Below are 121,896 nucleotides of genomic sequence, written 5' to 3'. Positions count from 1 at the left end.
AATATATTGAATACAAGTGAAGGGACGAATTTACCCCTGCAAATATCACGTGCAACGCACGTGTTTTAACATTCCGATCAAAATTGCCGGAAACTTCAGTTTAGGGGGCACCGTACAACGATTATCGAGTTCAGGTAAAAACGTGCAAAAAAAAATTGTTTGGGGGGCAAAGTGCAAAACAACCCATAGTTTAGGGGGCAATCTGCTTTTTACTCTAATTAATAACCCAAATCACCTAAAAATATTTTTTGAACTTAAAATAATAATAAATAAATAAATAAAATAATCACCCACCATAAACGTCACGTACTCCCGTTAACATAAAACAATACAAACGGTGCAAATTTGAACGGAACGGCAAAAGCAATAATATATTTTCCATTTAATTTCTGATCTGAAATTAAATTGTTTGTCAATGGAAGAAGACACCATAGTTCTCTACACTACGACGGAGCACTTGAATACCATTTCAGCTCTCGCCGTCTCAATCGCCAACCACCACCCCTCCATCTCCGTCGTCTTGCTCGGCACCGCCGCATCCGCTCCCATCGCCGCCGCCGCCGGTCCTTCCGTCACCTACCGCCGACTCCCCACCCCCGATCTCCCAGCACCGATCTCCGATCCCGTCGAACTCTTCTTCGAAGTCCCCCGCCTCAACAACCAGAACCTCCGAGAAACCCTAGATGAAATCTCCCAAAAGTCAAACATCAAAGCAATCGTCATCGATTTTTTCTGCAACTCGGCGTTCGAGGTGTGCACGAGCTTCAATGTACCCACTTACTTCTGCAACACCACCAGCGCGTTCGGCCTCTGCGCCATATTTTACTGGCAGACGCTTCACGAGACAACTCCCGGCGGCGATTTCGAGGGTTTTATTGAAGTCCCGGGGTGCCCGCGGATCCACTCGTCGGATATCCCCAAGTCGATGTTCTATCGGCAGAGTAATTCTTACAAACACTTTGTGCGCACCTCCATGAACATGCGCAGATCGGCTGGGATCCTCGTCAATAGTTACCACGCGCTCGAATTCAGAGCTTTTGAAGCAATGGCGAACGGTTTGTGCAATCCAGGTGCGCCAACCCCGCCTGTTTATTCAATTGGACCTTTCGTCGCTGAAAAGAACAACGCAGAGAGTGAGTGCTTGCGGTGGCTGGATTCGCAGCCGATTAAAAGCGTCGTTTTCCTCTGTTTTGGAAGAAGGGGGTTTTTTTCGGGGAAACAGTTGAAAGAAATGGCGATTGGTTTGGAAAATAGCGGTTGTAGATTTCTCTGGGCGGTGCGTGATCCGCCGGGAGCGGCGGCGCGTGAAGAGGCGGACTTGGAGGCGTTGCTGCCGGAGGGTTTTTTGGAGAGAACTAAAGATAGGGGAATGGTTTTGAAGAGTTACGCGCCGCAGATGGAGGTGCTGAGTCACGAATCGGTGGGGGGTTTCGTGACTCACTGCGGTCAGTGTTCGCTTCTGGAAGCTGTGTCGTTTGGGGTTCCGATGATTGGTTGGCCGCTGTACGCGGAGCAGAGGATGAATCGGGTTTTCATGGTGGAGGAGATGAAGGTGGCGCTGCCGCTGGAGGAGGCGGAGGATGGGTTCGTGACGGCGGCTGAGCTGGAGAAGAGAGTCAGGGAGCTGATGGACTCGGACACCGGGAGAGAGGTGAGACGCCGGGTAACGGAGATGAAACACTCCGCGGCGGCGGCGGTGGCAAAGGGTGGATCGACGGTGGCTGCTATGGAGAAGTTTATGGAGTCGGTAATTCGGGGTTAATTTATTTATTTATTTCAAATGGTAAAATAAAATTATAAAACGTATTTGTCTTATTTATTAAAAGTAAGATTAAAATAATAAAATAAAATAAAATATCTTGTAATTTTTGGTAATATTTTCTAAATATGAACTTTAACCCCTTCATATTTTTGCAAAATATGATTTTTGAGTTTTGATCCTTCATCTTTTTTTCTCCACATTTTTATCTAAATATATTCATATATATTTTCATACTTTTACTCTTACAATATAAATTAATATGAATAAATTTTATACAATTTTGTATTTTTTACATTTTTATATGAATACCCCCAAAACATAATTGGGGAGATTCCCCAAACCCCAAAATTGTATCGTAATTTCCCAATTGACCAATTATATTGCTTAAATATAATAATCTGCATAAAAGAATCACTTACATATTTGCCGGTTAAGGAAACAAAAATATGGAACAACGGAAATCGACTGAGGCTTGCAATTCCAACGTCATTTAGACAATATTTACGGGTTGTTTATAGTGCAACATGCTTCTTTCGTTACTCTTTCAAGATACAACAGTCGGTTACTTCCAATTTTGCACAAACTCGAAGTCCACGCGAACTTCAAACACGAACGAAACTTCAACAGAAGAGGGAAAATACGAAGAACCGTGCTCATAATTGCCCGACTAAAATTAAGTACGGAATTTGCCAGATTTTACGTTAATTTATAGACGGTACAAATCTCTCGGTGGAGGATTGCAATGGTTGGATCGGAGAAAGAATCAAGTATACGTATAATAAATCCAGAAATACGATTTTTTTTTTTTTTTTGAGTAAATTAAAGTCTATTAAATCATTCCTACCAATTTGAACGTGGTAGGGAAATTAGTTTGGAATTGGGCCGAATAACTCATTATTCGGTTGGGGCCTAGTTAATTAATTATTAAATAAATATTAAAAAAGCCCTTGTCTAAAACCTAATAATCTTTTTGGAAATTCAAATAACACAAAGTCCACGCTCAAACCTACACGAGATACATAATTTGTGGAGCAATTTCCATTCAACTCACTTCATAGTTAGATGTCTTCAAATATAATTATACAATCAAGTTAATATTACTCAATATTAATTATTGGAAATCGTGATATAAAGTATAAACCATGAAGTTCCAATACACAAAATACCCATCCATGTTTACAATAATTTTCCGCAACTATGTAATTACCGGGCTATGCTAATTCGATTTTGTCCGATCTTGTTTTAGCAGTTGTGACCTATTCAATGAAGCCATTGATCAATATGTGAGAGGCCTCGGCTAATATAGTACTCCTTCTATCTCATATTATATATTGTTTTAGATTATTGTTTACAAATTAAGAAAATCAATAAATATGCACAGATTATAGCAAAAGAAACATAAAAAGTCCGTAAAATATCACCGTTTCTCAACTAACTAATTAAAAACGATAAAGGACGAAATCGAGACAACTTTTAAAAGGGTTTCAACTATATTCTAGATGTGATTATAGGTTGAAGAATTTGTCTTTAATATGTTTCACGTTTCTTGTACTGAAATTGAAAGAGTACTACTACTTACAAAAGTAGTGGTGCACACTTTGCCTTGTCACTTGCTTTTGTTACCATACCATGTTTCTTGGATTTAATGTATTGCTAGTGAAAATGATATTTTCTTACAACAATTATTTGTTGCTTTATATATATATATATATATATGTATATATATATATATATATATTTGAGATCAGGGTCGTTCCTAAGATTTTGGGGGCCCTAGGCGAGAGTTTTGAAGATGGTTGAAAAATGGGGCCTTTCTACAATTCACGTGAAACTCAATTTTTTTAGAAAAATGGTAAACTCTATGTTAACTCATTTTTGTAAGGTATATAGCCAGAGGCAAGGCTATAAATTTTTGATATAGTGATGATAGTTTTCGGGGGTTCGAGGGCAGTGCCCCCAGTTTTTTTAAGAATAATTTTCATTAAGTAGCACTAAAACAAGTGTAAATATATAAAAATAAATAGCTAATGCACTACAAATTAAATAATTGGGGGCCCCATTATTAGAGGAACTATAAAAACAAGTAAAAATCGATGATCTATATCTATTATATATAATATAATTTTTTTTTGAATAAATTCTAATATATAAGACATATAAAAAAAATTTGAGGCCCTAAATTGTTACAAAAATCCGAGTGCCCTAGGCGATCGCCTACTTTGCTTCCCCTAAGAAACCGGCCCTGGTTGAGATGTATTTTGAAAGATATAAGGGTCCATTTGGATGGAGGGATTTGGGGAGGGATTTGATTTGGGGAATGGATTTGAAATGACTCCAATTTTGGAGTCATTTGAAATCCATCACTATTGCTCCAAAATCAACTAAAAATGAGGGGTGGGGATTTGAAATCCATCTCCAAATCCCTCAATCCAAACAAGTTCGAGGGATTTGTTATTATGGATTTGAAATCCCTCCCCCAAATCCCTCCATCCAAATGCACCCTAAGATAATTGACGTAATTCATGAGGATTAAGGTAATGTAGAAAACTAATTGTATAGTCTCTCTCAGTAGAGATTATTATTATTATTATTATTATTATTATTATTATTATTATTATTATTATTATTATTATTATTATTATTATTATAAAGATTATGGGTGTCTAAAGCAAAATACAAAAACCCATGTTAGAAACATGATTAGTGACGCTCTTAAACATTTTCCAAGTCACTAGCAAATATTTAATATTAAACTAATCATTATTTTAGAGGTATGTGATTGGTTGATTACTTCAATATATTCTTTCAAACGTTATTAATTATTATATATGCTTGTCATCATAAATATAAATTGTCGTTTTCGCATGTACTAGAATTATTGATTTAGACTTTAGAGTAGGTTGGCATTATCAACCCTAATAGCCATGAGTCCATACAAATTAAATGTACAATTAAGAGTCTGTTTGGCTAAGTTATTTTATATAGTTTATAATCTCCTACGTCTGATAAGTTGATTTAAGAGTTGATAAGTTGATACATTTTATTTTAGAATTATTTTTTAAAGTGTTTCGATTAGGGATCCGCTTAGCTAAGTTTATTTAAACAGTTGATAAGGAAGGTCTTAGGTTTGATAAGTTGTTGTAAAAAATGATATGTCGTTACATCTTATTTTTAGAATTATTTTTTAAAGTGCTTGGATAATGAATTTATAAACTTTTTTTTTTTATTCATTATAAGATCTTAAATAAAGACGTAGGGTAGAAGTATCCCAGCAACTTATTTTTTTAATTTTTACGGATTTATTTTATTATCTTTTATCTAACACCTTACAAGAACTTATAAGCTTTTAAATATCTTATAAGCACTTTTTCAAAAAAAAAAAAATCTTATAAGCTCTTATGAGCTTACCCAAACAACCCTCCAGTTCTATTAAATGGAAACTGTACTATGTAGTCTGTCCTTTTTGCGCGGTAGATGCATTGCACCGTCAAAAAAGAAATATTTTGGCATTTTTTTTTATATATATATATTTTTGATTTTATTTTTAATTTTTTTTATTTCCTTAAAAATTATAATTTTGCCTTTTGAATACTAGTTAGTACAAAGTTTAAAATGTTAAATGTCGTTTTAATTTTTATGTTTTGAGTTTTCTCATATTAAAATGGTAACTCATTCATGCTTAACTCTCTCAATCGACATTAAATCTAGTTAATTTAAGTTAGATTAGAAAGCCAACTTAAAGGCCGAATTTTTTTGTCAATTCGGGAAGAAAAAACAGTAAATAAATGTTCCTATTAATAACGTCGCTACAAACTGAATGAAATTAAATGGGGTAAATGTTACATATTTATAAATTAAATAAAAATAGACCTATAAATAGCACATTTACCAAAAAAAAATAAAAACACTAAAAGTGTCATCAACTCTTGTGGTGTAGTCTTTAGAGTCGTATCAACTACTTCATCCACTACAAAAAAGCAAAAAAAAAAAAACAAAAACAAAGAAAATATATGCCCTTCCATCTGGATCGTCGGATTGCTAACGGCAGATAAAAAATTGCTAATAATAGAAACGAACGTGACGAAAGATTTTATTTGGATCGAGTATTGGTATTAAAAAAATTTATTATTCAAATTAAGTTTTTGAATTTACTATATGCTCATATGCAAAAAAATATGTGTTTATTATAAACTCCAGCTTCTTATATTTATAATTTACATCCCTAATTTAATTAAACTCCAAAAATATAATCCCATATATTATAGATATAAGTAACACAAAAAGTATACTAAACTATCGGAAGACATTTAAGAAAAAAATTAAAAAATTCAAAATGATAAAAATAAAAAGTTATATTCAGAAAATTAAAAAAAAAATCTAAGTAATTAAATGTTTTGGAGAAAAAAATAAAAATATCAAAATTTCCCAAGTAAAATTGACCGAAAATGTTAAAAAAATATAGTGGAAAATGGCTCAAACAAACCCTTGTATTTATAGGTTTAGCAGGGGTATTTTCGTCAGATTTTGGAAAAAATATAAAAATAGGGGGAGTTTTGTATTTATGTATAGTACGGGGTATATGATACAAATTCGATAGTAAGGGGTGTTTTTGTATTTAACCAAAAAAAAAAATAACACAAAAAGTAGTTGGCAATTCAAAATAATTAACAGTTTTTTTTTTTTTTTATTATTATTTATCATTTATTTAAATAAATACTCCGGCTGCATGCAAAAGCAAATATCATTATTCATTCCGGTGAACATTTTCTGTACGAAAGCTTTCATCAATGGCGGAAACCATACTTGTATACGCTTCGTCGGAGCACTTGAATTCCATGTTACCACTCGCTGTTTCAATAACCAAACACCACCCCTCCATCTCCGTCGTGGTCCTCAGCACCACCGCCGCCGCCGCCGCGGCCTCCTCCTCCGTCACCTACCGCCGCCTTCCGACCCCCGCCCTTCCACCAAACTCCGATCCCGTCGAACAATTCTTCGAAATCCCTCGCCTCAACAACCCGAAACTTCGGGAAGCCATTGAAGAGATCTCCAAGGAATCAAACATCAAAGCAATCATCATCGATGTTTTCTGCTACTCCGCGTTTGAAGTTTCCGCCGCCGTCGGCATACCCACTTACTTCTGCAACACCACCGGCGCGTTCGGCCTTTGCCTACTGCTCCACTGGCCGTTCGTTCACGAGATAACTTCCGGCGCCGATGGCAATATTGAAATTCCTGGCTGCCCATTGCTTCACTCGTTGGATCTCCCCAAGGTATTGCTTTTTCCTCGGAGTAATTCTTACAAACACTTTGTGGACGCGTCAATTAACATGCGGAAATCGGCCGGAATCATCGTTAATACTTACCACGCGCTCGAGTTCAGAGCTATGGAGGCACTGGCGAATGGATTGTGCGTACCAGGTGCGGCGACTCCGCCTGTTTACTCACTGGGTCCGTTTATTAATACTGAGAAAGACAGTAGCTCCGGCGGCGGCGGTGCAGAAGCTGAATGTTTTCGGTGGCTGGATTTACAGCCGATGAAAAGCGTTGTTTTCCTCTGTTTTGGAAGAAGGGGTGTTTTATCTGCTCAACAGTTGAAAGAAACGGCGGTTGGTTTGGAAAACAGCGGCTGTAGATTTCTTTGGGCGGTGCGGAGTCCGCCGGGAAATCCAGACGTGGAGGCGCTGCTGCCGGAGGGTTTCTTGGAGAGAACTAAAGATAAGGGGATCCTTTGGAAGGGCTACGCGCCGCAGATGGAGGTGCTGAGTCACGAATCGGTGGGGGGTTTCGTGACTCACTGCGGTCAGGGTTCGCTTCTGGAAGCGGTGTGGTTCGGCGTGCCGATGATTGGTTGGCCGCTGTACGCGGAGCAGAGGGTGAATCGGGTTTTCATGGTGGAGGAGATGAAGGTGGCGCTGCCGCTGGAGGAGGCGGAGGACGGCTTCGTGACGGCGGCTGAGTTGGAGAAGAGAGTGAGGGAGCTGATGGACTCGAAGACTGGGACAGAGGTGAGACGCCGGGTAACGGAGATGAAACACTCCGCCGCCGCCGCGGTGGCAAAGGGTGGATCGACGGTGGTTGCTATGGAGAAGTTTATCGAGGCGGTGATAGGGAGTTAATTATTTCCTCGTTGTTGGTTAGGTATTAAGGTAAATAGGAGATACATGTAGTTTTCCTATTTTACCCATCAACCCCTTCTACTTTTATTTATTTATGTTTTTCTTTTTCTTTTTTTTTTTTTTGTGTGATAAATCTAGTTTTATTGAGGTAATAAAACTTATAATTATGTATTTTCTTTTGAAATTTTTTTTGATGAAGGACTCTTATGGTCTCCTCCAACCATTGCTACTCTCTATGAACCAAGTATGTATTTAATTAATCATAATATTTCGAGTAGTAGATCTTTATACATAGTTTTCTTATTTCCTATTAAATCCGTTCGTTGTTCAAGTTTGTTGTGGGTTTGATCTTTGTACTAGATTCAAGCATGTGATTGTTGTACTTAGAAGACGATCAATAAGAGACTGTTGCATCTTCGTCAGTCCGAAAACATTATCTTAAGAATATTGCTTCAACAAATTTCAGTCGGCATATCGTGATCCACAATTTTGAGTCGTTTCACTATACAACTAGTTGTTTTTCCTTTTACACAAATTGTTATATCAACAACACAAAGACCTATTTCTCAATTAATATATGGCTTCGAATATATATGCATATATCTTGTTAGATAATTAACTACCCTATGGTACTTTAAATATAAAACGTGTAAAAGAAAAAAAAAATGTAGACCGAAATCGATCCAATCTTACAACCTTTTCGATGTGAAGGGATCTCTTCGAGTATTCTTCGCCATTTACGTTAGAATTATCTGAAATGTGCCTGCACTTTGGAGTTATATATAGTTTTTTGTTAATGGCTTCGACGAACCACTTCAAAGGTGTAAACCGATTGTTTTTCCGATGTTCAACTTATTGAATTTCATTGGATGTGATCCATACCGAAATCGGCCTACGAGGCCCAAAGCAAAGAGCCCGTCAAGAAATGGATAAGCCCGGTGCGCGTGATCCACCAGAGAGTCAGGCCCATAGAGAGGAATGGTCTTGAACGTTCCATAGGCCCGTTAATAAGAGAGTGGAGGCAACTACCCAGATACGCCTACATCACATGGGCATCCCGGCGCCCCGGCGGAGGTCGGGGTAAGCCATAAATAACGTTGACAGTATCGTCAGTGGCGTATTAAATGCTCTGACAACAACATTTAATACCTGAATGACCAGGTGCGGCCAAGCGGCGTGCACACAAGCATCATAGTCAGACCTATAGGAGGGATCATGACCCCGGCCGTCCGGGCAGCGAGAAGTGGCGCTGCTGGTAGTCGCTGACCTGAATTCCCGGGCCCTCGAACGAAGAGCCAAAAGGCCATTATAAAAGAGGAATATACCCGTCTCAAAGGGGGAGTCCTTTTTTCATAGTCATCAATACATATAATAAAAAATATGTAATCCTTACTTCAAATAATCAACGAATCATTACTGACTTGATCGTCGGAGTGCTAACTCCGGCAACTCCGGCATCAATCCAGTTCTCTTCCTTGCAGGTGATAATTCAAGCAAGTCGGAAGGGTCATTGAGCCGCGTTGTTTTTGGTACGGATCAGGATGCATAGATTATGCTCCCATAATTGAAAATAATATTGACTTGATATTCGAGGGAGAGGGCAAACAAATCAATTTTATTCAAACGATTCAAGATCATGCAAGAAGTTTTTGAAAATTTCTTCAAAACTCATTGGGCATTCACACGACACACTAATTTTCAGATTTTGATTTTTTTGTACTGGATCTATTTTACAAACGATGATCTTAAAAAGTAAAAACATATACTTTGATGCAAGTTATTGATCTTTCCCAACTTTTAACGGCACGTACAACTAAGGAGAAAGAACATTCAAAGGAGAGGTAGATTCAAGAGAATTAATACGATTCCCATAACCACAAATCATCAATCCAAAGGGATTTTATACACTTACAAACCAATTATCACCAAATAAAAAAAAAAAAAAAACAATCGAAGTCCATATATTTAGAGAAGCTTCTCACCTCATTTTTTTCTTAAGAGTTCACTTGGTGTAGAATAACTCTTCCTAGAAGCACTAGATTGACACCGGTAGGGGCCCGGCACATCATAGATTAAATCATCGTCTATGGACATTATTTATGACTCGTCTTTCACAGGAATGGATGTAGGAATATTTAGGGATCCTTTCTTAAAAAATTTGAACTTGGCCTTGTTGATTTTCTTCTTCGATTTGGATTTAGGAGCCACCTAAATATCAGCTCGTGATAATAGGATATGTGACCGCCGGTTTCATTTGGATGTGTGGGATCGCCGGCGGTGGATTCCGCCAGCCTTAGGAAAAGTGTGCAGCGTGTTTTGAGATAGCCATGCATGGTGTGTGGCAGAGTGGTGGTGGCGGCATAAATTTATTGAAATCCATAGACAATTTTGCCCCTCCTCAAACACATGTGAATGGCACATGCACCATTCATGCCAGAAATTGGTTGAAAATTGCCAATTTCTTTTATTGGTACTTCAAATAATAGAGTATGGAGGTATAGCGTAATTTTTTTTTTTAGTTTAGGGGGTAACGTGCAAAACACGTCAATGTTTAGGGATAAAATGCACTTAACCCTTAAAAAGAATTGAATTTATTGAAAAAAGTAAGTTTATTGTTGGGGTTGCGTGCAATTTTCATTTTATGCAAAATACTAACCTTTTTTTGTTAAAGCAAATTTGCCATTTCAATTTTTAGCTAGCTACCAAACCTAAATATGAACAAGTGCCGTAAATTGAAAAAAGTTGGTGGAGCAAGATTTTTAGCTGTTGGAGTTGCTCTTACGTATTTACCTATTCCTCGCGAAACAACATTAGTGTACATCGTCATTTTCGCAAGTAAAGGGCTTTATTGATTTAGAGTAGGTTTGTCACTTTTGATACTAATTTAATTAAATGGAAACTATACTCTGTATTGTACATATTTCCTTTTTATATAACCAAGTTTCTTAATTCATGAAAAAGCCTATTGAATGAATATCACTCAACTTTAAGCCAAAATTTAACTGAGTGACATATATAGTAATACTTATTTTAGTATCGGTAGATATAGGGGTGAAAGTCAGATGGATTAGATCGGAATTAACCGTTTCGAAAAATTTCCAAAAAGTTTCGGAAGTACAAACTCAATTTTATTTCCAATTCCAAAATTTTCGAAATTTAAAAAATTATTACAATTCCAAAAGGCCTGAAAATGTAAGCCAATATTTAACGAGTGACAAATATCGTAATACTTAATTTAGTATGGGTAGATGCACTGCGCCGTCAAAATTTTATTATTTTGGCACCTAACGATACCGTAGGCCGCCGTCGTCGGATCCTCGGACAATCCCTTATGCATATTGTGCCACCCAATTTTCACTATATCAGTCGCATAACGACCTACTACCCAAACAACAACACCGGCGTTGTAGTTCGCTGCGGTAACCTTGCACAAGTCCGTTGATCACACTGTTGGAAGTAGGAGTTTGATGGGTTTCTTGAATTTTGTGTCAACCTCAAAAAATAAAGTAAATTTATAAACTAGGTTACGAAGTATGTTGGGTTTCTTGAATTTTGTGTTTATTATGGTAGATAAATTGAAAATGTTTAGCTGCTAATTAGGTATTGCATGTTTTCCTCTCTCACGATGAAGTAGAAAGAGCATGAAAGACATTGTTAAAAAAACGACGGGAGAGAGAAAGTGGTGATCGGTAGACATTATTAGTGTTTTAAGCGAAAATAAGTAAATGCACAAGAAGACTGACGATGTTAGTTTTTAAGTTAATGTCAAATTACGAAAAAATTTCTTATGTTTAGGTAATTACAACCACCCTTCAACTATGAATCTTCTTACACGTCCAGCCTTGAGGTATCAAATTTAGTGTAATCTTCTAAATTATATAGATTATGTGGAATATTCTCGAGTTTATACCCGTTTTACCCTATGCGAGCTCCACATTTATAACAAGATGATCACACGATGTGTCTCTTGGCTTGTAAATATCAGATTGTGGAGCATCGGAAACTACATTTTTTGTACAAATCGAGTACAAACTAGAGAACATTCCACGAAATGTATAAGATTATGTTGAATTTGAACCGTAAAGGTGTACGTGTAAGAATATTCATAATTGAGGGGTGGTTGTAAATTGTAACTGTTGGAATAAACTTGAATAAATCCCATGGAACCGTCATGCCGAATCATCAAGAATATTGTGCATAGATATAAATCGGAAGCGTACCTTACTCCGGTGGAATTGATATGAAACAATCATGGATCTTCCAGATCATCATGTACATCCGAACCCGAGAACCCTTTAGACTTCTCTTCGTTTTCTTTATGTCGATGGAATACATAGAGAATGGAATTCGTACATGTGACCCGGGGACCATGACCAATATATATAGATAACCTAATGGGCTATCTTGTGTAATTTTATTTTAGCCCATCACTATAATAAAATTACCCTAATGTCTCTACACATTAAAGGCCCACACCCTATTAGACACATTAAAGCCCAATCCAGATAAACTTTAGTCGATCACTTTAACGGGCTTAACCTTACGTGACAGTCTTGCAACACATAATATTTCACATATAAGTCCAACGTTGGATTAATGATCCAACAATCTCCCACTTGGACTATATGTGTAACTTTATAATTATAGGTTGCATAAATAAATTTTGAGCTCAACTTTGCTGTCATTACTGAAGTGTGTCTATAACCAATCTCGTCCATCAATCATGCTAACACTGAATCAAAGGGGCCTTCGTTCACATTAGTCGTAACGGGACCCAACAATGGTCACAATATCAACACAATTGAATGACATAGATTATGATGTGGATGTGTAGCATGGAAATGTCATGCAATGTGACCTTAACATACCTATTTCCAAATGGTCCTCCTTAATGAGATCAAACCTTAACAAATCAGAGTGTGAATAAACCAAAACCTTATTTCTGCAGAAATTATCCTAAAAGTATCCTTAATCCGAATTAACCCAAAATTTGTGTCTACGCCAAAAGAACACATTTATTATAAACTCCCACTAAAACCGAATATCCTTAATTAATATGACACCCATACGAGCAATATGCTCATGAGACCTTTTGGGTGACATCCTTAGTGTGCACACATAATGGAGTTTATATCGACGTATTCTATAGACACCTATCCACTCTGTATATTACAAAATAAGATGCTTTTATAAACTGATTACCGTAGTTAAAAAAGAGTTTTGGGTGTTGGCTAAACACTCGTACTTAAATTCTCTTTTAATTAGGTATACATTAAATGGATCTATAATGTACAAGCATCATACAAACTCGAAATCAAAAAACCAAATGATCTCCCAAATGAACTGATTTCGATAAATGATCATAAATGACCTTATGTTCTCTATAATTACTGTATAATCCTTTTGTTTCTTTTCAAATATCTACTTTAAGGAATTATTTAACTATCTGCCTAACTTTATGTACGATTTAGCCGAATGCGTACATACCGAAGTGTGCATATAATTTCCCAAAGCTGACAGCAAGGGAACCTTTTGCATTCTTCTTTACCGTAAGATCTTTATTGGGCATTGAGTGGGATGTGTATGATTATCTCCCACGTATCACATGGTATATACAAACATTAACTTTATTTACCTCACAAATATGAGATAATCATTATGAGTTGTAACACCATTTAGGGAATCCGAAAACACTAAAATAGAGTCCGTATTGAGTGAAACTCTAAGTGATTAGACTTTATCTATAACTATTTCAACATTGCCTATTGAAATTTCAAACGGTCTCAAACATACATTTGGGACCAAATGATTTCACCCTTTTGACAATTGATAAGATCCCAAATGTCATTATCATCTTAAGTTGAACTCAATTTAATATTGTATTCTCTTAAGGCTGTTGAGTTTATCTTTAAGAAGAAATTCGTTTTACGTGGGAGAAGAAATTATTTTTATCATTGTCTATAGCAACAAAATGAGAAAAATAAATTCTCTCTTTCATACAACAATGAGTATAACCCTTTCCCCCCTTAAACTCAATATCCTTAAGAGATCTTATACATCCCGTCTTTAAAACCATATGTTGCAGTCTTTAGTGCTTCTCTTAAGATTAGAAGCAAAACCTTACTTGTCATTTGACATACTTTGGAGACTCATATCTTTAAATAACAGATAAAGCGGACATGATTCTGTTACTTTTGGAAAATCTATTATGATGTCTCTATTGCAACAATGTGTCATTCTATGGGATAGTAGCTAACTGAGTACTTTTAGTTTTTTTCTCACTTATGTCATTTTATTTCTACACATAGTCAAACATGAGCTGACAAAGAATTCATTTATCCTTTAGGTTTTGAAACAAACCTTATGTTGACTATAGATGTAGAAAGAAAAATCAAACCTTATGCACTTTAAAGTTAAGAAATAATCGTAGCTTTAGTGCTTAAGCCGAAAATGAGATTAGACTACTAAATGTACTCCTTTATGTTTCTTTTCTTTTATTAAATATGAAACAAGATTAGTCACAAATATATATGATTCAACCTTGTCATTTTAATAAAAAGTGCCTTAAGAAACATTCTAGTACTTGCCCTATCAATCTTGATGCCCCTAAAGATTTCTTAAATGGTGCACCAAATGATCTTAATACTTATAATTAGAACGATCATATTCTTTAAGTCCCTTTTATTTTAACCTTAAGGAAACTTTTAATTCCGAAAAAACTAGTTGGTCGTTGTATTTAAAAGGTAAAATCAAGATCTATGCACCCTAAATAATAAGTAAATTGTGCTATAAAGCACAAGAACCAAAATTAACATTGACAGATAACGCAGAAGCGGAAGCATGAACTAAATAGAGAACATAAACAAGAAGACATGCTCACAACTACTATTATGTCATAAAAATATCAAATAGAATCTATGTATGTATGACATAATTAAACGGAATTGGGTTCATTTATCATAAAATACCTAGCCCAATGTTAACTTGACATTATGGACAACTCGTTAACTTTTAAGCGACAACCTTTTATAAATAAATATTGACGGTAAACTATCGTGTCAAACAATAAATCTACCTTAGGGTCAATTTACAGTTCACATGAAATTCTAATAACCGTCACATATTTATTATATATCAACCACAAATTCAAATAAAGGTATATTCCATCTCAAGATATCGGGCACTCCATTAATAACTTATCTTTGGACAATGATATTAACTTGTAAGTGATATCTTGGTGTAGTAATCAAACACTGACAATAAGAGCACATCGAATAATAATTCTACCTTAGGGCCAAACTATTATTCACATGCAAAACACCAAATAATCGCCACGCGTTTACCACCACAATGTGCACATGCAATTCTGCAAAGTATTGGCCTTCCTTAGGGCCGACACAATACCCACATTATTACATGCACAAAACCTTTTGTATTTTAAAATAAATTAAGTTTCACAGGAGAGCTCACTTAGGCGAGATGCTGCTTCTCTTAATTCATATCAAAATACATAAATCAAACCAATATTTGAATTTTAACTGGATTTAAGCCTTTAGACTTTCTCAAACAATCTTTAGTCAGAGGCTTAATTAAATTACCTTATGAACCCAAATTTCACGTTATTTAGATTTAAAGTCAAAATAAAGTCGACTAGAAATCTTCACTTTATAACCCAAAGATGAGCCTAAACCATAAATCTTAAAATTCATATTTATTTGAATTTGAGCTTAAAGTAAAATGAGCTCACAAATTCAACCTTATTAGATTTAAAGCCAACAATAAATTTCTGACAAATAAATCTAAATTCTTATGAATTTTCACAAAACAATGAAGACTCAAATTTATAATAAAGTCACGAGTCTACGAGTCAAATATCGATTGGGTCAAAGCTTATTGAGTTATACATGATAACTCATACATATATTGACAAACAAACGAAACTTCAATAAGTCAAAACCAATTGAATTATAATAATTCATATCCATAATTTGACTAATTAATCCAAAATTTCAATCCAAAAAGAAAAGACCCGAACTTTAGAAATCTGAAATTCCCCAAAATAAAATGCCTTAGAAACTCAATTGAAATTCAAATTGAATCTCACTTTATTGTCCAAACAAGTTCTTAAAGAGAATTAAAAAATAATTCACTTATTCGTTTGATTCTTCGTAAAACTTAAATTTCAAGTGGCCCCAAAACCCTTTTGTAAAAAACTTAAAATCAATTTTTCATTCCTTAAAATTTACCTTTGCCCTAAAACCAGAAAATCTTTCAACTTAAAGGACTGAATTGAAAATTTGAAAGAAAAGTCTTTGAGTGAAAAAAGGACCTGAGATTCAGAAATACTTAAATTGGGGGTTAAAAATAAATTTTCTGAATGTATATCACAGTTTTGAGGGAGACTTAAAAAAAACAGGAACTGAAATGCAATTTTCGAAAGCTTAAGGCTGTAATGCAGATTTTTCGTTATTTCAAATCGACCCCGGCCCAAAAAATCAGTAATAACTTAAATTTAGGGGACTCGAATAGCAATTTCGAAAACTTTAATTAAACAGCCCTAATTGACTTCTTCAACTAGACACACGCCGCCACCATCTCATCTCCCTAATCTGGCTCCACCACCCTGATTTGCCGGAAACATACAACCCACGAGCATAGACGCCGCCAGAATCCACCGGTGGCGCCATTCGAGGCACTTTCAGCAAATTGTGCCGCCATTGTCGCGAACGACATAGGTACACAGATCTGCCGCCTCCGCCACCGAAAACTGAACGGAGATGGTCCTGAGTGTGGCTTAGTATGTGGGAAATATGAAGAAAGATGGTGGTGTGAGAATCATTGCAGCGGTGGTGCCGAAGGATGGCTCGGCCGGAAAACCAAATCAGCCGCCATTCATTCACCGTTGCAAATTGGAATTTCAGACCGTAAACTTTATCCTTCAACCCAATAGATTAATAACCGAATAATTTAACCCAAATGGTGAACTTAATCATACAACAACTGTTAAAAGATTCTTATAGAATCGTAATGAAATCGAGATTCAGATTTACATAAACAAACCAATCTCCAGATTTGTAATTCAGCAATTAAATAACACAATTCTGAAATTAATTAAACAATTAACAAACAACAAACAACAGGCCGGATGAATTTTAATAAATTAAGAAATTGTCACATAACATAACAGTACAATTCCAAGTTCATAATCGGACCATAATTTTTCAGAATTGAATCCACAAAATCATATTTCGCATAACTTCGAAATAGGGAAATTTAACAAACATAATATCCCCGATAATTCAAGACATGGTGGCTCTGATACCACTTGTTGGAATAAACTTGAATAAATCCCATGGAACCGTCATGCCGAATCATCAAGAATATTGTGCATAGATATAAATCGGAAGCGTACCTTACTCCGGTGGAATTGATATGAAACAATCATGGATCTTCCAGATCATCATGTACATCCGAACCCGAGAACCCTTTAGACTTCTCTTCGTTTTCTTTATGTCGATGGAATACATAGAGAATGGAATTCGTACATGTGACCCGGGGACCATGACCAATATATATAGATAACCTAATGGGCTATCTTGTGTAATTTTATTTTAGCCCATCACTATAATAAAATTACCCTAATGTCTCTACACATTAAAGGCCCACACCCTATTAGACACATTAAAGCCCAATCCAGATAAACTTTAGTCGATCACTTTAACGGACTTAACCTTACGTGACAGTCTTGCAACACATAATATTTCACATATAAGTCCAACGTTGGATTAATGATCCAACAGTAACTACCCACACATGAGATATTTTTTCGTAATTTGACCTTACCTTCAAGGGTGGATGGTCGCAATTTATCCTAATGTTTATAACATCGACCAAGACATGGACTTTTTTGTTATGTTTCTACTTCAAGGGGGGTTTTGGCACAACCCAAATAGTTCAGGGGTGAAAAATGAATTTTCCCAACAATAAATTGACTCCGATTGCATGCAAAAGCAAAATATCACTCCTCTTAGTCTTAAACATTTTCAGTCCTCAAGGTATCATCAATGGCAGAAACCATACTTGTTTACGCCTCGGCGGAGCATTTGAATACCATGTTACCTATGTCGGTTGCAATCGGCAAACACCACCCTTCCATCTCCGTCGTCCTGCTCAGCACTGCCGCAGCAGCTTCCTCCGCTGCTGCCGCCGCCGCGCCTGCCGTCAATTACCGCCTCCTTCCTACCCCAGCTCTTCCACCAAACTCCGATCCCTTCGAACTCTTCTTCGAAATCCCACGCCTCAACAACCCGATCCTTCGAGACGCCATTGAAGAGATATCCAAGGAATCAAACATCAAAGCAATCATCATCGATGTTTTCTGCAATCCCGCTTTCGAGGTTTGTACAAGCTTCGGTATACCAACTTACTTCTGCAACACCACCGGCGTGTCCGCACTTTGCAAGCTGCTTCACTGGCCGACCATTCACGACACAATTCCCGGCGCCGCCGTAGATCCACCCTTTGCCACCGCGGCGGCGGCGGAGTGTTTCATCTCCGTTACCCGGCGTCTCACCTCTGTCCCAGTCTTCGAGTCCATCAGCTCCCTCACTCTCTTCTCCAACTCAGCCGCCGTCACGAACCCGTCCTCCGCCTCCTCCTCCAGCGGCAGCGCCACCTTCATCTCCTCCACCATGAAAACTCGATTAACCCTCTGCTCCGCGTACAGCGGCCAACCAATCATCGGCACGCCGAACCACACCTCTGTTCCATAGCTCTGAATTCTAGCGCGTGGTAAGTATTAACGATGATTCCAGCCGATTTCCGCATGTTCATCGATGTGCACACCAAGTGTTTGTAAGAATTACTCTGAGGAAAAAGAAATACCTAGGGGAGATCCAACAACTGAAGCAATGGGCAGCCAGGAATTTCAATACGAGAAGATGGAGATTCCTTACATACATTTACATTCTTAGAAAATTATAAAATAACTTGATAGAAATTGTCTTCAAAATAGATATATTGAATTGCATAGTGAACGTTGGGAAATTACAAGATGTATATCTATTTTTCTTCAAATTATTGCAACCCTTTACGAATGAATTTCTACGGTCGGTATTTAGATTTGGCCAACTAAGTACTTTTTAAGCGTAGTTCATATATAGTTTTTCTTTGTCAAATTTCCGTTTCGTTGATAAAAGTTACCATGGGTTTGATATTTGTGCAAGATTCAAACATTTGTTATTGTATTTGGGAGACTACCGTTAAAGACTATTTTTCACCTTTGACAACCTATTACTATTGTCTTAAGGGAATTGTTTCACCATGCCTCATTAGACATTTCGTTTTTCATAATTTCGATTCTTCTCGACAAACAACTAAGTGTTTTTCATTTGAAGCAAATTGTTATGTACGACAACTGAAAGACCCATTCATCAAATAATATAATTATTTGAAATATTACATATGTATATATCTCGTTGGATAATGAAGCACCCTATGGTAATTTTTAAATTACATATTCTATAAAAGAATAACGTTGAACGAAATCGATCCAATCTTGCAACCTCTAGATATTAAGGGGTCTCTTCGAGTCTTCTTCACCTTTGACGTTAGAAGTACAAATAATGCGCGCACACTCGGGAGCATAGTTTCTTGTTAGTGGCTCCGACGAACCACTATAGAGGTGTAAATCGGTTGGGTTTTTCGATGTTCAACTCGTTGAATTTCATCGGATGCTGTATAATAAAATTGCACTATAGAATATAGATTAAGGCATAAGATCAGTTTATCTCTCTAGAAATTAACAGTCCGGAAAGTAAACCAACACTTCTCTTGCTTGGGAAAATTTCTTCAAAACTCATTGGGCATTCACATTTCACACTAATTTTCAGATTTAAAAAAGATGATCTTAAAAAGTAAAAACCTATTTTCTTTTCTAATTCAAATGCTACATCTCTTTGGCTCTTGTCCCAATTTCAAGTGCGAAGCATCATCAGTCGAAGATCGAAACAATGGTGAAAATTCTGATAACAAATTACAGAATGAAAGAAACAGTGGAATTTAATAAGTTAATTATGTTAAGCGAGGATTTAAATTTAAATTCAAATTCACATATCAGAAAATTTTGGGGAGAAATCGTACCTTTGCCAGGTGAAGAGTTGTAGGATTTTTTGCAATAGAGAACTGCGCTCCGGATTCCATCCTGCTGTTCCATCAGCAAATCGTCTCTCCGACGGATAGGCGGTGCCGCCACGATTACCGACGGCGCCGATCGACTTTTTCCCAAATGCTTCGCTACGATCTTAAACCCCCCCGCCCTGCCGCCGCCGTCGGAGGAATTTCTCGGCGATGAATGCGCACGCGCCTTCGCCGGAGTAGAAGACGGCGCCGTTGAGGAAGCCGTGGACTTCGCCTTCTCATTCTGCCTCTTCCAGACCTTCGAGTGTAACAGAGGTTTAAACAGCTTCAGATACTTGGGAACGGATTCCTCCGGCGGCGAATTTTCCGGTGAAGCTACGCAATCGGAAGCTTCTTTCAGCAGGTGACTTCTCAAACTGTCGTCTCTTCCCAATGTAGAAGCGGCCGCCGTTTTCGCACACTTTGGAATCGGATTGGCCGGACTGATCCCCGTCAACTCGCCGTTGGACTCTGTTTTCTCGCATTTCGACAATTTCCGGAAACCTAATATGAATACTTTGAACTTTGTCGCCGACGGCAAGGGAGTAACCGGCGACAAATTCTTCGTCGGAAAAACATCCGTCGGAGATTCGATAAACTCCAAATCCTTCTTCGCGACTCCGCCACCTCGTCCAGCGGCGGCACCGTCGGGCGATTTAATAACCAAATCGAAAAACGAGGCCTCGTCGCCGCCGCCGCCGTCGTCGGCTGCATTTCGCCAGAATTTGAGGATGCCAAGCGCTTCCATTAGGGTTAGAGATAATCGGGAAAATGAAAGGCTACTGTGGGTGTTGAACATGCAGAGCTGAAGATTGAAGACTATATACTATTAGCTAAGGGGGTGTTTGGCGCAACAGAGAAGGACGGTCACGTGAGGCACGTGATAAATGTAAATAAAAGTATAATATACGGGATGAAAAGGATGGCGGCCAAACAGTGCTTTAGGTTCAGAGGAGAGAGTCCTTTTAGCAGAGTGTAGAGTATAGACTGAATTTATTTTCTGGTGCACAACTCAGACCACACAGGCCTTTGAATTGAACGACTATGTGAGAGATGGTCCCAAACCAACTTTAGCATATACAATATATTTCATATTTGTATGTATTATAATTTATACACACTCTTTCACTAGGCTAATTTCATAGGGTACGGTCCAACATCGGAATTATAATGTTTAAGCTCGGAGTGCCTGAATGCATTAAAAAAATTCCAAAGGTGGTGTTAATGCTAGCGTACACGATTTTTCTATATTTTTTATATGTCAATATGTGATTGAAGACTTCGATTATTGAACGTGTGATTGTTCAAGGAAGAGTTGAGATCAAACGGTGGTGATTTGAAGTAGTTGCAGCATCTAGAATCGAAGAAATGTTGAATCTAGAATTGAAGAAATATTGAATGCACGCACGGTTCGAGGGGAGCTGAAGTGCATTTATAGATGTACAGATTATAGTATGTATTATATGCTATATTTTAGTCTTGTTAGAATGAATCAAAACACAAGAAAAAATCAATTACATTCATAGATTCAGTGAAAGAAATGTTGAGGTGCAAACAATGTCCTACATCAATTTTAATATGGGAAAGATCACTAATTTATAAGGAACAAATAGCAACTTTATTGGTTTGGGCCATTTGGGAAAACCCAAGAGCAAAAACCAATTGAACTCGACCCAATTTGAATAATATCATACCAATGTGGAGTTTGTGTCCATGGATCTCTAACGGTGGTATCAGAACCATGGCCCAAACCTAACCATATGGTGGAAATTATAGAAACCATCTCACTAATCAAACATATATATATTGAAACTGATTTTCTTTTTTCCTAATTAAAAAAAAATGAGAGGTAAAATGATGACAAGAAAATTCCAAAAAGAAAGTAAAAAAAGGAAAAGAGCCAAAAAGAGAAACGAAGAAAGAGAAGGTGTATTTGTTAGGGTTTGCTTTTTGGCAGTCTTTTGGTAGTAAAAAAATGTGACTGATCGGAGGGGAGGGGGTAGGCTTTGGCCGAGATGGGGGGCACGCGAACCGGTCAGAGTCAAGAGTCAACACTCTGGAATTGATTGGGCAGTTAAAGGTTTGACTTCCTATCTATCTTTAGCTTGGAACGGTCATCATTTCATAATTTTTAACACTCCAAAAGCAAAAGTACGTAGGATCAAATTTAGGGTAAAACAGCACTTAATCCACCCCTTATGCAAAATTTCAAAATTACCCTTGATCTTTGCGTTCAATTTGAATTTTATTCATGAGGTTTTATTTTACTTCATTTTCATCCTTCCAATTCTTATTTCACCATTAAATTTGAAGATAAATTAATAGATACAAAGACTGTCCTTTAATAAAAAGTGACGTTTCATGGGGAAAAATATAGGTGTTTGGAAATTAAGGTTATTTTTTATGCTACATCTGGTGAATGTTGCATTGTGTGGATTTATACCGTTGATCTATCTATAGACATCAATGTGGGATGTATGTGTTTTGTGTGCTTATGAATAATAAAGATCTACCTGATATAATATAGTATTAACCGGAAACTAGATGTTGAATAAATAGTTATATTGGAGGTAAATTTTAGTTTCCATAAATATGAATGCAAACAATTCACAAACACTATGCATTCATCTAGAGGCGGATACATGGATATTTTATTGTGGGGGTCGAGATTATGTACGATGAACTAAATATTTATGGCATTGATATGTTTTAAGGCGGAATTAGGAATAGTTATTATGGGGGGCAATATTTTGAATCATGAACTAAATATTTATGGGGTTGATATATTTTTTTAAATGTTAGCGGGGGCTCGTTAAAAGTATTGTGAAATAAAATTCGAAATATTGTATAATGGGAGCCGAGATTTTGAATGATGAAGTGAATATTATGGGGTTGATTTTTACGAAAAAAAAATCAAGGAAACCTTGTTAAAAATATTGCACAAGAAAATTCAACATATATTTTATTATGGGGGCCGAGTTTTTGAATGATGAAATAAATATTCATGGGGTTGATTTTTTTTCTTAAAATTGTATTAAATTATGGGGGCCGATATTTTGAATGATGAACTAAATATTTATAGGGTTGATTTTTTTTTTAATTTGTCAAGGGGGCCGAGATTTTGAATGATGAACTGAATATTTATAGATTTGATTTTTTTTTTCTGAAATTGTCAAGGGGCCGAGATTTTGAATGATGAACTAAATATTATGTTGATTTAAAAAAAAATTGAATGATGAACTAAATATTATGTTGATTTAAAAAAAAATTAAAAAAAAAAATAAACACAAGAAAATTCGGCAAAATTTAATTATTGAGAGGAAATTCTTTATAAATTTGCTTTCATTGAGAGTTGAACTCAAGACCTCCCGCTTACTAAACGGGTGCTCTAACCAACTGAGCTATGAAAGCTTGACATTAAGTTTAATTAAATATTATTAATTCTTATTACCCAAATTATTATTGATACTGTTTTAATTATGTTATTGATTGTGCAATAATGCAATTTATGTCGGCTATGTAAGTGGAACTGGAAAATAAAATGACTACTTTACCTTTTTTATTTTTATGTTTTATGGTACAGTGATTGAGACTAGTAATCAAACTTGTATATTACAAATATATAAATTTTACCTCAATGCTTTCATCAAACCGTCCCAATTGTAAATTTTAATAATTAAAAAAAAAATTTGTCCAAAATGTATTTTAAATAATTGCATAAAAGGGCTTCATGAGTGGGCTGGACAATATATAATGCACAACAGATGTGGGTATGAACAGCTCATAGAGTTGAATTGGGCCTGGACTAGGACTACTACTACTATGCATGATATCAGATCTCCCACAATTATTAAATTATTACACATATTTATTAATTATTAATTATGTTTAATCCTCGTACTTTTAGTAAGAGATTCAATAAGTGTACTCAGAAAAAAATAAAATAAAAAAGGAATCAAGATTGTTGCAGTTGAATACTGAAAGACAGCAAATAGTGAGTCATGCACTTAAGATGCTTTGTTTTAAAAATAATAAAAATAAAGGTAAATTACGCCCGGCCCTGAGGTATGGATAAATTATCAAAAAAACCCTCATGTTTGGATAATTACAACCAACTATTAACTATGAATCGTGTTACATGTCCACCCTTTGCAGTGTCAAGTTTAGTGGAATCTTCTAGATTATGTGGAATATTCTTCAATTTGTACCCATTTTACCCCCATTCGAGTTCCACATTTTGAAATAAGATGATCATAAGATGTGTCTATTGGCTTGTAAATGTCAATTTTTTTGTTATCAGAAACTGTATTTTTGCGCAAAACGAGTACAAACTAGAGAACAATTCCATGAAATCTAGAAGATTATGTTGAATTTAAACATCATAAGGGTGGACGTGTAAGAAGACTCATAGTTGGGGGATGGTTGTAACTACTCAAACATGAGAGGTTTTTTCCGTAATTTACAATAAAAAAAATGCTCTCAAAAAGCATATTCTTTAGGATGTGCTCTCTTATATATACAACTCCAACACACATAACTACCTAAACTCCAAAAGAAGACAAATTATTCAACCAAAAAACTTAAGAGGAAGAAGGAGAATTCTCTTTTGAAATGGCTTCAACTTCTAAAGGGAATTCCACTTTTTACTTGTCTAAACTCTTCCAATTTTCTTCCACATACATCAATTATCAAAAGGTAATTTTATAATATATATTGTTTTTTTTTTAATTATTTTTAATTATAAGATGTCATTTTTCTAGTTCTATTATGAGTATTGGAATCATGTAGTTTGGGGTTGAGGTGAAGGAGACTTCTGATCAAATGTAATTGTGTTTTTGTTTGTAATCACAACTTATAATAATTGAGTTTTTATTAAATTATTTAATTTTATGTTGATTAATTTTATTTTGGCAATCAAACGAGGCATTACTGTGCAACCTTTTGATTATAAACATGAGTTTGTTTGTAATGACAAGTTATCAGAATTTTAGGGTGAGGTGATAGAAGTAGGATTTTTTGTTTGGTCTACAATTTATTTATATGAAATACACAATTTGTTATTTTGAATTGTTAAAATTCTCTGTGATTGAAATATTAGCCAAAGATAGTGAGTTTTTGTAGGGTAAAAAAAATTAAATTATATAAGAATTTTTGCTTATGAAACAATAGCGAGGATTTGTAACAATTAGAATAAAATATAAGGCCGTCGAATGCAATATAAGGGATTTGTCTCTCTTCGGATCATAGTACTATGACTGGTTTGGTTGGGGAAATTAGTCATTATTAACAAATAATTAGACTTTGTTTGATGTTTGGTATTCCAATAACTTGTCGTGTCGATCTATAAATATTAAGTTATCACGATTTATTTTGCATTTAAGGAGCTTTTTTGTTGGATCCCGAGGTTCTATAAAATAATTGAGTTTTCATTAGATTATTAATTTTATCTTGATTAATCTTATTATACAACATTTTGTCTGATTCAAAAGGAAGCGAGGCATCCCGTGATCTAGGTTTAAATCCCGTTATCAATGGTCAGTAGGTCAAATTCATCATACATGATTAATCTAGTGCGATTTACGTCTCTCTTATGATCTGCAAATTATTATACGAAAATATAAATTTATATATGGTCTTCAAAATATTATACGAGAGTGTATGTCAAGAGAAATAAAATGAAGCAAAACCCATCAAAGTTTTAGTCTTGTTTCTTTAATACAGGATTATCAATATTCAATTATTATAATTCAAATTATAATATTTCCCAATTTACTTGGATACATATTTTTCAATTATAATAATTCAATTAAGCAGCGCTATACAAATTACAAAAATTTCAAAATAATGTTACAGCTGCCAATCTCTAACCTAACGTCCTATAACGTCCGTTAATCTTCCAACCCCATTGGGCTCAGATTTTCTCGATCTCCGTCACTCCTAACCTCAGGCCTGGAAATTCCGAACCTCCTACCACAGTTTAAATATCACTCTGCTTCCCATTTCCCATATAACGCATTGCAGAAAGAAATAATAAATTAAATAAACGAAAAGGAAAAGCGCCGAACATCTCAATAGTTAACGTACGGCGGCGACTGAGATCGGAATTACTGAATCGATGGCCGACAATGCTAGCGAGCACGAGAAGCATGAATCGGCTGCTGAATCTCTGATCGACAAAATCACGGAGAAGTTTCACGGCTCCGATTCGTCTTCCTCCGATTCCGACGACGACGACAAGGGCATCAAATCGGCCGCTTCTTCCGCGAAGGCCAAGATCTACCGCCTCTTCGGCCGCGAACAGCCCGTACACAAGGTTCTCGGCGGTGGAAAACGTACGCCACTTTATTCTGAATATTCTAGATTGTTTTTTATTTTTTTAACTGCTCTTTGATTTTGAGGATATATGAATGTGTATTTGTGATGGATGTGTTTAGATGTGGTGGTTGTGTTAGTGCGGAATTGCTTAAAACTGCGCTTGTTTTTTTTTTTTCCAGCAATACTTTGGTAATTATAAATAAATAAATTATAAAAAATGTGATATTCGAATTAGATGTGGTATTGGTTTGTTGGTGATGATAAGGTTGATTATGATTTTTGTTTCTGTTGATTTAATTGTAGATATGCTTATATGCATTGCTCTGGCATTTATAATCAAATGCCAGGGTTTAAATCCACTACTTCTCATATTTTGTATTTGTAATGGTATTTGAACTTGTAAGAAATGAAATGTTATATTCACTTAATGGTAATTAGATGTGAATCAATTAAGGGCTTACAGGACAACATTGATTTTTTTTTTTTCTTCAAGTGAATATGAAATTTCGATAAAGAATGGGAGTGCTGATGTTTTTTCATTTGTTTTAGAACAGTGACGGGGTTATAGTTTCGTTTGGTTTACACTTATTGTTCCTTAAAGTTGTATTGAGATTTGAGAGTGATTGATCTGCTAGCTTTGTTTTACTTTGGCTTACGTTTATTGCGAGTGTTTTCGGTTGTTATATATCAGTGATGGCATATATCTAATGCTCTTTTTTGCACCAATACGAATCTATTCTTTTTTACTGAAATCAGATTTTCATTTGATCGTGATTGGGCCGCTTCAAATAGAAGCGAATGATGCCATTTTGACTAGCTGATGCTTATTGTGCATATGTGTTTGACCTAAAATTGTGAATGTAGTCTGTTATAGATTCTATCTGTGCTATGTATCTTTAGAATCCCTTTTGGTCTCAGGCAATAATAATATGGAATCGAGTTGCCAATCATACATATTTTCATTCTTATTCAAATGTAGCGCATGCTTCTTTTTGTATTATCTAACAAGGATGATTCTCTTGCAGCTGCTGACATTTTCCTATGGAGGGACAAGAAAGTTTCTGCTGGCGTGCTTGGTTTCGCCACTGCAATTTGGGTGCTTTTTGAACTGATTGAATACCATCTCCTTTCACTAGTGTGCCATATCCTGATTCTTGGTCTTGCAATCATCTTTCTGTGGTCAAATGCATCCAGCTTTATTAACAAGTATTACTTCGTGACTGATCTACAAATTTCCCTTTCTTTTTTTTTTTTTTGAATTTTTGAACATGCAATCTTACTTTCTCTTGTGCTTCTCAGATCTCCCCCTAAGATCCCAGAAGTTGTTGTTCGCGAGGATATTGTGATAGGTGTCGCTAACGCCCTTAGGATTGAATTCAACAGAGCTTTCGCCATCCTTCGAGATATTGTATCAGGGAAAGATCTAAAGAAATTCCTTGCTGTATGTCAATCTTCCTAGATTATCTCGATTTTCTATTATTATTTGTTGCTTCATGCCATGACCAGGGATTTGAAATTGATATATATAATACCTGAAATTGCTCTTTGGCATATTGATTTTTTTTAGATGTTCTTTACTTACTTGAATATTGCATTTTTGGCTTTATAGGTGATTGCTGGCCTTTGGGTTCTTTCCATGCTGGGGAGCTGCTTCAACTTCCTGACCTTGTTTTATATATGTAAGTAACAACAGCTAACTTTTATCTTCACAAAATGTTGCTTGATTTTGTATTCATTTGCATTTCCTAATTGCTCGTTTTTTCACTATGAACAAACAGGCTTCGTTTTGTTGCACACGGTGCCTCTGCTGTACGAAAAGTATGATGACCAGATTGATGCTTTTGCTGAGAAAGCTGAGGCAGAGCTAAAGAAGCAGTATGCCGTGTTCGATGCCAAGGTCCTAAGTAAGATTCCTAAAGGTCCATTGAAAGACAAGAAGTTCCTCTAGATCCTATGATTTTACTCAGTCGGGTTTTCTTTAATGTGTTGCGACTCAGTTTGTCTGAAAGAACCCATGTTTAGACCAGTTTGTTTCTTCACTCTATTTGGGTTCGTAATTTGAAAAGGATTGATATTCTGTTAGGCATTTTTGACTTTGCGTTGCCACTATATTTTTGAACTAATTTCTACTGATAGTCGGATTGTTAGTCGGAAAAGTGTGTGATAAGTTTCCCTATTATCTGTTTTTTCATTTATGAGAATTATTGGAAAAATACGGCTACCCTCTTAGGTAAGTTCGAATTACGAAAAAATACCTCATGTTTGGGTAATTACAACCTCCCCTCAATTATGTATTGTCTTATGAAAAAAACCCTTCCTTCATTGGGTAAATTTAAACCACCAAGGGTGGATGTGTAAGACAATACATCGTTGAGTGGGTAATTTGCCCGATAATCATTAATGATGCATAACTGGTTATATTTGCTCCAGCAGTGCTGAAACGATCAAATTCAACAAGATTTTAAAATATCTTAAATATAGTATTGAAAAATCTTATATAGTGTATTGTATAAAGTCACCCGCACATGATTCCCATTTGATTTGATTGCCGACATAATTTTAAATCTTTTACGAGCTAATTTTATATTAAACATAAACTTTAGGGATTTGTTCATAAATAGATCTGTGTTATCACTACCCAATTTTCCTATTCTTCATTATTTTTATATGGTCCGTGGGAGCAGAAAAATATCATCACGTCCAAGATGGGTGTGGGTGTGGGTGTGAATGGTTTTTTAATTAATTAATTAATTAGTGATTACATAATTATTAATGAATAGTTGTTGTATTGCGTTGGTCCTTGGACTAAAAAAATTGATTTCATGGGTAGTTAAAATAAAGGGCAATTACGGCCATCTCTGAGTTATGGTTAAATTACGAAAATCCCTTTTTATTTGAGTAATTATAACCACCCCACTCAATTAGGTATTTCTTATGAAAATACTTCTCTAGAGATAAATTTAGGGATGTTAAATCGATAAATCCAAACCGAAATTTCGATACGCCAACATTTCATACCGTTTACCGAACTGAATAAACGATTTAATTTGGTAAATAGTCGAATTACATAAATTTTATGTACAAATATTAAAAGGGTAAATACAAACACATCCCTGAGGTATGGTCAATTTACAAGAAAGCCCCCTCTTATTTGGATAATTACATCTACCCCTCAACTATGTTTTTTTCTTACACCTCCACCCCTACGGTGTCAAATTCAACATAATCATCTAGATTTCGTGGAATGTGCTCTAGTTGGTACGTTCTGTGTAAAAATACAGTTTCTGATGCACCACAATCTGATATATACAAGTCAAACAACATATATTATGATCATCTTGCTTTAAAATGTAGAGTTCGAATGAGATAAAACGGGTACAAAAGTGGTAATATTCCATATAAATCTCGAAGATTCCACTAAATTTTAGGAGTTGAGGGGTGGTTGTAATTATTCAAACAAGAGGGGGATTTTCGTAATTTGACCATACCTCAGGGGTGGTTGTGTAATTTACCCAATATTAAAAAGTAGGGGGATGACTGTAATTACCCAAACAAGACGGGATTTTTTATAATTTGTTCATACCTCAGGGTGGTGGCAGTAATTTACCCTAAAAATAAATGAATAAACCAAACACTTCCCCATTAATAAATCATTCTCCAAAATCATAGCAAATACAAATCCCCATTAATATGTTCACCTCAAAATTTTGAATAGGAAAAACTGAAGCAACAAATTGACTAAAAATCTGCACTCAAAATTTACAAGATGCTGATCAGTAGAGCCTTCTGTAGGTTGACAAAAAAAAAAAAAAAAAAACAATCACAATGTAAAAATGCAATACCATAATGAATCAAACAAATTCAACAAACCTTTACTCAAACATTTAATTTGCACCTCGAGAGAACACCAATCTCGAAAACACGACTCATAATTTCCGTCCAATAGTTTCGCGTTTTCGCAATAATATCCCCACATTCGCAAAGAACAAAAATCGAACAATCGATTTTTTTATCCTGATGCTCTAGAGAAAGTAGGATAGCTGCTGCTTCTTTCTCGTACCTCCTTCTCCGTATAGATCGTTCCATTGCTTTAGCTCCCCCATTATCGATCCCTCCGAAGCAAAACTCGCAGCAACCTGCAAAATTCAAACACGCAAAAAATTAACTTCTAATACACATAGTAAAACAAAAACAAAAAAAAAAAAAAAAAATTGAATTTTCTTGCACATAGTTTTTAAGGATAAGAGCCTTATTACCTGATTCTTTGCCTGCCTCATATCTTCCATGTTTAAGGGCCTTAGCGTAATTACCGTCTCCTCTTTCGCCTCCTCTTTAAGAACTGAAGAATCTTCCGAGCTTTCGTCTTTCTGCTTCTTTTCCTAGGTAGACAACAAAAGTGATCACTGACGGAACATGGAATCGAAATGGGTTGTATGAATATTAAATATAGATGTATATATACACCTTCTTATCTCTCTCTCTTTCTTGCTGCATAAGTTCTCTCACCGGTCGATAAGCTGCTGTTATGCACAAATTCTGCTTTCAATAGTTACAAGTCAGCGACAAAAAATAATCGAAAAATCTAGATTTTATTACAAGTTCGTAAGACACGATGACATACCTTTAGATCACTCCCACTATAACCTTCCGTAATGGCTGCAAGCTCTTTAAAGTCGAGATCTTCCGCTTTCTCTTTCGACAAAAGAGTTTTCAGTATTGTTTCTCTGTTCTCCACCGAAGGCAAATCCACCATAATTCTGTTTCAACATAAAAAAAAAAAAAGAAAAAAATTCAAACCTCACTAATAGTCGAAAAAAACTATTAAAGTTCAAAAAATAAAAAAAATATATATATATTTTTACCTGCGCTCGAATCGCCTAATGATGGCTTCGTCGAGATCAAAAGGTCTATTCGTTGCAGCGAGAACAAGAATCCGTTCGCCGGGTTTTGTCAAAAGCCCATCCCAATGCGACATAAATTCATTTTTAATTTTCCGCATTGCCTCGTGCTCGCCCACTCTAGTCCGTTGGCCGAGCATACTATCAACCTCGTCCACAAATATTATAGTTGGAGAAACCTTTGCCGCTAGCGTGAAGAGGGCCCGCACGTTTTTCTCGTCTTCTCCGAACCATTTCGAAGTGATTGTGGACATGGACACGTTTATGAAGCTGGCCCCCGCCTCGTTGGCTATCGCCTTTGCGAGCATCGTTTTTCCGGTGCCAGGTGGACCGAAGAGGAGTATGCCTCGGCATGGCTTGAGGAGGCCGCCGGTGAATAGGTCCGGGCGGCGAAGTGGGAGCATTACGAGTTCTTGTAGTGATTCTTTGATCTCGTCGAGAGCTCCGATGTCGGAGAATGTGACTCCGATTTCGTTCGGTGGGATTACTTCAGGCCGGATTCGTTTCTCGAATTCGTTGTCGGGGGTTGGTTCCTGTAGTAATAGAGAAGGAATGATGTGATAAGGCTCTGTTTGGATCAAGGAAAATGCTGAGTAGAGTAGAGAGATGAAAGGACTAAGGTGGTGTTTGCAAAAGCTTTTAAAAAAGCAGAAGTTGGTGATTATGAGTTAAGTTGGTGATAAGGTGGTGTTTGCAAAAGTTATTGAAAATAGATGATGAGCTTTTTTTCTCACATGATCTGTTTTTAGGTGTTTGCAAAACCGACTTTTGCTTTTGCTTTTCTTAAAATAAGTTGTTTTAAGCCGTAATTTTAAAAGCACCCATGTACCTGCTTTTTCTATTTAAATTAATTTTTCAGATTTTTTGCAAACAACCCCAACTTTTAAAATTAAGCACTGGAATATCAACTTAACTCACAATTACTAACTTATGCTTTTAGATAAGCTTTTGCAAACACCACCTAAGTGCAAATTTCTAAAACTTTGGGGTGTTAGCAAATCCCATGAAAAATCAACTTTTAACAACTTATTTTGAAAGAAGTTACTCGAGGGGTGTTTTTTATGTTTTAGCTTGAAGCAGATTATTTTAAGAGAAGTAGAAGCAAAAGTTGGTATTGCAAACATTTGAAAAGTGATTTTGAGCCAAAACTCTCGGGATCACTTTTCAAAAACTTTTGCAAACACCACCTAAGTAAAGTAGATTTTATGTTTGGTTACGAGGTAAAATGATTTCGGGAAAAATGTGATAAAAACTACGCGTAAAACGCTAGCAACCAAACATACTATAGATTTTCGAATTCCTTATTTTCATATACTTTTGCATTCTAATTTTCTTCATTCCAAAACATAGCATAAATAAATATCTGTCGAACTTACCGGAGGCTTCGAGATTGAAGAAATCAATTTTTCTGTCTCACTCTTGTTTTCGGTATTCGATTCGGGTTTTAATCCAGCATTCTCTCTCCCTTCAGTGTCCTAACATCGGTCGAAAATATTTTTTTTATTCAAACGGAACGACAACACAAAACCGAAAAAAATAAAAAAAAAAAGGTACAAACTTTAAGTGTATCTTTGCCGCCACTTTTTCCCTCCTGAAAAGCACTCAGTCCATGCGACAAGCTGCACCGAAATGCAGCGAATTTAAAGACATCGTTAAAAAAAATCGAAAAGAAAAAAAAATCCTAAACATTAAACGGAAAAGAAACTATTTATTACCTGTTAGCTGATATAACGAGCTTTCCGTTACGGTACTCAAGATCATTGTTATTCATCAAGTGGAACGAAATAGCAGAAACCACAATTTCCTCGATATAACTACACAGAACCAAAGTGTCGGCATGACAAATCAATCCTAAATCATCACACTCGATATCGTTTGCCGCAAGAACCTCCGCAATGCGATTCTTGTTGTCCTGAAATTGGATCCTTTTCAAATCCTCTTCCAATTGTGCCCTCCAGCTCAGCAGATGAGTTTCGTCTTCCGGTGGCCTAATCTCAACACTATAAGGAAATAAAAGAGCGATTCGGTTATTTAATCCTCCGGAATCTTCCGCAAGCTCTAACACCCTCGAACCTAGAATTAGAACCGGTCCCGATAATTTCTTCAGCATTTTGTCGAACAGTTTGTATAGTCTAGTGGAGTGTAGGAACAGCCTGTCGACATCTCGGATATATAGAATGATACTACCGGTTTGAGAAATCGAAACCAACACCTGCAAATGGCATTTCGGTTTTTCTTTTTTTTTTTTGTTTTATTAATAAATCGAATAAAAATTAATTCGATGTCGGGCAATTAATTTTACCCTGTAAACCGACTCTATGAAAATTTTCTCGTCGAAAGACCAGCTGCTGAACCGTTTCGAAGGAGCTAACAAGGAGTAAATAAATAATATTATATAAAAAAAATAGTAAATTATTAGTAAGTAATTAATTAACCACGGTATTTTTTTTGTTCAAACGACTGCGCAAACCTGAATTTGAAAGGGATGATGACTTGGCAGTGATGCTGCTCATATCCGACGAGACGGATGAACTTCTTCGAGTTTTTAGAGAATTATCGTTTACGACTTCTGTATTCCTTTTTTACGGAGCACAATCGAGAGTTAATTAGATATTTAATCTGAATTTGCATTTTTTTTTTCTGCATTTCGATTTATGTAAAGCACTAACTACCTTATAGCAGCACCATCTGATTCACTGCTTTGCCTCCATACCGTGCCTTCGCGAAAGTAGTTCGTAAGTATATACACGCAACTTTAGTGTATCTATATAGCATGGATGAGTGCATTCATACCTTTGGTATTTTCTTGTGATGGAAGAATCGATAAGGAACCGAGAAAGCTCGACATTCGTTCGAGCGTTACTTCCGACACAGATCGTTCGACAGACTACAAAATTAAAATTAAGAATCAACATATTCCCCTATACTTCATTTTAGTAACTAAAATGTCACGGTTCTTTGGTATTAAAAAACGGGACTTACAGAGTCTTTCTTGGAGCCACCGTACTTGCTCTGCATCTGTCGATTATTGACCGTAAATATTTACAAAAAAAAAATAAAAAAAATAATCAGCAACTAGGGGATAAACACATCAAAACATAATCGACAAATGAAAAATAATCGATCACCTTAAACGAAAAGTCGGCTACATCTAGGATTAGCAACTTTGCTTCAAAGTGATGTGCTAGAGCCTTAGCAAGCATTTGCTGGTACAGTTCTATAAATTAAACAAAAAATTAAATAAATTCAATTACAAAAAAAAAAAAAAAAAAAAAAGAAAAAACCAGGAAACATAAGATTTAAAACACAAATATGCAATACAAATAAAATATAGCGGCTACCTCCGGGCCCGGAGAGCAATATAGCTCGGCTCGCCGGAGAAAGATTCCGAGTGTGCTTGGACACATCTAAGTGTTTTAGATGAACATATGCCGCACTTGTTAATAACACACGTGTTCTTTCGCTGCTCGTCAAAAGATAGAACAAAAATTATATTTGTTATTAGTACATTTTACTATGATATATATATATATATATATACACATGTATAAATATATATATACAGTTTGCTCTATGAATATAAAACCAGTGAATAAAATTGTAAGAAATCGCCCGCATAGGTATAGCTCAACCGGTTTCGGAGGTGGTAAGTTAGACAAAATTGTAAGAAATCAGTAACAGTAAAATAAAAGCCCTCAATAATAATTGGATAAAAATGAATTATTTTTTGTGTAAATTAAATTAACCTGAGATAATATGGGAAGTCCTCAAAAGTAGCCTTGTTCTTATTAGCATCTGCAACCAATCTGAGAAGCTCCAGCTGCAATTCGTCGGCGGATACGCCGCCGGCGACCGCCGCAGAAGTGGCGGCGCCGGTCCATCGGCCGAGCGTGGAACCGGAAACCAGACCTAGACCCACTCCTACCCCTACGCTCAATGCCGACAGCAACACGTGCTTCTGTTCCATCATATCATCATATATATATATATATATATATATATATATATATATATATATATATATCCACACAAAACTTCTACGTGTATATATATATATATACACACACGCAGAAGTGTGTATGTTAGGAATCGGTAATTGAAGCAAAGATGCGCAGGAAAATGGTGGTGGTGTGGATAGGTTTTCCGGCAAAGGAAAATTGGTTTGATCTCCGAATGAAACGTTCGTCGATTTTTCTTTTTTTTTTAATTTTTTTTTTTTAATTTTTTTTTTTATTTTGTCTACCTTTTGACAGGTCGGAAAGCTGCAGCCTTTATGGGGTTGTGGTGTGCGCTCCTTATTTATAGGCGACACAGAGAGAGAGAGAGAGAGAGAGAGTGAGTGAATTTGGTCCTGTGCTGTTGACTTTCTTTTGACATTATTTTACCAAAAGGTACAAAAGAAAGAGGAATTATTACTTTTTTCCTATTGCTAAATTAGTGCTGAAAATTAAAATTAAAAAGAAAAATTATTAAATTCCAATAGTGCAATTATTATTATTATTATCATAAATTCTTAATTATTTGACCCCTAATTAATCAACTTTGTTTAGTAATTATGAGCTGACTAATGAGATCATCATTACAAACTTTATATCAACGGTTTTGATTCATTGCACGTGTTTATTAATTTTATATTTTTTGGTGCATGAATTGTATATCTTTAATTCATGCATAGTAGAAGAATAAACATGAGATTAATAAAAGGATTCTCATATTAACAATATATTGGCAACCAAATCGATGCCTAAACATTATTATTTTATATTATCCATGTTTATTAGTTTATTTTGGCAATTTGGAAATATTAACGTATTATTATACTTGTGCCTTGTTTGGTTGTTAAAATATACTCTCTTTTTTTTCACATTCGAAAAACAGTGTTGGACGATTAAATTCTATGAAATCAATTAATTGAATAATGGGTTGTGTAGTTAGCCTTTATATCAATTACAATTGTCACGCGAGCCCGTGACAGAGGTTCGAGGTGCCTCGAGTCATATATCAATTATTCCATGGTATGAGGCGCAGAGTAGGTCGAACTATAATCGAACTGCGGGAACATTTATGAATAAATAGACTGTCATATATATATATATATATATATATATATATATATATATATATATATATATATATATATATATATATATATATATATATTATTGAGCACAAATTGATTTAAGGATTATTAAATGAAAATGACCAAACTTTGAAGGGAAAATGGCATGTGCGCCACTTGAGAACAACCTAATAAAGTAGATGTTGCAAAGTTTGGTGATTCATGCATGATGAATTGATGATGGTGACTTACTATTTTGTTTTAAATCTTTGGACAACTCTTTGAGGAGCATGCAGAGGTCAATTTGCCTACTTACTAGTTCACCAATGACCTTTTTTCATGTCTTTTCCCTTTCAACAATTCTAATTAATTAATAATTTATTGTTGGTCCAAACTTAGTATGTACGGTGTCTAAACGACCCGAGTTCGAACCGAGTCTGACTGTTTTGGTGAGCTCGAGCTCAAGCTCGTTGAATATTTTTTTTTTTGGCTCAAGCTCGAGCTTCAACCAGTTTTAAAGAGTTTGAGCTCCAGCCCAAGCTCATTTGATTTTTTTTCTAATTTATTTATTTATATTTATTATTTTATTATTAAAAAATATTTATATTATAATAAAAATAAATAATGAACTGAAATTATTATTATTTTAAATTTTATATGTATTTTTTATATTATTATGATTATAATATTTTATATTTTTATATTATTTAAATTCATATTAATATATTAAAAATAAGAAGTAGGCTCCCCGAGCTCATGAACAACCAAGAAAAAAAACTCAAGCTCGGCTCGTCAGAAAGCTCGAGCCGACTCAACTCATTCACACTCCTAATAGTAAGTGCTCTTCCATTCCTAGTTAATTGTCGTTTTTCAGTTTCGGACAAATATTATGAATGTAAATAAATATGTCTTGATTTTAGGAAGAAAAAAAAACGAATTAGAAAAATTAAAATAACCTTATCATATAATGACGTAATAAGAGATAATTAATACTTAGAGTTCAATTAAATAAGGTTAAAATATGATTTTTTTTTTTACATCTAGTACAATATTAGAAAAATAACTAATAATATATAACAAAAATATTTTAAAAAAAATAAACGGTTATTATGGAACATAAATACTATTTAGCACTAAAGTCAAGTATATCAATCAGCCCAGGGCCCATTTTGACAGGCCCATGCCCACACGACAAAAAAACGAAGAGAAAAGAAAAAGGAAAAAAAAAACTTTATTTAATTTTGCCATTGAGTTAATTTTCTTCTATCATTATTTTTCATGTCTTTCTTTTCGATGGCACAGTGGGAGATGTATGCATTCCCCATGTGTTACAATGTTGGGATATCTTTTACACGAAAAAAAGAAAGAGAAGGATAAAAGAAAATTGATGGAATTCGAATAATTATTTGTATTGTCTGGCTCGATTGCTTCTTCATCGTGACTAGCAAGACAAATTCGACGAGGCCGGTGTAAAACATTGGCTAAAGAGAATCAAACTCAAATCTTTTGACATCGTGTACCTTCCTTACCAATTAGTCAATCTTGCGAGGAGTGAAATAATTACGGTTTTGAATTTTTTTTTATTTACTGACAAGAAAAATGGTAGTCACTCGAAGTGCACTGAATAAATTCCGCCCTTATGTAGAGTAGTTTGTAAACAGCACGAGAGATGTGCATTATTCTAAGTTTGTTTTATGACGAGTTTGATAGCATATTCGATCTGAGTCAAATGAGAAAGTGATATGTACTTGTGTTACGAATTCACATGGCTCGATACAAGCTCACGTGGATGTAAATAGTACTCAAAAAGATTCTTGTCTATCTAGACTGCTTCTTCATCGTGACTAGCTAACAAGACAAATTCAACGACTTCGGCCGATAATATTAGCTAAAAGAGAATCAAACTCAAATATTTTCACATTGTGCACTCTTCTTACCAATCTGTCAATCTTGCGAGGAATGAGATAATTACTGTTTTATTTCTTTGTATCTATTGACAAGAAAAATGGTAGTCACTTGAAGCGAACCTAATAAAAATTGATATACATTTGTGTTACGAATTCACACTCGATCACGTGGAATAGTAACAAGAATTAAAAATGGAGAGGAATATACCTATATTTTAATTGGTGTTCTTGAATATCAAGAAATATGAGTGGTGGAAAATAAGTTCCCTAAAGGTGTATTATATGAGTGTGAAATAATATTAAAAAAATTTAAAAAAAAAAATTTAATAATAATAATATGTTAAGAAAAAGTTGCGTCCACATATGAAAATCAATTCTCTAGTGTTGCCGCTTCATTTCCACGTCAGCTTCACATGCTCACAGTCATTTGTGGATTACACGCAATGCCACTTAGCTTTTGGACACACTTTCTTTCTTACTATAAAAATTTTACAAATGCCCTAACTTATTATATATAAATATGTATGTATACATTTAAATTCTTAGCTTCAAATCTTTCAATGAAAATGTAAATTAAGGATGACCAATTCAATAGTAATAATTATATATTTGTTTATAATGCACTTACTCTTCATATATGAGCTTTAAACTACTTTGATAATGGTTATTGTTATTGAAATAATAATAATAATAATAATAATAATAATAATAATAATAATAATAATAATAATAATAATAATAATAATAATAATAATAATAATAATAATAATAATAATAATAATAATAATAATAATAATAATAATAATAATAATAATAATAATGAGTAAATTACGGTCACCTCCCTGAGATATGGTGAAATTACGAAAAACCCCATCTTGTTTGAGTAATTACAACCACCCCTCTCAACTATGAGTCTTTTTACATGTCCACCCTTGTTACCCCCTTAGTCGGTGATATCGGTAATGACTCGAGTGTGGCCGAGTCATGGCCGAGAAATGGTGCCAAGTGAGGATTGGCACAAGACAGCCACACAATCGGCCAATGAGTGGTCGAGTGTTGGGCAAGCATTTGGGGTGTTTGTCCGAGAAAGCAAGGAATGGCTTGATTCAAGTGGGAACGGTGATCGAAAGTACTAGTGGCTGGCACGGGCGTTGCTCGGCAGCAAATGCGGATAAGCGTGGGCAGTAATCGGCATGTGGCTGATAATTTGGGCAAACGAACGTTCGAGGGAAATCGACCACGACTTGACAAGTGTGGGCAGTTGGCACACGACCGGTTGGCAAGTCAAGGAAGGCAGCTCGATGTGCGGGCGTGCTAAAGACCGTGTGGGCAAAGAACTAGCAAGTGACGGGCAAGGCAAGCAAAACGTGCGGAAAAGGCAAGGCAGATGGGCTGCCTAGCAACCGGCCGGGCTGTTTTGGGCCGTTTGGTGCGCGCGCGCGCGTCCGATCAAGATGGGCCTCGAAAACCAGCCTTGTGGGCGGTTTTGAGGGAAGTTGCGGAGCGGTTGAGGCCTGGAAAGCACGAAAAACTGCCCCTTATTACTTGTAATAGTTAGCCAAGTGTCAAGTATTAGTGCTGCCATGTGTCCTTAGGTAGTTTTATGTGAAAACTACCTTCTTCCTTGTATTTATTTGGCTATGAGTGCACAAATCCGACCCATCTAGCATTAGAGAGTTCAGATTGCAATTGTGGGCATTCTGAGTGAGGATTTTGTGTGTGCACCTTAGTCCCATTTGTATCCTTTGTGGGAAATTAATATAAAGGTTGGGCATTGCCCGTAAACGTGCTTGTGTATTGTTTTCGGCTGCATACTCTTGTTTTCGTTTACGTTGGCTTAAAAGACTTGTGTTTGTGCGTTTTGTACGAAGAGAATCGAGAGGAAGGCTGACTGATTTGGTGGGCAAATCAGGCCGCACGGGCGAAAATTTCTTGAGTAAAGAAACCCTTGTGACAACCCTTATGATGTCAAATTTAACATAATTTTCTAGATTTTATCGAATGTTCTCTAGTTTATGTACTCTATTTTGTGGAAAAATACTGTTTCTGATGCACCACAATCTGATATTTACAAGCCAAGAGACACATCTTATGATCATATTTTTTCAAATTATGGAGCTCGAATGGAGTAAAATGGGTACAAAATGAAAAATATAAAACATAATCTAAAAGATTCCACTAAATTTGACACTGCAAATGTGGACGTTTAAGACGATTCAGAATTGTGGGTTAGTTATAATTATCCAAATAAAATGAATTGTTTTGTAATTTGATCATAGTTCAGAGGTGCCCGTAATTTACCATAATAATAATAATAAATAATAGTAGAGAGTGAATCTTGGAGGAAGTGACATGAACCGGATCCTCCACTAAAAACCAAAAAAACTAGAAAGTTTATTTGCTACTTTATGGCTTATCAATTAAGCAAGCCCACTCACTTTGTCACATGTCGGATCCATCTCTACTTGCTAACAAAATTGATCCCAAAAAATGCCACATATATACGCCAACAAAAAAATATTAAAATATTAATAATAATAATAATAATAAATAATATCTAAATAAATTGGGGTAATTTATTTTAAAATAGTGTCCATTTTTTCTTTTATTATAAATATGAACGGCCAATTTCAAATTGCTTGCATCTCAAAAGGTTATTTATGATACTATTGAATTTAATTCAAGGAGCAACCCCGACACAACAATAATCAATCATTGGGCTATTTTGGCTCAATTTCAATTTACGTAGCAACAACTTACATAAGTGGAAAAATAATTATTTATTTTTAAATAAAAATAAATAAAGTTAGGGAAAAACTAGTTCTTCACCCGTGCGTTGCACGGATGTCAGTTTTAAAATGAGAAAAATAATAATATGTAAACGACTATCTCTTTATAACAATAGCAATTCAAATAAACAAAATGGAAGAAAATAAAAAAAAAACCATAAACTTTATCTCTTATTTCAGAATTTTAACATATGAGATTAAATTAAATATTCTAAAGAAGAAAACGTGAAGCGCGCAAACACGATATGAAGATTAAGTGAAATCATTTAAAATATATGGTATAACTCTAGTTCGAGGAATGCAACCTACTACACAATGTCAATATTTTGCAAAATAACTAAATTAACAACAAACATGGTAGGAGAGAAGTAACAAAATAGATATTCAAATAACCTGTAAGTTTATAACTAATGACGTTTAATTAGTGATGCAAATTGCTCAAACAACAATACAACTTATAAATATTGCAAAAGAGATAAGATGTATACGTCCTTATTGATACCAATGCTGATATCAATACCGATACCAATATGGATACCAATACTGATACCAATATTGATATTAATATTGATACTAATACTTATACTAATTAATATCAATACTAATACTGATACTAATCAATATCGATACACATACTAATACTAATACTAATACTAATAATAATACTAATACCAATACCAATACTGATACCAATACCAATACTAATACTAATACTAATATTAATACTAATACTAATACTAATATTAATCCTAATACTATTGCTATAACACTAATACTAATACTAACACTAATACTAATACTTATACTAATACTAATCTAATACTAATACTAATACTAATACTAATACTAATAATAATATTAACACTAATACTAATACTAATACGAATATCAATACTAATGCGAATACTAATACTAATACTAATACTAATATTAATACTGATACTAATATTAATACTAATACTAATACTAATACAAATACTAATACCAATACCAATACCAATACCAATACCAATACTAATACTAATACTAATACTAATACTAATACTAATACTAATACTAATACTAATACTAATACTAATACTAATACTAATACTAATACTAATACTAATACTAATACTAATACTAATATCGATAGTAATATCGATACTAATACTCATACTAATACAAATATTAATACTAATACTGATACTAATAATAGTTATATTGATACTAATACTAATACTGTTACTAATACTAATACTAATACTAATACTAATACTAATACTAATACTAATACTAATACTAATACTGATACTAATACTAATACTAATACTAATACTAATACTAATACTAATAGTAATACTGATACTGATACTCATACTCATACTAATACTGATACTAATACTAATACTAATACTAATACTAATACTAATACTAATACTAATACTAATACTAATACTAATACTAATACTAATACTAATACTAATACTAATACTAATACTAATACTAATACTAATACTAATACTAATACTAATACTAATACTAATACTAATACTAATACTAATACTAATACTAATACTAATACTAATACTAATACTTATACTAATACTAATACTAATACTTACTGATATTGATTCAAATACTGATATTGATAGTGATACTGATACTGACATTGATACTGATATTGATACTGATACTGATACTGATGTTGATAGTCATATTGATACTCATAGTAATATTAATATTAATACGAATATTATTACTAATTATGATACTCATACTAATACTGATACTAATATTGTTACTCATACTGATATTGATGCCGATAAAAATAGTAATACTAATACTAATATTATACTAATAATACTGATACTAATACTAATATTGATACTGATACTGATATTGATACTGATACTAAAATTGATACTAATATTGATTCTCATACTGATATTGATACTGAAACTGATATCGATACTGATACATATACTGGTACTGATACTGGTACTGATATTGATACTAATACTGATACGGATACTTATCCTGATATTAATACTAATATTAGTAATAATACTTACTATTACTAATACTAATATAAATGCTAAAACTAATTTTATTGCTAATGATCTAATGCTAATGATACATATACATATATTGATACTGATATCGATACCGATACCGATACCGATACCGATACTGATACAGATACTGATACTGATACTGATACTGATATTGATATTGATACTGATACTGATACCGATACTAATAATGATACTGATACTGGTACTGATAGATATTGTGGTACTGATACTGATACTGATACTTATACTGATACCAATAATAATATTGATACAGATACTTATGTTACTACTAATATTTGTACTAATACTAATACTAATACTAATACTAATACTAATACTAATACTAATACTAATACTAATACTAATACTAATACTAATACTAATACTAATACCAATACTAATACTATTACTAATACTAATATTACAACTAATACTATTATTAATACTATTACTAATACTAATATGTTAATATTGTTAATGTTAATGCTAATAGTAATTTTGATGCTAATGTAATCTAGATATGCTAATTATTATGCTAATGCTAATTATGAATGTAATTCTAATATTATCCAAATCCTTATCGTATTCCTAATTCTATTCATAACACTGATCATAGTTCTAATCCTAATCCTAATCATAATCCTATTCCTAACACTAATCATAAGCCTAATAATTTTAATACTAATAATACTAATGTTAATGCTAATGCTAGTGTTAATTCTAATTCTAATCTTAATTATAATTATAATCCCAAACTTAATGCTAATCATAATCCTAATACTAATACATGTCACTAATTATCGTACTAAGCATAATCATAATCTTAATTATAATTCTAATCCTAATATTATATTAATCATAATTACAATTTGAATCCTATTTCTAGTATTAATACTAATACTAATTCAAAGAATTATAATTATAATTATAATTATAATTATAATTATAATTATAATCAAAAATTCTAATTTTGCAACAATTGTTTTTGCAATGATCTATTATTTAGTATAAAAAAAAATAATTCTATTCAATCTCGAACATTTATATCAAATTTCTTATGTGTGGTAGTTGAACCATAAAAAAACACATATTAAATATATTAGAAATTAATATTTAATTATATTATCAAATTGACATTAAAATTATATAAAATATTATAAGGGTATAAGCAAACATTAAGACGTAAAAGAACAATAATCATTGTTAATAAGATAAATTATGAAAATCCTCCTGAACTTAGACTAAATTACAGAAAACACCCCCACTTATCGGTGATTACTAAAATTCCCCTTATGTTTGTCTATGTCTTACACAACCCCCTTATGGTGTGATTTTTGTACGGAATCTTTTTTATTCTATATAATATCCCAAAAAATATGGAGTCTACCCTTGCAGACGGGACATTTCTTTTATCATATTTTTTAAACTTAAAAATTACCCTCAGGGGTGGTCATGGTAATAATAAAAAATTGTGAAAGTGTTATTTAAGAAGAATAAATATTTCGTGTAAAGTTCACCTGAGGGTAATTTTTGTATTTAAAAAGTACCATAAAGAAATGTCGTGTGTGCAGGGTATAATAAGCATTATTGGAATATTTCACGTAATAAAAAAATTCCTTCAAAAATCATACCATAAGCGGTTGATGTAAGAGGGAAACAAACATTAGGTAAATTATTAATATAAACTATATACGGCAAGAGCACTTCGAGTGAGATTATTAAATGAGCTATCAAAACATTTAACCACCATTTTTATTCTCCAAAATAGTAATTTTTAATTCCATTAGATTTATGAAATGAGGTATTTTGATATTTCATCTTTCAAATGTAAAAATACATTATGCAATCATGGTGAATAAAATATCAAACATGAGTTATGAATTCAACCACCTCAGTGTCCATTTAGAAAATAACATGTGGCAATTAGATATATTTAATTAACAACGATTTAATACCTATGGTTGGAGCAAATACATTTATATAAATATCAAAATAAAATATTAAATAGCACATAAATATTTGCAAACTCATTTTGATACTTTTGGGTTAGTGTTGATCTAGATATTTCCATAATTATATTTATTAGAGTCATAATGAAATCCTTATTAGTGGAATACAATATATAGTATATACGATCATTATACATTTGAAACAAAACAATTGATATTATTAATGTTAGCCATTAAATAAAAATGAATTTAATACCAAAGATTTAGAATTATTATATTTTGAAATATATAAAATCAATTCATTTTTTTATCAATTGATTAAACTTAGCTTAGGTCATTCAATTTATTAGTATAATCATGATAAAATTCGTATTTTAATTAGTATATAATTTAAAAAGTTAAATCAATCGTAAAATTTATTGTCACTGGATTCTTCAGTGAAGAAAAAAATAATTATTTAAATAATAACATGAAATTCATGTAGTATAATTTTCAATATGATAAATAAGTGGGAGTATATTACTCTACACATGGCATAACAAATGGTGTCAATTTTCGCAAGATAGTAAATTCAAACACATATCTATCTTTTTTTATAGATAATATTAATATATAATAGTAAATTAGTAAAAAAAAATACATATTCTCTAGTCATGTTCATGTAAAATGTATAATATCAAATAATTTATTCTACAATATTTGTTTTAATATAAATCCAAGTTTATGAATTAAAATTAAAAAAATTCGTAACACCACCAATCATCCAATTATAATAAAAGAAGATTTTAAATCGAATTTAACTAAATTAAAATTAAATTATTTATAAAATTAAATTCAAAAATAAATTTATTTAGGGTTTTCAAAAAAGTTGATATATTTAGAGCATTTTATATATGGTAGGATATAAATATATTAATAAAATAATTAAACATATTTAACTATCTTTAATTTTGGAAAATGATGACATGTTTTTTGATGATTTATTTCGACCAACCAATTCGCCACTTGGGATGAAATTGAAGACATGTCATCAATTGAAATTGCCAAATGTCAATCAATTAGCTATGCAATTCAACTTTTATATATTATATAGATGGGCAGCCCCATGTGCTAGTGACCCAATTTAATTTGAATACTTTTGGCCTAGCAGGGAATTCCTCAACTCTGTACTGCAGTTTTTGCACCACTCCTCACCGACACAAATTATTTTATTATAAATTAGAATTAATCATTAATTATGTAATTTTTTTTATTAGTAGTGAGTTAAAATAAGTTTTGATGGATAAATGCATGGATCACTATTAATTAAAATATATAAATATATATATATATATATATATATATATATATATATATATATATATATATATATATATGTGGAGCAGAAAAGACAAATGTATCTTTTAAAATTTAAATGAATGATAGAAAATAAATGGGGCAAGTTGGTTTAGGGGAAACAAACAGTAGTCAAAAAAGCAGATATCACATTCACATCAAATCAAACTCTTAACTAAAGACTTTTAGGAAGCCCACTTGAAAGCCACAATTATCCAATCAAATTACGAAAATACCCTTTATATTTGCATAATTACAATCGCCTCCTCAACTATGTATTGTCTACACATACAGTCTTACGGTGTCAAATTTACCTATTGAAGGAGAAGGTTTTTCGTAAGACAATATATAGTTAAGTAAGATGAGTTTTTTCGTAATTTAATCTCACCTCAGAGTGGCGGCCGTAATTTGCCCTTATAAATTTAACAATTGTTTTGAGAATTTATTTTTGTGGTCTCCAAATAGTAAGATTGAAAATAAAAATTCCCAAAAGGTTTTTGATGTGCAATTTGAAAAAAAAAAATAATGTGGACTTTAATTTCGAGTGAGTGTTCAATCTAATTACTATTTAAGCCCTACATTGTTCATGGACTTTTGAGTGGGCTTTTAATTAGTAGAAGCTTTTAAGGTGGATTATTATCTTTAAAAGGGGTTTAATTTGATGTATTAGACCAAAATCCAGTTAGCACTTCAAATTACAATTACTATAGTATGCTAAAATGTAACTCGAAATGATCATATTATTCATATTCGTAGCGATCGATGAATTTATGGAATAATAACCACTCAAAATAATCGAAAGAAAAGGAATTGCGATTCTATGATTCATAACGATATTAGGGTTCTTACAGAACGACGTCTAACTACTCTAGCTAAATAACTGAGATAAACGGCGTCGTACTCCTCGTTTTCTTTCAGCAACCAACAGACGCGTTATAATTTAAAAATAGGTTTCTTTGTTTTGCAGTTTCTTGGATGTGGAAAACAAGTTAACAGCCTAATCCCAGCTGGGGATTAATGGGAATAAATATCTTGCTTTTTATTTACATCTCTTGAAATTATATTGTTGTTGCTGTAATTAATCCTTAATTCATGCATAATCTAGGATTAATAAAATAATCTTTTGTCAATGCATTGTGTTTTAGTTTCTCGCTCTCTCTCTCCATGTATATATATATATAGCAATTAGCAAAAAATTTTTTTTGACAGAAGCAATTAGCAAATTTGCATTAGTGATAATGCCCATATAATAAAGGGGTCCCACCAGAAATGAACGGTGGGAAGATGCCGCCATCCTTCCCAAAATTTTGAAATAAGGTACTCATCAAAATTCTCTTAATTTTTTTTAATAGAATTTGTATTTTATTTATTTAATTAAAATGTTTTTGTTAATGATTGTAGTTGTACCTAAATCAATTTTATTTATTTATTTATTGAAATTGTATAGAATCTAAAGAACATCAGGGAATATAATTTTGGTCATCTCCATGTGTCATTGGGAAGTTGTGACACTTGTATCATAAATTCATAATATTAGAGTCAATTAGACAATTAGCTGAAACTCATAGTACTCAATCATTTGTTTGACCTGAAAATAAATAAATAAAAATCAAATTTGATGTTGTCCATTTTATGACAGCAAAATAAAATAAAATAAAATATGGGGGGCTGAGTTGGCCCATCCATAATAAACTATCCATCTCAATTCTGACTTCATTATTTGAACAGTTTTTTGCCACTACTTGGTATGGTATGTCGGTAAATCAGGTTTTTTAAATATTACGCTCAGTGAAATATGTCGGATAATTTTACACCATAAATCTACACATAATAACACACACACCTATCTACACGTGTACTTAGTTAGTGGATAGATTAAATTTCTTGGTGCTTAAATCAGCTTCCAACTTATGATTAGATTATATTTTTTTCTTTTATTATTATTTATTTATTTATAATTATCCTGGCTATTAGTTGTCTAATGAAAATTTGTCAAACCTGTCAAAAAACTAACGTCGAGACAAAAAAATTTACAACCTAACATTGAATTCTTTTATTCAATTAGTGACACCTCACACCTATATATATATATATATATATATATATATATATATATATATATTATTGTGTTGAATGCTTGTCATTATCATAGAGGGCAGCTGGTTCTTTACAACAAATATTGCATGCTTATTTAATATTGAATAAGAATACTATAAATTGCCTTTTTTTGTGGCTGCAAACTGTAATATGTGTGTTTCTTCTGCTTGTTTCTGAGGTTCTTGCACAAATAGCTTAACCCAATTCTATTTATAGATGGTTTTCGATCATACTCGAATCTTCCGAAAATAATTTATGTTTTTTTTTTTTTAACAGCACAGATTTCTGGTTAACTACTGTATAAAAATCCTTTGTGAGAGAAGAATACTAACTTGTTATGGAGAACACCAAACAGAATCTTTCCTCAACGGAATATTCCCCGGAAGTACTTCCTTCATTGATCAAAGCTATCACTGCGCACGAAATAGCTGGTTTTGATAGTATCCGAGAGCATCCTCGTCGTCATTTGGGTACCTCGATTTTCGTAAGTAACACTCATCAAACTACAATTACTCTTTATTACGCGTACAACCAAAAAAAAAAAAATACTTACATGGTTGTTTTTATTTTAATCATCTCAGGGAATCGAAGCAGCAGCTGCAATCGGCAGTCCAATCGAAATTTCCGAGTCGAAGAGAATGCATTCTGTTTCGATAAGCATGCCGCCTTCTCCGATTGAAGCTCACATAAAGAACACAAAGAGAGTTCTCTTCAGCCCCGACGAAACATTTCTGTGTAATAATAATAATACTCCGACTGCGACTCACAAAAATGTTGCTCAGACGAAAAGGGCGAAGTTTTATTCTCAGCCAATACCTAAAGGCTCTTTACTCAACGAGGCTTTTACGAGTGGAAAATCACCCAACCTTCCGCCTAGGAATCCTAGACTAGATAAGTTGAGGGATAACAGATTCGACTCTTTCAAAACATGGTCCGGAAAACTCGAGAGACAAATATCGAATTTGCGCGGTAAGAGTCGGGAAAATGAGGAAGATCAAGAACCTCACCACCACGAACCCATGGAAACTTTATCCGTCGATCGATACTTTGATGCCCTCCAGGGACCCGAATTAGATTCATTGAGGGTATGCCCTTTTTCCTTTACCATATATATATATATATATATATATATATATATATATATATATATATATATATATATATATATATATATATATATATATATATATATATATATATATATCTATCTCGCCCCCTTGGCTCTCTACTGATCAGTTGATAATAAGCAATAATATATGTATATTTGTCAATAGGCCTCGGAAGAAATACTACTTCCGGACGACAAGCGATGGCCGTTTCTCTTACGTTTCCCCATCTCCTCGTTCGGTATCTGCCTCGGTGTCAGCAGTCAAGCAATTATGTGGAAAACCCTAGCTACTGTCAAATCGGTGAAGTTCCTCCATGTGGACCCGACTATAAGTTCGATCCTCTGGTTCGCATCCATAGCTCTTACGGTGGTCGTTGCTATCGTCTACGCCCTAAAACTCATCTTCTACTTCGAAGCCGTTCGCCGCGAGTACTACCACCCGATAAGAGTCAACTTCTTCTTCGCCCCATGGATTGCCCTCCTCTTCCTCGCCCTCGGGGCCCCACCAGAAGTTTCTAGAACCTTCCATGTATCAATGTGGTACATTCTTATGACCCCGATTTTCGTCTTGGAGCTCAAGATCTATGGCCAGTGGATGTCGGGTGGGCAGAGGAGGCTCTCCAAGGTGGCGAACCCGTCGAACCATCTCTCGGTCGTCGGTAATTTTGTCGGCGCTTTGCTTGGTGCTTCGATGGGGCTCAAAGAAGGGCCGATTTTTTTCTTTGCCGTTGGAATGGCTCACTACACCGTATTGTTCGTCACTCTTTATCAGAGACTTCCGACGAATGAGACATTGCCTAAGGAGCTCCATCCGGTTTTCTTCCTCTTTGTGGCCGCGCCGAGCGTCGCATCCATGGCGTGGGCCCGCATTCAGGGGTCGTTTGATTACGGGTCCCGCGTAGCTTACTTCATCGCCATGTTCCTTTATTTCTCACTGGTTAGTCCTCAACAAACGTTTCTCTACAAAATGAAATAATTTTCCACAAAATCATTTTTATTATCATTTTTCTGTAGGAACAAACATACTAGAGATTTTCAAATTCTTTGTTTTTTCAAAATCCACGAACCAAACAGATTATCAATTAGGAAAAAAGAACAGTAACTAACTCTTCATTACTCTCTTGTTTACAGGCCACACGTGTAAATTTCTTCCGAGGCTTCAACTTCTCGTTGGCGTGGTGGGCCTACACTTTTCCGATGACTGGAGCTGCCATTGCGACCATAAGGTACTCCGACGAGGTAACAAACGATGTGACCAAGAGTTTGGCCTTGATCCTCTGTATCATATCTACACTCACTGTGGGAGCATTGCTTGTGACTACTATAATCCACGCATTTGTGCTAGGAGATTTGTTTCCCAACGATATATCGATTGCTATAACTGATCAGAGGAAACGTATAACGACACGAAGATGGTATCATAAGAGATCTGGCAGCTCAGATGCCAACACTGCGCCGCAGTTCCTTAAGTACTCGAGTTCGGATGGCGGGAAAGATATTGAGGCTTCTGCTGCAAAAGACGGGCCGAGCAAAGAATCAAGAATCGTGATTTGATTACAGTGTAAAATGTCTTAGAGTTTTAGGAGTACTTGTGAACTTGAGGAAAATGAGGTTTTGGTCAGTGGGAGGATTAGTTAATTATTATTATTATTTTTTTGAAAATGTGAATGTTAATACTAAAGATTTCATAGCTATATATATTGCTAGAATTGGCCTCGAATTTTAGCCCAAAAAAAAATTTCACGCGAAAAAAGGGGACTCTGTATTTATTCATAAAGTAAATTACATATTTTTCGTTTGTAATTTGTGTGGTTGATTTGTTTAACTAGAACGAAGTACTCGATAACATTTAAGCTAAAGGCCTAAAGCATAGATCAAAATCTCACCTGTAAGAAACCACAGATATTGGCGAACTCCTCGTAAATGAGCCCCCTGGTACAATGCCAATCTCTGCTGTACTCTCTTCCTGTTACACAATTGCAATATAGCAAAAAAATCAATAAAATATAAAAAACAAACTTGTCAAAAGACCCAAAAAACTCGAAATACCTCTAAAATAATTTTCTCGACTAGTTTTGAAATTAGAGCAAACCAAAATCAGGAACTACGTAGCTAGAAATTTTCACCCAGATAGCAAGAGAAATTCACACGAGGAAACATAAACCAAAAAAAGGAAAGAGAAAAGGGAAAAAGTTTGCTCTCACCTGGAGTCCAGGTTTTTTCGAAGCAAATCATCAAGCAGCATATTGTGCTATATATTCGGAGAACTGCAGGTGGGACCCATTGACATCATTTTTCTTATATAAATCACCAATAATCACCACACGAGCAAATCCCATTTTCAAAATGGTGATATCGATTTGTATCCCTCACTATAATTTCACGCTCGGTTATCTTAGAAATGAACTTGATAGCAATGTGGCAATCCTCACACACACGGAGATTTTTAGTAACCCTAATCGGCACCCCTGGCCCACTATTGATAGTGGCAAACACAATAGCCAACTTTTCACTGTGTACCACAAGATGATTCTCCTTCTCTTCATCCTCCACATCATGTAGTGCAGTATCAGTTTTCGGAACATAACCAATTTCTTTCATTTTCCCTATTAACACATCCAACTCTCGATAAATCTCCTCACACTGTGGGTGTGATCTATCACCAGCAAGAAACGTGTGGACTTGACCACGAAGCTCAACATTGCTAATGCCAGGAATTTTCTTGATTCCTCGCTCTTTCATGATCGAGCGAATCAATGTTACATCTTTCCATCTCCCAGCCTTTGCATAAATATTCGATAATAAAACATAATAACCCGATTTTTCAGGTGCCAATTGGAAAAGACGATCGGCGGCTAAAACGCCAATATCCATGTTATTATAGACATGGCAAGCGCTCAGTAGAGCTCCCCACACCCTATCATTCGGCTCTAATGGCATCTGCTTAATATGAGCATAGGCCTCATCCACTCTACCCGCCCGCCCAAATAGATCCACCATGCAAGCAGAATGTTCTAATCTGGGAGCTATTTTATACTCTTCGGTCATCAATTTGTAATAATTCCATCCTTCTGGTAATAACCCTGCATGGCTGCAAGCCGAAAGAATCGAAACAAAAGCTATTGAATCTGGGACCAGACCTAACTCTAGCATTTTGGAGAATAATTCAATGGCTTGCTCGCCTTTCCCACACCGACCATAGGCTGACATCATCGAAGTCCACGAAATGACATCCTTGATTTGCATATCGTCAAATACTTCCCTCGCTTCTTTCAAACATCCACATTTGGCGTACATGTCAATTAACGCATTCTCTAATGACAAATTAGGCTTTAGCCCCTTCATCTCAATGTATTCGTGAATACGCTTGCCTAGTGATACAGCAGAAAGATCACCGCAAGATGGAAGAACACTAGCTATAGTAATTGCATCCGGTTTTATACCCCGGGATTCCATTTGTGAATAAAGGCCAACTGCTTCACTAGACATGGAGTTATTCGAGTACATGGCTATCATTACATTCCATGCCACTAATTCCTCTTTAGCCATATCCAAGAAGATTTTCTTCACGAACGCGACATTTTCTGCACTCGTGTTAGTCACAGCAGGGGAGAGACTAGCCATTGTGCCTGGATCGGGTTTCACACCTAACGAGTCCATTTCTTTACACGCCTCAAGTGCTTCATCGAAGCATCCATTCTGGGAATAAACCGCCACCAACGAATTCCAAGAGACGATGTCCTTATACGGCATTTCATCAAAAACCTTTCTTGCATCCACCAATTTCCCACATTTCCCGTACATTGACACGAGACTATTACCAGTAAACAGGTTCAAATCGAGACCCTTCTTCACTGCAGGACAATGTATTTGCAGCCCAAACCTCAAATCCTCCGAGGCTGAGCAGGCTTTCAGAATACAAGGCAACGTGTAATGATCCGGTGCGACGCCAGAGGCTAGCATGCTCTTGTACATCAAAATTGCATCTTTGTGGAAATGGTTATTCACATAACTTCTGATCATGACATTGCAAATAACATTATTTCTTTCGGGAATTTCGTCGAACACCTTGCGGGTGACATTTGGTTTGCCCCGCGCAGCATAAGCCCGCATTAACTTGATAGCAAGGGACGTGTTCGAGTACAAATTTCGATCAGTAATAATCCTGGAATGGAGTTTCTTAAGGGTCTTGATATCTGGGCTCTTGTCTAGTATCTGAGTGATTGAAGCCTCGAAGTTTTGAGCGGCAGTTAAAACATGGTGGGGAAATTTGGTCGGAGTTCTAATGGGTTTCATCGATTAGATTAACGTGATTTTTTAGCTCTGTAGTGCTTATTTTTCTTAAATAAACAAGCACCAATTGAATCTGGTACCAGTCTAAAGAATGGCTGCCATAGTTTTTGCGCAGGCCCGAACCCAAATAAATTGGCCCGAGACCCGCGTCGCAGTGTATAATTCCTTCTCTACTAGTATTAGTTAAAATTGACGACCACAGTAACAACAGTGCTCTCCACCGTAGCCAAACACAGCCACTCAACCTAAACAAACGAAACGACGCCGCTTAGCACTCCCCAAAAGAAGTGAAAACCCGAATTTGTCCCCGTAAACCCCAACCGTTTTGAATTAAACGGAGAGTTTAGCTAAAAAAGCTAGCCTCCATTTCTTCGATACAAACGAGAGAGAGAGAAAACCAGTACACAACATCCAAATTTCTCGGCGATTTCTCCAATCTCTCTCTTAATTTATACTCGCAGCTTTTCTCTCTCAGACTCTCTCTCTCTCTCACACACACACACGCACTTTCTCTCTCTATTCGTCTCAAGGTTGTTTAATCCTCGGCGATGGCACAAGTGGCGGCGACGCGGCTGATTCAATGCTCATTTGCGTCGAATCCTGGCTCTGGATCTCTGCAGAGCCGTTCCGAGAAGCTGATGCCTAGTCATGGCTTCGCGGCTAAGGTTTTGGCTCGAGTTGAGAAGAGGAGCCGCCGCCTCGGAGCTGTGCATGTCACCGCTCCGATCACGGCTAGGAGATCTGCGCGTGTCGAGCCTGAAGTGCTTCCGGTGTCTCCTGAAGACGTGCCCAAGGTAGATTTTTTTTCTTTCTTCTTCTTCCTTTTTTTTTTCCGGTCAATGCTTGTGTTTTGCTCCATTAATGTTGTTTAGATAGTACTTTTTCTGAAGCGTGCTGAGAGTGTATTGATGAAATTATAACATTTATAGTCTGGATTTCAGCAACAAAACCTATGTCCGTAGCTTAATTTAGCTCGTCTACTGTCGGCAGCTGCTTTTTTTTTTTCTGGAGAAATGTAAATTATTTATTTGGTAGGGTTTCAATATAGATTTTAAATACTGATTTTGGTACAAGAGATTCTAAGGAGAAAGAAGAGATCGTTGTTAATGTTACACTTCAAACAGGATTAAGTAGTTAAATCTCTGTTATGCTATTTTGACAGCGATGAATTGGACTTCACAGTTGGAGTTCTTAAAAATGTTGTATTTGAAAAAAATATAATGTGTTAAGGATGACACATCATCACGCTATTGAGGTGTTGTGAACCTTTAATCACGAAACAAACTTGCTTCCAGTGAAAGGATTTCAGTGAACTATTCTAACAAATATCATTCCCTTTCTTTCACTTTAACCAGGCTGGAGATCAAACTCAGTATTTGCAGGGGGTAACGCAACTTGGCGACGCATCTGTGGGTGTGTGGTCTAAGCCTACAGTGAGACGCAAGACAAAGATCGTTTGCACAATCGGCCCATCGACCAACACAAGGGAGATGATATGGAAGCTGGCAGAGGCTGGAATGAACGTTGCACGTATGAATATGTCCCATGGAGACCATGCGTCACATCAGAAAGTCATTGATTTGGTTAAGGAATATAATGCCCAAGCGAAAGACAATGTTATTGCCATCATGCTAGACACCAAGGCATTACTTCTTTGCTTTCAGATCTTTGCTTGCTTGATGTTTGATATTATGCTTCTGAGAGCATTATGTGTGTCTCTACTGTTCATTTTATATATAATATATGTTTGTTCTCAATACCGTGGGAATTCTGCTTCGCAGGGTCCTGAGGTTAGGAGTGGCGATTTACCTCAACCAATTATATTGGAACCTGGTCAGGAATTTACTTTTACAATTCGAAGAGGAGTTGGAACAGCAAACTGTGTTAGTGTTAACTATGATGATTTTGTTAATGATGTCGAAGATGGAGACATGCTTCTTGTTGATGGTAGGAATCTTTTTTATTTTTTCTATTTTTTTGTTATCAATGATAAATCAGACTATCTATGGATGGTTATATGTTCACCAGCTGGACAGATGGCATGTTGATGATAGTACCCCTGGCTTTTCTTTTCACTTAAATCATTATGTGGGTCAAATTCTTTCATTAGACCTAGCATGGGATACATGTACATTTATAAATTAAAACCTTTTACTTCGTCATATGTCAATTAACTGTTCATGTTTGCTTGTTTATTTATGTATCTGCATGTGTAACATGCCTTTCTGCATTCCTCCTTTTTTGACCTCTTCTCCCGACATTTTAATTACGTTGTAGTGTTCTTACTTTCGCTGTTGTTGATTGATTGATGGTGCAGGTGGTATGATGTCATTTCTCGTAAAGTCGAAAACTGAAGATTCAGTGAAATGTGAAGTTGTTGATGGAGGAGAGCTTAAATCTCGGAGGCATCTTAATGTTCGAGGCAAAAGCGCCACACTTCCATCCATTACTGGTCAGATGAGCAATGATACAATGTTGTATATGCAACTCATACATGTTTATATCAATTTGCTTCAACTGTTAGTTATCATATATTACCTTTTTTGTTCATCCGGGAACTGATCTTTTTGACGCTAACATGCAACAGAAAAGGACTGGGACGACATCAAATTTGGAGTGGATAACGAAGTTGACTTTTATGCTGTTTCTTTTGTCAAGGATGCTGCTGTGGTCCACGAACTAAAGAACTACCTGAAAGGTTAATTTCAAGATTCGGGCTTTTATAGTAACAATGTAACTTAAAAGAGTCAAATTGTATTCTGACGTAATAGTTCAATTTATTTTCTGCAGATGCTGGTGCAGACATTCATGTCATTGTGAAAATTGAAAGCGCAGATTCCATACCAAATTTGCATTCGATCATAACTGCATCTGACGGGGTAAGGAGGATAAAACCTTTTCTACAGTGGAATAAAGTTGTTTCTGTGATCAAATTATCGGGATTTGTTGGAAACCGAAATATTTTCTCTAACACTGCAAGGTAATAGTTTTATTGCTTTTTCATTTCAGGCAATGGTTGCAAGAGGGGATCTTGGTGCAGAATTACCAGTTGAAGAAGTTCCTCTATTGCAGGTAACTCATGATGCCGCTTCTGGATTTGTACATACTAGTAACATTGTCAAAGCCCATATCATAATATTTACAAAAACAATTTATTACAAATTTAGGAAGAAATTATCAGGATATGTCGAAGTATGGGAAAAGCAGTGATAGTGGCTACAAATATGCTTGAAAGCATGATTGTGCATCCCACTCCCACACGAGCAGAGGTATCGGATATTGCTATTGCTGTTAGAGAAGGTTCAGATGCTGTTATGCTTTCAGGAGAAACTGCCCATGGGAAGTAAGTAGAAATGTTTCCTTGGTTTTTAAATTAGGACTGTATTCTTTTAACATACTGTTTTCGTGCAATACTGGTTGAATTAATTTCGCTTCCATATTAGGTTTCCTCTAAAAGCTGTCAAGGTCATGCACACAGTCGCTTTGCGAACTGAAGCTACTATAGTTGGTGCAGAAACTCCTTCAAATTTGGGCCAGGCCTTCAAGGTTAGGGTAGTCCTTTTCTTCAAAATTTGCATACATGAAAACCTTGTTTCACATCATTTAATTGATTTTTTTTTTTGTTTCATACAGAACCACATGAGCGAAATGTTTGCATTCCATGCAACAATGATGTCTAACACACTTGGAACTTCAATTGTTGTGTTCACTAGAACCGGATTCATGGCCATTCTACTGAGCCATTACCGACCATCTGGAACAATTTTTGCTTTCACAAATGAGTAAGTCAGTGTAAATTAATCTATATTGAACTTAACTCAACTGCCGTATTGCCGTTCCATTGTAAAATTTTGTGTATGAGAATGAGGAATAAGGCTCTAAGCTATATCCTCTACTATAAAGCATTTTGATGTTGGAATTCTCGATTTTCAAATCAAATCATTGGATACTCCTAAGCACTTAGTGATACATAATATTTCAGACGTAGTATAGGAAATTATTGTAGAGGTATTTCATGTTGAGAGTCTTTTTACAAGTTTACGGTTTACATTCTATCGAATTTAATTTTTTTTTTTTTTGCTGTATTGTAATTGTGTAACAGGAAGAGGGTACAGCAGAGATTAGCATTGTACCAGGGGATTTGCCCCATTTACATGGAGTTCTCAGCTGATGCTGATGAGACATTCGCCAATGCATGTGGTTTGTTACAGGTGAGATTATGTTATCAACTACATTCAGTAACAAACTTAGAAACAAAAAAAATGATGAAAAATGAAGAATATAATGAAAAAATCATCCTGAAATAAATAGAAATTACGATATTCCGTCTCGATAGTAAAACGTGTGACCAATTTACAGAAGCAAGGAATGGTGAAAGAAGGCGAACAGGTTGCTCTTGTCCAAAGCGGAAGACAACCTATTTGGCGGTTCCAATCCACTCATAATATTCAGGTCAGGAAAATATAGAAGAGTTTTCAAGATCCAAGGCCCCCCCTCAACCTTACAACGGTTGCCAATTGTTGGTTGCTACTGCCTTAGTCGTTGATTTGTGTCGATTAATCTACGTGGAGTAACTTGCATGATTTACTATTCAGCATGTCCTTTCCTTTCGGGTTTTTTTTGGAACCGTTTTCATGTGATTTTTGTCCTTGGTTTAAATGTAACTTTTTCTCGTTGATTTGTAGTAAACTTGCTATAATTTGAATGAAAGCACTGGAGAGTGGTGGAAACTTTTTTTCCAGAAAGGCTCGAATTCTGTCGTGAAGTTAGATTTTAATTCATCTGAATGCAAGTTACCGATGATTTGCAAGTGTTTCACAAATTGTAACGTAATCGAGCAGTCGTAATTAGCTTCGACATATGCCTGCTTTTTTGTTTGCATTGAAATTATCAAATTATCCCATACATCAAAACAACACAGAGAACATGTGCAAGAACTCTGTTAACGTTAAAATATAGGTGAAAAACATATTATTATCAACAACAATTTGGTTCATAATAAATAGATAAATAAACTATTTACAAGAAAAGAGAAGCAAGCACCCAACCAACCAAACTGAAAATGACACTAGTACATACCCTAACTTTAAAATCAGACTCCAATACTAGGTGAAATACACACTATAACTCAAACCAGCACATAACTATTACTAAAAGAGAGAAGAACATAAAATATAATGAAACAAGTAACAATTGCTTACACCCAGCTATGAGGCAAGTCACAAGATTTTCCCGGCTCCAACTGCCCATTCGGTTCTTGATTAGCATTGCTCGTTCCAAATCCCGAAGCCCCCTTAAGCATCGCCATCAAACCGCCTCCATGAACCCTACCTTCCGGAAGGGACATTGGATCCAAGCAAGAACTTCCACTAACAATATTCCCATGGGGCAAAATCGGCAGAGGCCTAAACCCATTTGCATAACCAATAGGACCAACTGACGTCGCCCCACAATCCATCATTCCAGGGTGAGAAAGACTATTTCCAGACACAACAACCCCTCTTGTATAAGTAGACATACTCGATTCCGGCTCCTGAGATGTACTCATTCCAGGGTAAGAAGAAGAAAGGCCACTGTTCTCCTGCGCCTGTGCACTATGTGCCACACAAAGCCCAGATTTCCCTCTAGCAAACTTATCACACGAAACCTTAACACACACACCGCCAAACTCCAACCCCAATTGCCCCCAAGAGCATCTTTTTCCTCCACCGTGCGCCTTGCAGAAATCCGTACTCCCCTGCGCACTCTTCGTGCACCCTCCTTCGAACTTGCATCTTTTCCCACCACCGTGACGGACGCAAAAGTCCGTTCTACCCCTTGCACTCTTCGTACATTCAGCGACAGCACATCTCTTTCCACCACCGTGACTCACGCAAAAGTTCGTTCCCCCATGCACACTTTTCGTGCACCCTTCTGACGTACATCTTTTCCCACCACCGTGGCCTTTACAAAACGGAGTGCTCCCTTCAGCACCTTTCATACACCCTAAAAACGTGCACCTCCTTCCACCGCCATGGGCTTTACAGAACATGGTGCTTCCTTGAGCCCCTTTTGTGCACTCGGGGTACTGGCATCTCCTGCCGCCTCCGTGAGATATACACAGGCCGGATATGCCCTCTGCACTCTTGGTGCATTCCGCGATCTTGCACCTCTTGCCGCCACCATGGCGAATGCACAGGCCGGACTTGCCCCTCGATGCACGAGGACAGCCATCGTAATTGCACCGCCTGCCGCCGCCGTGGCTTATGCAGTACTCGGTGCGGCCTTCGGCACTTTTAGTGCATCCGAGATGCTGGCACCTTTTCCCACCTCCGTGCGCCTTACAAAAGACGGTTTTGCCCTCGGCGCCCTTGTCGCAGCCAGCCCTCTGGCATCTCCTCCCGCCTCCATGGGCGATGCAGCGGCCGGAAGCACCTCTTGCACCTCTTGTGCATCCTTCGAAACTGCATATTTTTACGCTGGTTTTGCGTTGTTGTTGTTGATTAACTGGAGTAGAGTTGCTAAAGACATATTTTGGTCCAACTTGGATAGGAATCTCAACATTGGGCACTTGAGGGCCTGTTATCCACCGAGATGATGTGGACCCTTCATCCACTATTTCAACACAAGGGGCTAAAGCTGGTGACTCGGAACTATTGTGGCAAGGAACGAAACCATGGGAAATTGTGGTTACATCAGATTCGGTGGGTCCTGTGGATAGTGTTAACTGAAGGTCTAAAATAGGCCTCCTTATCCCAGGAGAAACCTTCTTCACATTGGATAACGGGTTGATACTTAGACCAAGATCTATAGAAGACTCATGTTCCATTTCATCACCTGAGCAAATTGTAGTGAACGAGGTTGACGAACATCCAAGACCAAGAACCAGAGAAGACCCATCTTTCAAAGTAATGGGCAGATCAACAGCACTACATTTTCTCTTGCTTTGCTTGGAAAAGCACAAGCTTGACTCACCAGGTGAACCAAAAGCTAGAGCGGCTGTGGGGTCGACAAAATTGCCGAGATTTTTTGACTGGGAAGCCACATTAGTAGTATAGACAGGGATACCATCCATGCACTGATATTCACAACTAGAACTAACAAAACTAAGTATAGTAAAAATAAATGGAAAGAATGAATTGTGGGACTTCTGAGATCTAAGGTGGAGAAAAGAAGAAACCTAGGAAAAAAGAAAATTCTAATAACTAAAGATCTGTAAGCTCCCTAAGATGAAGCAACCACCACTGACAAACCCTGATGTATCCCTGCGGTCCATTCTAAGAGCTAAGAAGGCAATTTGAGCAAGTCACAAGCTGGAAAATGTAACCGTTGGAAGCATTTACATGTGTCGCACAACGAAACTTGCACCTGTCATCCTGATTTTTTAAGAAATTAAATACATTATCAGCTCGGATATTCGAGAAATAAACTGAGATCATTAAGAATTAAATAATCAGAGTCCCATTATCAGATGAAAACACAGATAAATTAAATTACGAGTTTTATAAAGCAACTAAACTCCAGGTAAACAAACGTGCCCATATCCCTGCACACTCTAACACACCACAACAAAAGGGCGCACTTATTATAATTTAGTTAAGATACTCGACAGAATCAAAGTAGGAAGCATACTGCATACATCAGAGACTACAGCAAATGAATCTTGCATCTTACATGTTAAAAAATAAATATTCCCATCATATGCATATATACTGACACCACAAATAAGTTTTTCCAAATTCACAGGAAGTTAAACCCATCGAACAATCAGAAACAGTCGACCTAACAGGGAAGTAAGATATACTATCGTATAATCACGCAAGTAGACATACAATGTTGGTGATGTAACAGCAAGATATTGGTGGGGTCATAAGTTCATAAAAGAAGTTGAAAGACTGAATCGAAGTAAACATATACAGACATATAGCGATTCCAGACGAGAAGAAATTCAAAGCTACTAGACAAGAAGGTGCATATTATACTTGTGCATACACATACAATAAACTCAATTCTTAAAGATCACTCATTTATCACAAAGATATTAAAAAAATAATAATAAATAAATAAAAACAAGCACCTACTGAATCTCGCACTCCCAGTTGAACAAGATTGGATCTTTTTTTTTTAAAGAAAAAACAAAATTCAACAACCCCAACCCACAAAATCCTAAAATCTGAAAGAATTATTATAAATACTCAACAATAATGATTAGAGATTTTTTTAACCCAAAAACATGGAGAAAGGTATTTTACCCGTGATTTATAAAAAGATAAAATAAAACAACACGCTGAAAAATTCAACAAAAAAACACCAGATTTCACGTTTTGACCATAGAAAGAGAGAAAATGGATGAAATCCATACAAATAAATTTTTGCAGTAGTAAAAACCCAAACGGTACAACACCTTAATTCACGAAGATTTATGAAACAAAATAGAAAAACAAATCGAAAAAGGTGTGGACAAAATTGAAACCAATCACTTGTACAACAGAAATTACTGAATTATACCTTTTCCCGAGATTAAAAATCGAACAACCTCGTTAAATTAAGGGAACATAAAAAGTCAGCATAGAATGCGCCGCCGCTGTTAGAGCTAGGGTTTATGTATGTTGCAGGAAAAAATCAGAGATATTGGGGGAGAGACAAAAATAAAAAAGGACTGGTGGAGAAAATGAGAGATCAACAAAATGAGTGAGAGAATTCAATTCATAGTGGAACTCGGTGCGCATGTTAAGAAAGCGGTGCACGTTAGAATGAGGGCGCGTTGTCGATCCTCCGCGTGCGGGCTCACGTTTCTTCCTGTGCGTCCTCGCCTCGGTGGTCAACTTTAAAAAATGACTTTTTGATAATGAGAGTCTTAAAATATGTTTTTTTTTTCTTTCTAATGTATAATTTATTATTGCAATAATTTGAATAGGAAATTAGAAATGACGTGTAGCTTTTCAATGTAATAATTGTGTTGATTAGGGGTAGGAATCGGAATGAAATTTTCAAATTCCGCCGATTCTGATTCAAAAATATCTGAATTTGGAATCATATTTTCCATTCCGATTCTTCCGAAATCATTTGGAACGGAACTGGAACGGTATATAATATTACTGGAAATTTAGTTTTTCGATCCGATTTTAATTCCGAATTTTTCTATGATTTTTCAAAATATAAATAATTTTATGATATATTTTATAATTTCATATTATAACTTATGTTTCAATTTGTTGTTCTTTCATGTATTTTTACTTTTTATTTATTTCGTTTTGTCAAACTTTCTTTTGAATTTTCTTGCACGTTCCGGCAAAATTTAAGAAAACACTGAAAAATATTGTGAAATTTCCATTACATCCGAATTGTGAACAAGAGATTATAAACTAATGAAATTTCCGAAATTCCGCCGATTTCGAGACATTTCTAAACCGGAATGAATTTTTGTATTCCGATTTTTTTGGAACGAAAATTGTAATCTATTTTTACTTCCGAATTTTTTTTTTTATAGAAATTATCCGAAAATCAATTTTCGATCTATTCCATCTTATTTTCGTCCCTAGTGTTGATTCAATTCTTTCACCGTATTGTTTAATTATTAACGTAGTTCTTATATGTTTAATAATCAGTTTCGTCAAAGCAAAGATTAATTAAATGGAATTAAATAAAAAATAACTAATAGCACTTTAGATTTTACATTTCAAATTTATTTATTATATTAATTGTACCCACTCCCCACCTATATTTTAAAAAAGTACAATTAAATAATCCAATAAAACTTTTGATATTGTAAATCTGGCGCACAGTTGTAGGAAAATTACAAACTCCCGAGCGCACAGAATCAAAACCCCATTCACTAATCAATTGATAATGACGTCATTGATTACGTAACACTTCCCGCGTAGGCAGCGCCCCGCAATCGCTAATCGTGCGCTCACTGGGCCCCACGTAATATTACTAAGTATATACTCGTAATTATTTCAGGGGGGGGGGGGGTATTATATTAATATTATTTTATTTTCCTTTTCGCTTAATTATGTTTAGAAATAGATACATTGTAACTGGACACTATTATATTTGCTATATAGCCTTCATATTCGGTTGGTTGGCTCATTTATAGCAAATAAATCTTTAAGAGTGCACTTAGATAAGATATAGAGCAATTTCAAATTATTGGACAATATTTTTTTCATACATAGTTCTTATTTTAATTTTTTAATTTATATTTATAACATTTGTAGTGGATTTTCAAAAATAAAAAAAAATAAAAAAAATCGCATTTGAAAGTTATTTCAAATCCTCTTAACTTTTGGATTCATTTTAAATTCATTTGTATCTGGTCATTTCGGTCAAACAGAAAATAAATACGCGGTGGTTTTTTAACAAATATTTGTCATCCGATGCTCGCTTGACTGGTAAGATTAGTCATAATTTAAATAATTGAAATTTGTGTAGATGCATGTAATATTATTTTGCCATGGTCAATATTATTGTGTAGATGCATGTAATGCACGAAATACATAATTAAAGATGGTATAAGATTCAAATGGCTAAACAAGACAAGAAAGGAAGAATCATGATATAATTTTAATAATAAAAACAATTAATCATCTATTTTATTTAATCAATTTTTTTTTATGCCTACCAACCTATGTTGCACGGACACTTCTAGAAGGTGAAGAGTCTCGTATCCGACACCTGGATACTCGGACACACTCGGACACTTCTTGGACACCCGTGTCGGGCCGTGTCGTAATTTCGCTAAATGTAGGACACCCGTATCCGGCAGTGTCCACAATTTTAAAAAAGTTGGGACACTTCTCTTACGTTTTAAGAGATAGCCCTAATAAAAAAAAATGCGCATTTTTTTTTCTATGTAATACACATTTCCTCTGTTTTCTTTCTGAGTTCACCCAAAACTCAAAAGTCTAGCATGTGATGGCGACCAAGAACACGAGCAACAAGGACGAGCGGTTCTCTTATGCGATGACGACTTATACATATTTTTTACAATTTATAAATGTACCCCTATATTTTTATTATTTATAAATATACCCCTATATTTTTTATATTTACGCGTATCCCCCGCGTGTCCGTATCCTAATTTTTTGGAAATGCCGTATCACCGTGCCCGTATCCGCGTATCGCCGTATCCACGTATCCGTGTCCGTGCAACATAGCTACCAACATAACTCCCAGTAGGGGTCAAGATTCATTGTGAGAAATGTTATTTTATTAATTAGCAATTAAATTAAGAGAACCAATGTAACTAGCATACATAATTCATTTTTTAAGAGAGAGAGAGAGAGAGAGAGAATATTATATGTAATATTGTTCTCTAAATTGGAATCTACTTTTGTCGAAATACTTAGATAATTTCTCCACGTTTTAGTTTTGCACTAATTCCTCATGCTATATTTAATTTAAAATGTTATTTTATCTTTATATATATTCACTGTGAGAAATGTAAGTGATTGGTGGATCTGGCATAGTGGGCCCGATCTAAGTATTCGGGCTGGACTTTCGAAGGGATTCAGATGCCTAACACGAGGCCCGTTATAAGACTAGTTCGAAGTCCCTAGTTAATCTGATGGCAAAAACATGTCATTCGGGGTTCACTTAGATAAATCTCTAGACGCACAAAAGCGATGATAACGGCTATACGCGAAACTATACAATAGATGATTGTAAGCAACTTCTAATCGTTTAAGTCTGTGCAAAGTTCAGGATACCGAAGGTGCCTCGAGGTGGTGGGCCCCCGTCATCATTACTGCCCTTCGAGACGGATTTGAAAATCCAAAGGAAACTTGAGGTGCCGGGTCGTGCCCCCATGACCACCGTCTTCCGTGATACTCGATCAAGTATGTCCCATAGACGGTGCCAAAATGATGCTGCTCAAATGTCGATTGGGCAACCCAAAAGTCTTTGAGCTCAACAAAGTAGAGAATGCCGATAGTTACTGCCACGTGTTCGAGGTAGTACGGGGGATGACTCCACTCATTGATTGGGCGACCAAAGAGTATTTGAGCCCATAAAAGTAGAGATTGCCAAAGATTCCTACGACGTGTTTGAAGTAGTCGAATAGATGGATCAACTCATTCATGTTCAAATATCGATTGGGCGACCTAAGAGTATTTGAACCCGCAAGGATAGAGATACGCTCGTTCACTCGACAAAACAGTTGAAAAAATCAGGTGGCACTCTAGAGATGGCCCGACGATTGTCCCCCGAAGCTCAAATTAGAAAACTATCACAATATAAGAAAATAACTTAATTAATTGGCCAAAATAGTACATACATGATTATGTGAGTAGAGTCACTTATTTATAGGTGTGAGGCAATATGTTAAGTAATAAGGCACAAGTTATCTCAATGTCCTGCAAAATTTGATGCATACATAAATAATAGGGTAAATGACAATCACCCATGATGTATGGTTAAATTACGAAAATCCCCTCATGTTTGGGTAATTACAATCACCCATTGATTATAAATTTTCTTACACGTTCATTCTTGCGGTTTCAAATTTAGTGGAATCGTCGAAATTATATGGGATATTATCACTTTTGTCTCGCTTTATCCCATTCAAACTCCACATTTCGAAGCAAGATAATCATAATATGTGTTTTTTGGCTTGTATATATCAGATTGTAGTGTATCAAAATCTGTATTTTTACACAAAACAAGTACAAACTAATGAATAAATGTCAAGTTCAACTTTTAAGCTGAAAAAACTATTGCAACTTGGCGAGTGTATCACAATATTTACATACTCCAACCGACAAATTAATTTCTCATAGTTAGGCGATCGTGGTCCCTATTGGCTATTATTTTTAATTTCTTATATTGCGGTCCCAAACTAACAACTAAACTCCCTCATTTTATTGTCTAATATAGTAATATTGAAAAATGTTAAAAAGAAAAAAAAAAGTTGAATTAAGATTCCGTTTGACTAAACCTATTTCAAGCAGTTGATAAGCTACTACATCTGATAAGTTATTTAAGAGTTGATAAATTGTTATGTTTTATTATCAAAATTAAATTTTAAAGTGTGAACAATGAACTTTTAAGCTATATTTACTCGTTATAATATCTTAAGGTGGTGTTTGCAAAAGTTTTTAGAAGTAGATTATGAACTTTTTTGCATGCACATAATCTATTCTTAGGTATTTGCAAAACAAACTTTTGCTTTTGATGATCATAAAATAAACAACATTAACATATAATTTGTCAAGCACCCATGCCAACATTTTTATGTTTAATATGTTTGCAAACACCCTCAACTTTTAGAAATAATCACTTAAAATCAACATAACTCACAATCCATAACTTCTGTTTTTAAAAAAGTTCTTGCAAACACCACCAATATCTTAAATAAATAAAAAAGCTGTGATAAATATACTTTTCTTTTTAAAAATATTTTAAAAATACTCAGATATCCTTATTAAAAATCTACAGTAGAACATCGATAAATTAATAACCTCGTTTAAATAATAGTTTCTTTCGGTCCCGACTCGGTGAGAACGTGTTAATTAATTATTAACTCGATAATTTAATAATTCGCTAAATTAATAAAATTTCCCTAGTCCCAACCGTATTAATTTATAGAGGATTAAGGTGGTGTTTGCAAACGCTTTTTGAAAGTGATTATGAGCTTTTTTTTGCTCATAATCTGTTTTCAGCTGTTTGCAAAATTAACTTTTCTTTTTGCTTCTTTTAATATAATCTGTTTTAAGCTATTTTTTCAAAAGCACTCATAACCCTACTTTTTCTATTTAAGTTCATTTTCCGGAATATTTGCAAACACCACCAACTTTTAGAAATAAGCACTTAAAACTGACTTAACTCACAATCACTAACTTTTATTTTTGAATAATTACTTGCAAAAAATAGCTTAAAGCAGATTATTTTAAGAGAAACAAAAGCAAAAATTGATTTTGCAAACACCTAAAAACAGATTATGAGCAAAAAAAACCGCATAATCACTTTCAAAAAGCATTTGCAAACACCACCTAAGTCAAATTGTTAAAAAAAAAAAAAAAAACACCCTGTAATTCCACAATCTTACGGTGATGAATCAGTGACAGTGGTGCGCAGTGAGAAGTGCCAATTACGTGACTTCTCCCACCATTAATAATTCCTCCACTCTTCTTCTTCTTCTTCTTCTTCTTCTTCTCTCTGCGCGCTAACCACGGTGGTTCCACGTGCACCTCCCACATTTCCCGCGCCAATTATATCCCGCGCCATTATTCTTCTGCGTTGCTTTCACCACACACTATCAACAAATTTAATACCACGCCCCCACCCCTCAATCATTTATGCCCAAAGAATTAAATCCATCTCTCTCTCTCTCTCTTCATCGCCACCAAACCCTGTTTGGGTTTCTTTTTGTGTTCTTGTATCTCTTCTCCTTAATTATTCTCATCTGAATTGTTGGGTGCAGCTGTGTTCGTCTGAGGTAAGTTGTCATAACTGTTTTTCTTACACCTCTGCTTTTTTATGGGATGCATTCATTTATATATGTACCTACCTGCTGCTGTAAAATTCTTCTATTACACCATCCCAATTTCTTGAGATTTAATTTAATTACCAAAAAAAAAAACCCATAATTTCTTTTGGGTACTGTTCTGTGTAGCGAAACGGCTAATTCAGAGATAACTATGGCTTTTGGTTGGTTGACCTAACGTTTGTTTGGAAATATTTAAAAATATTAAAAAAAAAAAATAACGGCTAGCAAAGTAGTTGTGGCATTGACTGTGAATTTATTCTCCATTTTCTTGGCTTGATTCTTGTTTCTTGACAACTCCTACACAGATTGGTACAGTGGTAATAATAATACTAACAAGAAGAAGAAGAAGAAATGGGGATCAAGATTATATTTTCATCAATTTTAGTGTTTTGTGCTACTCTCTGCTTATCGCCATCAACAGCCGAACCCGTCGAAGACAAACAGGCCTTGCTCGATTTTGTCGCTGACATCAACCTATCTCGGAAGCTGAATTGGAACGAAACGTCTTCGGTATGCAACAACTGGACCGGGATCACCTGCGATCGCGATAATTCAAGAGTGGTGGCGATTCGGTTACCCGGGGTTGGACTGAAAGGCGTCCTCCCTTCGAATATCCTCACCCGATTATCCGCTCTTCAAATCCTCAGCCTCAGATCCAACGCCCTTACGGGCCCTTTCCCTTCCGATCTTGTGAAGCTCGAGAATTTGACGGGCCTTTATCTTCAGCACAACCGTTTTCAGGGGCCGTTGCCGTTGGATTTTCCTGTTTGGAGAAATCTTACAGTGTTGGATCTCTCGAGCAACGGTTTCAACGGTAGCATTCCGTCTTCGATATCGAATTTGACCCGGTTGACTATTTTGAATCTTGCTAACAACTCGCTCTCCGGCGATATCCCCGATATCGATATCCCTAGTTTGCGGTTCTTGGATCTCTCCAACAATAGACTCACCGGAAACGTGCCTCGGTCGCTTCGCCGATTCCCTCGCTCGTCTTTCTCCGGCAACGATATTTCGACGGAGGATTCTTCCCCTCCTCCGGCAGCGACTCCGGTGAAGCGTCGGTCGAAATTCAGCGAATCCGCAATTCTCGGGATTGTTATTGGAAGCAGCGTGGTGGCGTTCGTCTCGATCGCGCTTCTTTTGATCGTCACTAACCGGAAAAACGAAGACGACGATGTGTCGACCAATGTCGAGAAGAAAGAGAAATTTACGAAGAAGATGGTTTCGGACCATATGGAGGGGAAGAATACGAAGCTGGCGTTTTTCGAGGGGCAGGAATGTAATCTTGCATTCGATCTCGAGGATTTGTTGAGGGCTTCGGCCGAGGTGCTCGGTAAGGGCACTTTCGGCACTACGTATAAGGCGGCGTTGGAAGATGCAACGATCGTTGCAGTGAAGAGATTGAAGGAAGTTGTGGTCGGGAGAAAGGAGTTCGAGCAACAAATGGAGTTGGCCGGAAATATACGGCATGAAAACGTGGCCCCATTAAGAGCTTACTACTATTCAAAAGACGAAAAGCTCATGGTTTACGATTACTACAATCAAGGAAGCGTTTCCACACTATTACACGGTACTTCCTCTATTTCAATTCTTTTTTTATTAATGTTCGTGACGGAATCTTAAACGACAGTTAATTTTAAACGGAAACCATCGTCGTGCTTTTTTTTTTTCGCAGCCAAGAGAGGCGAGAAGCGGGTCCCGCTAGATTGGGAAACACGGCTAAGAATAGCAATCGGCGCGGCGAGGGGCATCGAACACATCCACTCGCAAACCGGGGGCAAACTCGTCCACGGAAACATAAAGGCCTCCAACATTTTCCTCAACTCCCAACACTACGGCTGCATCTCCGACCTCGGCCTAACAACACTCGTGAGTCCGCGCGCACCTCCGGCGAAGCCGACCGCAGGGTACCGCGCCCCAGAAGTGGCAGACCCCACCAAAAGGACGGCACCACCATCGCAGGCGTCCGACGTGTACAGCTTCGGAGTTGTATTGCTCGAGCTACTCAGCGGAAAGTCGCCGGTGAAAGTTCCCGGCGGCGGCAGCGAGGAGGCGGCGGTCCACCTGGTCAGGTGGGTTACGTATGTGGTTAGGGAGGAGTGGACGGGGGAAGTTTTCGATGTGGAGCTGCTGAGGTACCCTAACATTGAGGAGGAAATGGTGACGATGCTGCAGATAGGGATGAAGTGTGTCGAGAAAGCGCCGGAGGATAGGCCGAAAATCGGGGACGTGGTGAAAATGTTGGAGGGTATTAGAAGTTTCGGTACTGGAAATAGCCAAACTTCTGGTACTAGGTCTCCTGGTTCGACTCCGAATGTTACTCCACATTCGGGTGAGACCCCTGGATTTCGTGAATAGATTTTTTTTTCTTTTTTCGTTCGACTATATTCTTTGTTCTTTCGTAAGTTGTTAGTTTGTGCCAAGTGTAATGTGAAGTTATTGGAGTAGATTTGTATTCTTGGTTTTCGTTGTTCGGAGATTTGTTAACGAAAAATAAAAATAAAAGGTCGAGAAATCGTGTCTGTTTATTTTAAGGTGATTTTTTCAGTGTTTTTTCTTACGTGTGAAGTACGATGGATAGTACATTGTAATATATCGAGTAATTGGATAGTACATTGTAATATATCGAGTAATTCTTCGACTTAGATTCACACACATATACAAGTGGATGTACGTAAAACGTAATTTTTCGACTTAGTAACTCTGTGTTCAAAGTTGGTATGAAAAAGCATGTTATATTCCAATAATTCACACTAGAAACTTTACATCAAGCATCAAACAGTGAAAGAAAAAGGAGATTTAATTAGTTTTCGATCATCTTCACTTTCCGGGGACAAAGTTAGTAGCATAAGACCAAGCATTGTTGTTAACGGGATCGGCGAGATGGTCGGCTAGGTTCTCCAACGGACCTTTTCCGGTAACAATGGCTTGAACAAAGAAACCAAACATTGAGAACATTGCGAGTCTTCCATTCTTGAGTTCCTTTACCTTGAGCTCGGCAAATGCTTCCGGGTCGTCAGCCAGACCCAACGGGTCAAAGCTACCACCCGGGTAAAGTGGGTCAACAACCTCACCAAGGGGCCCACCGGCAATTCTGTAGCCCTCAATAGCTCCCATCAGAACAACTTGGACACCCCAAATGGCCAATATGCTCTGCGCATGGACCAAGCTTGGGTTGCCCAAATAATCGAGCCCACCTTCGCTGAAGATCTGAGATCCGGCCTTGAACCAAACCGCCTCGCCGAACTTGACGCCGTTTCGGGCCAAGAGCTCCGGGAATACACACCCTAGAGCTCCAAGCATGGCCCATCTCGAGTGGATCACCTCCAATTCTCGGTTCTTGGAGAAGGTTTCCGGGTCGGCCGAGAGTCCCGCAGTGTCCCAACCGTAGTCGCCGGGGAACTCGCCGGTGAGGTAGCTGGGGGCCTCGCCGGAGAACGGGCCCAAGTACTTGACACGATCAGGGCCGTACCATGGGCTGCTGGAGGAGACTTGCTTCGGCTTGGCGGCGGTCTTCCTCATCGAGACTCTTCCGACGCTGTTGGCGGTGATCTCAGGGGCGATCTTCACCGCCTGCCCGGCGAAGGATGGGGAAGAAAGTGACATTGTTGAACCGGAAGCCATTGATTCGAATGTTGGATTGCTAAAGAAAATTGGAGGTGATTGAATGGTTAATGGGAGTAGCTGATCAAATCTACTTATAGGAAAGGATTGTGATAGTTCTTTCTTACTGACGATATCTATATCTATATCTATATCTATATCTATATATGAGTTTTGATTGGGGTTTCAAGATTCTATTGTTTGTGAGCCTACCACCTGGCTTGCTGCATTGCTTGGCAGTTTTGACAGTTTCTTTTCTGTCCATCTGATCTAAATCTATATCCTATTTCTGAGATTCTGCAGGTCTGATGTATGTCATCCAACGGCCAGGATTTTTTCGTCTATCCGTTGAATGTCTGAAAATTATCATCACCTTGGCCCAATTCTTGAACTAGTGGCTTCAGTTCTCTAACTCCATTTTCTGCTTCTAGTTGTCTAGTCGGTAAATTATAAGGTGCGACTAAAGATTTCGATCGGTTGAGGATAAAGCCCGGTTCGCTGGAACTAAAATTTCAAACATGTATGAAATGATCTTCACATATTAATTAATAAGTCATTGTTTATTTTGCATTACTGCTTTCCACTAGAATCATAGTTTAACTGCTTGTTAACACTTCTCGTTTATCATTATGCCAAAGAAACGCACTCTTTATAAGTAAATTCATATACTCTGAAAACCACGTATATGTATATAAAACAAGCCGGCAACACTGAATTACATTGAATAGAGTATAAGTGCATATCAAAACATATCCATTTAAACAAAACGAAAGAAAATATTTCACACCTGAGTAGAGAGGGAAACAATCAAGAAATACTCATATTACTTGGGGTACAAAGAATAATAAATCAATGTGAAGATTCGTTATGTATTGATCTAATATATACTTAAATGCATATACGGAATTCCCTACTACACCAGAAAGCAGATGAAACATTACGATCGAAAACACCTTTACAGCATGAAAAATGCCAATTTATGTGACCTTAGCACACACTTCTGTAGCAATGAACATACCCCTACAACAGCAAGTACAGGATGGCCAAACCAACTGGGCAACTCATTTCTGCACAATTCTTGTTCTTACAGCACCTAAGGAAATTATATAAAACGTGTAATGATAAAATAGTCCATGTAATTAACTGCTAAGCAACACAATTCCCAAGTGAAACGTAAACTAACCTTCCGTGTCCTCAAATTGAACTTCCTTCACCATCTCTGCGGATGGATTATACTCAAACCTGCAGTCATTAAAATCAACTGTAATTAGACAATGCAATCATGCAAAAGCAGGTAAAAGTTATTTATTATATTATTTATTTTCCGTATGCGAAGTTTTAACCTTTAATATATATTTCCCCTAAAGCACATTCTCTGTCAGGCCTAAGATACCCTTATTTTGACCATGATTAAAAATTAAAATGAAGTGGCGCATTATCACGAAATACAATCAATTTCTCATTTCATGGTTCAATAACACTTCAATCCAAGAAAATCTAAACTCATCTGTCTATGTCAAGAGAACCCAACATTTCATCCGTTTACAGATCAAAAGCTCTTATATAAGGAGCAATATAGATGAACTATTTTGTAGTTCTTACTGTTGGAAGAAAAATTCAAGACGTCATATAGCAGAGGAATCTTCAGTGTGCTTAAACGATAGGAAAATTAGTATTATAATGTAAAGTAAGCCAAATTTAAATGTCTCGTCTATGCACATAATATGAAAAGAACAAGTTGAACAATAACATACAAAAAAAAAAAAAGAATAAAATAATCAGATTACCTGTTAGATAGGGAAACCTCAAGTTCGTAATCAGATGCATTTTTGGTGGCATCTACCAACACAGTCACAATTTCCGTCTTTCGTGTACTAGCCATGAGTAAATCGTATTCTGTGGGAATGATAATGGCAAAGAAATTGTCACTTAGTTCACTTAAACAAAGTTTCTCAACAGCGGCTAGGGCTATCCTTCTTTTGAGTGCATCAATATCTGGGTCCACAATGTAGATAGCACAATCAGTAATCAAAAGTATTCTCCGTTTCATCTTCCCTGATCCAGTGAACTTTAGAACTTTATCCGCAAAGAGAACTTTTCTATCACCTGTGTGATATAAGAAACAGAGGGAGCTTCAAGTTTATAGTAATTACTAATCAAGATATCACACAAACATTGAATTTTATAATTTTGCATAAACAGTGAATTTTATCTCCAACAAACTATAATAAAGGAACCTATGATCCGATAGATAACAATTTACATGCATATCCATTTGGCTGTCCCATATGCCATCAGCAATAACTTACAAAGGCACCACTTACTTTGGAGGTACAAAATGTTTACACCTAGTAAATCGATCCTTCTCGAATATATTCTTAGATATTTTCATAGCCCGAAACAAAATATTTATCCATAGTTTTAAACAGTAGAATAAGAGTTATGATACAAAAATATAAACCACAGTATCAAAGTAGTTAACAAAATAGTATTGATAGATAAATCATTTAATTTCCATTCCAAACAAGCTCGTTTCAACCAAGTGACTAATCAGAAAAGTGTGCATTCCCACCACAATACTTTCAAAAACATAGTATTTCACACAGAGATTTGTTAATTTTCAAGTATTATAGTATTCCCCGCCCTCCTAGATATTTTCTCACCCGCTTCGACATAATCCAGGCTTGTTCCGTATATGTGTTACTATAAACAACAACAACATCTATTCTAATGGTCCAATTTCTTCGAGAACAATCAGCTTGGTACTAGAAACAATCATCAAACAAGCAAATGATATTATTTCATGTTCTTCATCATCAATGCACAACACATTCAATGAACGAATCAAACAACTGGAATTATTAATCTAGAAAATTCTCATGACGGAAATAATTAATAAATGTAAACAAATAATAACGAACTCGGGCATCCACCGAATATCAATCCACACGGAGATCGACAAAATTCCCCCTCCAGTAAAGAAGCAAAAGAAAATCAAACCTTGTTTCTCGAGAATTTTCATAAGATAAGGCCTGGTTTGAACATCGAGGTAATCGCCGACATAATCCCGAATGCGAGAGGCTTTCCTGCGAACTTTGACCCCCATAAACGGTTCCAGATCCTCCGTCACATTGCTTTCAGACGGCTTCAGTTTCAAGTTGTCGCTTCCGTCAGCGCCACCGTCGTCGCCGTTTAGGGTTTCATCGTCGACGGAATCGTACCGGGGAGCTGGGGGTTCGGCCGCTTCGACTTGTACCCGGCGGCTGTATAGAAATCGCGACATTAGCAGAATATGGAGAGAATACGCAGCACGATCGGCGGCGGCGGCGGTGGTGGCCGATGAGCTGCAATCTGGTGGTGGGTTTCGCTCGCCTGTCAATTAGCTGGGGAAGGCGTATTTGATTGAGAGAAGAATAATTAAGAGGATAAATTGTAGTCAACGAATATTAACGTTGAAAATCCCGTCCCCTGAAATTTGAATTAGGTTTATCTTGGATTTTCAATTTGAATTAGGTGTTCTAGATATATGTTGTTTCAGTATTTTCTTTCATTTCTTTAATTTGAAGTCTGTATTCTTTTTTATTTTTTTTTTTTTTATAGAAATAAAACAGGTCAAAATTTCATAAAAAATAGGGTAAATTACAATCACCCTGATGTATGGTCAAATTACAAAATTCCCTTCTTGTTTGGATAATTACAACCACCCCTCAACTATAAATATTTTTACACGTCCACCTCGCGGTTTCAAATTTCGTCTAATTTTCGAAATTATATGGATTATTATCACTTTTGTATCCGTTTTATCCGATTCGAACTCCACATTTTGAAGCAAGATGATCATAATCTGTGTTTTTAAGCTCGTATATATCAGATTGTGGTGCGTCAGAAACTGTATTTTTACACGAAACGAATACAAACTAGAGCACATTTCACGAAATATATATGATTATGTTGAATTTGACACCATAAGGGTGGATGTGTAAGAAAAAATCATAGCTGAGAGGTAGATGTAATTATTCAAAGAAGAAAGATTTTTTTATAAATTGACCATACTTTAGGGAGTGGTTGTAATTTACCCTAAAAAATAACAAATGATTTGTGTATTGCTTATGAAATTTGGCACATTGATCAAATATTAAAAGTATAGGGATACTGCACATATTTGTATCGAAATGTATAAAAAGAAATCATATATAAATAAAAACTTACATATAAATATACCTCTATAATTTTGATAATTACATGTTCTCTCTAAGTTATTTGTATCCTTTTCTTTGGGAGATGTCGTTTCTATATATTCGTTTTCCCGTCTCACTGTTACCATGTCCGTGTTACAATTGGATTTCTTGCGGAAGTTTTGGTGTAAGTAATCAACGGCTGCAAATATGAGATACACTAGATAATTTTATATAATAGATTTACCATCATACACATATGTAGTGAAACTACATTTGATAAAAGTTCATAATGCATAATTTCGGATCAACCGTATTTTAAAGGGGGCAACTAAAACAAATCCCAATTTTTTCTCACTTCAATACCTCCAAGTTTAAAACCATTTTTTATAGAAGTTTTTATAACTTTTTCTTAGTTTAAAACCATAAATAAATAAAAAATGCTAGCAAAGTACAAAAATGCCCTTCATCAACCATAATACAATTTATACAAACAATTTTTTTATTCCTCACTTCAATACCAAGGAAAAAAAAGAAAAACAAATCCTCTCTTCTTCTCCCCAAACTCAAATCCCTTAAACCCTATCTTCTTCATCTTCTTAAATCCTCCAAAACATCTCCAAATTCAAAAAATCAAAACCTCACAAAACTTATAAAATAGAGTTATAAGAAAATAATATGGTAGTATATATGGAAAGAGAACCCATTAAGGTAAGTATCGATGTCTTTTTTGAGCTTCGAAGTCGATTTTGAAGTTTTTTTTTTGACCCCGTCGGCAATTTTCGACAAATACAGGTCGATTTTTTGGTCAATTTTCGACACCAACGTGTCGGAAAAAAAAAAAAAAAAAAAAAACAAATTTCGACACATACCTGTCGAAAATTCTCCCAATTTCGACAGGTGTGTGTCGAAAAACACTGTTGGTAAAAAAAAAAAAAAATTTTTTTTTTTCGACACGTTGGTGTCGAAAATTGACCAAAAAATCGACCTGTATGTGTCGAAAATTGCCGACGGATTTCAAAAAAAAAAAAATTCAAAATCAACTTCGAAGCTCAAAAAAGACATCGATACTTACCTTAATGTATTCTCCTTTCATATATACTACCATATTATTGTCTTATAACTCAATTTTATAAGTTTTGTGAGGTTTTAATTTCTTTAGTTTTGAGATTTTTTAGAAGGGTTTTTGGGGGAGGGAGAAGAAGGAGGTGGAGGAGGTGATGGGTTTGTGAGTGAGGAGGGAAATGGTTTTTTAAGGTTTTTGATTATTTGGTATTTAAGAAAGAAAAATAGTATTTGTAATATTTTTTTGGTTTTAATTTTCATTAAGGGTATTAAAGTAATTTACATTTAATTATTTAATTTTTATTTTTTTATTCAAGTAAGCAAAAGTTGGATTTGAAATAGTGATCCCCATTTTAAAGGGGTGGAATGCAATATGTTTTAAATTAAATATGCGAACGTACATAATTAAGTATAGTCAAGAGGGTGCAAACTGCAATTTGCTAAAAGTAAGCTGCTTTCACCGAAAGTGGAAATGCTACTGTGTGGTGCCCCACACGATAAACTGGGGAATCAACCAATCAAATGATGGCGATATGTCGACATAGTAGTGAATATTCAAAAAAAAAAAAACAATATTCAAAAAGAAAAAGGAGAGAGAGAAATTCAAACAATTCATTCTGCAGTTTTCATTTCTTCAATCTCTGCGTAAAGTAATCGGAACAGGTACAATTTCAAGCATCTTCAGTCAATTTTATTTGTCGTTTTAAAATCAGGTTTAAATTTGCGTAATTTTTTGGTAAAAGACGAACGGATCTGTGATTTTTCTTCGTTGGATCATAGGAATTGATCATGGCTTCGAAGCGGATCTTGAAGGAGCTCAAGGATCTTCAGAAGGATCCCCCAACCTCTTGCAGCGCTGGTATATTAACTAATTTTCACCAATTTTTTTTAAATAAATAAATAATGTTGTTGTGTTAGATAATTGTTACGAAAATCCAAATCCGAAAAAAAAAATTAAAAAAAATCAAATGTGTTTGTGTTAGATAATTGTTTCTGGGCAATTTCTGTTGAAACAATATTGAGTTATGTAATCTGAGCTTTTCTTATTTCCGAAGTTGCGATGAATGTTGGCTTTGACATGGATAATTCATTAGATACAAGTACAAACCCGAAACTTCATCTCGGTTTTTGCCGTTATTATGTTCGGTGTGTTGTATATGTTTCTTTCCTTTTCGTGATTTTGTGCGAGCGATACTGAATTGCAGTAGCTTTTGCGATGATTATTGGGATCTATTGTCTTCGTAAGGTGTTGAAATAAGGTCTGGGTCGTAGGTTTAGAAGGATTTTCTTTTTGTAATGGCCCACAGTTTTGGTATCTCGTTTTTGTAAATTGACGGGGTCTGGCTTGTACTGTAGCCAATGTTGATTTGGAGTTTGTATGGAATCAAGTATGTATATTTCCATAAGCATATAAGATATTGAGTTCTGAACGAGGTTTTGATACGATTATTTACTTCTCATGGAATCCCGTTTTGATTTTATTAGAGTTGCGTGTAGAATCCCTTTATTACTAAGTTGAAATATCGTTTGTTGCAATCTTAAAACCACTGGAAAACTCTACCCATATCTTGAAAATTTCATGTATGATCTGCCTATAACATTTCGTATTATTTTCTTCCATTTGTCGTGTGGATGATTTGTATAACCAAACGATATATATAAATACGTTTCTTGCATATTTATTTATTTATTTATTTGTTTGTCTAACTCCAAGCCCGGTCTAATTTCGGTTAGCAATTTGTTCGACAACTTTACCTTTTGAGTTTACGTTTTTATGAGAATGAATCAGTGATGATTCTTGATATTGTTATGCTAATCACTTGCTTGCGCTGTGTGCATATTTCCAGGCCCCGTCGCGGAGGACATGTTTCATTGGCAAGCTACAATAATGGGCCCACCAGATAGTCCATATACTGGTGGTGTGTTCTTAGTTACCATTCATTTTCCTCCAGACTATCCTTTCAAGCCTCCTAAGGTGTTTCATTTACCCTAATTCACTATTATCGTGTTTTTGTTTTATTCGGAAACTTGTAGTTTTGTATATATCCAGCATCATATCTTTCAGCGTCGGTGATTCACCGCTTGAATCGCTGACCTCACCTTATTTTTTACTTAATAATTGTCTTTCTTGTATATTCATCTTCACGAAATATTGCAGGTTGCATTCAGGACAAAAGTTTTCCACCCAAATATTAACAGCAATGGAAGCATATGCCTCGACATATTGAAGGAGCAGTGGAGCCCTGCACTAACTATTTCCAAGGTTCCATTCTCTTTATTGCTAATGTTCTTATTTCTATTAGTGGACAATTAGTTGATATGAGGATTTTGACGGGATGATTTCAAATTCATTCCCATTGAGTTTGTTCGGATTGATTTATTTGATAATGGATTTCAAATCCTTAGATCTCATTTTAAGTTGTGTATTTTCAAATCTTTCTCATCTAGAGTGATTTTAAATCCTTATTTAGGTCCCGATAATTTATTGGTATTTTTGGTTTCGAAAATCAGGTGTTGCTTTCGATTTGTTCTTTGTTGACTGACCCAAATCCAGACGACCCTCTGGTACCCGAGATTGCTCATATGTACAAAACAGACAGGAACAAGTATGAAACCACTGCAAGAAGCTGGACTCAGAAATACGCAATGGGGTAACGGTATTTTAGTTATGTACAAGACAATATCCCTAAGTTTCAAATTAATATGCTCTTTTACATCTTATGCTTGAAATATTTCCGATCTATATTTCGAGTTCCTATAATTTGAGAATATAGATATTTGATTGTGTTCCCCTGTGAAAGCAAAGACACATTTTGCTCCTAAATCTGTTGTATGTTATCTTCAATTTGCGAAGACTCGATGCATTTATATGCACTAGTGATTCCGTCACAATTAAAAATATGTATATAGGTACATTAAGATGACGAATATAAAAATCGAAGTTTACGGATTTCTATTTTTGAAGTTCTTCATCTCCAATATATGATCATTTACGAAATTCATTGACTTGCCTACTTTTATATATAAAAGCTACGTAATCATCTGAGTTACACTTGCATTTCGAAGTAGATTTACCTGAATTTTAGTTGATAGAAAATTTTGGTACATGAAAAATTAGCTGGTCTTTTGTCAAGAAGATATAGCTCCTCTGTCTTCGTCTCGTTTTGTGACAAACGAGCGAATATTCCGAATTTCTACTAAAAGTTGCAATAAAATGTACTTCCTCCGTTTTAAGTCACGTGTCGTTGAAGGGGTCGACACATATATTAAGAAAACTAATGTGTACATACATTAGTTTTTAAAGCGTCATGTAATATGGAGAAAGAAAAGTTATCTCGGAAGAGATTGTAATTTGCAATGATATAAAAATGAATTGGACTTTTAACCATACAAGCTATTGGGCCGGTTCTACCGGGTTCAACCTAATTTTGTAATTTTGATTTTATAATCATTTATATTTAATTTTTTATTGGTAAATAAAGTCAACTTCTTTTTTACGCATTAACTCATTACTCCCCTTCAATTGAAACGTAAATCTATTTTTATTTTACACACAATATATCACATACGATACACTTATCACGACCCAATCACTTTAATTACTCCCCTCCAATTTAAACGTAAATGTTTTTCAATTTCAACATTTACTTTATTTGTTCAACTGGGAGTAGTAAGAACTAAGAAGACGTCGTTTTAACCATTTTGTTTGTTTATTCTTTTTTTAAACGCACTATTTTGGGCAAAAAATCTGATTTTCAGTCTGATTCCAATATTATGATTCAACCGGGCAAGACAATAGTTCGCGGTTCAACCTTAATAGCTTCCCTTGCCCCAAGTTAGCAAAACAGTTAAGTGTAATTAGCAGGAGCTTGGACCAATCCCATGTTGGCACAAACTTGATTATATATGATTAGTGCCTATACAAATCAAAAGTATTCTTTATCATATGATCATAATTATAGGAATAATCATATTAGTGGGCCCATCATAATCGTCTTAGCTGGGTTGATAATCATAATCAACGTTATAGAGTCCATTAAACCGGAATATATATATATATATATATATATATATATATATATATATATATATATATATATATATATATATTCTCTACACCTGGTTATAAATACTGGGTGAGCCTTCTACTGTCATGTGTCATTTTTTTATTTTTCTAATATTCCTACCGCCCCTACGGTTAACCAGGTGGGGAAATATATTATAAAATATAAAAATAAAATATATTGCAACAGAAGACTCATTCGATATTTATCACCAGGTGTAGAGTCGAATAAGTGATAGATCCATGTGAACGATTATGATATTTAATGATTACTATTTACTACTAATGATGAATGATAATACATATTACACGTTTCGACTTTTAAGTGAGAACATTCTCTTAAGTGCCTTTTTCCCTCAACTTCACTTGTTGGGCCATCACGTGCCTGGGAAATGGTGGGGGGCTCTAATTCCCATTTAATTTGATGATGAACAAATTTTATTCTTCTCATTATTACATTTTATGATTTATTTTTTTAGTGTAGTTTTTTTGACATTTTATTTGTACACCAGTCTTTACTTGGTGAGCAAACAAATCGAAAAACTGAGCCATTTCAAACCGTTTTGAGTTGCAAACCTTTGGTTCTAATTTTATTTTTAGCAAACTTTGAACTCTAAAAGCTGTTGGATACCCATTTGAATTAGATTACAAACTGAACATAAAACCATTTCTATATTTTTACGGAGATCGTAGAGTCTACGGGAGAAGGTTTAGTGGATTACGAACAAACTAAGAACAATATGTATAAAGATATGAAGGAGATAACATAAACAAAAAAGGCACGAACAACGACACTTCAACAGATGAAGGTATTGAGCTTTTGTTCACGGAAGGAGAAGGCAATCTAGGTACAACCATCGTCTCACCCTCAACAGGGGAGTCATCGGAGCAGACAAGAAGAATTGAATGCGGAGGTAAATTAAAGTACCTCAGATGAACGGTTCAGATCAAACGGTGAGGATCGATGGTCATGATCTAAGATTTAGGGTCTTCTAAGGGTTTGACCGAACTAGTGGGTTCAAGTGTGTTTGGGCTTTATTATTGGTTTACTCGGGTTTATATAACTCCTAACAGGGATGCAGTTTATGATTTTTAAGATGCTATACTTCGTGAAATACACAGGGTAATTTTAAATATTTGATGTACATATAATAACACACATCCATATGTATGTGTACTTCGTGGGTAATTATTTATATAAATCTATGGTTCGAAACACTCAGTGAAATACACCAAGTATAGCATCTCATTGACCGTATTCGACATAAATTGGTTAATAGTAAATAGATATACCATATATATATATATCTGAGAGTGATAGATACCACAACATGGACTTGACAATAATCCCACCATTAATCCTGCAAAGAGAATGTCGGGAAGTCGTGATTAATTACGCGTTCAAAGTTGTGGTTAACAACCGTCGATTTAGAAATTTGTCTAATCAAGAACTCCCTCTCTCAATCACAATCATGTTAGAGAAATCACGAAAAGTTCGATATTACACCAGATTATGTAATTAAATCTAGAGTTAACAATATAGAATCTAATTTCCAAGTGTATTAGATTTTGGGGCAATGATGGGTATTGCCGGTTGGTAAAGCAACAGAGGTGGGCCCTACCTAAGGCTGGCGTTGAGCCCATGACTTTCACAAGGTACCTGACCCAAATCACGTGGGCTATTATATATTATATATATTAGGGTAAATTACAAACACCCCCCTGAGGTATGGTTAAATTACAAAAACACCCCTCTTGTTTGAATAATTACAACCACCTCTCTCAACTCATCAAATTTAGTGGAATCTTCGAGATTATATGGAATATTATCACTTTTGTACCCGTTTTATCCCATTCAAACTCTACATTATGAAGCAAGATGATCATAATATGTGATTTTTAGCTTGTATATACCAGTTTGTGGTGCATCCAAAACTGTATTTTTTACACAAAAAGAGTACAAACTAGATCACATTTCACGGAATCTAGATGACTATGTTGAATTTGGCACCATAAAGGTGGAGGTCTAAGAAAAAATCATAGTTGAGGGGGTAGATGTAATTATCCAAACAAGAGGGGGGTTTTTGTAATTTGACCATACCTCAGGGGGTGTTTGTAATTTACCCTATATATTATTATTATAACACCTAATCAACTTTTATGATCATACAGAAACACCAAGCCCATACACAATTCATTCATTCAGATATAGCGCTTTTTGCCGCTTTCGGAAAAGCGTGTTTCCTCGTCTTTTAATCACCTTAAATATTTTTAATTAACAATTATTTGATATCTATATACGGAATATATATTTGCGAAGTTGTTCCAATCGATTGATTGGCAAATAAATTTATATAGGTGTCAAATAAAAAATTAATATCAAATGAATATTCGATAACTAATTTTAATCCCAGAAATATATATGTGGTAATTTGTGTGTGAAATATATATGAATCTACACGTTTATGATCGAATATAACTTGATTCTCCTGCGAATTTTCACTTTCTTCCTTGATAACTTTTATCAAACCCTAACATGTAATTTTTTCGTCAACTTTCTCTAGTTTAAATATTACACATGAGGCTAGGGTTTCCAATTACGTCATTGGAAAGGCTCCTCAAAGCCGCAACGATCTTCATCTTCCACCTCCGCAGTCGTTTTGCTTTTTTTTTTTCTTTGCGGGATCCACTATTGAAATTGTATTGTGTGTCTCCACACAATATAGTTGTTTTTGTTCCGTTGTATTTGATTTCGATTATGCTATATTTTCAGTTGATTTCGACAGTTTGTAGTTGATTTCAGTTTTTTTTAGATGTTTTTGATATTTTTATAGCTGATTTCGGTAAAAACTAAAATGTAGTGATTTTTAATTTGGTAAGTTGTTGGGCACGCAATTTTGTAGCTGTTTAGGATAATTTCATAGCTGATTCTAATTAAAAAAAATATGAAATTTAAAAAATGGAAAATATAAAATGAAATTATAGTTAATTTCGAAATTTTATAGCTGATTGTCGAGAAAAAAAATTTGGAAAAAGTTAACAATTTCGTGATTTAATTTATTTGAATTATTTATTTTAAATATATTTCCCTTATTTCAACTACTTTTTTAGCTATCTTCTTCTTAGTTGTTTTCAATTGACTTTAAATATGAAACCATTCGAAATAACATTTATTTATTTCTATATTTCATGTGTTTCTTTAAGATTATTTTATTTAAATATAATATTTATGTGACAATATTACATGATTGAAAATATGAACAAAATGATTACATGATGGTTTGCACAATCTTCGTGCCTGCCAATATTTATCTATGTCTACATTGTAAAGTGCATTAGTGTGTTTACATTCGTTATTCAATTTCTCAAAAAAAAAAAATTAATAATAATAATAATAATTTAATACTAGTAATTGAGATTGAATTTTTTTAATACGAATAATTAAATCGGTCAAAGGCAGTCAAATGTATAGTGATAAAACATAGTATGTAAAAGGTTTTCAGACATAATCATTTGACCGAGGTCGGTTGTTTTCTCCACAGATGATGGATTGGATACATACTTGAGATTGGCCATCACTCACTATAATTACAATTAAATAAATAATAATAATATGTTAATAATATTCTAATAATTCAGTTGACACGTAATTAATTGAAGGGGTGCAATAATCATGACTACTTTGCACTCTATCTATAAAGATTAATATTTGTATACATATAATATATATTTCTTTTTGTTGGAGTAAAATGTAAGTAATTGCTATAAGAATATTTTGAACCAACATACTTATCAGCATCCCATTTTAAGTTTATAATATATTATTCGACATGTTTCTTACTCCGATTAAAGTATTTTACATTTTTTGTATACCTAATTTGAAAAAAAAAAAAAAGGTAGGATATTTTTTTTACGTCACGTGGTAACTTATACTAGATTAGTTTGGGATCGTATCGTAACAAATGTCATAAGATGAGTTGTAAATGTATCGTATCAGCGATACATATCTGATATCACGATATTGACTAAACCGTTTGAAATCACAATTCGAAAAGTCGAAAATATTTTACTCGATTTGTATCGTACAAAAATCTATGCCTAATAACTTATTAAGTGCGAATGATTCTCCAAATTTTCAACCTTAAATACCTAGGTAGAATAATGCTATAAGTTAGAGTATCGGTTGAATTATTATTGCATTATTTTGGGACCAAATAAAATAAATACAAATGCTTTAATTAATATTGTTGGCTCAATTATCGTACAAAAATCTTTACAAATGGAAATTAAATATTTGTTACTTAAATTTGAAATTTTTAGCAAGTTGTGAGTTTGGTCAAATAGTCAACCGTCAATTGCGCCTACCTTAGTGCCAAATGGAACCGAAAAGAATTACACTTTGGCATTTCAAGATTCATAAAGTACATACTTCTTGCATTTTTGTTTTATTTTTTTTCTTTTTTATTTATTTCTTGCTTAAATATTTAAGGAAAAATAAAAACATGATGCTAAATAAATTTGAATAAAAACTTCAATAATCATCAATTCACAATAATTCCTATAACTCAAAATCCATGACATCTATTACAAATGTGAACTTTTTTTTTGGCTAGAAATGTAAATTTTTATTGAATAAAATACTACCTAATTAACTTTCAAAATAGTATACGAAAAAAGCCGACCCGAGCCGAAAAAATGTTTGCCCTTTCGAAATCGAAGGGCCAACGCGGGCAAAAGAAACAACACTCTTTTTCAAAACTTGATTGCTATTTTTAATCGAATGTTTCGAATATTCATCATGGAACAAACATTGGATCCACGCTAGCAAAATCGGGCATGTCTTGAAAAAAGCCATCGACTTCGAACGAGCCGAAATCTTGACACGTGTCCTTAAACTCCCCAAGATCCAACTCCGCAAAGCTGTTATCCAACAACAAATCGTCTAATGACGAAATCGCCATCGTCGAATCGACAAAATTACCCGAGCCGGAACAACTCGGCGGCGGCGGCAAGTCGAGAAACAACGCATGATCTTGCGCCTCGAAATTAAAGAAATCATCCAAAAATGGAATGTCCATAGGCAAGAAATCACTAGAGTAATTTGGGACTGTATTTGTTTCGCCTTGAAACTCATCCACCAAACGAACCGGATCTTGAACCGGTCCAACCGGGTAAACCGGTTTGCCGATATCATGTTTTGAATCAATAGCATGATCCTCTTTCCCCGACTCATGACCCGAACCGGACCGGCTTTCACCGGAATTTTCGCCGGAGGCGACGCTACTTCTGAACCGGAGAACAGAAGTTGGCGAAGAAACGACGTTGCGTGACTCGTCGCCGGAATCGTAGCCGGAAACCGACGTCACGTGATTCTCCGGCGAAGGAACGGTGAAGTTCGTCTGAGCGTCCGGTCCACGAATCTTAATGGCGGCGGTGTCATAAACCATGGCAGCTTCCTCCGCCGTGTTGAACGTGCCCAACCAGATCCTCGTCTTTTTAGCAGGGTCCCTGATTTCGGCGGCCCACTTACCCCACGGCCGCTGCCGCACGCCGCGGAACTTCCGGCATCCGCCGTTCGCCGCCGCCGCCACCGCCTTCATTAGCTTCGGCTTAGGCTGAAGAACCACCACCTCAGCCGCCGCTCTATTCGTAGCAGAACCCACCTCCATTCTGATCTCATTAACAAACCTCTTCACGCGCCGCCTCGGAAAATCAACATCGTCATCTTCGTCGCCGGAGGAATCAGTCGCGTCGGGATCGGTGACCGAGATTCTGACTCGTCTGGGCCGACTCGCCGACTCGGCGAATTCCTTCTGTTTGGGCGGCGGTGGCTTAATCAGCTTCTTAATAATTTCCTCGTGCTCCGTGTACTTCACAGAACACACAATCCGATCCATCACTATCAATAAAATCAACCAAGAAAAAAAAAAGATTTGATTTTTATAAAAATCAAAAAAGAAAAGATTCTTGGTAGGGAGAGAATCAAGAAATGGGAAGAAGCATTTTGAGAAAAAATAACGGGAGGGAATGAGAATAAAAAGGGTGGGGATTTGATATAATTGGTAACTAATATCTGTATCCAGAGGATTAAGGAAATTAAATTAGTCCAAATCTGGATTCTTTGTTGTTACTGCAATTATCCTACTTGTGTTTTTTTTCCTTTGATTTTTTTTGGAAAATGCTTTTTATTACTATCAATCAATGAAGGAAGGAACACGATTTCTTGCAAATATTCGACTCACTGAACTCAACCCTCTCTCCACTCGCCTGCTCTTATAGCACCAATTTTTTTTTTTTAATTAATTAAATCTGCCCTTTTTTACTCTTGGGAGAAAAGAGAAACTTTCCAGTAGTGATTAATTAATTAATTAAATTTTTTAAATTATTTTATTTAGATTCCAAGTAAAGTAGTATATAGTAGCCAGTATCCGAGTGGACGTGGTGGGCCGGCGGCGAGAGTAAAACGGTAAAAGGACGGGTCGCCGCATAACGGGGGCTGTGGGATTCGGCCACGTGGACTGTGTGGGCCCGAGTCCAGTTACTCGAAGTACGTGTGGCCGGTCACGTGAGGCCCAGGATGCGCGGCCCAGTTAAAAATGTGTCGGTCAAATTTTATAGCTATTCTTTCATCTTTGACCGTTTCCACTTTAAATAAAGGACCTTTCGGAAATTTACTCAATTTGCAAATATTACATTTGACTTCATTTTTCAATTTTGACCTGATTTTGCAAATAAGATATTTTATTTTATTATTTTACAGCGCGGGTGGGCCAAACCTCGTACCACGCGCCGTTTATAATTGGGCACTGTAACGGGTCTCTGGGTTTTACCTTGTTTCCTAGTAATTCCATCTCTCGAGAAAAAACTTTTCTTCTCTCGCGTGTTGCTCACGCTCCCAGAGGCTTTAGTATAAACGAGTAACTGGCATGCACGTGTTGGTATGCGCGTGGTGTACAATTATTGAAATAGTTTTTCACCGAACATAGTAAATCATCTATGATGAGGTTTTTTGGTAAATTTCCGTTTAAATGATATTTACATAATTAGAATAAAAGGCTGTATAAGATTTTGTTGCAGTAATCAACGGGCCTTTAAAAAGTAATAAACTAAGACTTTTTTTTTTTCTTATTATTATTATTGTTTGACTATTTTGGTAAAATAAATCATTTGAAAGGATTTATTTTATTCAAATGGAAACACTTAAATTTGTATACTAATTAGTCTTATTTTTGTACAGTTACTATAGTATTATTTGTAGCAAGTGTGCTGGAGAATTAATTACCTAAGCAAATCAATTAATTAATTGGCCAATGTACACTAGACTAATTGTTAATTAAATTTATTTTTCCGTACTGTGTTTTGTGAATTTTATATTTTTCAATAATGAATAAAATCACTAAATTTTAGGTGGTTCAAATAGAAATATTACCTGTCAATTCCATGTTATGAATTAGATACATGAAAATTTTAATATAATTTTTGTCCCGTAAGTTTATATCGATTTCATATTTAGTCTTTCGTGTTCGAAAAAAAATAGATTTAGTTCTTCATATTAGAAAAATTCAATTTTTTTTATGATTTCCATCAATTTTCAGTTAGTACCTAACGGAATCAATATGTGCTCACTGCCCATCACTCTCTTAACGGACGTACTAAAAGTTAATTGACAAAAATGACCAAAAAATATTAAATTATTGAAACATGATGTACCAACTGTGTATTTTGAGAACATAAATGACCAAATGTAAAATTGGTGCAAATTTGAAGGATAAAAACTATATTTTTTTCCCTGATCATATATTGGTGTCACACACTATTATTAGTCGTATGTTCATAATTCATTCATTTTTTTTATTTTCTTACTAATTCAATGGGCTTTAATTTATATCTCAAATAATTAAAATTGTCCTTAATTTATTGAAAAAAAAAATTTAAATCCCCGAATGTCGACAATAATTAACTATAAGAAAAAAATATATATAATATATTTTCAATAAAAATCCTTCAGTTTAATATTTTATTTACAAGATTGCTCACTAATATTTAATCCAGCTGTGATTATTTTAAATCTTAAAATAACTTTAGATTTATTAATAATAATTGACAGATAACAAAAAGACACTATAGTCTATACACAGGAAAACAATTGCACATCCGTGCACACACACATAGACACATACAAACACCTTCCACACACACACATAAAATATCAATAAATAAACACAAATTGTACACATTATAAAGTATGAAAGACTATAGATAATCGGGAGTTAGATGATACACCTGATAATTTATATTGAGTGGATTTGAACCGTAGATTTGATTAAGTAACTATTTCACTAAATACAAATACACATTTGTGTGTGTGTGTATAATTATGTGTAGATTTGCGGTTTAAATCAATACAACATAAATAGTTAGATGCAACATCTCATTTTTTTTCTAATACGTACACCAAGAGCATTTGTGTGACACCGTGAACTAGGGATTTTATAAGCATTTTTAAATTTGAAAAAAACAAACATATTTAAAATAAATATTTGAGGAAGTGTTTTTCTTTGATTTTGTTGTGTATCTATTTTGAGGTTTGCTATGTACGAGCTGAGAAATAAGTCAATATTATAAGGCCGGTTTTTCGTACGTGGTTTTGAATTTCTTGAATTTACATGCAATAGACCATAATACAGTAGAATTTCGATAAATTAATAATCTCGTTTAAATAATACATCTTTTTTAATCCTGACTCGAGAACAACGTGCTAAAATTAATATTTCGCTACATTTATAGAATTTGGCTGATCCCAACTGTATTAGATTATAGATGTTTTTTTTTTTTTTTTTGAGTAAGATTATAGATGTTTAACTGTATATATATATATATCAATTGTAAGCCTAGCTATTTTTATTTATTTTTTCTTGGATTCGAATTTCTTCGAGTGCGTACGTTGTAAGACCATATCTATGACCGATTTTTTTGAAAAAAATAAAATAAAACAAAGCAAATAAGTCAATATAACCATCTTCAAATTCAAAGATATTTTTACCAATTAATTAAGTGTCATCAAGCTGTAGGCGTACGTCATGTCTCACGCAATCAAGCTTATTGATTGTGATATAGTAATAATTTTGTTTATTAATTGTGACAATGTCCTTCAACTAATTAACATTGTTTAATTTAGAAAACAACAAACTCAAATGATTGAGTAGTACAGTAAAACCTTGATAAATTTATAATCTCGCTTAATAATAGTTTTTTCTGATCTCGACCCGATAAAAATTTACTAAATAATTAGTTCGATAACTTAATACATTTATAGATCGCAAATATATTAATCTCAATTTTTTTCAAATCAATTAAATGAAAAGGTAAACTTATAATTTATGTATCATCTATTTCAATATCATTATCAATGCTGCTAAAAATGATATTTCATTGCATTGTCACTAAATTATTGTTTCATAGCAATCATCACTTAGATATTTTTTTTTTATAAAGAAAAAAAAAAGCACTATATTATATATAATTAGTGTCCCTAAAAAAATATATATATAATTAGTGGCTCCTTTGCATTTTGAAAGAATTGAGTTGTGAAGCAATCATGGTAAGTGTTAGTTCAATTTTGTTGGAGGTTATTAATTATTACTATCTTCAAAATCATTATTATTATGTTTTGCATAATTTTCGTCCAAAGTAAAATCTCTTTCAACAATTCGATCCCCATGCACATCAAATTTGGCTGGAAATAGGGACAAAGGCTATATAAAGGTCCCATACTATTCTAAGTTGTTGTTTTTTTTTTTTTTTTTTAATTTTTTAAATAAAGAGAAACTGAAAAACTGAAAAACTAATTAAACTTTCATTTAACCATTTCAGATGATACAGTATACAGTAAAACTTCAATAAATTAATAATTTCACTTAGATAATACTCCCTCCTTCCCTTAATACTTGTCACTTTTGCCATTTTTTCATATTTCAAATTATTTGTCATTTTACTATTCCAATGAATAATTAATTGCAATTTTTCAATTTTGCCCTTTCTCACTCATAATTAATTGAAATATAATTATTTAAAAATTAATGGCATGGGCATTTTAGTGATTTACTATACTTTTTGTTACTATCTATACATATTTATTGAATTTCTTAATATGTGTGCAACTAACCAAAGTGACAACTATTGAGGGAATGAGGGAGTAATTTTTTTATCCCGACTTTCTAAAAACTTCGATAAATTAATATTTCACTAAATTAATAGAATTTTGCTAATTACGATAGTATTAATTATGGAGGTTTAACTCTATACATAATCACCTTCATGCATAAAACAAGACTCTTTAATTGACTAATTAATGTCATCTACTTCGTCAGTTGCCTTGTTATTACACTGATAAAGTTACCCACCAAAATAATCGGTTTACTTTCACTTTGCACTTTTGAAATGTAGTATTTTGACATTTTGCATCATTAAAAATATTAGGTTAAAATTGTGGTGACCCCCTCGATGAACTCGAATTACAAAAAAATCTCTCATGTTTGGGTAATTACAACAAACCCCTTTAACTATGAATTTTTATACACGTTCACTGTTATGGTGTCAACTTCAACGGAATCTTCTAGATTCCATAGAATGTTATCTAGTTTGTACTCACTTGTGTAAAAATGCAGTTTCTGATATACCACAATATAATATTTGCAAGCCAAGAGGCACATCTTATGATCATCTTTTTTTAAATGTAGAGCTCGAATGGGATAAAACTGGTACAAACTGGAAAAAAATTCTACATAATCTAGAAAATTTCATTAAATTTGACACCGCAAGGGTGAACATGTATGAAAATTCATAGTTAACGGGATAGTTATAATTACTCAAACATGAGAGATTTTTTTCGTAATTTGAAATTACTTCAAGGGAGCCGTATTAATTTATCCGAAAAATTAACAGCACTTTGTACTCTCAAAAGATAAATACTCCCTCCGTCCCAATTTAAGTGACGTTTTGGGTTGTTGCACACGTATTAACAAAATCAATAAATGTGCATAGATTATAGTGAAAAGCATAGGAAAATACTAATATATCTCTGACATTAATTATTTTACATTAACTAATTAAGAGTGATAAAGGGTAAAATTGAAAATAGTGTAATTAATGATACATTGAAAATCTAAAATGACAAATAATTTGAGACAAAAACAAGTCTCTAAAAAGACATATAATATGGGACAGAGGGAGTAGTTTGTAACTTTCTCTAATATATTGATAATGACATAAACTCGTATTTTCATGTGAAACGTTTAAATTATTAATTAGTAGAAACATGGAATAGATTGTATAACTTTTTAAGTGATGAAAAAAAACAAAGAATGAATAAACGTGTCACAAGCCGTCGAATTGAAGCAAGAGATGTTGGTCGCCGAAATATAAATTTGTTAATGCAAGTTTTTATTTATTTAATTCAAATTAATTAAATAATTAAATTATAAATTGAAGAATAAATTAAATACAAAAATGAAATGCATGCATCTTTTCTTTGGAAAAACCATATATTAATAATAATATATTAGCTTCGCTTAATGAACCGTGAGAATTGTATTGTCTCGAGACTGGCGGACAAGCGAGTGGGACCCACTCTTTATTTACGTAGGTGGTCCCCACCGGACTTCTCAATTTAACTCCAGAAACCGGCTACCGGCGCAATTCGCGCTCATCGGCTTACTACCGGAAACCACGTGTCGTAAGCACGTTGCGATGATGTGGACGCTTCTGATTCAGCAAGATTTTGAATATTTTCTTACGTACAAATATAATATGTAATAGAAATATAATATAACTAATATAGACATTTAGACAGTATTTTTAAAATAAAATAATATGTAATATAAATATAATAATTAATATGAGACATTTAACTTCATTTCATCTAGTGGGTGAAAATCGGATCGAAATTGGAACTTTCAGAAATAATCAGTTTTTTTCGAAAGTGAAATACTTATATTCCAATTTTGTTGCTAAAGAAAAGTGGAAAAGCGGGATTTCGGAATAAAAAATTTGTTCCCAAATTTAGGGATTTTATGATCGGAATTCGGGAAATTTCAATTTCTTAGCCATCTAAAAACACAAAATACACAATAATATGTATATTATACGTGTGTATTTCGAAGAGAAAAAAAGTCAGAATTTTCAAAAATATTCTAGGAAATCGAAACCTCATACTAATTCCACTTTCAATTCGAAAAATAAACGGAAAACAAAAAATTGGAATTCCGGATTTCGGAATAAAAAATTTAGTCGAAAATCGAGAAAAAAAAAAAAGGATTAGAATTTGTCGGAAATCGATAATTACCCACATTCATCAAATGAAAACCATCCGAATAACAAATTTAATATCCGATCCATGTCAACCATATACGTGTATTGGGACCTAACATCAGATCGAAAGTCAGCGTAGTCGATGGACCAACATGTGATTTTTGGACATGTTCTTTAATTGTCAAAAGTGAATGAATCAAAAAAAAAAAAAAAAAACCGTTTAAGAAATTTATTATGAACAATTAAACCCAACCTTAGTAGTAATATACCTAAAATACATACAAAGTTGATACCCATGTGTGTTTAATTAGTTCGTTTACTATTATTTTATTTTTTTTATCACAAAAAAACAATAGGGAGAAAAAAGGATGTGAGTTTTTGTTTTTGGTGGTTTGCTGTCAGTATGTATTAGGCATGAAAAATTAGGTTTAGAGGATTTGGTAGTTATTAAGTCTACCTTAATTTTGGTTCTAAAGCCCTAAATACTGCGAATTTTTTTTTTATTTTTTCGTAGGTTTAGTATTTTTGTCTAAAATGAAGTTAACACTTGTAGTTTTTGAATATTGGTGTCTTTATTTAGAAAAATATATATTAAATTATTACGTTTGGCTAACAAATTATTTTTTTTTTATTTTTTTTGAGAAAGCTAACAAATTATTTTAAGAAGCTGATAAACTCTTGTATCTGATTAATTGTTTTAAGCGCACGTTGATAAGTTGTTACATCTTAATTTTAGAATTAAATGATTGGATATTATAAGATATTTTCATTCATAATGAGATCTTAAATAAAAAGTTGGACTAAATGTATTTTTTTTAAATATCTTATTTGCTCTCCAACGTCTTATTTTTTTCAATTTTGTAAGATTTTTTTAAAACGAAATATTGAACACTTTAGAAGTGCTTATAAGTTTAGCCAAACACATTCTAAGACATTCTAAGTGTTATTGAAGCCTATCAACAACGCTAACAAAAAAAATAATAAAAAAATCACACAATTGAAAATTTATTTGATTGACTATGACAATAATATTGACAAGGTGTTTACGATAAGAAAATATTTAACATACATCGCATTATTACACTAGAAATTTAGAACAATAGTTGAAATGTATTATTATATTTAATATTATAAAAATTATGAATGAATGCAAAGAGCACGTTTGATTACACTATCAATTGTATTATTATATTTTACCCATTTTTATAAGAAAATAATTTGTATTTCAGAAATTAAAATATTATTAAATTATTTAGCAAAAAAATTAGTAAAAAAAAAAAAAGAGGAATTTTGAACGTTGATTAATCATAGACAAATAAAATATTTATCTGGCATTAAAGCTTTCCCGCAAAAGAATACGAAATGTGGTTCCCAACAATAAATGTTGGGACAATAATTAGTAAATAATTGAGAAATATCAGCCCACCTGGCCGCCGCCGCTATACTCCGGCGGCTGCGGTGGCAGCTCAACCACCACTCCGCCACGCAATCCTCCACTCACAAACTAAAACAAACACCTTCAAGCAAGTGGGAGTCAACTTGTCATTCTCATCTCAATCTTGTCTTCATTTAAGACAAACTCCACAAGTACAAAACCAACTAATTTTCATTTTTCTTTTTAATAAATATATATTTTAATCTTAATTTTAATAATATGTTAACCTGATTTTCAGGGTCCTTGCTTCTCTCCTCTCCCACTCGTGGGCACGACCCTTTTGTCCAATTTAAAATATTATTATTTCATATTCTTTCCATTTATATATATATGAAAATAATTTTTTTAATGATGAAGTAACTTGCAGTCAATCATATAGTTGCACTGTGTAAACATATACTCTCGTATAGTAGCTTGTAAATTATAGGAACTGCGTAACGTATATTAGACTACTCGCGTGTGACAAGCTCGATTTAACGACCATTGACCAGATAATTCAAACTCGAGTCGGTTAACATATATTCAATAAAACAAAAAAAAAAGTATTTTATTTTATCATATACGACATGGGTCACAATGAACTACTATAGTTTACAATTAAATAATTAAACAATTTAGTTTATGGGGAACAAGAACATATTTTAGTGGTTTAGGATTCCTAGGAATTGTTTTTAGTTTTATTTCGTACTTTGTGGACTTCGTTTAATTAATTTTTTATTCTTTATTTGCAATAGGTAATATTTTAATGTAAAGAAAAGGATCTCCCATGCTGGTAAAGAAGATAATTATTTGCTTGATTGATTGATGGAATTTTACCAACCCATATTTTGGGGTTGTTTCAGTATTTTTGAAAAAGTAAATAAATTTATTTTTTTGGACAATGAGATAAGAAAACAAAATAATCGAATAATGGAAATGTATTTAATTGATTTGTTTGGATTACAAAATATTTTTTTAGTAGCAGGTGTTTTGTTACTATTGTTTGTTGTGCTTTCATATAGAATTATAGATATTTTATTAATATAATTTCTATTTATAGTTTGTGAAAGATTACAAGATACATGAATATTTATTTAATTATTGATGCATAGTTTTGATTCGAATGACATCCGAAAAACAAATAAAATAGAAAATGTTTCTAGAACACCAACCATTAACATTTTGACGATAGTACAAAAATTAAAAATATTGTAGTTTGTGTTTTTAGGAGCGTTTCTGCACACGCCTTTCTGTGCGAATGTTTTTTAGCATGATTTTGTACGTAAATTGTATGCGATGTATTCATGTCCAAGTATTGCAGTTCGTGTTATTATTAATGTTTTTAAGCGAGTGGAGTACTTCTTTTAATCATCATGCTAATGCGTATAACCGCTCTTTTAATCATCGTCCATAATTAGAAATAGAAAAGTAGAATATTTTTAAGAAATTCGTTTAAAATCTAAAAATTAAATCCAAAAATTAACATGACAAGTCAAAATTTAAAAATTACATTAATGCTTCACATTATTGTAATGAAGCCCCTGTAAATTTATACTGACATTGGAATTAAGTATAGTAATTATTGGACCATTAGTCCATTAACGATGTCGTGCTAACGGGTGAAAACCGAAGCAAAATCACATGCACTTCGAAGAGGCTTCGAGGCTGTTAAGAGGCAATTAGCAGAATATTATTAGATTGTTAATTAATGGCTAATCACAATTTTCTAGAATCTTAAGATCAATAATTAGGAGTGTGGTGGTCCTAGTGGCAGTGACTCTTTAGATGTTTAAATGGCTAATTAGAGATTAATCTCCATTAATGCTACTGAAATATTTGACTTAATTAGTTGCTAATTTCTATTGATCAAGTTGGGTGATGATCGTGATCGATCGTTTGGTGTTATATCTTATGCACATATATATATTTAGTGCACAATTTATATATAATTATAAAATACATGTTGTACGATGTTAGTCTAGATTTTATACCAATCGTCCATGTGGTGAAACCAACCTCGACTCGTTTTTTTTTTTTTGGGTGTTTTGTTTTGTTACGATAAATTAAGAAGCTTAGGATTTTTTTGGCATAAGTTTGAGTTTAAGAGGGGCTAAATAATAATTATTGGGTTGGCTAAATATTATATGTATAATGTGATGAATAATTTGTAATTGAGAAGGGGGATGGGGGTAATTAAGAAGAATGATAGCGCGCATGAGATTCTACAAGTGGTATTAAAACAGAGGTCAAATGTTCGATTTCCAGCAGAAGCAAATGTTAGTTAGTCTGAATTTGACAGTAATTGTCCATGTGACGTAGACGGTAGACCCTGGTATGGATAGAATGTAAACGATGGTGGGGGAAAACGTAATTATCTAAAAAACAAAGAAAGAATAATGGAAAAGATGACACAATAAGTAGGACTAAAGCCCAAACCCCCAATATTTACAAGAACTATTCGGCAATTTGATGAATTAAATTCTCTAATAACCCAATAAGAGATGGGCCCAAATCTTAATTTTGTCTTCGATTTTGTACCCTTCCATGGTTGATTTTGAATCCCTTTTAAGGTTTATTTTTGGGGTAAATTATGGTCACCCTCTGAGTTAAGGTTAAATTACGAAAAATCCCTTATGTTTGAGTAATTACAATTATTCCTCAATTATGAGTTTTCTTATAGGTCCACGTCCACCCTTATGATATCAAATTCAACAGAATCTTCTAGATTCTATGAAATATTCAATAGTTTATACTTATTTTATACAAAAATACAGTTTGTGATGTTTACAAGCCAAGAGAAACAACTCGAACGGGATAAAACGGATACAAACTGGAGAATATTCCACATAATTTACAAGATTCCACTAAACTTGACACTTCAAGGATGAACATGTAAGAAGATTCATAGTTGATGCGTTGTTGTAATTACCCAAATATGAAAGATTTTTTCGTAATTTAACCTTACCTCATGGGGTCCGTAATTTATCCTAAGTTTTAATTAAAGTCCAATTATAATTGACATTTATGCAGCAACACCTTGAAAGAATTTGCGCTATTCACAATCACATTCTCATATATATATATATCAAAAGTTAACCTTTCACCAAGAAAGTGAAAGAACATTTTGCAACTCACCAAAAGCAAAAAAAAAAAGAAAAAAAAAGAAAAAAAGTTGCACTACCTAAGACTAACAGCAGAAATCACACATAATCATTCCCATCTACCAAAAAACTCGACAGCCAAGTAATCGTGAATCTTCTCTTCACCATCGAAGCACAAAAGCCTTTGCTCAAGAAAATGGTCGCAATCTCAACCTCTAGCCAACATGACATCCAAGTTCGTTTTTCGATCGACAGAAGATGCCTCGTTTGAGCGAGAATCGTCCGATGAATACTTCTCCTTACCACCTCGTACTTGATTCAGTTGCACAAAAGCAATCATGGTTATAGCCAGCAAAGCAGCATTCCCCACTATCCCAACCGTTTGATCCAATTTGAGGCACTTGGAAACATAATCGAAGCTCGAAAGGAAGAAATTAGCGACTGGATTTCTCGACCTCTTCTCTTTCTGCAGTACATTGGTTTCATCCTGCGAAGGATATGGAGTCGAACCATAGGGATTTTCTGTCTCGACAAACCGACTGGCGTCTCTTACATCGCCTACCAAAGCTTGTGCTTCTTCGATGACTTTGTAATTTTTGCCTTGATGCTCGGCCAATTTCATTGCAAGAATGATTCGGCTTTGCTCTAAACGAGCAACCGCAGCGTCTCTCTCCGCTCGCTGCTGAGTTTGCACAGTCTAACAAACGTAAACATTGGGTTACGTGTTAGTCATTTTACTTCACGAAACAATGTACGAGTAAAACATCAAATATATCAAAATTACCATGAGTATGATGTAATGCTTGTTATACGTTGCAGTTTATAGATGATAGAGGATCCACTATCCAGTTTCTACCTTTCACTCATAAAAACCAAAGGGAATTTGTTTATAAATGACGAAAGAAATCAAATCTTGGAAACAGACGAGATATATAGTAGACCTTGGTATAAACAAATTCCAAATATACAAATCGATGTCTTTAAACCAATAAGTCATAAATTTGTATGATATTGCGAATTAGTCCCCCCCATATCGAGAAGTTATATCTATTCAGAAGCCATATTGAAAAGTCTAAAACCCTAACGATAATTATCAAGAATTGCAATGTGAACACTTGCCGTTGCTTAACGAGATCAATCGAGAGGTCATGCACATGAAATTCGTTTTATCGGGACCTTGGAATCAGAAATACTAAAACTAGATTCACTCAACAATTTATTCCGATTATGATTTTAAAAGACATTGATAAGAGCCAACGAGCTTACTTATGCGAGTAACCTTGGCAACCGAACACAAACTTTCTATTTCAAAACGAGGACAAAAACATTCATAACTGCATAAAATTGCAGACTAAATGTAAGAGAACAACGGCCCATCAAGAGAGATTTGAAGTTATTTATCCAACGTAACCAAATTTTTAAATTTCTGCGGATATCGGCAGCGAAAACACACACAGTCCCAATTCGAGATATCACGATGAAAATGATTGAGATGATTATTCCATTGTTAAATAATTATGAAAACCGTACCCCATTCTGCAATTAAACTAAAACATATTCATATAGAAATTTTACCTACCAGTCAACAAAACCCACAAATCTAAATAATGAACGAGCTCAGATGAAAAAAAAAACAAATTTTTATCAGACAATCGCAATTGAGAGAGGACTCACATGGAAGAATTCGAGCTGGTCTTCGAGATTTTCAAGCGCGGTTCGAATAGCGTACAAGCTCTTCGCCTCGCGGACCGCCTTCTCGTCGTCATCGACCCGGAACTCCTTCGCGAACACGAAACCCGGGCCGGTCTTGGCAGCCGGATCGTCGTCTGCGGATTTCCTCTTCCGGTGGACGTAGAATTCATCGGATTTCCGGGTCGGATTCTTGACGGAGTTGAGGAAATGGGCTCGGGAAATGGAGTGGATTGCGTCGCTGAGCTTGTCGTGCAAATCCCATATTTTCTCGAGCACGGCTTCAATCTCGTCTACCTCCATCTCCCATTTCATTTGGGAGAGCAGTGAATTCAGAGAGATTGGTGGAGAAAGGGGGAAATCAGTTTGAGTGTTGGAGGAGGGAAAGTATAGTGGGAAAAAGGGGAAGAGAGAGAGTAAATTAGAGAGAGAAAAAGTTCTAGGGTTAGAGCAGAGTGTGTTGTGTGCCTAATTCGATTTACTGGAAATGGAAACGTGCAATTTGCACCGTGTAAACGCGTTTTCAGTACGAATTGGAAGAAACTGGAGGAGTTGGAACAAGAGAGGATGGGAGCGTTGATTGTGTGGGGACCGCAGTAATATTTTAGCCTTATTGGGCTTTTCTGTTCAATAACCAACGCACGTTTCGTTGGCAGAGGTTTGTTTCAGGTGTGTCATGTGTGTGTGACCAGGCAAATTCATTTTATATTTCGGATTTTTTTATTAATAATATAAGATAATTAATTATAGGAGTTTCAATTTGAATTAATTTTCTTTTTATTTCCGTCGATTTAGGTAAACCAAAAAAAATATTCTTAATGTTGGAACTTGGAACAATGTAGTTTCCATCATGAATTATGAAAAATCCAGTTTCGATTAAATAAATATATGATTCAGTTCGATTTGATTTTAACATCTTAAATTCCAAAAAAAAATTCCTCCAGAAATTACAGTATCAATATCATATCAATATTACTATGCATTTTGTATTGCATGTGGAAAAAAATAGAATTTTTGAATCCCACCAATTTTCTCTTTTGGTGCATGCGTCGGTTATGTGCGTTGTAAGACCGTATAATTCTTTTTTCTTTTTTTCTTTATAGAAATTCTACAAGCATGAATTATGAATCGATTATGGTTCACTACGAGAAGTATACCGTCAAGTGCAAACGCCAACGTCGACCAACGACGAGCTTAAATATACAAGTATTGGATTAATCATGTCCGAATACTTGGACGACACCCGCGCATCGCATATAAAGAAAATACTTTGATTTTGACGTAAATAATTTCTTCAATAATTAATTTGAAGTTCAAAAATGTGTAATTTAAAAGTTTTAATTTTTTTTTTAATTTAAAACTAAATTCAAGTCTTTCCATTTTATTCTATTTTCGACCAATTATAAATTAAGTCCTTAAATTTATAATATTGTTTCACCTATTTAAAATTGTCTTTTAATTAATTTATTTTTCCCGTTAGTCTTTTGATATATTTTTTTCCTCTTAAAATTTAATCATTTAATTGGATTTTCCTCTCGTTTAAAATTAATTCTTTTAATTTATTTCACCCATTTAATAAAGAAAACTAAAATTTGCGTTTTGATCGGGGACCATGTGAACCGGCGGGTCAGGCCGCCTAACTGAACAGGTGATGTTCCGGATCCGGTTCACAACGCGTGCGCATGTCTACACTCACATACAGTTTTATCTATATAACCGATTAAAGATAGACTTGAAGGTGTAACATGACCGTTTGTTCGAGAATGTTACCTATCTTGCATAAATGGTGAATTTTGAGTTCTTGGACACATGATTATAGGTGGAGGCCCAGAGGTTATACGTGTCGGTTATACGTGTCGTCCCAAATGGCAGATTATATGGGTCACACTGGATCGAGGTGCGGTTGAGCCCCGTGAACTTCTAACGTTTCCACTGTGATTAGAAGCTCGTACGAGTCAACCTAGTAGATATGTATGAAATATTGAAGTTCGCTAAGGAAAGTGACACGATCACCATCAAGGCCGATGAAGATGGCGGCAATTTAACAACATTGTTTGAGATATCACAACTGGGAATGAGTTCAGTGATTTTACGACGAAAGATGATAAAAGAGTTGAGAGTCATGATAAGGTTCATCATTTGGCTTGTACAACTTTAGGGGTTCACAATGATGCTACAATAAAAATAACATCGTTGAAATTTACAAAAAAAATGTCAGAACCTTTCGAGCATTGGTGATATAGGTATTTACCAGCTTCATTTTTTCAAAAATAAATTTAGCGGTTGTATAAGATTTTCTTGGTATGATTATGTGGGATTGAATTTTGATAGTTCCAATATCTGTTACAAAGGAATGTTGTATATTCTCAACAGAATGTGGTTTGAACATGGTGTTTTGTGAATGGACAAGTTTGATTATCTTGCCTCTTCATCGTCTTTTTCTTAGTGCATTGTGATATTTGACTTTTTTTTTCCGACATGTTCAGCCAGAAGATGCAACAGTGACAATAATGATTAGGCCGGTGTCCAAAATCAATGTCTTTCCTCTTTTGTATTTGAGCAAATTCGTCGAGGCAGCTAGCTACGTACTGTATTGTCAAACGAAGCTTGAGTTCATTTCACCCTTTGCTGGTTGAATGCAATATTGTAGACATGAGCTACATAAGGTTCCGCTTGTGGTACTCTAGTATGGATGAGAAATGAGTAAGTTCTTTTCGTTATCTTTTTATTTATTTTTATTAATCTCAAAGTTTAGCAAAATGCAATTAATTTAGAATGTTTGTGTTATAATATACTCTTTCGCTGTCCTAAAGCATATGGTAAGCTAACAACTTGTAGTATCTCATTATTAACAATCAACAACAATATATGAACTAGGATGTGCTTTATGATAATACTGAAAATAAACTCATGGGAGAGAAAATGCAGATTTTCTCAAACACGATGCACACAATTATTTTAGTTGCTTGTCAAAAGATTACAAACAAGTTGAAGACGGTAATACTGCTGATTTGATTTGTTATTTTAAGAGTAAATTGAATTCTAAAATTGATGAAGATAATGATATATGAAACATTTTCGTTGAGATGATGGTCAATGCGAGATTTACTATGGGGCTTTTGATGATGTACTTTTCATTGATACAACTTATAAAATTAATAAGTATAAATTGGTTTGTGCGCCTTCACATGTATTAATCACCATAAGAATAATGTCATGTGTCGCTTAAATTTTATGTCTTATGAACCAAAGATTTTTCTACAATGGTTGTTTACTACGTTTCTCTTGAGTCTATGGGTGGCGAACAACACAAAACTGTTTTAACTGACCAACGTCGGGCAATATTATTGCCCTTGAGATTGTATTTTTGAATTCACACCATTAATTATGTTAATGACATATTTATCAAAATGCTCCAGCATATTTAAGCAATTTAAACAATAATCTAGACTTGAAGAATATATTTCATTATGTGTATGGAATTTTGTGAAACTGAAAAAGAGTTTGATTTTATATGGAGTAAAATAATTTATGGTTTTAATTTTTATGATTATTCATGGTAAAATAATATGTACAAGTTAAGAAGTAAATGGTCTATTGCTTTTAGTGCAAGGCTTAAAGCTACATCTAGCAATGAGGGCACAAACTCGGCTTTGAAAAATCGGTGGCGAAAGGACGAATAAAAAGAATATTTTATGCGATTGTGTTCTTATATTTAAAAAAATTAAAGTATGTGGCGTCAAGATGAAAAGAAAAATGACTTTAGATATCCACTTACATTAAAGGTGTTATATGAGATAACCGCTCATACAATTTCTTTAGAGGCATAAATCCAGTTTTTTATTCACTATTAGGGATAACCCCTCACTTAGCATAGTTCTCATTTACCCCTATTATATTCATGAAAATATAATTAAACAATTTTTGCACAATCAGATTCCGCTAATTTGGAGTCCACTACTAATTTATCTCCCAAAATAACTCCCTTCAAATCTTTGTAAATATTTTTAAATAATTTTTTTTTATTTTGATTTAAAAAAAATGGATTTTTTTTAATAATTTTTTTCCAGCATGTTTTACCAAATTGAAATCCATTATGTAATATTAAATTGAAACCCACTATTAACTAACGTAATATACTATAAAATTAAAATTATTCGCAACAAAATCAATATAATACAATATCAAATTAACGTATAGTTAAATATTTATAAATTAATACAGTTGGGACCATTAAAACCTATTAATTTAGCGAAATATCAACTTATCCATAAATTAATAATTATTAATTAATTAATAATTATTAATTAATTAATAATTATTAATTTATGAAATTATTTTTATCATTGTTTCAATAAATTTTATTTTTTTTACGTATATAATATTCATTGTACCATTAGTTCAATATACTATAGAGTCCGTTTCACACACGGAAGCTCTTAAAGCAGCAATGGTATAGAACGATTTTATGTTGAGTTATGAGAAAACTATACCAAAAGTTCTAACTGTGTTAAGAAAAGTGAGAGACGAGATTGATGGTAATGTGAACTTCAACAAGAAACAAACGACAATTAAATTATATTCGTTATAAGCCGTCATAGATCTATAAAATATGTACTATACCATGTAATTTAAGAATTATTTTATGCATTATTAATTTATATATTATATGGGGCTTCATATAATTTTCGAATGTGTATTATCTTATAAATTTAGCGAATTATTAATTTAGCACGTTGTCCCTAAGTTGGGACCGGAGAAATTTATTATTTAAGCGAGGTTATTAATTTATGGGGAATACGATGCTACACCCGGTGATTTTCACCGGGTGGCTCTTTTCTTGACATGTGTCCTTTTTTATTTATTTTATAATTATATTTCTAAAACCCATTGGGCCATGACTGAAGCCGTAATGAGAATCTTATTAATTTGGGTGTCTGGTTATATTCACCAGGTGTAGCATAGAATTTCCCATTAATTTATTGAGGTTCTACTGTAATACACTATTAAATTAACAAAACTACTACTATTACTCTGTTTTATTTTAAAATAAAAATAAAAAATAAGGCACCAACAAATGCCGCCACCACTGACAATAGGAGAATTATCCTTGCATCACCTAACTAGTCATCCTTGCAACCATTGCTTCGCATGCTCAAAAACCAAAAATAAAGAAAAAGAAGACAATAACGTGTCAACTAAAAACTTACTTAAATCCACCACGTGTCGATAAAATTTCATGCTTGAAAACCACTATTTCTGGTAGTGTGTCAGATAAATTCTCTTGAGTATCAATTTGCATTATACTTAGCTTGCTTGTAAGGACTAACCTAATGAAAACAATGCCAAAATAAAGGAACAAGATTCTACAATAGAATGCCTCCTCTACTGACACAAAACGAAAAAAGGATAAAAAAGTTACTCTCTAATTCACTATAATTTATTCGAAATCCACTAGAAAAACTAACATATATAATATGATATTAGAGTTTGATAGATTGGAGTAAGGGTATAACTGTACTGTATTATTTAAAATTAAAATATGGATCTATTTTTAAAAGGAGAAAAAATAATGGACTCCCTCTAAATAATGAACGTAGAGGGTTTTGTCAAATAATCCCTACATTAAAAGTGTAAGCGTACTATACCTAACTATTTTTTCTTGGAGAGTATTCCTAACTAAAATATTTAATATACAATTTTGTTCAATATTGTTTATATATATGTTTATTCGATTACTATGTGCATGCTTTTATATTTGATCTTAATTAGATGTCTCAAAAAGGTTAGCATGTATTTATCTTGATGTAAATGTTAGATCAAATACTTTCGATCGACAAACTTATACTAATCTTTGTTTTGTCGATGTAAATTTTATAATTTTTTATAATTTTTTTTTGTCAACCGACCTATTGTTGTATGTGTGCTTTTAGCTGCATTTTGACAAGATGGAGCATGTATTTTAAAATTTTGACCAATCCCATGCATCACACGGATTTTTGTTCGGTTCGATTCGATTAGTTTACTGACCGGATGAACACTCCTAAGTAAATTTAACATCGTAAAGGTGGACGTGTAAATAAGGAATTTTTTTCGTAATTATACCTTACCTCAGGGGTTGCCGTAATTTGCCCTATTAAAAACGATAAATTACAACCAGCCCTGAGGTAAAATATATTTATGAAAACTCCCTGATGTTTCCATAATTACATCCACCCCTTGCAATTTTAGATTTATATTAATAACGCCCTCTCATGGGGTGTGGATGTAAGAAATTTACAAACTGCTGGGGACTGGATGCAGTTTCTCAAATATAAGGGGCTTCTTTTTGCAATTACACTTTACGTCAGGGACTTGTAATTTACCATAAAAACCTATAAATTCGAAATTTGTTCTACTTCAACGAAACTTTCACCTATAAAAGAAAAAAAAAAAAAAAAAAAAAGAAAAAAAGAGGCGCAGGGTTTCTCTCTTCTCTACGATTTTATCCAGTTATTTTTACCGGCAAGACCTTTGATTTCTGAACTGGTACAGGCGAAAGCGGGAGATAAAGGCAAGATACCGCACAAGGTATTCTATCAGTTTTTTTATTAGATTTTTAGTTTTATGGTTTTTGGGGTTGAGAATAATAGAATTGAAAGCTTTTGATTGGTCGCGTGTTATCCTTTTTTTCTGTTTCTGGATTTGGTGTTGTATCAGATCCGCGTCCGAATTCCAAAAGAAAAAAAAAAAAGAAAAAAAAGAAAAAAAAAGAAGAAAAAAAAGGGTTTTTGCATCGTGAAAGTAGGGTTCTTGTGTAATTTGGAAAAAAAAATGATTATTTGTTTGGTGATTAGGTAGGTCTGGGAAATTGATTTAGAAGAATTCCGTCAGAGTCGGGGGTTTCTTGTGCTACGCATAGGTGGGTAATCATAATTCAATTTATGGCCGCTGGAAGGCATGGTGGTTTCAAAGACCACGAATCGAGAGATAGTGACGATACGATCTCGAGGAAGAAAATTTTTGGGTGTTTGAGAGGAGACTATGATCTGATTACGAAAGGGAGTCGATGCCGGGGTAGAGATAGTCTGGAGTACATGAGTGAGGTAAGACAGAATGATATCGAAGAGAGGGATGAAATTGCAGTTCTCTCAATGGATCTGGAGCCTGGTGAGCTGTCTAGTGATGGGTCTGATGGAGCTATTGATTCGGAGGTAAAAACGCTGGAAGTTGAGAGTCGGTTGTCTACTTTACAGGATAAGAAGAGGAAGTTTTCGCCCATTGTTTGGGATAGAGGTGATGGGGCTGCTATCCGAATAGTTAAAAGTAGGATTACTTCGGAAACTACGACCCCGCCACCACCTCCTTCACCTGAATCACACGACCAAGGGTTTCTTGATGCTGATGTAAAGACCCCGCCGGCAGATGCTGGTGAGGTTTATATTTCTGAATCATCACCTTCCGAAATCAATAACGATGATTATGTGCCAGAACGAACTATATTATCTTCTCGTTGGGCGAATGATGAATCTGAGATTTCTGGGACCGAAGACAAGCAGAAGGTGAAGAGGAAGACGGGTTCTGAGTTGGCTGCATTAGCTGGATGTAGGAAATCAGCAAGTCCCGAGCCTGGGGAAGTCGTAAGGGAAGGTTCTGAAGTAATTAAGGGTTCTCTTGGTACATCAGTGCCCACCGACGGACCACGGAAGAGTGTCGATATGCTTCAGGGTTGCAGAAGTGTTTACGAGTTTGAGAATCCTAAGAAGATAGATGAAGGAACCTATGGGACTGTTTATATGGCCAAGGATAACAAGACAGGAGAAACTGTTGCGTTGAAGAAGGTCAAGATGGATGCAGAAAAGGAAGGGTTTCCTGTGACTTCTCTCCGGGAAATAAATATTCTTCTATCTCTTCATCACCCCTCCATTGTGGATTTTAAGGAAGTGGTTGTAGGGAGCAAGATTGATAATGTTTACATGGTTATGGAGTACATGGAGCACGATCTTAAAGCATTTATGGAGAGGATGATACAGCCGTATAGTCAAAGTGAAGTTAAATGTCTCATGCTTCAGCTCTTAGAGGGGATCAAGTATCTTCACGACAACTGGGTATTGCACCGAGATCTGAAAACTTCGAATTTGCTTTTAAATAACCGTGGCGAGTTAAAGATCTGTGACTTCGGTCTTTCTCGTCAATATGGAAGGCCTCTAAAACCATACACTCCGTTGGTAGTTACCTTGTGGTACAGGTTCGCATCTCTCCGTTCTCGTGTTTTCTTTTTTACTGTTTAAGGACACATGATCATGTAACATTACAATGCATACATATTCATGCCATCTTGATTATTTGAAATTGGTAGATTGGTGTAACTGTGTTCCAGCCGTTCAGTCATTATATAGTTTTTATCAAATAACAAAAATTACGTGTTTGGTTGCTTGTTAAAGCACTAAATACACATTGCATCCTCATTTCACTTCATTTAATATTTTAAAAACAAATGCTAAATAGTACCATCTCAACTGTCAGGTCACCAGAACTTCTTTTGGAAGCCAAAGAATATTCTACAGCAATTGATATGTGGTCACTAGGATGCATTATGGCTGAGCTTTTAACAAAAAAGCCGTTATTTAATGGGGATTCAGAGATTGATCAGCTTCGCAAGGTGAGTATGCCGTGCTCCATAGTTATCTTTGTTACGAATTATTTGATTTTTTAAGCCAATTGTAAGTATTTGGTTGTAATTACTTTACTTTGACGGTTATGCTGCAGATCTACAAGATTCTTGGCACTCCAAATGAGACAATCTGGCCTGGGCTCTCTAAACTCCCTGGTGTCAACGCGAATCTCGGCAATCACAAGTATGTAGTCATATCTTTTATTTTCAATTCTTTCAAAATTAGCCTCCAAAATTAATCTTCTCTTTTTCCTCCCACTGTTTTCCCAGGCGTCCAGCTTTGGGTGATTCTGGTCGGGCGTTTCTTACCTTCTTCGGTGAGAGTGTCGGTTTCCAAAGATATGCTATTGCCTCTAACGAGTGGCATATTTTTTTTCAGGTACAACCTGTTGCGCGAGGTATTTCAAGCAATTGCTCTTACTAGGGTACCTGTAACTGTACCATCCGACGCTGGATTCGACCTGTTGAACAAGCTTCTAACTTATGACCCTGAGAAGGTACTCTTATAGACAGTCACATATATTTATTTCATTGCTTCAAATGATTGAATTTGCTGTACAATCGAGTATCTAATTAAGAAAATTGGAATATTTGCAGCGGATAACTGCCGAAGCGGCTCTCAGACATGAATGGTTCCGCGAAGTTCCCTTACCTAAGTCCAAGGAATTCATGCCCACTTTTCCTGCTGAGAATGAACAAGACAGGTAGTTAGTTGCCCCTGGAAAACGAGTTTTCTGTATCGTATGGTTTTATAGTTTATAAAGTTAAAGTTCAATTGTTTTATTGTCAGGCGTCGAAGAAGTGAATTGAAGAGCCGTGACCCGTTAGAAGAACAAAGGAGGAAGGAATTACGAGGAAAACTAGGCACTGGTGGTTTATTTGGCATTCTCTGAGATACAAATGCCTTTTAGATATATATAAGTTACGAAAGTCTTTTGTGGATGTTTTCAGTATGTTAACTATCGATCGTTGAACAATATTAAGCTCTGGAGCAGCAATCAATTCCTAAGGGAAGAAAACTGTACCTCTTTACGCGTTCACTTTAGTAGTATTTGAAGGTATTTGTTGACATCGTAATATCAGATGTGAATCCTGAAATTTCTTAAGCTAGACTTGTGCCTTATTAAGCTGAGATTTTTTTTTCTTCTTCCATATTTACCCTTCGTTCAGTAAATTCCTTCGTATATTTCTTGATCATTCTTTATTGTCTATAAGCCTTTCTTGAAGAAAGCTGGATTATTGAACTTATGTATTTGCTTGCCTGTTATCTTTGTAATCCTGTTACTTTAATACTGTGAGGCATTGATTTTAATGACATTCGTGTGAAATGTCGCTGCAGTATCCAAGCAAGCAGGTTGAGGAGCTTGCTTAGACAAGTCGGCCCTTGTAAAATTCCAAATTATTTTTCGCTTCTACATTTTTGTCTGCTGAAGCTCAAGAGGTACACTTCATCCCTTGTTGTACTGTTTAATTGATTTCCATGTACGATCTTTTTTTATTGTTGGTATGTTTGTTGTCGTGAAGTATGTTCTACATCATCAATACGCTATTTCTTGATCTGGCAGACAGAAATTCTCTCTCTTTCTTCTTCTTCGTAAAGCCACTTCTGCTGACTAGAGTTAACTTAGGTTCTTGGGGTTGCAGTAAACCACATTTGGTGTCGATAAATAGGTGTAGGTTGCACAGTTGTGATGGTGTATTGTGTGCAATCTTTTCTACATATCAGGAAATAATTTCTCTTCTCATTTCAATTTATTTGATTCAAGTTTTTGATGATTTGACTTGAGTAAGTTATTTTTGGCAGAATAGATGTTATCCATGCTTGGTTTGTAGAATATTGCAAACAAAGAAACCCACTTCTTGCCAAATCGAAAACATTTGTCGACGCCCCACGGCGGACGTTTTCAACTGTGCTACCAGATAGCCAATAGCTGAAGGAATTCATGGAATACATGGAAAAACTCAACGACTACGAAAAAAACCAGCGTTAAATAATGATGAGAAGACATAATAAGCACAAAATGAAATCAAAGTAAGGAATGAAGCCTTTATTTTTTTGGAAAGGCTTCATTCCTTACTTTGATTTCATTTTGTGCTTATTATGTCTTCTCATCATTTGGGCCTGTCCGAAAAATTGCCATGTTCGATAAAAACGGGCGTCTTAAAGCTTTGATTCAGTACACACTGGTAAGATGAAATTGACCAATTGTACATCTGCTTGTTCAAAATTAATGACGATTCACATTCAATGTGCTAAAAACTCATCTATTAATGTAGAAGTTTTATATTAGCTACAGACAACTCAATTGACGCACAAATGTAGAGACAGCTGTTGTTGCAAAGAAAGCCGTGGAAGGATATTGCATATATGACGGTGGTTACTGCAAGCTTCGTATCTCGTATTCTCGACACACTGATCTCAGCAGCATATAGGTGAGAACTTTTAGAATGTCAAGTTGAAAATACAAAATTCGTATGATCCATGAACTAAACATATTGTATTTATCAGGTTAAAAACGATAGGAGCAGGGACTTGAATATATATACGGGTTTTTTTCCATGGATGGGGTGTTGTGTATTCTCGGCTTCGCTTGTTTCGGTACATACCCAAAAAGATGAAATTTTCCACTTGTAATTGTTATCAAAGATAATGTTGTTAATAATGGGAAAATTCATTAATAGTTCATGTATTTAGTAAAATTTGAAGTACATGTATATAGACAACATACTCGTCTTTTATTTCATCACACAACAGAAGATGCAAAACAAAGCATTAGCTAACATGCCCAGAATTATGCAGTGGCAGACGAAAATATATCCAAAAGATTGTGTAGATTTGGTACTAATACTTCTTCGATTCATCTTCCCAATTTTCAGGCCGGTCATCCGTCCTTTTCTCAGCCACCTGGGCCGGCTCGTCGTAGCCACCATCTTCACCGGAGATCTCCTCCAAAGACCTCCCCTTCGTTTCCGTCACCAGAAATGTGAAGAAAAATCCCAGAATATTCGTAAACGACAAGAGCATCATCGCCTTCTTGATCTTCCCCACATCCCCATCCTGCGTGAAGTACTGTATCCCGAACGCGCCGATCATCGCCCCGGCCTTCCCGGAGGCGGCGCTGAAAGCGTGGCAGGTCGACCTCAGCCTCGTCGGAAAGAGCTCCGCCGGCAGGACGAACGTCGTGCTGTTCGGGCCGAAGTTCGCGAAGAAGAAAGTCAGCCCATAGAGCGCCGCGAACGTCCACTTGTGGTTGGTGTTCCTGAGGTAGTCGTACTTCACCCCCATTATCAGCATGAAAACCGACATCATGAAGAAGCCAACCAACTGTATGTAAAAACGCCCGATCTTCTCAATGAAGGCAACCGTGAACCAATACCCCGGAAAAGTGCCCAGTAAAGCAATCACGAACATAGCCCGCGAAGTCTCGAACATCTCCCTTAGAGCGCTCACATTTTCGGGCTTGTTCGTCAGCCCCATTGTCGGAAAAATATCTTTCTGTGTGAGGTTCTGGCTGTAAAAAGCAATGTCTAATAGAAACCAAGTGGTCATTGTACCGATCAGATGCCGCCCGTGCCGCCTGAAGAACTCGTGCGAGAAAAGCTTATACTCGTTCGCCGAATTGAACTGCGATACCTTGTCTTGATCGGCCTGTATTTCGATATCAAGAACCTTCCCCATATCCGCAGCAGCTTGCTTCGCATTGCCCTCGATCAAAGCAGTGTACCGCCCTGTTTCTGGCATTTTCATCCTCCAATAGTACGTGAGCAAGCCCGGTAGTGCACCGAGCATTAGTATAATCCTCCACACATAGTCCGCCTCAGGCTCGGTCGAGAAAACGGGATCACTTGAAAAAGATGGGCCCGCGTAAAAATCAAGGAAGATCTTCGACATGATCATCGAAACTAGCCCAGCAAAGACTATCCCCACTCCCTGCATGGCAAAAACGGCCGCAATAAACGCACCGCGAGTTTTTTTATTCGCGTACTCCGACATGATAGTGGCGGAGAGGGGATAATCGCCCCCGATGCCGAATCCGAGCCAGAATCGGAAGAAGCAGAGTGTTCCCATAACCGCTTTAGGGCTGCTTCCTAAGGATAGACCCGAGCAGATTGCACATATGACCATGAGGATTAATGTGATGCCGTAGACTTTTTTGCGGCCCAATTTGTCGCCCAAGTAGCCGAAGACTAGCTGGCCAGCTAGGGTTCCGACAAGGGCGACGCCTATGACGAGGTTGTTGATGCTGTGGGGGAGCTTCCCGGGCTTGCCGGTGGTGGGGTTGTAGTAGTAGAGGCGGCCGAGGAGTTTGGACACAGTGGAGATGCAGAAGAGGTCGTACGCGTCGGTGAAGAAGCCCATTCCCGCTATCACTATCGCCGTCACGTGGTACCATTGCGTCCGGGCGTTGTCGAGCGCGTTCAGCACCGAGATGCTGTTTGATGCCATTGAAGTTTTCTTTTTTCTTTTTTCTTTTTTAACTCTTGTTTGATCTTGTTTCTTGTTTGTTCTTATAATATATCAAGATTGTGTGCTGTGTGTGTGTATATATATATATATATATTGGAGAAAGAAACTAGGGAGATGAATTGTGTCGTTTGGACCGAGGTTTCGAAAACAAGAAATTGATGGGTGTGGTATATATATAGCATATACTTTTGCATACGGCATAGTAGAAATCAAGATATGCTTATAATCCATCAATTTATCTATGATTTTGAAAGAGTGACAGTGATATCTTTAGCTAGGTTTAAATTTTGTTCTTTAGTTGTGTCCTTCATTTGCTTATGATCAATATACAATATTTTCATACATATATATTTTCGTAACTATCGATGGATTATCTTACCAAGGGTCCCAGCCAGTGGCGAGGCCAGAAATTATCGTGAGGGGGGGCTTAAACACATCGGGGGTTCGGGGGCAGAGCCCCCGAAATTTTTTTTGCTATCAAAGAAATTTAACATGAAAATTTGATATGAATTTTTTTTTTTCCTGCATTTTCAGAAGATAATACTAAAACAAATCGCGAAAGCTAAATTGCTATAAAAATCTAACAAACATGAATATCAAGTCGATTATAAAAAAATTACACAATGGACTTCGAATTAATATTCATTATGAAAAGTAAGATAAAAGAGAAGACGTCAAACGTTAATTGATCGCCGGTGGGTAGCAATTTAACCGCCATAAGTGCGACTATGCGATAGAACAAAGTTTTTTTTTTTTTTTTTTTCAAAGAACGAGAATTTAGTTGGGAAATAGAAGACGAGGACAAGTCAGACGTGAAAGGGGGCTTTGAGAAGTGAGGCGACTTTGAATAAATGGGCTTAAGTGAAGTAAAAATAAGTGAAAAAATAATATAATTTGGTAGGTTAAAAAATAAAATAAAAAGTATTTTATATATATATATATATATATATATATATAGTAGAGAAAGTTTTGGAAGTGAGGGGGGGCTTGAGTCCACCCTAGCCCTTGGGTGGACTCGCCCCTGGTCCCAGCCATGCATTTGGTAAATCCGACTCTCGTACAATAGTCTGTAAATTACACGAGATGGCTAATCTACAATGGGATTTCAATGAATCGAATTCAAATTATCAAACGTTCGCGTTTTCGTAAGTCCGTAAACTAGGCTACCCAGCGGGCGTTTAAATGAAGTAATTTGCATAACTCTATATTTGTGGCTATGGTTTCTTATTACCGCATGATCATATTCTAATCGAACCCATTTGGTTCCGGTCGGGTCTTCCAAATGGGTCGTAAATTGTTCCAATCAAAACTTAACTAAAATTATTATTTAGAATCTTTAGGGTTTAGGGTTTATGAAGTTCTAGCTTGGGTTGTTATATATACTATGCATAGAGATTGTGTAACACGATCACATAAAATAGATGCTCTCGCAAATAGGTTTCTAAAACTTTTTGAAAAAACGAGAAGTTGCGTAAACTCTATGACGACGACGCTATAAAAATAACTTGCGCTCAGCCAATTTGGGTTTGAAGTTTGAATCCACAACATACAAAAAAATTTGTAGGATGTCTATCAATATACATACAATATTCATAAAAATATTGATTTCTATTAAAAATATTAATTTTTATTTTTTTCTTCTAAATATAAGTCGTTTATTTAGTAGGAGAAAAAGGGCAAAAAAAGAAAAGAAAAAATAAAATAAAAAAGAATATACTTTCGCCTTTTCTTAAAAAAAAGAAAAGAAAAAGCCAAGAAAAATTGTTAAGTAGCCCTAATAAGTCGAGGTGGCAGACTTGGGTACGAGAGACTTCTATCTCTCTCTCTCTCTCTCTCTCTCTCTCTTCTTCTTCTCTCTCTCTAAGTGGTGGAGTTTCCTTCTCTCCAAGGAACCCGGAAATCAACTGGTTCAACTTTTCTACACCAGAAATTGAACGGAAAACAAAAAACTACCCAATTATCAAATAACAAGAGCTATGCTTGTTACTTATGGCGCTAGTGGCCTTTGAATCAGCTTCGATCATCGTAAGAGTTTTTTTTTTTTTTTTTTTTTCTCCCTAATTTGTTTGGCTAGTAAGCTTTAATTCTACGCGTTGTTCTAGGGCAAGTTGTCTTTTATTTTTATCTTTTTATTAAAAAAATTAGGTTGGAAACTTCGAACAACGAAGTTGTTATCATGTTGGTTTGGGATTTTTTTTTTCTTTCGCCCTTAGCTGTTTGATTTATTACCCGAGGAAAAAAAAACGAAATTAATTTTGGAGACGTATCTGAGTTGAACGCTCGTGAATAATTAATTGCGAGAATTGTGTGTTTAATCGTAGTGGTGAACTTGTTGGGAAAAGGTCTGAAATTTGTGGAATTGATAATTGCAGGTTGATTGGTTCCTACTTGGGATGCAAGATTAAATATTTTATTTGGGGAAAAGGTGATTTTTTTTTGAAGAGACGATGGCAGAAGGGCTAAAGCAGCAGCCTGCAAATTCATGGATGCCGACAGCCGAGCAGTCTTCGAGAATGGCTGAATTCGATAAAAACGTGTCTTTGATGTCTGAATCTATGGTGATTGTTGATGGAATTGAATCGTCTGAAATCTCACAGACTCGGGGTAACCATTTGGATGTCTCTTCTGGTGGCAAATTAGGGTTGCCCGAGCGCGCATTTTCTGCAGCTGGTGCAGCTTTTCTATCCGCTATTTTGGTCAACCCACTCGATGTGGTTAAGGTACATGTTTATTTTTGGTAATTTCGATTATTAAATTAAATATACCTTCTTTAAATTCGACTAATTCACCCATCATAACTTCATCAAGTCCACGAAAACGAGCAATGCCATCGCCTACTTGATTTAGTTAGTGTCATTTTTGGACTTTGTAAGGAATACAATTGTTTTCCTCTGGAAATTTTTGGATGTTCTGTTCGTGCTCATGTGGCTTTATGTAGGCTAAAATGGTTGATATTTGCTAGTGAGGGTGTTCCGGGTAATTGGCCAAATTGACTTATCTTCGTTTCGTAAAGAAACTAGTTACAGCCTAATGCGCCATTCGTCCATAAGGAACAATTGTATCTAATATACTTGACTTTATGGGGTAGTGTTCTTATTGGTCTAATTATTTATATATGCTGTCACTGACCTCTTATTTTATTCCTCCTTGTTCTGGTATTTTCCGGTGCCGACAGAAATTTTTACTTCTATAAGTTCCTTTTCTTATGTTGTTTCTAATGATTCCCCTGTTTGTATTACATTCCAGACAAGGTTGCAGGCACAAGCTGCAGGAGTTGCTTACTCTCATCCATTGAGTAATCTAACCAGTCGCATGGCATTTTTTGGACCACATATGGTACGCCTATAGTTTTTGCTGCCATCCTTTCAGATTTTTCTTTCATATGATTGCTTTATCCCGTCAGTCATATTCTAACTATCAGAAAGATTACATCAATCCACTATTTGTTATAATAACTTTTCGTACCGAAAATCATCATAGTCAATGAATTCCAAGCTCTGTGTGAGTTACAAGATATCTAGTGCTTAGTTGATTATGGGTAGGCTTTTGGTGCCTTGGTGGTATCTTATTAAAATTTGCAGTTACGATGTTATTTTAATCCGTTGTGGGTGACAGTATTGAATCCTTATACCATGATTCCCCTTAGTGCTTGATTGATTATTCACTTGAAGTAAATAATGCTGCAACACCCGCTGTCTCTATATAATTTGGACTCAATTATAGGGACTAGTTTATCATAAATTATCAAACCTAGGATGAGTACAATTTTCTTTTGCATTTGGGAATTGCAAGGCTGAACAAATTTGAAAACTGAAATGGCATAGTAGATTACTGATGTTCGAAGAGGATGTTCACCTTCACTACTACCTATTTTAACTTCAAAGGGTCTAGATATCAAATTGTAGTTCATATGATGTTCCTCCCTAAGGTTCACTATTGATGCTTCTGATTGCAGCGATTTATATTCAGCTATGATGAGGTTATATTTGTAAATAACTGTCCCTTACCTATAAAATTTGTTGCTAGATGTTTGCTGATCTGAGATGTTCGCCCTCGTGTACACGTGCTGGAGTTCATGGCACAGTAGCAATTTGCCCGCCTGATTGTTTCCATTACAAGGGAACGCTGGATGTTTTCTACAAAATTATTCGACAGGTTGGTTATTGATAGTTTTAACTTTTAGACATACTTCCTTGTTTATCATTTTAAGCAAATTTTTACTCGTTCTCTGTATTCCACTGAAAACTCCCGCACAAAATTTTGGAGGCATAAACAAGTTGTGCATAGGGCATAAATGAGTCGAGCCGTCTCTTGAGTTTTTTCTTTTTATGTTTTATTTTTATTATGGATGTAATGTATAATAGAAAAAATAATAAATTAATAATAATATTATATATAACTTATATAAAAAAAAAATTCAACATATTTTTAGTTTTTATATAAATAATATATATAATATAATAGTAAAATAAAAAATGAGCTTGAGCTCGAGCGAAAAAAAGAAAAAGAAAAAAAAAGGCGCTCGATTAGCTCAAACTTGAGCTCGAGCTCTCTTCAAATGTACTAGGCTCGACTGGAGATTGTTGCATGCTAGTTGTGCATGTGAGTTCCATATCAGTTTTATGCTTATGCTCAACAGGCCCTGTTATTCAATCTATATTTTTTGGTATTCTTCTCATTGTGCATGTGATGATTAACGACATATTGTTGTTTTGGAATTATTCTTGTATATTTTCCAGGAAGGATTTACTGCGCTCTGGAGAGGAACAAATGCTGGCTTAGCACTTGCAATGCCCACTGTACGTGTAGAATTGGTTACTGCTGAAAATTTCGAGCCCTTGCGTACATCATTTTTATTGTGCATGATTTTCGAAACGAATTTTTCTGTTCTCAATCAGAAATAACGATAATCAATGGTTTTCAAACAGGTTGGTATTTACTTGCCTTGCTATGATATTTTCTGCCACCGGTTAGAGGAATTTACGACAAAGAATGCTCCTGGGTTAACACCTTATGCACCTTTAGTTGCTGGTTCGCTGGCACGATCCTTAGCTTGCACAAGTTGTTATCCAATTGAGCTTGCGAGAACACGTATGCAGGTAATATGTCGACCACACTGCGATGATGCTCCTTTCTTGTCGTGCGTCAATTTCTTTAAACTATCTATTATGTTTATCCACCATTCAGGCATTTAAGCATGCACACGGCGATAGAAGGCCAGGAGTCTTGAAGACTTTAATCGATGTTATCTCCCAGGTCAAGAGTACAAGCAGCTTCAGTAACAGCCGTGAGTCGATTCTCCTCTTAATATTAGCTTCTTTTTTTTTTTTTTGCAAAATAAATTTCATTATTTTGGTTGTACAATAGATTCAGCGCTTTTTTTTTTTAGTGTTTCGATTATTTATATTTGGGCATGTCTTTTTATGGTTCAGAGCCAAGCTATCGCGCCTTATGGACAGGCCTGGGATCTCAGCTTGCACGTGATGTTCCTTTCTCGGCAATCTGCTGGTCAACCCTTGAACCGGTGAGGAGCGCTCCTCGCCCTATTTCTTGTACATTTGGAGCTGTGCACATATTTTTTCGTAATTAAATTCTTACTTTTTTAATTCACAAATATGTCATAGGTAAGGAGGCGGCTCCTAGGTCTAGCTGGAGATGAAACAAACGCATTAAGTGTATTGGGTGCAAATTTTTCGGCCGGTTTTATTGCAGGTAGCCTTGCTGCTGCTGCTACATGTCCACTTGATGTTGCCAAAACTCGTAAACAAATCGAGGTAATTCTTGTCTTAAAAAAATTATGTCACAGAACTGTCATTGGTTGTAATTGATTAAATGTATATTTTTTTGTAATTCATTACGGTCATATTTAATTTCGAACTCGATGACGCATAGTTGGCTTTTTTCTCTTTTTCTTTTCATTTTGCAGAAAGATCCTGCGAGGGCATTGAAGATGACTACGAGACATACACTCCTTGAAGTTTGGAGGTACGTATATCTCCATTGATAACACCGTTTAAAAGAAATCGTACTTGTAATAAAATTGATTCGGCTTATCGATTGTCTGAAATTGGACCGGTAATAATATTTGACAGGGATGGAGGGATGAAGGGCTTGTTTACTGGCGTTGGGCCCCGCGTTGGGCGTGCAGGTCCTTCCGTTGGGATTGTGATTTCCTTTTACGAAGTCGTGAAGCATGTTCTACATCATCAGTACGCTATTTCTTGATCTGGCAGACATAAATTCTCTCTCGTTCGTCTTCTATAGAAAGCCACTTTTTGCTGACTAGAGCTAACTTAGGTTGCTGTAAAGCACATTTTGGTGTCGATAAATAGGTGTATAGATTGCACAGTTTTGATGGTGTATTGTGTGCAATCTTTTCTACATATCAGGAAAATAATTTCTCTTCTCTTCTCATTGAATTTTGTTTTTGATTCAAGTTTTGATGAATTGACTTGAGTCTGTAATTGAGAAGAGACTTCTTTTTATTTTATTTTATTTTATTTTAATTATGTAAGTCATTTTGGCTCATTAGATGTTATGCACACTTTTGTTTGTGGATTCTTGTAGGCATACAGCATGCATATATATATATATATGCAGTTTTTATTTTTGCCCCTTTTTTTTTACCCAGGTGTACTGTAAAAAAAATGATTCGAGTGAAATGTAGGCAATGTTTGGAAGCGTTTTGGATCTTATTTTGACTAGTTCAATCGCGAGACGGTTGACGAGTAGGATTCATCGAGATGCTTACACGCAATTGTCTGACAACATTTAATACAAGTTCCATCGGATTTTTGGTCCAGAGAATGTTTTCTAGTTTATCTTATCACACGCAAATGTATCATATCCACGAAAAGTGACATGATTGATAGGGTAAATGAAGTTGAAATGGAATTTGAATTCCGGAGATATTTTTTACTGACATAATTAGACAGATTAAAACGAGTTAAATGAACGAGTTGAAGTCTATACTCTGACTGTAAATAAGGTCTCTATTTTATGTTATATATGGTGAAATACACCGGGTAGATCTTTACCATTCATATACATAAAAACACATTAGTGTGTGCAGATCAATGGTGACATCGCCCCGTGTATTCTTCGCTGGCTGATAGAAATAACCCTATATAGACAGATTAAAACGAGTTAAATGAACGAGTTGAAGTCTATACTCTGACTGTAAATACGGTCTCTATTTTATGTTATATATGGTGAAATACACCGGGTAGATCTTTACCATTCATATACATAAAAACACATTGGTGTGTGCAGATCAATGGTGATATCGCCCCCTGTATTCTTCGCTGGCTTATAGAAATAACCCTATAAATACAAGACAACCGCGAACGTAAGACACACACCCTAATACACTTGGTCGACTGAGTGCTAACGCATGAAGAATTAAATTTAAACTATCAGTTAATATCTTTTAATTAAAATATTTTAAAAAGATCAATAATATTGGGGTTCATTTGGATGGAGGGATTTGGGGAGGGATTTGATTTGGGGAATGGATTTGAAATGACTCCAATTTTGGTGTCATTTGAAATCCACCACTATTGCTCAAAAAACAACTAAAAAGGAGGGTGGGGATTTGAAATCCATCTCCAAATCCCTCAATCCAAACAAGTCGGAGGGATTTGTTATTATGGATTTGAAATCCACCCTTGGATTTTTCATTTTCTCCCTCCAACCCCTACTATTCATACTCATCCTTTTCCACAAATTTGCCTTTTGCTTTCTCTGAAGATGAAAATTCGCAGCATTGTACGTTTACTCACAGCTCTCCCTCACAGCAGACAAAGAAACCCTATCGTTGCTAAGTCGATGACATTTCTCGACGCCCCACGGCGGGACTTTTCAACTGCGCTACCAGATAGCCAAGAGCTGAAGGAGTTCACGGATTACATGGAGAAACTCAACAACTACGAAAAAACCGGCGTTCCCAAAGGCGCCGGCACCGATTCCGACGACGGATTCGATTTAGGTAGAATGAGGAGATTGCTGCACAATCTCGGCAATCCACAATCCAAATTCAAGGTCAGATTTATCAATTTTTCCCCATCAATTACATGTTCGCAATTTGTTTGATTTGTGCATATTTATCATCAATTCGAGTTGTTTATTGGTGCAAACACTGTGCGAGTACCGATTATGTTTTTAATTGTTATAATTGTAATCAATCAGCAAGTGATTTTAGCTTCTGGTGTTATAGCTTTTACTCATCAATGCCTGCCTGCATGTGGTCTTTGGTTTTCTTGCTTAGAATATGAATTGGGTAAACCGGCAATGATTATTTATAGGCTGTACATATTTCTGGTACGAAAGGGAAAGGATCCACTGCTGCATTTCTTTCCAGCATTTTACGCGCCGAAGGGTACTCTGTTGGTTGCTATTCGAGGTATGGTCTGTAATTCTTTGTTTAAGGCTACGTGATGTCAGAATCACGAGGCTTCGTTTATCACGACCTACAAACTCGACTGCTTACTGTATACATTTTACATAATAATTTGATCTAATGATTTATGTTTTTTTTCGAGAAGTCCACATATACGAACTATTAGAGAGCGTATAACACTGGGACCAGGTGGGGAGCCGGTTTCAGCAAAGGCTTTGAGTTCTCATTTCCTCAAAATAAAGGAGCTTATTGACATGACTGTAGAACTTGAAGAAGGGCAGCTAACTCAGTTTGAGGTATACTTGTCGTAGGCAGATTATTGTGTTGACTTTGATTATTTTAATTGAATCTGACTATGGTGCTTTTTCTTTGAAATCAAGATTCTAACCGCTGTAGCGTTCAGCCTATTTGCTGAAGAGAAGGTTCATTTTGCAGTTATTGAGGTACCTTTTAACAGACTAATTCAGGTTCCTGTTTTCGTCTTCTAATAATTGAATCTTTATAACAAAAATTATATGTTTTATTTCATATATCAATGTCACAATTCTATTCTGTTTGGTAGATTGCACTGTGTGTAAATTAACTGCGTATCACTTTTTGACCAATTCATTTTTTGTTTTTGTTTC

The 121,896-nt window shown here is 35.1% G+C and overlaps 19 protein-coding genes and 1 non-coding gene across 31 annotated transcripts in view; 10 read left to right on the top strand and 10 right to left on the bottom strand.

Moving 5' to 3' along the window:
- The first annotated feature begins 271 nt into the window (after positions 1-271).
- LOC105977301 (chalcone 4'-O-glucosyltransferase) lies at positions 272-1,919 on the top strand. Its single transcript, XM_013002605.2, has one exon. The coding sequence runs from the start codon at positions 416-418 to the stop codon at positions 1,760-1,762; it is 1,347 nt and encodes a 448-aa protein (XP_012858059.2). The 5' UTR covers positions 272-415; the 3' UTR covers positions 1,763-1,919.
- A 4,542-nt stretch (positions 1,920-6,461) lies between these two features.
- Positions 6,462-8,055, top strand: LOC105977407 (chalcone 4'-O-glucosyltransferase). Its single transcript, XM_013002713.2, has one exon. It carries the CDS (start codon positions 6,550-6,552, stop codon positions 7,879-7,881), a length of 1,332 nt encoding a protein of 443 aa, XP_012858167.1. The 5' UTR covers positions 6,462-6,549; the 3' UTR covers positions 7,882-8,055.
- An 11,208-nt stretch (positions 8,056-19,263) lies between these two features.
- On the bottom strand, positions 19,264-21,101 carry LOC105977446 (uncharacterized). The gene has a single exon (XM_088819621.1). The coding sequence runs from the start codon at positions 20,855-20,857 to the stop codon at positions 19,916-19,918; it is 942 nt and encodes a 313-aa protein (XP_088675747.1). The 5' UTR covers positions 20,858-21,101; the 3' UTR covers positions 19,264-19,915.
- A 2,294-nt stretch (positions 21,102-23,395) lies between these two features.
- TRNAT-AGU (transfer RNA threonine (anticodon AGU)) lies at positions 23,396-23,469 on the bottom strand. Its single transcript has one exon. It is a non-coding gene; the product is annotated as a tRNA-Thr (tRNA).
- Positions 23,470-25,978: 2,509 nt separating this feature from the next.
- LOC105977847 (reticulon-like protein B2) lies at positions 25,979-28,529 on the top strand. The gene is made up of 5 exons (XM_013003229.2): positions 25,979-26,390; positions 27,399-27,579; positions 27,673-27,814; positions 27,983-28,052; positions 28,152-28,529. Exons 1-5 carry the CDS (start codon positions 26,174-26,176, stop codon positions 28,319-28,321), a joined length of 780 nt encoding a protein of 259 aa, XP_012858683.1. The 5' UTR covers positions 25,979-26,173; the 3' UTR covers positions 28,322-28,529.
- A 1,459-nt stretch (positions 28,530-29,988) lies between these two features.
- LOC105977836 (uncharacterized) lies at positions 29,989-35,578 on the bottom strand. The gene is made up of 16 exons (XM_013003213.2): positions 35,018-35,578; positions 34,613-34,734; positions 34,400-34,488; positions 34,254-34,289; positions 34,065-34,158; positions 33,944-33,989; positions 33,742-33,848; positions 33,574-33,638; positions 32,987-33,483; positions 32,830-32,890; positions 32,648-32,746; positions 31,236-31,804; positions 30,995-31,130; positions 30,838-30,909; positions 30,630-30,752; positions 29,989-30,509 (listed from the first exon to the last, which is right to left on the bottom strand). The coding sequence occupies exons 1-16, from the start codon at positions 35,239-35,241 to the stop codon at positions 30,396-30,398; spliced, it is 2,454 nt and encodes an 817-aa protein (XP_012858667.2). The 5' UTR covers positions 35,242-35,578; the 3' UTR covers positions 29,989-30,395.
- A 12,908-nt stretch (positions 35,579-48,486) lies between these two features.
- Positions 48,487-51,375, top strand: LOC105977303 (S-type anion channel SLAH2). The gene is made up of 4 exons (XM_088819620.1): positions 48,487-48,948; positions 49,046-49,549; positions 49,739-50,509; positions 50,704-51,375. Exons 1-4 carry the CDS (start codon positions 48,802-48,804, stop codon positions 51,124-51,126), a joined length of 1,845 nt encoding a protein of 614 aa, XP_088675746.1. The 5' UTR covers positions 48,487-48,801; the 3' UTR covers positions 51,127-51,375.
- LOC105977500 (Tetratricopeptide repeat (TPR)-like superfamily protein) lies at positions 50,399-54,018 on the bottom strand. 2 transcript variants are annotated; one of them, XM_013002803.2, is made up of 4 exons: positions 51,777-54,018; positions 51,459-51,538; positions 50,680-51,082; positions 50,399-50,532 (listed from the first exon to the last, which is right to left on the bottom strand). In XM_013002803.2, exon 1 carries the CDS (start codon positions 53,866-53,868, stop codon positions 51,880-51,882), a length of 1,989 nt encoding a protein of 662 aa, XP_012858257.1. In that variant the 5' UTR covers positions 53,869-54,018; the 3' UTR covers positions 50,399-50,532; positions 50,680-51,082; positions 51,459-51,538; positions 51,777-51,879. The 2 variants fall into 2 exon arrangements, with proteins under 2 accessions (XP_012858257.1, XP_012858258.1); XM_013002804.2 differs by having other exon boundaries at positions 50,680-51,079.
- A 66-nt stretch (positions 54,019-54,084) lies between these two features.
- LOC105977502 (plastidial pyruvate kinase 2) lies at positions 54,085-58,610 on the top strand. Its single transcript, XM_013002806.2, has 12 exons — positions 54,085-54,659; positions 55,221-55,508; positions 55,647-55,812; positions 56,183-56,317; positions 56,453-56,563; positions 56,656-56,744; positions 56,875-56,937; positions 57,033-57,208; positions 57,309-57,411; positions 57,499-57,647; positions 57,968-58,076; positions 58,225-58,610. The coding sequence occupies exons 1-12, from the start codon at positions 54,414-54,416 to the stop codon at positions 58,330-58,332; spliced, it is 1,743 nt and encodes a 580-aa protein (XP_012858260.1). The 5' UTR covers positions 54,085-54,413; the 3' UTR covers positions 58,333-58,610.
- Positions 58,611-58,821: 211 nt separating this feature from the next.
- LOC105977501 (uncharacterized) lies at positions 58,822-62,694 on the bottom strand. Its single transcript, XM_013002805.2, has 2 exons — positions 62,353-62,694; positions 58,822-61,220 (listed from the first exon to the last, which is right to left on the bottom strand). Exon 2 carries the CDS (start codon positions 60,917-60,919, stop codon positions 59,063-59,065), a length of 1,857 nt encoding a protein of 618 aa, XP_012858259.1. The 5' UTR covers positions 60,920-61,220; positions 62,353-62,694; the 3' UTR covers positions 58,822-59,062.
- Positions 62,695-67,881: 5,187 nt separating this feature from the next.
- LOC105977304 (putative inactive receptor kinase At4g23740) lies at positions 67,882-70,866 on the top strand. The gene is made up of 3 exons (XM_088819619.1): positions 67,882-68,281; positions 68,638-69,902; positions 70,008-70,866. The coding sequence occupies exons 2-3, from the start codon at positions 68,684-68,686 to the stop codon at positions 70,688-70,690; spliced, it is 1,902 nt and encodes a 633-aa protein (XP_088675745.1). The 5' UTR covers positions 67,882-68,281; positions 68,638-68,683; the 3' UTR covers positions 70,691-70,866.
- A 181-nt stretch (positions 70,867-71,047) lies between these two features.
- On the bottom strand, positions 71,048-72,176 carry LOC105977736 (chlorophyll a-b binding protein 40, chloroplastic). The gene has a single exon (XM_013003095.2). The coding sequence runs from the start codon at positions 71,954-71,956 to the stop codon at positions 71,153-71,155; it is 804 nt and encodes a 267-aa protein (XP_012858549.1). The 5' UTR covers positions 71,957-72,176; the 3' UTR covers positions 71,048-71,152.
- On the bottom strand, positions 71,048-75,508 carry LOC105978000 (myosin heavy chain-like protein). The gene is made up of 4 exons (XM_013003404.2): positions 74,936-75,508; positions 73,723-74,041; positions 73,119-73,177; positions 71,048-73,028 (listed from the first exon to the last, which is right to left on the bottom strand). Exons 1-4 carry the CDS (start codon positions 75,216-75,218, stop codon positions 72,997-72,999), a joined length of 693 nt encoding a protein of 230 aa, XP_012858858.1. The 5' UTR covers positions 75,219-75,508; the 3' UTR covers positions 71,048-72,996.
- A 2,186-nt stretch (positions 75,509-77,694) lies between these two features.
- On the top strand, positions 77,695-80,173 carry LOC105977855 (SUMO-conjugating enzyme UBC9). The gene is made up of 5 exons (XM_013003236.2): positions 77,695-77,838; positions 77,956-78,034; positions 79,023-79,150; positions 79,334-79,438; positions 79,687-80,173. Exons 2-5 carry the CDS (start codon positions 77,965-77,967, stop codon positions 79,828-79,830), a joined length of 447 nt encoding a protein of 148 aa, XP_012858690.1. The 5' UTR covers positions 77,695-77,838; positions 77,956-77,964; the 3' UTR covers positions 79,831-80,173.
- A 5,582-nt stretch (positions 80,174-85,755) lies between these two features.
- Positions 85,756-87,559, bottom strand: LOC105977430 (ethylene-responsive transcription factor CRF4). The gene has a single exon (XM_013002741.2). It carries the CDS (start codon positions 87,133-87,135, stop codon positions 86,035-86,037), a length of 1,101 nt encoding a protein of 366 aa, XP_012858195.2. The 5' UTR covers positions 87,136-87,559; the 3' UTR covers positions 85,756-86,034.
- Positions 87,560-98,007: 10,448 nt separating this feature from the next.
- On the bottom strand, positions 98,008-100,246 carry PDV1 (plastid division1). Its single transcript, XM_013003355.2, has 2 exons — positions 99,737-100,246; positions 98,008-98,759 (listed from the first exon to the last, which is right to left on the bottom strand). Exons 1-2 carry the CDS (start codon positions 100,064-100,066, stop codon positions 98,271-98,273), a joined length of 819 nt encoding a protein of 272 aa, XP_012858809.2. The 5' UTR covers positions 100,067-100,246; the 3' UTR covers positions 98,008-98,270.
- A 5,810-nt stretch (positions 100,247-106,056) lies between these two features.
- LOC105977711 (cyclin-dependent kinase G-2) lies at positions 106,057-110,201 on the top strand. Of its 8 annotated transcripts, XR_016031754.1 has the most exons (9): positions 106,088-106,321; positions 106,588-107,978; positions 108,257-108,392; positions 108,500-108,588; positions 108,784-108,901; positions 109,002-109,108; positions 109,195-109,274; positions 109,744-109,845; positions 109,970-110,201. XR_016031754.1 is itself a non-coding variant. In XM_088819616.1 (8 exons), exons 2-8 carry the CDS (start codon positions 106,675-106,677, stop codon positions 109,761-109,763), a joined length of 1,854 nt encoding a protein of 617 aa, XP_088675742.1. In that variant the 5' UTR covers positions 106,088-106,321; positions 106,588-106,674; the 3' UTR covers positions 109,764-110,201. The 8 variants fall into 8 exon arrangements, 5 of the variants coding, with proteins under 5 accessions (XP_012858519.2, XP_088675742.1, XP_088675743.1 ...); XR_016031755.1 differs by lacking the exons at positions 109,744-109,845; positions 109,970-110,201 and adding an exon at positions 108,675-108,697 and having other exon boundaries at positions 106,057-106,321; positions 109,195-109,256; XM_088819616.1 differs by having other exon boundaries at positions 109,744-110,201.
- A 920-nt stretch (positions 110,202-111,121) lies between these two features.
- LOC105977712 (low affinity inorganic phosphate transporter 4) lies at positions 111,122-113,034 on the bottom strand. The gene has a single exon (XM_013003066.2). The coding sequence runs from the start codon at positions 112,849-112,851 to the stop codon at positions 111,247-111,249; it is 1,605 nt and encodes a 534-aa protein (XP_012858520.2). The 5' UTR covers positions 112,852-113,034; the 3' UTR covers positions 111,122-111,246.
- Positions 113,035-114,575: 1,541 nt separating this feature from the next.
- On the top strand, positions 114,576-119,484 carry LOC105977889 (mitochondrial carrier protein MTM1). The gene is made up of 11 exons (XM_013003278.2): positions 114,576-114,897; positions 115,245-115,592; positions 116,119-116,208; positions 116,899-117,027; positions 117,612-117,671; positions 117,801-117,971; positions 118,060-118,159; positions 118,305-118,396; positions 118,497-118,646; positions 118,799-118,857; positions 118,965-119,484. Exons 2-11 carry the CDS (start codon positions 115,320-115,322, stop codon positions 119,095-119,097), a joined length of 1,257 nt encoding a protein of 418 aa, XP_012858732.2. The 5' UTR covers positions 114,576-114,897; positions 115,245-115,319; the 3' UTR covers positions 119,098-119,484.
- A 1,030-nt stretch (positions 119,485-120,514) lies between these two features.
- The window catches only part of GLA1 (Folylpolyglutamate synthetase family protein), a 4,881-nt gene continuing 3,499 nt past the window's right edge, over positions 120,515-121,896 (top strand). For all 4 annotated transcript variants that reach the window (XM_088819614.1, XM_088819615.1, XM_088819613.1 and 1 more), the window contains exons 1-4: positions 120,515-120,912; positions 121,176-121,273; positions 121,416-121,566; positions 121,651-121,713. In XM_088819614.1, coding sequence (XP_088675740.1) covers positions 120,622-120,912; positions 121,176-121,273; positions 121,416-121,566; positions 121,651-121,713 — 603 coding nt within the window. In that variant the 5' untranslated portion in view covers positions 120,515-120,621. The remainder of the gene's footprint in view (positions 120,913-121,175; positions 121,274-121,415; positions 121,567-121,650; positions 121,714-121,896) is intronic.

The sequence above is a fragment of the Erythranthe guttata genome, chromosome 6 (genome assembly GCF_056151865.1).
Source record: "Erythranthe guttata isolate IM_541 chromosome 6, IM_541, whole genome shotgun sequence".
Lineage (NCBI taxonomy): Eukaryota > Viridiplantae > Streptophyta > Magnoliopsida > Lamiales > Phrymaceae > Erythranthe > Erythranthe guttata.
Note: the sequence above shows the minus strand (reverse complement) of the source record. Positions and strands in the feature narration are given on the sequence as shown.

Bases quoted from the DNA above. Each gene is read 5' to 3' on its own strand.
- LOC105977301 (XM_013002605.2), top strand. From the start codon at position 416: ATGGAAGAAGACACCATAGTTCTCTACACTACGACGGAGCACTTGAAT.
- LOC105977407 (XM_013002713.2), top strand. From the start codon at position 6,550: ATGGCGGAAACCATACTTGTATACGCTTCGTCGGAGCACTTGAATTCC.
- LOC105977446 (XM_088819621.1), bottom strand. From the start codon at position 20,857: ATGTTCAACACCCACAGTAGCCTTTCATTTTCCCGATTATCTCTAACC.
- LOC105977847 (XM_013003229.2), top strand. From the start codon at position 26,174: ATGGCCGACAATGCTAGCGAGCACGAGAAGCATGAATCGGCTGCTGAA. The intron at 26,391-27,398 runs GTACGCCACTTT...ATTCTCTTGCAG, and splicing joins GGTTCTCGGCGGTGGAAAAC to CTGCTGACATTTTCCTATGG. The intron at 27,580-27,672 runs GTATTACTTCGT...TGTGCTTCTCAG, and splicing joins GCATCCAGCTTTATTAACAA to ATCTCCCCCTAAGATCCCAG.
- LOC105977836 (XM_013003213.2), bottom strand. From the start codon at position 35,241: ATGATGGAACAGAAGCACGTGTTGCTGTCGGCATTGAGCGTAGGGGTA. The intron at 33,990-34,064 runs GTATGAATGCAC...ACTTTCGCGAAG, and splicing joins ATCACAAGAAAATACCAAAG to GCACGGTATGGAGGCAAAGC. The intron at 30,510-30,629 runs GTAATAAGGCTC...TGAATTTTGCAG, and splicing joins TGAGGCAGGCAAAGAATCAG to GTTGCTGCGAGTTTTGCTTC.
- LOC105977303 (XM_088819620.1), top strand. From the start codon at position 48,802: ATGGAGAACACCAAACAGAATCTTTCCTCAACGGAATATTCCCCGGAA. The intron at 48,949-49,045 runs GTAAGTAACACT...TAATCATCTCAG, and splicing joins ATTTGGGTACCTCGATTTTC to GGAATCGAAGCAGCAGCTGC. The intron at 49,550-49,738 runs GTATGCCCTTTT...ATTTGTCAATAG, and splicing joins CCGAATTAGATTCATTGAGG to GCCTCGGAAGAAATACTACT.
- LOC105977500 (XM_013002803.2), bottom strand. From the start codon at position 53,868: ATGAAACCCATTAGAACTCCGACCAAATTTCCCCACCATGTTTTAACT.
- LOC105977502 (XM_013002806.2), top strand. From the start codon at position 54,414: ATGGCACAAGTGGCGGCGACGCGGCTGATTCAATGCTCATTTGCGTCG. The intron at 56,745-56,874 runs GTAAGGAGGATA...TTTTCATTTCAG, and splicing joins TCATAACTGCATCTGACGGG to GCAATGGTTGCAAGAGGGGA. The intron at 57,648-57,967 runs GTAAGTCAGTGT...ATTGTGTAACAG, and splicing joins ATTTTTGCTTTCACAAATGA to GAAGAGGGTACAGCAGAGAT.
- LOC105977501 (XM_013002805.2), bottom strand. From the start codon at position 60,919: ATGGATGGTATCCCTGTCTATACTACTAATGTGGCTTCCCAGTCAAAA.
- LOC105977304 (XM_088819619.1), top strand. From the start codon at position 68,684: ATGGGGATCAAGATTATATTTTCATCAATTTTAGTGTTTTGTGCTACT. The intron at 69,903-70,007 runs GTACTTCCTCTA...TTTTTTTCGCAG, and splicing joins CGTTTCCACACTATTACACG to CCAAGAGAGGCGAGAAGCGG.
- LOC105977736 (XM_013003095.2), bottom strand. From the start codon at position 71,956: ATGGCTTCCGGTTCAACAATGTCACTTTCTTCCCCATCCTTCGCCGGG.
- LOC105978000 (XM_013003404.2), bottom strand. From the start codon at position 75,218: ATGTCGCGATTTCTATACAGCCGCCGGGTACAAGTCGAAGCGGCCGAA. The intron at 74,042-74,935 runs GTTTGATTTTCT...TATATCACACAG, and splicing joins GAAAATTCTCGAGAAACAAG to GTGATAGAAAAGTTCTCTTT. The intron at 73,178-73,722 runs GTAATCTGATTA...TAATGACTGCAG, and splicing joins GAGGTTTCCCTATCTAACAG to GTTTGAGTATAATCCATCCG.
- LOC105977855 (XM_013003236.2), top strand. From the start codon at position 77,965: ATGGCTTCGAAGCGGATCTTGAAGGAGCTCAAGGATCTTCAGAAGGAT. The intron at 78,035-79,022 runs GTATATTAACTA...GCATATTTCCAG, and splicing joins CCCAACCTCTTGCAGCGCTG to GCCCCGTCGCGGAGGACATG. The intron at 79,439-79,686 runs GTTCCATTCTCT...TTCGAAAATCAG, and splicing joins CTGCACTAACTATTTCCAAG to GTGTTGCTTTCGATTTGTTC.
- LOC105977430 (XM_013002741.2), bottom strand. From the start codon at position 87,135: ATGGATCGGATTGTGTGTTCTGTGAAGTACACGGAGCACGAGGAAATT.
- PDV1 (XM_013003355.2), bottom strand. From the start codon at position 100,066: ATGAAATGGGAGATGGAGGTAGACGAGATTGAAGCCGTGCTCGAGAAA. The intron at 98,760-99,736 runs GTGAGTCCTCTC...TACGTTTGTTAG, and splicing joins ACCAGCTCGAATTCTTCCAT to ACTGTGCAAACTCAGCAGCG.
- LOC105977711 (XM_013003065.2), top strand. From the start codon at position 106,675: ATGGCCGCTGGAAGGCATGGTGGTTTCAAAGACCACGAATCGAGAGAT. The intron at 107,979-108,256 runs GTTCGCATCTCT...CTCAACTGTCAG, and splicing joins GTAGTTACCTTGTGGTACAG to GTCACCAGAACTTCTTTTGG. The intron at 108,589-108,783 runs GTATGTAGTCAT...ATTTTTTTTCAG, and splicing joins GCGAATCTCGGCAATCACAA to GTACAACCTGTTGCGCGAGG.
- LOC105977712 (XM_013003066.2), bottom strand. From the start codon at position 112,851: ATGGCATCAAACAGCATCTCGGTGCTGAACGCGCTCGACAACGCCCGG.
- LOC105977889 (XM_013003278.2), top strand. From the start codon at position 115,320: ATGGCAGAAGGGCTAAAGCAGCAGCCTGCAAATTCATGGATGCCGACA. The intron at 117,028-117,611 runs GTTGGTTATTGA...TATATTTTCCAG, and splicing joins TCTACAAAATTATTCGACAG to GAAGGATTTACTGCGCTCTG. The intron at 118,397-118,496 runs GTGAGGAGCGCT...AATATGTCATAG, and splicing joins GCTGGTCAACCCTTGAACCG to GTAAGGAGGCGGCTCCTAGG.